The 144,179-nt window shown below is 43.4% G+C and overlaps 3 protein-coding genes across 7 annotated transcripts in view; 1 reads left to right on the top strand and 2 right to left on the bottom strand.

Moving 5' to 3' along the window:
- Nucleotides 1-6,089, bottom strand: part of rfx6 (regulatory factor X, 6) — a gene marked incomplete at its 5' end in the record, with an annotated part of 10,765 nt that extends 4,676 nt beyond the window's left edge. Inside the window, 14 exons of the mRNA XM_084483759.1 lie at nt 1-49; nt 269-378; nt 985-1,132; nt 1,505-1,664; nt 1,780-1,829; nt 2,528-2,641; nt 3,007-3,084; nt 3,341-3,448; nt 3,526-3,553; nt 3,717-3,794; nt 3,946-4,007; nt 4,957-5,080; nt 5,537-5,660; nt 5,963-6,089. The exon at nt 1-49 is cut by the window's left edge and continues 69 nt beyond it. Coding sequence (XP_084339885.1) covers nt 1-49; nt 269-378; nt 985-1,132; nt 1,505-1,664; nt 1,780-1,829; nt 2,528-2,641; nt 3,007-3,084; nt 3,341-3,448; nt 3,526-3,553; nt 3,717-3,794; nt 3,946-4,007; nt 4,957-5,080; nt 5,537-5,660; nt 5,963-6,089 — 1,360 coding nt within the window. The remainder of the gene's footprint in view (nt 50-268; nt 379-984; nt 1,133-1,504; nt 1,665-1,779; nt 1,830-2,527; nt 2,642-3,006; nt 3,085-3,340; nt 3,449-3,525; nt 3,554-3,716; nt 3,795-3,945; nt 4,008-4,956; nt 5,081-5,536; nt 5,661-5,962) is intronic.
- A 33,274-nt stretch (nt 6,090-39,363) lies between these two features.
- tdrd15 (tudor domain containing 15) lies at nt 39,364-43,794 on the top strand (the record flags this gene model as incomplete). Its single annotated transcript, XM_084484318.1, has 3 exons — nt 39,364-41,788; nt 42,161-42,554; nt 43,134-43,794. The coding sequence occupies 3 exons, from the start codon at nt 39,364-39,366 to the stop codon at nt 43,792-43,794; spliced, it is 3,480 nt and encodes a 1,159-aa protein (XP_084340444.1).
- A 13,691-nt stretch (nt 43,795-57,485) lies between these two features.
- Nucleotides 57,486-143,238, bottom strand: afdna (afadin, adherens junction formation factor a). 5 transcript variants are annotated; one of them, XM_084483864.1, is made up of 37 exons: nt 142,890-143,238; nt 120,394-120,589; nt 119,956-120,068; nt 118,269-118,426; nt 118,018-118,175; nt 116,497-116,654; nt 112,643-112,727; nt 110,766-110,918; nt 107,098-107,192; nt 106,441-106,691; nt 102,027-102,096; nt 101,127-101,212; nt 100,773-100,834; nt 98,363-98,568; nt 96,147-96,167; nt 94,493-94,638; nt 91,428-91,522; nt 90,782-91,047; nt 90,035-90,178; nt 88,821-89,019; nt 88,228-88,334; nt 87,339-87,419; nt 82,801-82,866; nt 82,062-82,135; nt 81,570-81,688; nt 78,138-78,338; nt 75,063-75,157; nt 74,691-74,909; nt 73,822-74,041; nt 71,258-71,663; nt 69,560-69,771; nt 68,918-69,132; nt 68,559-68,738; nt 65,134-65,313; nt 62,172-62,688; nt 59,363-59,438; nt 57,486-59,191 (listed from the first exon to the last, which is right to left on the bottom strand). In XM_084483864.1, the coding sequence occupies exons 1-37, from the start codon at nt 142,989-142,991 to the stop codon at nt 59,041-59,043; spliced, it is 5,883 nt and encodes a 1,960-aa protein (XP_084339990.1). In that variant the 5' UTR covers nt 142,992-143,238; the 3' UTR covers nt 57,486-59,040. The 5 variants fall into 5 exon arrangements, with proteins under 5 accessions (XP_084339990.1, XP_084339994.1, XP_084339992.1 ...); XM_084483868.1 differs by having other exon boundaries at nt 62,379-62,688; XM_084483866.1 differs by having other exon boundaries at nt 118,269-118,423.
- Between the last annotated feature and the right edge of the window lie 941 nt (nt 143,239-144,179).

Genomic DNA, 144,179 nt, shown 5'->3' with positions numbered 1-144,179 from the left:
GGAAGTCTTGTGCTCGTCTTTTGACCGACCGACAGCTCTGCTGACCCGGCTGTCACAAAGACAGAGAGCAAGAAACACAGAAGACATTTGGAGATTCATTATTTGCCTCTCAAATATTACAGATTCTAATTATGATTTAGTTTGAAAGGAAAACATTTCCTTAGTAAAACTATGTTCCTTAGTATGGCTGTCTTTTTTAAAATGAAACACTATCTTTATGCTCATACGTTCAGGCCTCTACACAGAGACAGCTTCTGCCAATCAATACCTTGATTACTTTCTGTTCCACAACAGTGTCGAGCCATTCGATGAAAGACTCCACAGTGGCATTGTTCTTCAGCAAGTCTTTAAGCTCCTGGAAGACTGCTATGGAGTCATCTATTTCAAGACAACGGGGAGGTGATAGAAAAGACAGCATTAGACACTGTATTTTTTTGTGTGTTTATGTATATGTGTGCGTGTGTGGTGGAAAATACCCCCTACACTCAAAAACATACTTTATTTGCTGAACTGGTCTTTGAACTGGCCAGGCTTTCACTGAGCACATGCTGAACAGTCACTAGAACTCCCTTTTAATATATCCCCCACAACGTGGCAGCACTTCCGTGAAATCATTATTTATCTAGCAACGTACCGCCTTGTGACACAGCCTGATCAACTGATGGACAGTCTGCATATCAAATGCAGAAGAGCCAAAGAAACAAATAGAAATTGCAATTCAAATTTGTGTGCTCCATTAGAGAATATGACATATGAGCCGGCAGTAACAGCTAGTTGACTTGGAACTCTAACCTCTATAGTGACTGTACAGCTGGTTGGCTGGGATCTCTAACCTCTATAGTGACTGTACAGCTGGTTGGCTGGGATCTCTAACCTCTATAGTGACTGTACAGCTGGTTGGCTGGGATCTCTAACCTCTATAGTGACTGTACAGCTGGTTGGCTCAGTGGGATCTGAAACCTATAGACCTAGAGTGACTCTTACACTCTGAGTAGACGTCAGTGTCAGCATGCTCTCCTGCAGCAGTGATGCTCAGGAGTGGCTGAACACTGATGGTGCTCAGCTCTACCTTCTCCATGTCCGTCACCATACTGTTCACCACTGCCTGGTCGAACAGGGCTGGCCGGGCGATCTGGGAACAAGAGGAACCAGTGGGTTCAGAAGACAAAAGAAGGGATAGAGGGGTTCATTGGCAAGGAACAAGACGGCACACATTTATTCCACTCATCTGCAGGTTGAATGGACCAGAGAATACCATCATATCACAAGATCAGAGACCATGTGCCATATCACAACAGGGTGGAACCAATAGATTAGAGCTGACTCTCTATCAACTCTCTTTCATGTCTTACTAGAAGTTAAGCTACAGTGCAAACGTAGTGTCGTGGAAGTCAATTAAACCCAGTCGTACGTGTGTTAAATAATGGTCAGAGAAGGGCTGTTCTGCCAATAAGGCCTACAAGAACCACGGTCCCTATCACCTAATGTCTCCTTTGGGCTGTACCTGCGCCAGATGCAGAAAGGAACTCTGTCTCTTCAGAGACGAGATGAAGCGGTGTGCAATGGGCAGTTTCTTTGCTGCAAGGCATTCTGGGAGATTCTCCAGAGACGAAGTGAGCCAGTGCTCCCAGTGTTTGGCAAAGTTACGGATGTCTGCCAACAAACTGACGAGCAAATATGATTTCACATGATGCAATTTCAGCTAACATATCGTATCGACTGTTTACAGCTGCTTCTGCTGAATGCAGTGCAATGATGCATTAGATTCAAGTGACAAACCTTTCCGGCATCTCTTGCATGGTCGCAGGAATGAGAACGTCAGTGAGCACCTGACAAAATATCATAAAACAATGTCATTTCATGGTATGTAATAACGTGTTATGTCATGGTATGAATAAAATGTCATTGCATGGTATGTAATAAAATGTTGTTTCATGGTATGAAACAAAATCGTTTTTTGGTATGGATTGTAATAGAATGCTGTTTCATGGAATATTGGAGGACAATGGAATGAGAGATTTGCACGAAGATTCTCATTTAGTCATAAGGCACTACGTATACGTTGTACTGCTTCTATCACCGCAAAAGGCTTTGCTGAGGTTCTATCAGATCACTACCAAAGGTTATTTTATCTGAGCATTACAAAGGGCTGTGCTAAAATTCTTCTATCTGATCAATATAAAAGTCTATGCTGTGGTTATTCTATATGATATCTACAAAAGGCTGAGGTTCTTCTCAATCACTACAAAGGCTGAGGTTCTTCTATCAATCACTACAAAGGCTGAGGTTCTTCTTTCTGTTCACTACAAAGGCTGAGGTTCTTCTTTCTGTTCACTACAAAGGCTGAGGTTCTTCTTTCTGTTCACTACAAAAGGTTGAGGTTCTTCTATCAATCACTACAAAAGGTTTTGCTGAGGTTCGCCATAAGAAAATGTGCATCTTGATTATAGGTGAAAAATATTGTGGATTTATAATATTTTTATGTTCTAACAAGTTTAACTGTTAAAAATGAGAAAAAAAAGATAACCTTATAAAGAATGGAGTCACACACACAGAAGATATCCATGATCACAGAGTTCTCCAGCAGGGGCAAAAGGTGGTCCGGCATACCCTGCCAGAAATGGAGCAGGAAGTTCTGTATCTGTAACACATCAGACGCAGACACAACTCTGACCATGTTGTGGTGGGTGTAACATGGACAGGAGCAACACCTCTTAACTGACCATGTTGTGGTGGGTGTAACATGGTCAGGATACCTCTTAACTGACCATGTTGTGGTGGGTGTAACATGGTCAGGATACCTCTTAACTGACCATGTTGTGGTGGGTGTAACATAGACAAGAGCCATACATCCTTACTGCCTCAAAAGTAATTAATCTTCTCAAGTACTCAATGATGTTGAAATGCTGTCACTATGTGGGCTAACTTTAGAGAGAGAACTAATTGAGTGAGCAACATTGACAGATAATAGTAGTTGTAAAGTGTTTACTTTAATAAAAGGGTTACCTCTTCAAAGTTGACATTAATAGCATTGTCCAGGATGCACTGACAATGGGTTTTGTACATCATGATTAGAGTGTCCACCTACAAAAGGAGGGGAAATTGGATATTTACAAATAGTTGAAAACATGCTACTTTACTGGACAAAGAAATTCCAAGGAGTAATATTTCATTGGTAATCACCGAAGCTGCAGGATAGGAATAATATGAATTATTTATACTTTTAATAATCTCTTGCAATCATTATTGTTCAAAGACCTACTTTACAGATTGGGAAGCCGTAGCAAATCCCAAGCAGACTCTACCAGTTTGTTACACTGTTATCGGGCAAGGAGCCAACCTTTTCCCTAGGGATGTTTCCCTGTAGCAGGAGGTGTTGGGCACTGGGGAAGTCTGGGAGCAACGTTCCTGTTTTAGAACTCAGGGAGTATTTCCTGGTGAAGCCACCCTGTTAAACACAACTTGTTTTACGGCCTTCTGCAATCAATGTTTGCCATTTATTAAATAATTATTATGGATTCTTACCTCATTCTTAAGCTTGCTTCCAGAAAATCTATGATTATAAAACAAAAGAAAACCACTACAGATTAAGAAGAAACAATACTCTAGAACAAAGCCACAAAACCAGCAGCGCCTGGTGAAGATATATAAGGTATTTTACAGCTGAATGCATTCATTGCTTTTGCCATTAGATGAAGCTTAAAACTTGGTCTTACCTGGTCAAGCCCTTCCCTGAGTAGACTGAGTGGTAGTATGCACTACTCTCTTTGATGCCAATGCCATAGTAATGATACCTGCAGAATGGTTCAGTTTGGTAATAACTGTGCTAAATATGACATTTCTGACTTCTGTTTATAGAAAATGCAGATGCACTTTACTTCATCAGAAAATTCCCATTAAAAGAAAGGTAAAAATGTTAAATTGTGTGTGTGTGTGTGTGCTTACTTTGAGTGTCCTCTAGTGCCAAGACGTCTGGTTGTTAGGAGAGGAAACTTCTGACGGATGGTCTGCAAGGTATAGAAGCAGAGGTTATTGTCCGTCAGATATTATAGCTACAGCAGTCTAAACTCAAACTCAGAATACTGATTGGTTCCAATGTTTATTCCTCTACTTTTTGCCATGAACAATTTTGGAGGCAGGGTGCGTATATTGGCGATAGAACACCTTATGTGTAAGGGATAATGTATAGAACGCCGGTCATTATTGGGAAAATAAGCCCCGACAGGGCGAACTGTCAGCTGTCAGTTAAACGCATTATTAACGGTGTTAACGGAAACCCATTTTAACAGCATCAATTTTTTTTATTGGGAGATTAATGTCCTTTTCTTTTTTTTCACTCTTTTATTGATGGACAGTGTTACATTGTGTGAGAGATTATTTTAGATTATTTATAAGTGTGAATGACTGCTCCAAGTGAGAATGTTGTATGAAATTGAACACAGTATATGGCAATGTTGTTTTCAATAAGAAAACATTTGCACAAAGCAAGCCGATCCACTTTTCCATGTTGATAAGAGCAATAAAATTTGAGAAAATAATGGGACAAAAAGAAATCAAGGGACATTTAGAATATATAAAAATGTGTGATTAATTGCAATTAATTGCCAGTTAACTATGACATTAATGCGATTAATCACGATTAAATATTTTAATTGTTTGACAGCACTAATATATATATATATATATATATATATATATATATATATATATAAGGTGTTTAACTTCCAGCCAACAGCTCCTGGGTTCCATCCAGTCTCCCATTATAGACCATTCCATTATATAATGGGAGATGCTAAGGCATTGCCTCTTCTGAGGAGCAGTCAAGACAATCCATTACATTTAAGATTCTGTAAGACAGAAACGCTTCAAATGTTTGTACTCTTTTAGTTTGCACACACACACACACACACACACACACACACACACACACACACACACACACACACACACACACACCTTTCCAAAAGTAGCAGCACATGCCGGGTCGAGCCTCTCCTTGCGGCAGAAGTCCAGGTAATGTGCGTAGAGGATGCAGCGGGGGAGGCACACGCCCTCACACACCATGTAGTTGTCCTCCAGCCTTTAAGGCCCAGATTAAAATCAACAGCAGGTCATATATGTCTGCATGCAAATACACAGCGAACCCATACAACTATGATCAGCTACACCAGGTGGGTTCACTCCTCATATTAGCCTATGTCTTGAATCTCTAAATGGTAAGCCCATCAACACAAAGTATTACACATTGTTAGTTGTTTAGTTTGTTTAAGTTTGCAAAACTATTATGATGACCTGATTTAAACAAGGAGAAATGTTATGAGTATGTTGTTCTTACCCATGATTTTCTTTTCTATTGTAATTTTGTGTGATGCATCATTGCTTTACTTGTTCACCACCTTATTGAATTAATTATGATTTCTAAAGTCATATCACGTTTATAAGGCATATCAATGCAATATGACTTAATCAATTATTATTTATAGGGCCTATATAACAGTATATGCTGCAGTATTCAGTGATAAATATATAGGCCTACCACTGCAGAGTGAGTTGGGTCTGTTTCTTCTTGTCTTTAATGATCTGAGTTATGTTCTTCCTGGGAATGGGGTTGTGGACGGACAGCTCAGTGGGATGCTGTCTGTCGCTGCTCTCCTCCGCCTCTGGCAGGGAGAGGAAGGGAGAACGATCACACCCAACAAGAGCCACAACACATACACACCAAACATAAACAAGTTGGCGGATCATGGTTAAATGAGGTAGCAGATGTTTCAGAAATGAAATAAGAATGGAACATCTGTTCAGTTAGGATATATAAGACAGTGGCTACCAGAGGGTCAACTAGAATCAAACTAAACGTAAAAACAAGTCCGCAGAGCCTGTATGATGCCGACCTTCGTATTGCATTGCAGCCCAGCATAGGGAACAGTGTAATGTATATTTCCTCTGGTTGGCGGCTCCTCACCTGACTTGACAGCAGAGTCCTCCTCCTCCTTGTCACAGGGCGGCCGGGCCGGTGGCTCCGGGACGGGGAGAGGAGGATGAACACCGAACGGTCCATCCTCCAGTGAACTTCCTCCACTTGGTTTCATAGTAACATTAATGATGTATCAGTAACAACGATCTGAAGTAACAAATAGCATCAATAACGGATAAAATAGTGTGAAGATAAAGGTCCACTGTTGTTCTTTTAATCACAGAACGGTTGCCGAAAGTTGAAATAACATCATAAGGGAACCAAATCCGGTCGCTGACGAAAGAGGATAACTGATGAAATCGGAATCAAGTCATGTAAGCGCGATATCTTGAATAGTCCCGTCTCCCCTGGGACTCAGTCTTAAACCTCCGTGGACTCAGAACTCCAGAGTCCTGCTCAGCCGCGTCCTGTTGACAGAAGATGGGGGTTGATCGAAGTGGTTAATGATTAACAAATCCTCTATCTACATTGCAGTCACCTGACTAGACTTGGGCTACCGTCAGGTCCATAGTAGGCTATTGGTAAGCTCTAGTCCCGGTCTCAGAGGGGGTCACAGGACCCCGCGGCAACGGCCACGGAGAAAGTCCCGTCCCACCAGGGGTGCAGATCCGATGTCAGGATTGGGGGGGACACAAAAGTTTTTTTTGCCCGTATGCAACTCATACCATGCCACCATAAATCACAACTTTGTAGAGGCTCGCCATATCATTCAAAAAGTACTGCACAGGGAATTATTTATTGTGCTTACCTTTCTTGTTTATTTGTCCTAAACAGCCAACAGCGCGTATCACTGCTTACTTAACTGTTATATTAGTAAATCATAATTTTAAGGGTCTCGGGCATGTAATGTCTACTCATGTTCTTATCTTTCACCTCCCTCCAACCCTCCCAGATCCCCAATTCTTCTCACCATTTTCCTTTTCTCCCAGTCTATGGGACTACTTTATGCATGATTAATTGATATGGATGAATATCAAAATATGAAGCCCTAACCAAGTTGTGTAAACTAACTGATCATGTTTTTACAATGCCAGTTATGCTGGTAAACAAACAATCAATCATTTCTTTTTAGATGTGAATCTAAAATGTGAAGAATGTGAAGTCTGAAAATACATTTGGTCAATTTTGAATAATTTAGGGTATTTTTATTGGGGGGGACAATTCATGTTTTTCATAAATTGGGGGGGGACATGTCCCCCCCGTTCCCCCCCAGGATCTGCACCCATGCGTCTGTTGGGAAAAGCAGTCTGCCTAGTTACTTGACCAGATAAAATGAGACGGAGAGGTAATAAAGTCTATCAGCACGAGGGCCTCGGATTTATTGAGTAAAGTAGCAAAGGTAATACAGATTCATAAAGCGTGAGAGATCGAATATTCTACGTCCCCTAACAGCGCTGAGGTCGTCCGGAGCTTCGCCTCCGAAGAGGTTCTGCCTCGGAAGAGCTCCCGTGATTTGGTGCACGAGAAACTTATAGTATCTTTCATGGCCAGGTGTGTGTGCTAGCCTTTGTGTGGGTTATCGAGGGTTCTCTTGTCCCTGAGCCTCCGGGTTGTGTTGTCTTTCTGTGTGATATGTGTGTCCTCGCCGTCCGGCTGTGGCAGAGTTCTCCGCAGACTGATAGGGGGGCTCGAGGGTCATCTTGACCCTCTTGAATGTGTGGTGTGTTGTGTTTATTAGATTTGGGCCCAGGGTTGACTATATTCATAATGTAATGTCCATTTAGGTTATTTTTCCCATCATATCCCCCTCAAGTCGTCGTCAGACGACTTTCACTTAAAAATAACGACAAACTCGACCATACAAAATAAAAAATAAAAAATAAAAACAGCTGTCCCCCTCAACCCGTCGCTAGCCGGCATCACCTACTAGGGACACGAGGGGTTGGACCTCAGCGCTTGACGTATCATTGTAGCATCATCAATAACATCAGAAAGACGACAAACTTGACCATAAAAATAAGCAACCATGAGCATGGGATCCTAATATCTCGCTTGGCCGGGTGTATGGGGAACCACGTGGGAGAAACGCTACTCATGCTTCGGACATGAGTATGCCATACACACCCCTCCTAGGGGGTGGCATCCACCCCGGCCTTACATTGCAGTATCCCTTTGCACAATGACACGGAAGGCAAGGTAAAAACAGAACATGTGATTAAGCAAGAAATTGAGATTATGGAATTAAACCAAAACAATTAAGGAAATCAAAATACAAATCTTTTTTTTTTTTTTTTTTTTTTAAGTCTAAAGTTAAAGTTATTAAACATATAAATCGAGTCAAATCGAAAGATAAATCAAATCAATCCCTCCTAGCGGCCCGGTGGGGCACACAAACAAACCAACAGCAGAATACGAGGCTATATATCATCACGTATCCTCCTTTCAGCACCTTCAGCTATAGAAAAATAAGATAAAAAGCAAGCGGGAACATCCTTCATTAGCCCCTGCCAGGGATGCACATGGGAGTATGGGCGGTAGCACCCCCATACTAATTAAAAAGACCCGTTTATTCAATGGCCCTGGCAGGGCGTTATCCTGGTGAGCATGAGCAATACAGCGGGAAATATTATTGCAAAATGGCATTCTACCTTAACCGGGTTATAGGCTATACAGCAATTGTAGCAAATACCGCCAGGGGTGCCCTCAAGCCCTAAAGGAACGGGCCGCAGCCCCTGGTACCGGAACGCAGATCCCTGGTCCGAGCGACGTGGCTGCATCAGGTGGGAGGAGGGGGCGGTGCTGTAGCCGGGGACGGGAAGTGGGGCCGCCCACCTGGAGAGGTTACCAGCACTTCACAGGTAGGGGGAGGGGGTGGGGCGGGGGCTGGGAATGGGGGAATGCCCACCTGGAGAGGTTACTAGCACTTCACAGGTAGGGGGAGGGGGTGGGGGCGTGAAGCTGTGGGTAGGGGAGGTCGTACCCATAGCCAAGGGCCGTGGTTTCCAGGTGTCCTCGTTGACCGACCTGGTCAAGCTGGTCAGGGAAATCCATCAGGGGCATGAGGGGAACCGCTTCGGAGTAGGGAGGGGGTCGGTGTCTCTCCTTCTCGAGGGCCGCGCTGATGAGCCGCGTGCAGAGGGTGCGGGCACATGGGATGCAGCAGCACCCGCAGCAGATCACCACCCCGAGGAAACAGGCCAAGGATGACAGGAGGGCCATGAGCATGCCCTTCCACTTCCCGAACGTGTCGGTCATCCATTGCTCAATGGGGTTGTCGGCGCCCGCATCCTCTGCCATCTGGATGGAAAGAGCCCGAAGGCCCGCTAGGGCCCTTGTTACTGATCCGTCCGGGGCCGTATTATTGGGTATGAAGGTGCAGCACTGAGTTCCAAACATTGAGCAAACTCCCCCCCTCTCGGCTAGCAGCATGTCTAGAGCCAGACGGTTTTGATACGCCATCAGAGAGGTGGCGGCTAGTTGTGAGGCCAGTCCTTCTACTGCATCGCGAGTCAGGTTGGATAGGCGTTGGACGTTGTAGTGAATATAATTGATGCGGTCCACGTTTTTGTTGGGGGTGATTGGAAATAGGGTGCTAAAAATGGGCATGTTCTCGAAACCCGCGGCTATCTGGTCTGCTAGCTTGAACTGGTTTGGTACGCCCCGGGGGATGCCTATGTTATCTATGTACGTGGGCGTGTTCTTGGTCAGGTCAAATTGGTTGGTCAGAGTGGCGGAGCGCCGGTTACGGGAGTCTGTCTGGTTGCTGGGCCCAGTTAAGCCCCGGGTAAAGAGCGTGACAGGCATCAGTAAGCGCACTATAATGCAGGTCCCGGACCATTGCACCGGGAGTCTCAGTCTAAGGGTGTATTTGTCGCAGGACCAGAATAGATCTTGGCGTCCTACGCTAGGGCTGGTCATATTGGGCCAAAATGTGACGTTCGTGCTGGAGTGGCACCATGATGGTGGTACCGCTCCAACGTTAACTGTCCCGACCCTGGTGATACACGAGTGGGTCGACCCCCCAGGCGAATATATCGGGGGAAGTGAGTCGTTGAGGCCGGGGGGAAACAGAGAGCTAAGGAGGCCGCAGCCGGCGGGCTCGGTGGTCATATACAGGGCCAACATGCAGTGCGAACCGACAGGGTTGCTCGTAAAATTGAACAGTACCGGGGTTGAGACTAGAAGGGGGCGCGCCGATGCACAGGCTATGCAGTCGGACAGCCCTTGAAATCTGACCGTGGCTGCCATCCAGCTGAGCCATGCATTGTCATCAGTGTAGCCGGTCGCGAGCGCGATGGAATCGTGGGTGGCGAGCTGTCCTGTGGAATCTAACTCGAAAACCTTGACCGGGCCTTGGTCAAGGCGTATAGCTGTGTTGTTGACCGGGGTTTCCGGAGTCGTTGTGTGGTCCCTGGAATCTCGTGTGGTGTGTACTCTGGGGGGTGGAATGAAATCTATCCTCAACAAGGCTTTCGTGTCTGTTCCCGCGTGGAATACCCCGAACACCAGATAGGCCCCCCCTAGGTGGGTGCCGCATGCACGAGCCGCCCCAGTGATGGTTTTTTCCCAGTCTTCGTACGGGTTTTTGGTAATGTTCTTGAGGGTAAGTAGGATATAGGGTCCGTCCCTCTCGAGGGAGCCCTTAGCTTGTAGTGCGGCCGTCCCGTCAGGCCTGTGGAGAGTCCGAGAGCGGTTAGTCACGTAATAATCCCGGTCTACCCCTGTCATCCATAGTACATTCTCCCAGTTTCTACACCAACCCTGGATGTTATGCTGGGATCCCATTACCCCTTCCCCTTGGAGTCCCATGTAGGTATCTTTCGCTCCATCGCAGAGGTACACCTCGTATCCCTCCCATTCCAGGGGTCCCCCTCGGCACGGGATGATATCGCACAGGAGGAAGAGATAGACGACGCTGGTACCGTACTTATAGTTCAGAGCTAGCCCTCCGTATTTGCGGAGGCAGGGGTCGTCGGGAGAGGTGTAGGGGTACCCGAGGGGTGCGCCTCTCCTGTGGCGGTGTGGAGCCCGGGTTTGTGGTGCCGGGGACGCTCCCGTCTCCGCCGGCAGGGGTCCGGTGTTTAAGGCCCTGGCAGGCGTAGATAGGTGGTGGTCAAGCCCCCACAGGATTAGGAAGCCCATCATATGTTATTCACATCATCACCAACATTTCAGAATCTGTATGGGAGGGGGGGGGGGGGGGGTACAACAACATGACATAAACCACCAAAACAACATTTGCCAAGGGACGTTATTCTCTCTCTTGTCGTTAATAACCATAACCATAATAATCAATCCGTAATAATGCAAACTGGATAACAACAGGAAGGCACAGTCTAAAATATTTCATAAACGTTGTAGGAAAGCATGGTTCAGTTCTAGGTTCTAGATGCGGACATGAAGCATGAGTTCCGCCTTCTTTAGTTCCGAGCCCTAACGGCGAGGGTTCTCTGCTTCGTAAAGGGATGCCTCTTTTTTTTTTTTTTTTTTTTAGTGTGGGGAAAGCTCATAAAATAAATAAAAGTAAATACAATAAATCTTTAAAATAAATGAGAAATGAGGTGAAAGGGATGCCTCTTTTTTTTTTTAGTGTGGGCAAAGCTCATAAAAAATTTTTATTTTTTATTTTTTTTAAATAAATGAAAATGAGGTGATATATCTATACCTATCTCTTTATAGGCCTACGTATAACTTTCTGTTAGAGTGAGAAGTCCATTTCTCCCGTACTCCCTCCTGAATTAAAATTTATTCTCCTGTTGGGGACCACAATGGAAATAAGACTGGGACTTTTGTGTTTCAATCCTCAATTGTATTCTTTAGTCTTTTCATGGGTGTCTGTAAGTGTGTGTCAATACAACAAAACAAATCAAATCAAAATCAAATCCTGGCTCGGCTGGTCGGCTCCGGGCGTCTCTGCATGTGGCTCGTCCTCACGCTCTGGAACTTGTGTTTCTATTGTTGGAATATAAACTCATGTACAGCAGTTAGTGGTCAAACATATTTTCTCAATTATATTTCTTATTGCTCTAATGGAGATCCCTTATGGGGCCTTGAATAATAGGTGAAGGCATGGGTCGACCCGTAAGCATTTCATGCGGGGTTAGATGCATCATTCTATTAGCATGCATGTGATACCTCATTAGTGCTAGTGCATCTACACAAGTCAATTAAGTCAAAAGTTTGATTACAGTATCCACACTTTTCTCTAATTTCTCACAAATTCCCTCCTTGCTTATTCAATGATAAGCAAACCCAAAAATGTCATCGACTTTGAAGTCCCTAACCTTAACAACCTTTAAATGAAACCAATCTAGTGGGAAGGGAAATCAAAGCCAGTATATCCAAAGCCAAAGGCCAATATTAGTGGGGTTTACCATCAGCCGCCCGAAACCAAACTGTTCCCGAAATTAACAAAGTTATGCACTAAACCGAAAACGTAACTTGAGTTAGTATATACCATTTTATAAACGAAAACGCAACATGTCTCATTCTAAGTCCACCACTTCCGCTGCCTGAGCCAACATATCTGACTCCTGTTCCTCCTCCACCTTTCACCCCACCCGGCTCTTCCTATGATGGTTGCAGCTCGTCACTTCCCGATCGAATGAGTCAATGCTCACAGTGACTCTGCCAAGTAATCGTGACTGTGCCTGCCTTAGGTTGTCCCTGGTTTCAAGGTGGGATCTTACCCGTCGTTGGCTAACCAGCCTTCCATACTGGCTTACTGCAGGATGCCGTGCCTGGGATACAATAAATTTCCACCCATTAGGTGGAATAGATTGCGAAGTGGAGGGAGGGAGACAGAGTCCTCAGCCCCAGCTACTCATGCAGCCAAGTGTGTGTATAATGGAGACACATCAGGGCGGTTACCCTGTGTGTGTAAGTGGGCTGATGATGGGGTCAATCAGAAAGTAACTTTCTGTTGGAGTGAGAAGGAAAATATTATCAAATGTTAACATGTTATGAAGGTGTAACAGCAGTATTAGTGGCATTTGAAAGGTAAACCCATTACTTCCGAATGTAAATTGAGAACCTAGCTTGTATATTAGATCCCTTCCCAGCAGATGTAGTGCTAATCCATCCAATCCATAATCAATCTAATTGTCCTACTTGTACAGGTTTTTAAGATTAAGTTTCATTTTATGTATTTTTATTCATTCTTATCCTTATAATATCCATATTTTTCAATTATCCTTTCCAGTGTAAATAATAACATTAACTTTCAAGTTGCATGATACCTATTGTTGATCCGTATTCTTTTAGGTTAAATCACTTGGTTAATAACAACACTCTTAACTTCAATTGCAGTAACATTATTATTTTGTATGACTGATATGTATTCCCTTTTAGCCATAATGTGAATATCAGGACATCTTTTACAATTTAGTTGACACAAATGTAATTGTAATTAGGTATAGTAAAGACCATTTCCTTCTTAACTCTATTGTTTCATCTGAAATATGCTTTCAGAACCACCTTGTGTGTTCCAACACTCTGTGCAGGAGAGTAACCTCCCTTATCTCAGTGGCCCTGATGAGGCCCACTACCAGGCCTTTCTCTGTCTACATTATATGATCAATTTTAATATAATGTCTATTATTACCGTAATCCCTCAGGAATTTTTAATTTTCCTCTTTGTGCTGTCTTTTTTGTACTTAAACCTTGTCAGGTCTGTTGAACTGTGCATTGACTCCGCCGTCCCCGAGTCCTTTTAGGGCGGGTCCTTCTGCTCAGATTGGTGAGAGAGGATTTTCCCTGAACTCTTAAAAAGAGTCCCCAGCGCTGGTTGACCCCTGGACTTCTGTGGACACGCGGTGTGCATGCTATGGACAACTTTAAATGCTAATTGTTCATGTTATGGAGTATAGATGATAACCTCTGAATCTCTCTGTCTGTCTCCCTGTGACTCCCACACAGGCTGCATTCCCCTCTTATCTCTACTGTCCTCGCGACCTTCTACAAATGGGGGACTACAAATATGGCGGACGGGGGAACTACAAATATGGCGGACAGGGAAACTACAAATATGGCGGACGGGGAAACTACAAATATGGCGGACGGGGAAACTACAAATATGGCGGACGGGGCGGACGGGGAAACGACAAATATGGCGGACGGGGAAACTACAAATATGGCGGACGGGGAAACTACAAATATGGCGGACGGGGAAACTACAAATATGGCGGACAGGGAAACTACAAAAATGGCGGACGGGGAAAAGACGGGAGGGGGGGGGGGGGGGGGGGGGGGAGGTGGCGCGTAAGCGAGCAAGCGTTGCGCGCAGAGCAGGGGGTTATTCGCACAAGAAATTTTCCTTTGCAAACCAGGCCGCACAATATGATTAACAGTTTTGACACGTAGGACTCAAAGCAACGTCTTATCCCGACCAATAGTATCTTTTCTGGTAGTGCCCTCTGTTATGCACCACCCAGACGCTATCACCTACGTTCTTGATTATACCCACAGTTCCCAACTGTGTCTCGGGTCCATGACCCCCAGTCCAACACACTCACACAGGCCCTCACAGACCCTCACACACAGTCACACACACACACACGCACCACACACACCCCCGCACGCATGCACACACACACACGCTCGCTCTCAGTCTCTCCTGTGCACGCTCCCATATTCTCACGCCTCTCGCCTCTCGCTCTCTCGCCTCCTTCTCTAGCGCACACGTGGACACTGTCGGCGGCCATTCCTATTTACCATGCGGCGAGCCTTATCTAATAGATCTCATCTTGGCCATCGAGAGTATTGTATCACCATGCTCGATTATTACAGGCCCTACTCCGACCATCGAGAGTATTGTATCACCATGCTCGATTATTACAGGCCCTACTGAGTCATCTCCTCCGGGTCCCTTATAATGCCCGGGTATTTCCTCTAGGTCTCCCCGAGCCTAGGCATCTTTTCCTCTGGGTCTCTCTCATAGCCCAGGTATTTCCTCCGGGTCCCTTATAATGCCCGGGTATTTCCTCTAGGTCTCCCCGAGCCTAGGCATCTTTTCCTCTGGGTCTCTCTCATAGCCCAGGTATTTCCTCCGGGTCCCTTATAATGCCCGGGTATTTCCTCTAGGTCTCCCCGAGCCTAGGCATCTTTTCCTCTGGGTCTCTCCCAGAGCCCAGGCATCCTTATCTTCTCATCTTGGCCATCGAGAGTATTGTATCACCATGCTCGATTACTATAGACCCTAATCCGACCATCGAGAGTATTGTATCACTATGCTCGATCATTATAGGTCCTAGGCCTCGAGGGTATTATTTCACCATGCAGCGAGCCAGTATTCGTGCGTCACGCGTCTAGGGTCAATCGGGTTTTTACAGGTTAACTCTACGTTGCACTCAGCCTTATCCCCGCGGGATGCCCCCCGTAGAAAACCGTCCCGTCAGTCTCATCTCCTAATGTGGTTCCTATATAACTATGCAGAATTCAGATTTTATCAACGGGTTCTGCCTACCTTTTGCTTGGGCGCCCGAGGTGAGACTGCCGGAATCGGTGGTGCTCCGGGGTCCCGGGGCGTGCCCCTCTCCGTCCTCGGTCGTTTTCCCAGTAGTAGTAAAATCACGTCGGGGTCACCAATTTGTTGGGAAAAGCAGTCTGCCTAGTTACTTGACCAGATAAAATGAGACGGAGAGGTAATAAAGTCTATCAGCACGAGGGCCTCGGATTTATTGAGTAAAGTAGCAAAGGTAATACAGATTCATAAAGCGTGAGAGATCGAATATTCTACGTCCCCTAACAGCGCTGAGGTCGTCCGGAGCTTCGCCTCCGAAGAGGTTCTGCCTCGGAAGAGCTCCCGTGATTTGGTGCACGAGAAACTTATAGTATCTTTCATGGCCAGGTGTGTGTGCTAGCCTTTGTGTGGGTTATCGAGGGTTCTCTTGTCCCTGAGCCTCCGGGTTGTGTTGTCTTTCTGTGTGATATGTGTGTCCTCGCCGTCCGGCTGTGGCAGAGTTCTCCGCAGACTGATAGGGGGGCTCGAGGGTCATCTTGACCCTCTTGAATGTGTGGTGTGTTGTGTTTATTAGATTTGGGCCCAGGGTTGACTATATTCATAATGTAATGTCCATTTAGGTTATTTTTGCCCATCACGTCCCACTGAGAAGGAGCCCAAGACAGGGTCCCTCAGCCGCAGACCCTCTTTTCTCGGGACAGAATCCCACGTAGAACATGGTCTGACCAAGACGTAGAACATGGGCTGACCAAGACGTAGAACATGGGCTGACCAAGACGTAGAACATGGGCTGACCAAGACGTAGAACATGGGCTGACCAAGACGTAGAACATGGGCTGACCAAGACGGGTACTTTTGCTACACGTCTATGGAGGTAGATTTGTATGGAGGTAGATTTGTCTCTTTATTATGCAATCAAACAGAATAGGTTTGAGAGCAAAACTTTCCACACTGCAATCAAAAAATGTTTTATTGCAAGTAAAATAAATGTGATTAAAAATGTATTAATGGGAATCCAAAAGTTTTGCTTGCGAATCCAAAAGTTTTGCTTGCTGTTGAGCTGAATCTCGTGGGCGGGACCTACGCGAAAGATGTAAGACACGTCTCTATTGGCCAGTCTCGATCGGAGTGACAGCTTGGCAACTATGGAGGTAGATTTGTGTCAGCTTGGAATTCGATTTGTGTCAGATTTGTGTCAGCTTGTGACAGCTTGGCAACATCCACAGTTAGTAACGAGAGAGGGAGTTCTGAAGTCCATGATGAGACCGAGCGGGACTCGGGAGCGGAGTTGCCAAGCTGTCACTCCGATCGAGACTGGCCAATAGAGACGTGTCTTACATCTTTCGGCGTAGGTCCCGCCCACAAGATTCAGCTCAACAGCAAGCAAAACTTTTGGATTCGCAAGCAAAACTTTTGGATTCGCAAACAAAACTTTTGGATTCGCAAAAAAAAATAGACATCCTCATCATCCTCATCATCATCCGCTTATCCGGGGTCGGGTCACGGGGGCAGCAGTTCAAGCAGGGGGCCCCAGACTTCCCTTTCCCGGGCCACATTGACCAGCTCTGACGGGGGGATCCCGAGGCGTTCCCAGGCCAGTGTTGAGATATAATCTCTCCACCTAGTCCTGGGTCTTCCCCGGGGTCTCCTCCCCACTGGTCGTGCCTGGAACACCTCCCAAGGGAGGCGTCCAGTGGGCATCCTTACCAGATGCCCGAACCACCTCAACTGACTCCTTTCTAAGCAAAGGAGCAGTGGCTCTAATCCGAGTTGAAAAATAGACATACAAAGTATAATTCAAATATTAAAATAGCTATACAATGACATATTGTAAAAAAATTAAAAAATACATGGTTGTGAAAGAATGTAACACACTAACAGTTATCAAAGTCTTATGTCACGTAGTTGCCATGGCTTACAGATTTATCAGCAAAATGCATGTACATGGTCTGTTTAGCCTTACACGTTGAAGAACTCCTGGCACCATGCGTTGCATCCCAGATGAATGTTGGCCTTAAACTGTGGTTCTCACATTGTTTAATGGGTTAGATTTGGTCAAATAGCTCAATGAGACCATGTTACCGGCCCCTAGTGGTCTGAACGTGTTACCGGCCCCTAGTGGTCTGAACGTGTTACCGGCCCCTAGTGGACTGAACCTGTTACCGGCCCCTAGTGGTCTGAACCTGTTACCGGCCCCTAGTGGTCTGAACCTGTTACCGGCCCCTAGTGGACTGAACGTGTTACCGGCCCCTAGTGGTCTGAACCTGTTACCGGCCCCTAGTGGACTGAACGTGTTACCGGCCCCTAGTGGACTGAACCTGTTACCGGCCCCTAGTGGTCTGAACCTGTTACCGGCCCCTAGTGGTCTGAACCTGTTACCGGCCCCTAGTGGACTGAACCTGTTACCGGCCCCTAGTGGACTGAACGTGTTACCGGCCCCTAGTGGAGTGAACGTGTTACCAGCTACTGGACCTGAGCTGCGCTTCTTCATTCGTCAGTGGACTCATTTGCCTAATCTTCGCGGGTCTTTAGACAGCAGTGAAAACGCAGACAACAACATGCTGACTGAACCTTTAGTTCCATGAAATGTGGTTCCTGGGACAAGTTCTGGGTACTTTGGTCATAAACATTGAGGTCATGGTCAACTATGACCTCAACATGTACAGCTCCACTATCCAGTTTGATTAAAGGCCTATTGATTATGGATCATGATCACACCTGCTATTACCTAATCTTTAATTTGTAATCTTAGAAAATGCATGTTAGTAGCAGGTATACATAATCATATGAAGTATTTGTTAAACAATAGGGAATGGATAGACAATCGGTACTAGCCAGGTGGTAGCCTGACAATGATAAGAAATCATTATTACATGACATGGTTAATACACCTCTCCGGGAGCCATCACCTTAACATGGTGGAGAGGTTTGAGTGTCCCTGTGAACCTCAGGGCTGTGTTTTCTGGGGCCTGGTGCTCCTGGTAGGGTCTCCCATTGCAGAGTGGTCTCAGGTGAGGGGCCAGAATAAGAATGGTTCACATAGACCCCATGGAAAATCGAGAAAGAGGAGGAGAGTCCCTGCCCGGGGCCCGGGGCCCCGTCTGGAGCCAGGCCCAGACGGAGGGCTCGTCAGCCCTGGTGGCCGGGTTTGCCACGGGGCCCGGCCGGGCACAGCCCGAAAGCGTCGTGGAACCCCCCCCAGGGTGGGTAGCATTGAAGGTCAGGGGCCTCGACGGACCAGACCCAGGCGGCAGAAGCTTGCCCTGGGGACGTGGAACGTCACCTCGCTGTGGGGGAAGGTCTACAAAGGGCTACATGATAACAATGTCAAAAAGAGACCCTTATGCTAGTTTGATACAAGCAACAACAAATCACCCTGAAATGTTAATAATATATAATTTTTCAATTTATAATTTCAACCGCAGAACTTCCTGCAAACATACATGGTGTGTATAACCTGTTGTCAAAATACATCAACGGTGTGTAGAACCAGTTCTTATAAAACCTCCATGGCATGGCGTGGCCTTTTTATTTATTTTTATTTCTTGAGCGATGACGGCTCGTGGCGCTCATGATAGTTCCCGGAAGTAAGCAGCTCCTTATTTCAACACATTGGAGTGGCAGCACGATAGACTGTTTGTCTAAATCATTAAAATACTTGTGTATATTATCAGCACATCTGAATAAAATGAACATGTGCAATAAAGCATGTAGATGGATTAAAGTACATATTAGACTTAATCTCAACCGTAAACAAAAACTTGACTTATGTGTTGAGTGTTTTTAGCCTTTGTGGTTGTTGACTATTACATGCCTTTATTATAGTTCAGTTCAGTTGATTTTGATTTCAAAGGAAAAGAGGGTTAGAGGACCTAAGTAAGATTGACAGCAAAAGCTTGTTTGAAATAAATAAAGTTGTGAAATAATAAAACATATAAATCGATATGCAAAACTGAGAATTATACTAAATACTATGTAAGTATTATATAAGTTATCACAGTAAACATAATTATTCCATAACTTTTTAATATAAGTTATTCACATTGGTAATGGTTTATTTTAAAAAAGGAACACGAAAAAGGCTTGCAAAACCCAGAGAGTTGAGACTCCTTAGGTGCATGGTGAAGGTCTCATTGCAGTGAATCTTCAGGCTCCATTGACTGCCCCTGTGGTTCTTGTACTGATAGAGATAGAAGAGAAAGGGACACACCTGGTCCCTCGTAGGCTTGGAAGGAAAATTGCCTTGGAAGATGAGGTCTTTGTTCCCCAACTTAAGTTATGGAACTTCATTAATAGTGATCTTCAACAACTCTTCTTGCAGATGTTTTACAACGTCTAACAAGTGGCATCAGTTACTGATGTGATATGACTTTGCATTAAGATGTTGGTTGTTACTAATATACACCAACAATAAATGAATATTTAGATTTACCATTTAGCATAGTATGATTGATTTATATCTTATTATTTCTAAATGTTTTCTATTTTACGGTCAAGGTCTGCACCCCCTCGATCCACCACTCTACAATAACACAATGTTATACTTAACTAATATAGAAGCCTTTTCTTTAATTCCACAATGTTTGATGAAATGGCATTAAGCAAACGGAATTTACAATTTATGGGCAGTTTGAGTTAACGTGTTTCTAACTTTATTGTGTTATGAGTGTCCTAACGTTAACGTTAGCCTTATCTGTTACCTTTCAGTCAGATGTGCTGATAATATATAATCTGAGTATTTAAACGGCTTACCTTTTAAAAGTGCAGCACAAAAGGTCATCCCAAATTGCTGCCACTCCAATCGGTTGCTATTGGGAACTGCTAACTTTTGGGAACTATTCAGAGGCTCCACGGTCCGCCATTGCTGTAAAAAAGAAAGAATGGTCCATTGGAGCCAGATTGGAGCAAATGGAGATGACGCCACTCTCTCTGGGCTCATTTTGTTTATTTACAAGATCCCCAATAGCTGATGCCATGGCAATCAGCTAATCTTCTTGGGGTCCAAATCGAACACGCTACATGCGAAAACTTCCAATGCATTCATTTAAATTAATTTACATAAATATATAGTAATATAAAAAAATGCAACGCTTAAATTGATAATAATAAATAAATATATTAATATTCAAAGCCAGAGCTCTTTTCAGAGCTTCTCTCTTCACCTCTCTTGACATCTTGCTTAAGAGTGAGTCAGAGGCAGTGGCAGTGTTCTGCCCCTGGCATTGAAATTGTATGTTGTTCCTAATGTGTGTAGCATAGGTCCCTGTACCTTTAAATAAGAGGGAATGCTCTACGGGAGGGGGTTAGTTAGGTGTAGTGATGGATTTCATGATTTGTTTCCTTGATTCAGTTTGCGTTGATCAGTTTGCCAAGAAGAATCATTCAGAATCTTTTGTTCGTTTGTTCAGTCGTGTTTCCGGTAGCAATGAATCATGGAATGCACGGTTCGGAGTCGGTCAGACTCAGCTCCTCCCTCCTTCTCAAATTATCTTGCAAACAGTCATCAATCAACACACAACATTACAACTAAGTTCCTTTCAGCTGAGGAGCGCTTCAGAATCGGGATGTTGTTGCCCGGGCCAGTCCCTCTTCACCACTGCTAACATAACACAGTGAACAGCGAGTGGGGGTGGAGTGTGGGAGAACGAACGATAGAGATGAACTAGAGAGAACTGAAACGGGGAATCAGGTCAGTTAGTTCTTGTTAAAGAGTCGTTCTTTCAGAAACATAATGTGGAGCCAGTCCTTTCAGAGATTTAAAAACAAATAACAATTTTTAAATCAATCCTGAAACAAACAGGGAGCCAGTGGAGGGCCGCAACGGGAGTAATGTGTTCCCGCTTGCGTGTTCTTGTTAAAAGATATAACAGTGGAAACAGATAGTGTTTTCTTAGTATGAAACCTAAGGGAAGCAGGTAAAGGGAGAAGAGGATAGGTCCAAGAATAGACCCCTGGGGACCCCATAGGGGAGGGGTGCTGGGGAGGAGGTATGTTCTCCAACATTGACAGAAAAACTTCTGTCCTCAAGGTAGGATATGAACCACTCCAGAGCAGTTCCCTTAATACCAACCCAGTGTTCCAGGTGGGAAATTAAAATATTGTGGTCTACTGTGTCAAATGCAGCTGTAAGATCAAGTAGGATCAGGATGGCACAGTCCCCTGTATCAGTGGTTAACAGCAGATCATTAAATTGATTAAAAGGGCTCTAGGAGGCTATGTGTGTTTGAGATGGGCCTGTTGTTACTGTGGACTGAAGTGTCCAAGTTTTGTTTCTTAATCAAAGGCTGGACAATGGCATGTTTGAATTGCTTTGAAGTACCTTATCTTACAAGAACAGAACATCAACCGGAGATCAGTCCAGTCAACGCAGCTCGACTAATACATCATGAATCAATTCTCCCTACAACTGGCGCAGAGGTTTGAGTGACAGGTCTGATGGCCGGGAGTACACCTGGATAAGTAGCAAGTACCTAGCCTCTAGCCATATAAACGGGTGTCCTCCTCACAGACAAACGCCCGATATATAACAATCATATTTCCAATCGATTAATCATTTTATCTCAAGTGTAACAAGAGATACAGAACAGTTTAAGCTTGACATTGTGTTTCTAGGTTCAATATTGACCGTAGTTTAGGCTCTGCAATGTCCGCAATGGTTAGCTTTCATAGCTACCTTGGGCTAGAAGGTCATATGGAATGTGCTCACGCTCGAGCCTCAACGTCAATGAGACCAAGTGGAAATATACAAAGCGGGTAGGGGAATTCAACTCAAACTGTGGTTCTGAAAAAAGTATAAATGATATTTAAATTCTGTTCGAAAATATTAAAAAAATCGAAACATTCTAAAATTGGAATGGAGTATCTAGGTGAAAAATTGAGGAAGGAGATAGGTATATGATAAAAATAAAAGGACAAATATATTACATGGCACTAGCAGTGTCATTTAGTAATTTGGATAGTATAAAAGCAAAGGAATACATAATGTTGAATTAAAGGAGAACTCTGGCGATTTTTTAACCCAATTATTGTTTTTCTGAGGGTCACCCCATGTTGAGGGAAGCTAAAAACCAGACGAAAATTTGACCAAGCCAGAGATCTGCACTGGCTGCCGGCGCTACGGAATAGCTATAACGCTAACCTATGGGGGCAAGCGCTTTATCCGCTTTTGGGGCTTCTAAACACATTCAGAAAACCATGTCAAGACATGTAACATGAGTTGGTTCCTTACGACACACCACCGTGCTCGTTTAACTCAAATAGTGTGGTGAAACAGTATCAACTTTGCGTTTTTGCATGTAAACACTCACCGCAGAGACACCCGTGGACATATCCAGGAAGCCCTTACTAGCCGATAGCAGAACCAGTGCAGATCTAGCTTGATCTAATCCATTTTCGTCTGGTTTTTGGCTTCCCTCAACATGGGGTGACCCTCAGGAAAATAATGGGGTTAAAAATAGAGTTCTCCTTTAATACGTAACTGAAATACGAGACTGAATTCACATGCATTAAAAACGAGTCAGCAACGAAGGAACGTTCCATGTCGATGAATACACTATATGAAACTGTAGTGAATGTAACAATCATAATTCTCACATCATTCACCTATGTTGTTAAGTGTTTACACACTGTTGTATGCATATCATTTACTGTACAATATTCCTTTCATGTTAGTATGGTTGTTCAGGGATCACTGCCCCTTTAAATGATCGGAATGTCAACGTGAGAAATTGTCTCTCACGATTGAATTCAATTTCCACAAAACGCTATAAATACACACACATACACACAGAATATATGACACAACTTGTATTAACAATATAAACAATATTATCATGACAAAGGTTGGAACACGTTGAAACCATTTTTATAGGATGAAGAGTTCCTCACTTGTTCACAAAAATAATGTACGAATCAAAATCATCAAACCGAATCAAACATTTTCTGGTCATGACTACCTTGACGAACGATTGGCTTGGTTCCAGGCTTAAAACTCTTTCGGAACCAGTGGCGGTTCTAGACCAGTTTTAATGGGGGGGCCGGGATGGGGCGGCTTTTGTGTTAGAGGGGCACATACAGACGTGCACAGGAATTTTGAGGGGCAGGTGCTGAATTGTTGACGGGGGGGGGGGTGGGGGTGGGGGTGTAGTTGGATCGCGGACGAGCGCTATTACGGGCGTGATTGTTGACCGGGGGGGGGGGGGTGGCTATGTGTGCACGTGCCTGGGCACATACACACATTTTATCATTGACGCTGACTCCTCGTTCGGGGGGCCACAGGGGGGTCCGGACTCAGAGTTAGGGGGGCACTGGCCCCCCCCTAGAACCGCCACTGTTCGGAACCACTCGGAACCAGAGGTGTTAAAAAAGGGGGCGGTCCCTGTTACGATCTATAGAGCTCGTAAGTCCCGCCCCTTCCGGTGGTCCCCATGGGACCTATAGACCGAGTCGGCAAGCAAGGAAACGTCACTTCCGGTCAGGGCCGTGGGGGAAAACAAACCGTTTTCCCCATACACACTCATGCAAAAAGGCGGTATTTTAAACCTTTGTCAAACGCTTGTCCGCTGTCATTTCTTGGTTTGAATCACTTGTATATGCTGTCAAAGGGCTATATATTAAAAAAATTATCATGATCGGGTCGATTGTTGTCCGTATATTTTTTAAAAAGTGGATCTTTCACAGTTGGTCTTCCCCCACAGCGTTGAGTCTAGGTGGGTGTTCCCTTGGTCGCCGGCCGGATCTATATCGTAAAAACGCGGCAAGCTCAGGTTGTGATTTTTAAATTTATTTGCGGTGCAAAATGGTAAACAACAACTCTTCGGCATTGTCTCTCCGAGTGTCTACAGCCGGCGACCAAGGGAACACCCACCTAGACTCAACGCTGTGGGGGAAGACCAACTGTGAAAGATCCACTTTTAAAAAAATATACGGACAACAATCGACCCGATCATGATAATTTTTTTAATATATAGCCCTTTGACAGCATATACAAGTGATTCAAACCAAGAAATGACAGCGGACAAGCGTTTGACAAAGGTTTAAAATACCGCCTTTTTGCATGAGTGTGTATGGGGAAAACGGTTTGTTTTCCCCCACGGCCCTGACCGGAAGTGACGTTTCCTTGCTTGCCGACTCGGTCTATGAGATCGTAAAATATCAGTGGGTTTCAATGGAGAGAAAGTCATTATTTTCTGGTCCCAGTCTTTATATGCCCCGGATTACACATATGTTCTTTGTGGATTTAAATGATAATTTTTCATGTCAAGAGTTTGACCGTTTATTGTGCAATTGTTCAGTTAAAGGCTGTAGAGAATACACAATGAGAAAGACTACACGTATGTGACGTCACGCTCCGTGCGACTGGCGTGGACAAGACCGACAATCTCCCCATCGGCATAACTGAAACTCTCCACAAGCCCCAAATATAATGGTTTTCACCTCTTTTGACGCTGCTATCCTCCCCTTGGAAAAAAAAAGTGAAGTGAAGTGGAGCAGAGAGATCGCCATGTCTGTGCGGTGGTGACGTATATCATTCACGTCGAGAGCAGCGAAGAGCTCTAGTTCACAAAGCGGTCTCACACAAAACCTAACATTATCAAACTTCGTCACGATAAATTGTAGTTTTCTTTGCATGAAAAATTATCATTTAAATCCACAAACAACATGTGTGTAATCCGGGGAATATAAAGACTGGGACCAGAAAATAATTACTTTCTCTCCATTGAAACCCACTCATATTTTACGATCTCATAGGTCCCATGGGGACCACCGGAAAGGGCGGGACTTCGACACTATTGTTTGAACAAAAAGTCACCAACGTTTGACATACAGCATTAACAAACCAATCACTCACAACCTGGGCACTGCCCATTTAATTACCCCTCCCCCTCCTCGTGCCATCACTTTCTTCCAGAGACGTCGCACCTCGTATCGTCGGCATCTCGAAGCGCCTCTGATACCTGAAGCCCGGTGTGATACCTGAAGCCCGGTGTGATACCTGCCGGTCGGTTGACTCCCGCAGCTCCCGATGGCTGCTACGTGACGGACGGAGTCCTCACCAACACAAGTAGGTATTGTCGTGCAGCACTACAACACTGAAGTACTGGGAGTCCGCCAATCGCCATTACTACAATGGCGTCTCCCCACAATACGCGCGCTTTGCGGTCCTAGGTAGAGTACGTTCTTGAAGGTCCCATGGCATGCTACGCTATGGATGCTTTTATATAGGTGTTAGTGGGCCCCTAATACAGTATTTGAAAACGTTCAAGAAATTCAGCCTTGGTGCAGAGTTACAGCCACTACGAGCCAGTCCCACAATGAGCTCTCCACAAACGCGCCGCTTTTAGAGGGGGGTCAAAGTGGAGGTGGGGGTGTGGCCCTGAGCAGCTTGCGGCCACGGTACCATGCGCTAGTGTTTACAGTGGAACACTGAACACTCCGGGTGCTCCGGCGGGAGTCCTGGAGCTCTATATCTAAATAATATCATATTATATTTAGATATCTATATAATATAATATATATTATCATGGTCAAAAGCTGTTTGCGCCTCCGGATGATATTATGAATCTCAAATGACTGCGTCGGGTTCTCAGACGCCTCTGGTTCTTCCACTTCCACGTCAATATTAAGTACAGACTGAACCGCGAAATGGAGGAGAAAGGAATTGTTGCCCGTGGTTGTCTCCCGCCGGAGCGCCGCTACGGGCAGCGGGCAGCGGGGCTCCAGCGGACAATCCTGGGCAACAATCTTTTTCTCCTCCATGTCGCGGTTCCCAATTCCTTCTCAACCATGGCCGAGATAACCCCCACTATGAATCTCGTTGTGGAAATACCAGAGACCTCAGAGAACCCGACGCAGTCTAGTCTTTTCACCAAATGGGAGCTTTATGCAAGCGTTATTGTGTTGCGTGTTATGCGCCATAACACCAACAGCATAACGGTTGTCCAAAATACAAAGAACACTTGTGTACAGTGTGTGTATTCACACACACACATGTGGCGCTCGCACGGTCCTAGCTCAGTGTCTCATTGGCGGGCCAAATTCTCTGGGCGGGCCAAGCAGAGAAAGGGGAGGTAACCTGGCCCCATATGACGACATATGGGGTAGGACTGGGCGATATGGACCAAAAGTCATATCTCAATATTTTCAAGCAGAATGTCGATATAAGATATATATTGATGTTTGTTGACGCAATAACATAGTTGCCGTTGCCGTGCTGCTCCAACTCATCGTTCTACATCGGGGGCGGCGCTGTGCTTTCATTTCCCGCCTGCCTGCGTCGCTGTGCTCACTAACCTGCCTTGCTTATTGCAAACTAAATCCTAAATTTGGGTGTAGGCCAGGGTAGCTAAACATTTTGAAATGAGTCAGTCAAAAACAGTCGGAGCAAGATGTGGCAAATGCGTTTGATGGACATTTTTTGCTCTGAAGGGGATTTTAAAAAGTGACGTGAGTGGAAGAGAAGGGCCGGGGCAGAGTGTGTGTGAGCCAGAGGCAGAGCGGGACGGAGAGAGATAAGCAGAGCAGAGTCCTGTACGGGTCTTATTTTGCAAACCCGCAACCGCCCATACGCACAATACTTAGAACCGCATCCGACCCGTGTTCCGACAGCAGCGTGAATTACATTCCGCACCCGACCAGACCCGCTATAAATTCATACAGACGCCAGACCCGCACCCGAAGGAAAATTAGACACATTAGATGGAACGTCTGGGAAATACACTATCTGGTGTTTGGCGTGGTGCTTTAGATTACTGTGCAAAAAAGCACATCATCCACTGTTGACGGTTTTAGTTGACTCCTCCGCTCCTGAATATCAGATCAAGCACCGGAGAAGTCTCACTCGCTTGCTGCACTGGATGCACTGAGCAGGGATGGCGAGGATAAATCTGGCAATCTGAGCAATATTGGAAAATGAGCGACCGTGCTCTCCCCACCACGATAACACACCAAAAGAGTCATCTTTACGTGTTTTGTAATCAATGTAAGCAGCAACTTCCTCCCGATACTGCGGAGCCTCATCACTGGAATCCTCTACGTCCGACCCGACCCACACCCGTGTCCTACACAGTTCATTACTTTTCACCCATTTCATCCAAATTGTGTGGGACCCTGAACCTGTACAGGACTCTGAAGCAGAGTGAGGAAATAGCAGGCGGCAGGCGCAGCTCGGAGCGGCTTTTTTTGGTGCAAATGCGCTGTGATTAACGCTGTTTTATTAGTGTACTTCATACAATTTAAGTTGTGTGTAAACTAACTTAAGGTGAATCCCAATTCACCCCTCAACCGAAAATCTCAACCCTCCGCCTCGCTGTTGCGTGTTCACACGCAGCGTAGGGTTGTCCCAATACAGCCCTTTAATGATGGGAGGGGTAAGGGGTAGGGCAACAGCCCCTCAAAGTTGAGATTCTCGATGGGCACACGGAAAATGGAAAATCAAGAAAAATCCCAGGCAAGATGGCGGGCGAAAAGATGCGACAGGATCGAAAACCACAAATGTAAGTGTTTTCTATGTTAATAATCATTAAATAAATGATGATGACCATCGCATTATCATTATGCCGTTTCAATGTTGTATATAACAAGAACAACCACCGAACGCTGGCAGCGGAGCTCCTGCCCCGGCCGGTCGCGGGGCTGCTCGGCGGGGGCCGGGGCTCCGCGGCCAGCGTTGGTTCATGACAGCACTGGACATGTCTCCAGCGTTGGTTCATGACAGTACTGGACATGTCTCCAGCGTTGGTTCATGACAGCACTGGACATGTCTCCAGCGTTGGTTCATGACAGCACTGGACATGTCTCCAGCGTTGGTTCATGACAGCACTGGACATGTCTCCAGCGTTGGTTCATGACAGCACTGGACATGTCTCCAGCGTTGGTTCATGACAGTACTGGACATGTCTCCAGCATTGGTTCATGACAGTACTGGACATGTCTCCAGTGTTGGTTCATGACAGAACTGGACATGTCTCCATGTCCCATTTCCCCCTTTGATATCATTATCATTATTCTGTTTAATGTAGTGTAACATTTTCGTTATAACATGGATAGCAAGCATAACAACAACATCGCTAATATGCGCTAATCGCTAGTTAGCGAACATGCTAACTAGCGATCTTTACAACATGGTTCATGACAGTACTGGCCATATCTCCATGTCCCAACAATGATATCGACGTTCCATGTTCTGTTTTATTTCATTTATTTTGGTAGAGATATCTGTCTATCTAAACATGTGAAAGATATGTCTGTCCAGTCCTGCCATATAATTCCTTTTCATTTGTTATGTTTTCAGGAGATCATTGAGGCCGCTGCCAGCACAGAGCCCAGCCCTCCACCTCAGGCAGCTCTTCTGCATTGGTCCCTAATCCCCAAAGAAAGATGAACCACCCACTGATTAAAACCAACCGTTTTTTGGGCCCCTATGAAAAAGTTATTGATAAAATGTGATTGTTAATGCCTTTTTGTAATGTGCAATATTACTTCCATTATATCACAGGTTCTTGTTTGAATGATTTCTTTTTTTACATTAATGGCATACTACCTAACCTCAAGTTCTATGTTTATTCAGGTTTTATATATTATGTTGAGCTTGTATAATGTTTGATCCAAAATAAAGTGCAATATTGCAGTTTCTAACAGATTGTGAGCATAAATAATATTCTTATCTAATCATACCGTGTTTTTCCATGTGGGTAAGGTTGCATTCCTAAGACATTCAAACTATACTGTACAATTCCAGAGACAGATATTGAAAAAAAATAGGAAAAAATAAATACATAAAGATCCAAACCCTGTCAACAGCTACTAATGACTAGGGATGTAACGGTTACCGGTGTAACGGTAAACCGCGATAAAAATGTTGTCAATAACAATTACCGTTTTCATTTCAAATAAAATTATCGCGGTGGATAACCGCGCCCGCGGTGTGGAAACCGTGTGCTTAAATCCTTCCCAGCGCTTCATCCGAGCAGTGTTTCAAATAACGCCGTTTAAGTAACGGGTAATCTAACTAATTAATTTTTCCGTCGTTACAACGCTGTTACTGACAGTTAAATGCGGTGCGTTACCATGAATTGATTGAATAAACTGCGTAATCCGAACCCACCCCTGGCTGCACACACAAATTGCTAGTGAGGACGGAGACCGGGTGGGTTAGCGATTATGATTGGCTAAGGCAGAGTCGTGTTTCATGGTAGCCAATCGGAGCCAGTGTTTTTACACACAAGCCAGGATACGCGTGCCACACGCACACGCACACACAAACACCAAACAGATTCGATGAAGCAGTATAAATGGCGAGTCCGGAGCAATCCGATGAAAAGTTGGTATTTTTAAGGAGGAGATATAAGCACTACTTCAAATTCATTGAGGTCAAAGGCAAGAATGTGCATGTAAAGTGAACATTATGAGGTCGCGGTCACGGCGATCTGCGGAGGAAGTGTCGGCGGGAGACGGAGAGCGTGTAATTGTTTACATATTGTTCTTTATGTCTTGAATGTTTGGATTAAACCTGCACTACTGTAAATGTTCCTGATAAATAAGCTGTTTACATGCTGAACCCTTGTTCCTTTGATGTTAAAAGTTGCACTTTTGATAATATAAATAAATATAATAAACACTTAACTATTTCAGTTTCCGTAGGCCTATCAGTGCTTTCTGAAGATATTGAACACACTTAAAAATACCGCGATAATACCGAAAACTGGGATAATTTTGGTCACAATAACCGTGAGGTTAAATTTTCATACCCTTACATCCCTACTAATGACGTAGGGGTCTTGAAGGGTTGTCATCCCATTTCGTAGGGTTGAGGGGTAGGGGTTGGGTTGAGATTTTGGGGTAGGGCAGTAATGGGATTGGGCCTTAATCATTCTTTCTGTTTTTAATCTCACACACACACCAGCAAATGGAGGAGATCCGCAAGTGGGAGGTTGAGGAGCGGGCCAAGGAGGAGGAGAGGAGCTGGAGGGAGGAGGAGCGGGAGGCAGATGAGAAGGTATGTTGGGCCGTGGCTAGAGGACTGTCAACGTTGTCTGTGTGAATACTGGGTTGATGAAGCTCCATTTAAAACTTGATGTAAGTCTGAATGTTTCACGATGCCAGTGTTCACCACTGTAGTCTCGGGGCGTGTTCACACCTTTATCCCGGGTGACGTGTTCACAACCAGCCACTGTTGGTGGGATTTGGGACACCTATAACTACAGCTGTCACTCTTCTCAGGTGTTGGTATGTGATATTTGCTAAGTTTACCTGGGCTATTTCAAGCATTGGAATGTTGTAGCATGGTCAAGGAGAATTGTTGGTGTATGTGTGCTTTCCCTTAACAAAACAAACGTGACTGGGGAGGAGAAACCCCAGGGTTCTGAACAACAGCTCCAAGTAGGGGTGAACGCGCCCATAGACTCTTCAGAGTTGTGACAACCTTTGACCTTGGTGTAACGTTGGTAGGAAATGCTTTATTTATTGATTCACACTATGACGCCCATACTGAAAAAAACATACTCTTGCTATCATACCAATAGGAAGATGTTACCTGTTACCAAAACACAGGAGCCTCGGTCCACTCGGTAAGCTGGGCTGCCGTCATCATGTTAAATGCATTGTCCATCGTTAGGCAGACATGGTCTTATTCATCAAGGTCCTAGCTTGCTAGCCCGGCTCTCAGGCCACAATGTTCTCCCCAGTGTGGTCATCTGGGAAGTAAGTAGTCTGAAGACAGCGTGCTTTGAGGGTCAGACACTGATAGGGTTCCTCTGTATGGCTTGACCACATTTCCGTGGTGAAATGACAAATTCTACTTCCGTTCTGAAATGTACTCCCAGGCAGTCACATCTATTTTTGTATGGAATCTCCCTGCTTCTGAAATGCATGAACATCTCCGCTCAGCGCTCGTCCGCTGGTCCACAAAATCTTATCTATGCTCTGATTGGAGGGGGATGGGGAAGTGGGTGGTAATATGCAAATGTGCCCCGGGCCGCCGAAACTGACTCGCTCGTTTGGTAACTGTACGTACAGACTGAGTATGTACAGACTTATTTCAAAGTTTTTATGCGTGTGGCAGCACCAGAGACCCAAAACAACCCAACAACCCCAAATCCCAGGAAAAGTGTTTTCATAATATGTCCCCTTTAACGCCACGCACAGAGAAAAGTCATGTATTTTGTGACATATTTATAGAGTGCAGATCAAACACTTTTGAATGAATTTCTGCTGATTATGATCATAAACACTTGTTAGCTGACTATTTTAACAGATTCACTTGTTTATAACTTTGAATTTTAACTAGAGCCCGACCGGGCCGATATTAGGCATTTTCCAAACTATCGGTATTGGCATTTATGATGGGCGATAAATTAATATTTAAAAAAACAGACGAAACACTGCTGCATAGTTTGTCCACCAGAGGGCACTTGAACGCCGCAACCCGCCACAAGCCAGAGTCCACAACATCATTCATCGGTGTGTTCATAAGACATACATTGCTTGAATAACAATTGAAATAACATCCTCATCAGTTCTCTAAACTGTTTATAAACATGATAAAATTCATGACGTTATCCATTGCTTAATTATAGCTCTTTTACACGTGTGTAAAATCGCGAATGAACGACGCGAGTGTGTGGACACGAACGCACACTCGAAAAACTGTTTTACAATAATTTGCAGCAGCATATGACGTTATCCATTGCTAAATTATAGCTCTTTTACACGTGTGTGAAATCGCGAGTGTGCGGACATACATACGAGTCGCATCCATTATGTGACTCGTTAATGCTGGGAATGAACGACGCGAGTGTGCGGACATACAGGGGCAGAGTGGGGCACTAAAAGCCACCGGGAGAATTCTGACCGGCCCAGCCCAGCCCACCACCGGCCTACCACCAGCCCAGTGGCGTAGCGGTCGCGATTGCTGACGGGGGGGGGGAGGTCGTCGACGAGCGCTGAAGTAGAATAATGATGTATAACGCATAGGCCCGGCTTACACACGTCTGGCGGCAGCTCACATTAAATGTGGCCGACCGGCCGACCGGGAAAACTCCCGATCGTCCCGACGGCCGCTCCGCCCCTGCGGACATACATACGTGTTGCATGTGACACGGCTGAACGACACGACCGCACACACTCGACGCGAGTGTGCGTTCGCGTCGTTCAGCCGCAGCATTAACGAGTGACAATGGATTTAATGCATCGCTAAGTAGTAGATTTTAGAAGGCAGGCAGCAAATGATGATTGAAAATTGTTTGTTGTAAGCTTGATGGATATAATTAAGAGTGCAGGTAAAGGGATAAGCAAGTTGACATTGTAATTAGGTAGCTCAATAGGGACTAACTATTACACACACAAAAAAACATTAGGAGTGACCTTTGTCTTGTTTAATAATAATACAGATGCGAGGACTCTTAAATAACTACATATAACTAATGTTAGGGAAATCTAAATGTTTTGTTACACGTTTCTGGAATTTCTTATTTAAATAAATATATATCGGCCGATATATCGGAATATCGGATTTTTAAATCAGCAAATATTTGTATCGGTATCGGCCTTAAAAATCCCATATTGGTCGGGCTCTATATTGTACACACGCCTTGTTCAGTGGCTTGACAGAAACACCAAGGCAGATGGTTTCAGAAGTAACCCGTCCAACTGTCCGGTCTCATAGGTGATGCGCTGCGGCCTCGGGTATGAGACGGGACAGTTACATCTCTCTCCTCCCCACGTATAAATGGATGCTTTTTGAACCTTACGTCTAAGGCAGATGCTCTATGCAGGCCTTGCTGCATGTCTACATATCGCTGTTCAAGTCCCCTGGCCATAGGCTGCTTCATGCTCCATTTAGCTTCATCAATCACAGACACAGTGGGCTGCTATTCCACACACATGATCCTGTGGCACTTTTTACTGGTGTGAGTAGCTTAACCAAGTATTCAGCTGCATTGATGGCACTTTCGTTGAGTGTCTGCACTTCACTAGCCGGCTTTTCCTTAGTTTTCTCTCCAAGAGTGGAGCACACACTGCAGCTTGTTGCTCCAAAAAACGCTCCAACGTGTCAAATGTTCCAGGGTGTGCTCACATCTTTCGTTTTAGTTTGTGTTCTGCTTCTTTCTAAACTGTGCTGCGGTGGAACTTTGTGACTTTGTGTGGCAAACTTTATGGTATGTCCGAAGCATTTGTGTGTTTATAGAATCGCCTCTACCCTGGCTACGGACATGTTGCTTGCGTTGTCTGTAAGAAGTGCAGTGTTTTTCTCTCGTATAGTCCACTCCTCAAATGCTTCTTTTAAAACTGTCCCATGATATTTTCCTGTGTGTGAAATTAAGTGTCTGAAGAACATAATTATTAATTTGCTAGTCAGTCTCAATATGAAGAGCGCCCGTAGTTGCATAGGCTTCCATTGTACGTGACGTCCATCCAACTGTAGTGATTGTGGTGTTTAATGTTCTGCATTCATCAAGTCATGTTTAATCCCATCTTCAACTTAATTTTACAGACTCTGTATGCAAGTTTCACTGAAGTGTGAGCTCATATTTTGGCTACAGGGAATCCAGTAGCTGACAAAACACCAATGCCTCATTTCTTTGCAAATGAAATGGAAGCTATGATACTCATCCCTCTTTTTGAGTTGTTAATTTCTTGCGGTAGAAAACTGGTCAAAGCTGGGTTTGAAGGTGGCATCATCTGACACGGTACCGCTAGCACAAGGTTCAGTGCTGTGTTTCTATTTGAGGTGCCTGGCCAGGTTCATCGTGTTCCCTGAGTGTTTTAACTCCTGACTGCATTGTTTGCTTATGACATGTCCTTTGCTGTTGTCCTTTGTCTTGGCTGCTTGCTATTTACCCGGGGTTAGCCGGCCGCAAAAACTAACCGCTTTCTAAACCCTTTTGTTGAGGAAGATGGTGGACTTGGACGCAAACGGTCACAGACGAGCTATTGGGATTTTAAAAATAAAGGGTCCAGGTCGACGTGGATTGATGTTTTCACCAATATCGATGATATTGGATTGCTGATCATTGAATCGATACATCGATCCAGGTTGATTGAAACTATTAGTACCTCTAGAAACTATTAGTTCATCCAGTCTGCATTGTAGACTGTGCTTTCTTCAATATAACCAAAGTAGCCTGATCGACACACAAATGACCGACGTCAGTGTTGCAAGAGACTCAATACCCTGAATCCTTGTTTGTTTGCATTTGCCAAAATTAATTCTTCTTCTGCTTGGTTGGTTGTAGGGCTGGAAGAAATGGGCAGAATCTGTCAGGATATACTCTAACATACAAGTCCATACAATAATTATTATGATATCAGTTAATTAGTGTGTTAAAAGGTTATGTTTTGGTTCTGACAAGCCTGAATACAATTACATGCAAGCTAATTATTTGGTAAAAAGAGTACCGGAGTTCTATTGTCGTTTTTGCATGCCTCACTTCATTACTTTGCAGGTTACCCCTGCAAAGTTGAGTCCCCCCTCAGAGACTTTAAAAATTAACATGACCTCCACCAAGCAAACAAACAAATATCATAGCTCTGTCAACATCAATAACTTCAAAAACGGATCTGGTCTTATGTAATTAGAGTTTGATGGTGCTTCAGGATACAGAAAATGAATGAGGGCAATGTTGTGTATGAAATCCGTGCGTGTGTGTCTGGATTTTGCTTTGCAGGGCCTTGAAATCATATTGATGGCCGCCAAATAATTTTCAATGTAGGAAAACCCCTGGCAACCTTATTTGTTATTGTGCCACCAAATAAATCACTCCAGCAGTGTTATTGGTTAGTGGCATTCACCACTAACACTTGTGCCATCAGTAGATAAAGATAGTCTAAAGCCCTGGAGCTGCTTCAGAGTAAAAAATGTAAATTAAGTTGATCGTTTATTTTTTATTGGTATCGTTAAGATGTTAATGATACTACTACTCCTATCGATACTGCTTAACAATCTGTTACTTATGTCATAAGGGGCAGATTTCCTAAACGGCTTGTTAATCACACCGTACTACTAACAGTACTCATCGTTTATTTTAGAAGAAACAAATGACAAATTAAAAACAAGAGGAAGGGTGGTCAGAGGCCAAGGTTTAAGAGTCACAGTTCAGTCTTCGCCGTTGGATTGTTGTTGAGACTGACTGTTAGTTTGAAAAGGATTAGTAGATTAGTGACACGTTTATCAACAATGACCACTCGCCCGGAATGTCACAACATCAAAACTGAAAGTGAAATTTATAGCAGCAAACTGCTGGTGTGCGTATGTATTTAAAACATCAATGCAATGCGTCCCCCAACAAGCATCATTTTGGGGGTAACATGTTTGCATTTCATGATGTGATTGTCAGAAAGGGACTAGTTTGGGTCTATTACATTCCAGCTTCATAAGGCATTTTTACACTGCCAAGCCGGTTCGGTCGCGGCTTGGCACGCTCGGCAATTTCAATGCCTTGCCTGCGTAAAACCGAGAGGATAAAATCCCTCGTCGTCACTCGTCGGGCTTTCTTGGTTCACTGGAGAAGGCGGGGCTACACACAGAGTAGACCTCTTTAGAATAATTTGCATACTACGAATGTTTACATTTTTTCGATTCAAGAGACTCATGCAAGAATGAGTATACATCTGAGTGTAGGCTACAAACACAAACTAAGTGCAAAAATGCCAACATAATTATTTTGCTGACCACTCGTAAGGACAGTTCCTCTTTCTCGTAGATCGCAACATCTTACCCTGTCTACGTTTAATGAGACTGCATCACCTTCTCTCACATGATCGGTAGCTCACGGATTTCACCGTCTCCAGTTAGAACTACTCATGTTGATATCGCTGCGTTGTCTCTGTTGTCTAGACAACGCAGCAACACCTCTACCCAAGCCCCCCCCCGCCCCCCCCCCCCCGGAACCGCGGAGCCGTTGCATTTACATCAGAATGAAACTGCCAATGTGTGTAGGATCTGGGAGGGTAAATTGGGGTGCTGGCTCAAGCAGGCAATTTACCTTGGGCAGTGTAAACGCGCGGACCATGCCGGGAAAAAGCCGTGCATAAGACGGGCATATTTGGCAGTGTAAAAACATCTATAGAGGAAAGATCCATTGGAGTGAAACAATTGTGCTGAAGGAGACCGCTAGAGGTGTGACTGTCACCCTCTCCCATGCCAGTCCAACCAGGCTCAATGGGTTATGGTAATTTAACCGTACACTTAACCCTGTATTAACTTAATTGAAGTGACGATCCATTAATCCGACCATATAAGGATTGTAATGTCCTCGTTGCTCCGATGTTTTGTTCCATGTATATAATAAATTCCATTAACCTTTAAATTTGGTGTTTACATTCCAAGCATATTGTGTTACTGTTTAGTAAACAGATAATAGTATGCAATAATTGTATTTTTGTGAAAAGTAAATTTCCCTTCTGAACATTCATGATGTTAAACACTGAATTATAATACTAACAATATTTCTAATCTCTATTTAGGCGTCAACAGGTTCAGCTGCCGCAATGTTGCTGCTGGATAGTCACAGGTACACTTGAAACAAAGCTGCTAATAAGTGTGTGTGTGTGTGTGTTCTGATTGTTAAAGGTGACATATTATACCACCAGGTGTGAGTGTGATTACCCATTACAAGTGGGCGTGTCCACCTAGATTCTAGATGTAACGGCTAATCACACTGACACCTAGTGGTATAATATGTCACCTTTAAGATTCCATGCAAAGTTATTTGTTTTATTTGTCTGTATGTAAACGTACGTTGACGGATTGTATGTCAAGTTTAACCACTCGTACCTCCATTGTACCAGGCTGCATCAGCTGTGCACGGTTCTCGATCATGCGGTGGATTTTGGGATTGGGGTTCAGTAGAAGTCCTAGCTATCTAGAAGCCTGAGAATGAAGGATGCTTACACATCTTTTGCAACATCTTCAGCATTTGATGGCTAAATGTTGGGACATTTTAGAATATGTTTGGGATGAATTATTCCTTTGATTTGAATTTTCTTTTAAATCATTCTAGAATCAAGAATCAATCCAGCAATGTTGTTAAAGGACAATTTTGAACATTGAAGCCCCTTTCTGGGTTGTCTACGATGAAATAGAGGATGACATTTGGACTATTGGTCCTGTCTCGGGTATTTGGCTCATTTAGAATCGCCCCTGCCTGCTTCAGAATGGCTGGCGGAAAGGGGGGCTGGTTGTAGTCTTTTTGCTCGGTTCTAGCCCTACTGTTGAGACGGAGAACCGAGCAAAAAGGCTACAAGCAAACGTAGCCCCCCCAAAACAGCCCCCCTTTCCGTTTCCGGTCAACAAGCAATGAGTCTTCCAACAGAAATCAATGGATTTTCAAAATGCCAAATAAAACACGACAAACTGTTTCGCTACGATACTTGATTTGGAACATCAACAAACACCAAACACCACTCGGTGAGTTGCACATTTCTGAAAACAAACGTTTAGGGTTGTTTTAAGGACAGGTTTGTGAATGCCCATAGACAGCCATTCTGAAGCATGCAGGGGCGATTCTAAATGAGCCAAATAGCCAAGACGGGACCAATAGTCAAAATGTTGGTGTCAACCACGCTATTTCATCCTAGACAAACCAGAAAGGGGCCTCAATGTTCAAAATACCGGAAATGTCCTTTAATGCAGAGATACTTTTGAAATATGGGTAACAGTAATAATTGACTAATGGTGTTCATGTTCTCTAAGGTATTAATGTATACATTATTTTATAGGGCTAGGCTTAACCCATAATCATTTGCTAATGCTTATAACTGCATTGCCTAATGATAATGTATGGTTTATTAATGTACCATTATTGTAAAGTGTTACCAAAATATGTTCATGTAATTGAATGGCTGCAATGAAAAGTGTTCTTATTTTGTGGAGGACTGGCATCAGGAGTTTCCTAACCCAACAAATGAAAATGTGTCCCATAGGTCTCAAGATTCTGCCACATCTGCACTATGTTCCCAGTGGCCCATCAATCTGAAGCTAACCCACCTGGACTTAAACAGGGAAACATCCCTTATACACTTTCAGGGCCATTACCTGACCACGTCACACCTGGACTATAGCATCCTGCAAGTGGAGATACAGAGCACACCAAAGACCAAGGCTTCGGTGGGACTGGGGGAGGTTTGCCTGGTTGAGGATGTGATATCAGGGCGGTGGTATCGAGGGCAGGTACGAAATGCAAATGCAGATACGTTTGATGTATTCCTCATTGACCACGGCAACGTCTTGAGTGTGGACATTTCTCAAATGTCTTCCTGTTCAAATGATCTACTTGATCTTCCCCCAAAGATAGTCTGTGGCTTTTTTTCCAACGTGTTGCCACTACATGACTGCTGGGATTCTGTCATGGAAAGGTACCTCTTGTCTCTAATTGGAACCAATGTCACTGGCTACATTCATGCCCTCCTTCCCCATAAAGTCCTTATTTTTGAGGCCCCTGACATTAACAAAGAGTTGGTTGGACTGGGTTTTGGTAAGCATGTGGATACAGACACGTTCCTCCTCTTAGTTCAGATGCTTACAGATGTGCCCCTTGAACAAAATATGGAACGCGGCCCTGACTTCTTCCAAAATCCATGGGGACAAAATGACTTAAAATCCAGATGTATAAAAGGACTTAAGGAAATTCTGTCATTCGGTGGGGCAGATATGAGTGCTGGAACATGCATTCAATTAAAAGTAACCGCCGCAGTAAACCCTGGCCTTTTCCACTGTCAGATGAGCAGTGCTGCATCGGATTTACAGGCAATGTCAGAGAGATTGACTTCAGCGTGCAATTCAACGCTAAGTTATCACAATCGGACACCAAAGGACAACCTTGGTCTGCTTTGCTCAGTGAAGGGGAAAGATGGCAAATGGTACAGAGGCTTTGTGCTGTGCCTGCCTGTAAACTCCAAAGTGAAAGTTCTTTTTGTCGACTATGGATTCTGTGAATCAGTCAAAGTTGAGAATATTCTCAGACTGCCACCTAATTGCTTGTCTGTGCCCATTATGGCTTTTCCGTGCGCGCTCTCTTCTGTAACTGAACACGAAAAGGACTGGAAACGGAGGCAGCTATGCCTTCTCAAGAAAGGAATACTCAGTGGAGTACTCGATGCTAAAATCCTCAGTTTGGATGTGAAACTGAATATCTACTCAATCGAAATACTCAGTAATAAAGACTGCTTTGTGAAAGAACCAGAGCTGCCCCAGGAGCTTTCCAGGTGGAACCATGAGACTGTGTTCAAGTCTGCACAGGAGTTGCCTCAGGATGCCAATTTTTGCTGTGAAACTGTCGTGCCTCATGTCTTGCGCTCTTCAGTTCAAGCTGAAGGTCTTAAACCAGGGTCTAAATGTGTGGGCTATGTAGTTCATGTCATCAATCCAAACGACTTCTCGCTGAGAACCGAAAAACGCAACAGTGACTTTGAAGACTTGATGAAGCAAATGTCAGAGCATTTCAGTCAAGTAAAGTTAAACGAACAAGTGCTGGAGAATCCTCAAGTAGGAAAAATGTGCTGCGCAATGTATGAGCTTGACATGCAGTTTTACAGAGCGGTAGTCAAACACAAGCTTGACCATGGAGCTGTTGTACTTTTCATCGATTTTGGAAACACAGAGAAAGTTCCATACATGCTTATTAAGACAATACCGGAGAAGTTTGTGAGTCATGCAGCATTTGCCCTGAGTTGCACTTTGGGTAATATCATGCCCCTAACTGATGTTTGGACATCAGCTAACAGTCAGTTTTTCAGACAAACTGTATTGAACAGATCCCTGATGGTCCATGTTATCCATCAGAGAAAAGATCAAATTGTCGTTGACCTCTTCACTATGGAACACAAAACTAATCAAGACATTACAGAGCTCCTGATCTCTTCTAAGAATGCTGAATCCTGGAAGTGCACACAGTCAGAGTCTGTTAAGCAGGATACAACAAAAATGACAAAATGGAGGCCCTGCAAACCTAAAGAATTATGTACTTCGACACAGCATCAGGATGTCATTCCACGGGATGAGAAGGCGTCGGTCTCCCAAATTAAAAAAATGCCGGTGAGTACACCAACTCAAAAAGTAACTCCAAAACCTCAAGAACCTATTGTGATCAAAACACTGCAGTTGAGGATAGGTTCGGAGTTGCCTGTCCGATGCACTGGCATTAAATGTCCTTCAGACTTCTGGTGCCAAATGTCAGATAACCTTTCAGCTTTAGAGGAACTGATGGCAAAAATCCAGCTGTATTACTCAACACATACTGTACCTGTTCCTGTGGGGGCCATATTTTGCATCGCAAAGTCACCTGAAGATGGCAAATGGTACAGGGCTTTCATAGTGGACCGGAAGAGTTCAAGCCAAATCAGTGTACGTTTAGTTGATAACGGCACAACTCTACAAGTTGAGCAGCACAAACTTCAGAAAATTCTACCAGAGTACTCTGAACTCGAGGCCCAAGCTTTCAGATGCAGCCTCTACAACCTGATAGAACCTATTGATCAAAAGAGCTGTGGAGAATGGAGAACTGAAGAGTGCACCTTTGTCAGAGATTTTGTGCAGGAGCACTCTGTCAGTTTAACATGTAGCTTGACTTCCCTGCTGTGGGTGACAGGAAAAGGGATATGCACTGTTGTGGACCTTCATTGTTCTCAGTTACAGCACAGTATCACAGAATTACTCATTGGGCAGGGCTTGGCGAGGCCTGTGAAAATCCAATCAAAGTGTTCCTCTTCTGCGTTCCCTGTCTCTTTTTCCTACTCATCATTCAACTTGGGCTGTGGGAATAATGAGCAGGTCTATATCACACATGTAAGCGATGCATGGGAAATCTACTGCCAACTTGACAAGAACAGTAAAATCATTGAAGAACTTGAAACCAAAATCTCAGAGGGGGAGAAAATACATGGGCTAGATGCCACAGCCCCAGTAGATGGTATGTGCCTGGCAAAATACTTTGATGGAAGATGGTACAGAGGTCTGGCAAAACCTGTCCAGTCCTCTTTGTATCTTAATGTGTTCTTTGTGGATTATGGAAACACAAGCATTGTAGAGAAGATCAATGTCTTGTTGATTCCTAACCATTCAGCAGAACTGCTGTACACTCCCATGCAGGCAGTGAGATGTACCCTTGCTCGTGTACAGAAATTAGAGCCCTTGGCCTGGGTAACACAGTGGCTAAAGAAAACTCTTCTTAATGAGCTAGTGAGAGCTGTTGTAGTTGGAAAGCTTGAGGATGGTACATTGACTGTTGAGCTGTTCAATGGAGATGTCCACATTAATAACAAAGTCAATGAGCATATTGACAATCTCTTCCAAAAAAAAGGTACTCACACACCAGTTTCAAGCAAACCAAAGGCAGTTATTAAAAGTAAGAGCTTTAACAGCCAACACCAAGACAAAAGGGTTTCACCAACATTAAATACAACCCACAGCCAACAGCAAGATAAAGGGGTTTCACCAACATTAAACACAACCCACAGCCAACTGCAAGATAAAGGGGTTTCACCAACATTAAACACAACCCACAGCCAACTGCAAGATAAAGGGGTTTCACCAACATTAAACACAACCCACAGCCAACACCAAGACAAAAGGGTGTTGCCAACAATAAACACAACCCACAGCCAACACCAAGACAAAAGGGTGTCGCCAACAATAAAAACAACCCACAGCCAACACCAAGACAAAAGGGTGTTGCCAACAATAAACACAACCCAACACCAAGACAAAAGGGTGTTGCCAACAATAAACACAACCCACAGCCAACACCAAGACAAAAGGGTGTTGCCAACAATAAACACAACCCAACACCAAGACAAAAGGGTGTCGCCAACAATAAACACAACCCACAGCCAACACCAAGACAAAAGGGTGTCGCCAACAATAAACGCAACCGAAGAAGTCCAGATTCCTAAAATGCCTACACTCTCCAGTTTTCCCAACCCAAGAATTAAACCAGGTCTAAAGGCTTTATGTTACGTCTCACACATTAACACTACCGGTGACTTTTTCCTTCAACTACAAGAAGAAGAAACTAATATTCTGAATATGAGGGAGGTTCTCAACTTAAGTGTGAGCAGAGCGTCTCTGATAAAGAGTACACAAAGGGAGTTGGAAATAGATAACTGTGTTCTGGCAGAATATGACGATGATGGGGCTTTGTACCGAGCAGTCATAAAGGGTTCTGAGCAAAACGGCTTCAAAGTTGAGTTTCTGGACTACGGAAACCTTTCAGTCGTAAGAAAAGACAAGATTTACTCAATAACAGGGAAACTGATCGATCAGCCTAGATTAAGCATACCATGCTCCTTACTTAACACAAGTGCTTATGAGGAAGACGGCACTTTTAGGGACGCTATAACTGATAAGCCTCTCAGAGTTGAGTTTGTATATTGGATCGACAAACAATGGAAGGTCAAGATTGAAATTCTTGAAGAAATAGCATGTTTTTCAGATCCAGTACCTGATAGTGCTGCTAAATCAAGTGAACCTGCAAAACAAGTAAATGGCCTAAATCTGAGTTCATATGCAACGAAAGCCAGGCTTATAAAGCCAAGCAGTCTCACAAAGGAAGTACACAAACCTCAAGAAGTGACAGTCTCTACTAAAGACCAAATACCAGTTCCTGAGTCCTCTGATAAGCCAACCAAATCGAACATGTGTTTGCAAGAGCCAGAAACAAATGCCTCTGTGAAGTCTTGCAGAACCTCAGACTCCTCAGATGCGCGGAGGGATATTGTAGATGCATTCATGGACTTCAACCCTATTTCCAGAGAGACTGAAATTAGTGAAATAACAACAAACTTTAAAGATGAGCAAGCCAGACTAGGAAGCCGGCTCCGACAGCAACTCTACTTTGCCCCCATCAATAGGGGCCAGGTGTATTATGGCTCTGCTGCAGCAGTGATCTCCCCCTTTGACTTCTTCATAGTCCGCGAGGACTCCTTTCTCATTATGAATGAAGTCTCTGCCATGCTCAACGAGCTACCCAATGAGATGCCGCCGCTTCCTAAAGCTCAGTGTGTCCCTGGCTCGTGCTGCCTGGTGTTTTCAAACACAAAGGGCAGATGGTGCAGGGGAGAGGTTGTACATGCTGAAACAACAGTAGTAATCAACCTTGTAGATTATGGCAACTACATATACCTGGCCTACAGCAGCTACCAAGTGAAGATTCTTCCGGAAGCTCTTAAGAGACTGCCAAAGGTGACCTACCCGTGCTCATTGAGGGGAGTAAACCCAGTCTCAGAAACAAGGCAGTGGACAGATGAAGCGGCAGTGTTCTTCCAGGAGGGTGTGTGCCACAAGGACCTCCAGATAGTCTTCTGGGAGTTTGTTTCAGATGACCGACATTGGGAGGTGGACATCCTTGTCGACAGCATATATCTGTCCAAGGAACTGGTGAAGGCTGGCCATTCCGGCTACAGGGACCTTCTGCTTGGACTGAGGTAATGTCACTACACCGAAAATACAGCGTCTTAATACATTTTTACAATATAAATGATCTCCTGCCATTTTAGGTCAACATTGAATTGTCACATTTTTACAATCAATTTCCAGTTGTTAGCTTTTTACATTTAAATGTCAGTGAACACAAAATCTTAATTTTTTTTTGCCTTAAACATGGTAATATGTCTTATATAGTCCACTTGGAACACAGGTAGCGGTCTTTTCTTGATGCCAAAGTGCCAGTTAGCACTTTGTGATGCTGACCGGTGATGTCACAACCAAAGGACACCGGCGACGAGCTGTGTTTGACTGTGCTGAGCATACTTGGTATAAGTATGTGTCGATGTGGGGATTTGTGGTGCTCGTTCTGGACAGCCGTTGAATTTGATGATCGTATCTGAGAGAGGGTTAGGCAGTAGTATAATGCTACTGTGTGTGTGGAGCTCCATCTGAGCGGTTTATTTTGATATCGGTGTGAGGGTTAAGCTTCGTAGTTTAACTCTACCTATGTGCCTGTGGCACATAGACAATGTACCACAAATTTGCTGTCGGTTGTAACCAGCTCCTTCCTAGAACACATGATTTTTGTTAATCAGTTTGAATTCCAGCTGAAACAGTGAGTTCACTTGAAGATATTTTGTAGTGTAGTGAGGAGCACATACTTTCTTATTTACCATATATAAGGGTAAGCGCACCATCAAATTAAATGTAATCAATTAATGTAAAGATGCATCAAATATAATTAATTATCTTTGGATAATTGGTTAGGGTTAGTTAATTATAATTTTATAATTATGAAATTTATATGGATGTCGGAAATCTAATAAATAAAAAAATATATATCAGCTAAATCAGTAACCCTAACGCTATTCTTTGGGAGTTGTGTCCTAATTTGAGTGAAGTTACTGCCTGTGAACTTTGTGAGAGGTGTAGTTTTATAAATTCTAATTCATTCCATGACTTCTCTAAAATCAGGCCAGCATTAAACAGTCAGCTCTCAGAGGCGGTTTGTGTAGTGGTGATTAGTGTTATTCATTTTCCAAGTTTTGTATACTCAAATTGGGCCTAGCTGCCACACCTCCAATTCAATTTTTAATTTGAAGTGACGCCCAACCCTGGTTTGTCATGTCCCAGGTTCGAGGATCAACACCTGGGAAACGTTTCTCCTCTGATGGCATCCCGTATGGAGAACAGTTGGCAAGAGGTGTGTACTGGCTGTCTCATGGAGTCTTAATTTAATTGGATGACAAATCCAGTGACATAGGCATGCAATGGATCCCAGTCAATATGACGGCTATGCTTTTGCAATCATGAGAATAAAAAACTAAATTCAAAAGATTTCTAACCCAATTTCTATTACAACTTAACTTTAGGAGCACTTTCATATGTTCCATTTTTTTGTCCATAAGCACAATGTATCCCTTTCTGTCCTGGGAATGTATTCTTTTTTTCTGTTTGAATGTATGCTCTACCAAAGGCTGGTCCAAAATGTTAACCAGGTTTCAGGAGTCAGGATTTTTTACCCTGAACCTACTTTTACAATTGACACTGTATTATACAAGCACTGTGCACTATAGTGCACGCTTGATTATGTTAATTGAACAAGGAAACATGTATGTTTCTACAGTCTGACGACAGTTCGATGTTGCTGTAAAATTAAGGGATTGTTTTATGTATGTCCAAGTTATCTATCTGCACCTCAAAAATAGTAACAAAAAAAAAAATTGGTCAATTATCACTGAGAATTCTTTGTAGACTGTTGAAATGTATGTATTTTTATGTTGCTTTGTTCGACATTTTGTTTAGATGTTCATGAAGTGGGCTGAGAATTAGGTTTAAGTCTGACTTCTTCCTTAAGAGGAACATTAAACCCATCTGAACTACTGTTCCAAGTGTTTTTGTTTACACTCTCAAAGTTGCTTCTACGTTCTCATAGGGCTGAGACATAAATTAGATTTAGAATCCAGAGACGTGAATGTAGTTGACCCCAAAAACATATCTGAAATTATTTGTGAGTGAGTGCTAAAGGCAGAACCTCTGCCATCCTGACTAGTTCAAGGTTGCGTTTCCACAAAGGCCAAATGCTGTCGCATCTAGGGACATGCCATGGTGCAGGAGTCACACTTGGAAACTTAAATGCCTAGGCACACACATCCCAAATTGTAAAACTGAAGACGCACGGCTAGCTAGTTTGTACCCTATAGTTTCTGACAGGGTTTCCAGCAGAAAATGTGTTAGTTAAGGTGGTGGGATGGGCCGTCAGACGTGGGGGCGGGGGGTGCACTGCACTCTATCACAGGTGGACCATTCATGCTTATTTTCATGCAGGCTGTCAATTGACTTTCTACACCGAAGCATGTGTCGTTGCTAGTTTGCACCCGGCACAAAGCTGATTTACCCCCGCAGCAACCAGGCGCCACTACACTAGAGCCTGGAGAGGCGTGTCGGCGAAAAGCAGGGCCGTGTTCCGGCGCAAATGATGGCCTACTTGGTGCTATTTTAGTGATCTAAAAAATGCGCCAATGCAATTGCGCCACTGACCGAAAAATACCTGGTCTATAGTGGATAGCGCAGTTGTTGTTGCTATTTTGACGTGCCATGGCAGGTCGGAACTACAACATAGCCTACGCTTACACACACGTAGGCTATACACAGCACAAACATGCAAACTATTAACCTGATTTAAATATTATGATGTCGAAGATTATTCATATGTGTGAAACTGCATAGAAATAGCGTGTGGATTGTGGAAACATTTTTTTTCAGTAGGGCTGCATGAATGAACATGAATGAAGTATAGTAGGCTATGGCATGCATTAAAATAATATCAATAATACATTCGAGCAAAGCAAACACATATGTTCTTGACACAGACATCGTGTAGGCCTACAAGCCCATTACTTTTGGGATTGATGAGTATTTGATAGTGAGAAAACAAAGTTTTACTGCGAGTGAGTGTTTAAAAGAATGAATGAATGCGGGTAATGCTTGGTGCGCGTGTGTGTGCGCACCCATCTGTTTAAACACACGCAAACTAAACACGTAACACAATACAGTCCATGTCAATGTATATTAACGGGGAGACACATGCATATTATGAACACAAGTCGATAACGATAATGTATACAATACTGGTAACAAACGATGTTTGTTAATGTATTGCTGCATATCATTAAATAGACCCACAGTTGCAGCCATTGAGGACCACATCCGCATATCATATATGTTTTAAGTTGTCTTTGCTGCAATTTACATGACGAATCAGTGTTTCTGAAGTTGGAGAAGAAAACACTTCCATGTGTGAATTATGCCTATTATTTGGCCATAAACTGAGCCATTTGAAGTTTTAAATTCATGGTCATGCATCTGTCTCAGTGGAGAATGCAAAGGCGCTGTCAAAATATCAACTCGCCAAGTCAAATGCGCTGGCTCTTAAAGGGGATGGCAGGTGGAACTCTCATTGGTTTATTGCACGTTACGCCCAAAACACACCTACAGGTTTCAGCCCAACCCTTAGATTTGCGCCAGGCGCAAAGCTCATTTATCTCGCCGTCATAATCATAGATATATATAGAACACTAGATGTCTCGTCTGCGCTGCTGGCCAATGGAGACAAACGTCCGCACCGGCGGCCATCTTGCCCCAGTAGGCTCGCTCACCCATAACTGCTCAATTTTCAACCGATTTTCAAATGGTTTGGTTTGTTATAAACATCAGAGATGTAGTTATGACACTGTATACTTATGAATAATTATAGTTAAAAAAAGTTGTTCAGAATCAAATTCTGAACAAGTTGAACCCAACATCGTGTTTGTAACGCCCCCTACAGGATCTTTAAAAAGCAGCCCCTGCGCCACGTTTCACCAATATGTATGAAACTCGGTAGGCACGTATAACGTGCCAATACCTACAGAAAAGCCTCTTGGACCCATGCCCCAAATGACACAGCTATTGCTGACCTGATTAGGAGAGCTTGTTCTAGATCCTGCCCATGTTGTTGGGCAGGGTTATGATGGTGCGGGCAATGTAAGCGGGAAAGCGTGTGGTGTTCAGGCACGCATCGCAGCCAGTGTCCCGCAGCAGTCTACGTTCACTGCAGAAACCACGCTCTCAACTTGCCAATACACTCCACTAAGGTCAGAGATGTTCGTAAAGGTCTAGACACCGTCCAATAAATAGTGAACTCCATCACAGCCTCACCGAAGTGCCTACAGTGCTTTATTGCAAACAATCGCAACAAAAGACACCTGCAGAAATTCTCAGACACCTACTGGTCTTGACATGATTCATGATTCATGTTCAATGTCTTCTGTCATTGATCACTATGAGGACATTTTAATGACGATGGTTGAATTAAAATCAGGGAGACAGCAAGTGCAGCTCGCAAGCGACCTCCCACACGAGCAATGGAATCATCATTTCATTATATGCCTTGTGACGTGGCGTTTGATCGTACATTTTGGCTGCGCATGTATTTTTGGAATTTTAAATTGCTGCAAAAAATGTTGTGGTTGTTGACTTCTAACGTGTCTGTCTTTTCTGGTTAAATCTAACAGTCTACGAGTAATATATCGGCGGTAACGAAATTGCGCCAGCTGGACATACAGTGGTGTGGGATGTGTTTTAATAAAACACATCCAATACATCTTAGGCCAAGGGCAGTCATTGCAACAACAAAAAACAGTTCAAGGGTGTTGAGGGTGAAAGTTAGCTGAGAGAAGAGGGGAAAAGAAAAAAAAAATTACCAGACCACTTGTTGCCACAAGGGGTCTCTCCTTTCACACTGTTGTGTTCAGAATCAGCCTTTGACTTATCAGCTCTGAGTGAGACGGCAAATTCCCTTTTGCATGGACTTCCCAAAGAAGACAATGTGTAGAATGAGTTTTTAAATATTTTTTATTTTCTAGTATTTTCCAAGTTCATCATTAGTTTAACTGACAAAAAGGCTAAAGCTATGGTGCGTTTGAGTAAGAGTTGACTCAATATTTTCTACTCTACTGCCTAAGGGCAAATTAGTGGGCAGAGTGGTACTTTCACTTTCAGAATAGAAGACAAGTTATAGATCTTATCTTTCCAAAAACTCTTTACTGAGGGGCAATGCTACATTAGATGTATCAATGTTCCTGCCTCTCCGCAACCATGCCAACACAAATGGGAGAGGGACTTGTCCATTTTCTTTAATCTGCTTGGTGTTATAAGTCCTGTGCAAAATCTTTATTTGAAGAATTTTATATCTTACACATTTGGATAAGGCTGTTGTGTTTTTGGTAACAGTATCCCACTTTGTATTACTCAAGTCCTTCTCCCATTTGTGTTGGATAGAGCAGCGGTTCTCAAACTGTGGTACGTGATGCGCTATTAAGTGGTATGCAAAAGAGTTTCCAAAAAATAATTCATTACTACATACATACAACAAAAAAACATATCAAAATATAGGACGAATGGAAATACGTTAACCAAGAGATCATTAAAAATGGAGTTTAAAATAAGTTTTGCCTTTCCTGTAATATTTTTGTTTCAATATCAGCTGACCACATCACATCAGTGCGAGAAAGTCTTGTCTTCACTTTCCATCATAAAAACAAAATACAGAAGCAGGATTGATGCTGAGCCACACCTGAGACTGAAGCTGACCTCAATGTATCCAGACATAGAGGAGATTACATTTTCAAACAAGTTGTTGGTACACAGTTGTTATAGAAGAATAGGGCCGTAAGGCCTACGCTACTGTAGTTTATATTTTATAACATTGTTCCTAATGATGGTACTTAGGGAGACAAATATTTTCTGAGGTGGTACGCGGTATAAAAAGTTTGAGAACCACTGGGATAGAGGATAGGCTGTCAAAGGATGCAGTGGTCAACAACTCGTATAACCTTGACACTGTTCTCCCTGATGCAATCTCCCTCAGTTTTTTGTCCAAATCTATATCCTGTACTATGGGATATTTTGAAATAAGTAACCCCAAAATTGATTTTAATTGTAAATATGGAAAAAAAAGTTTACATCTTTTAAATCATGTGTTTTTAAGACATTAAAGGGGACCATATAACCATCTGTCAGTATCTGACCCACTTGGTTTAAACTTCAAAAATCATGTTGCCATGATTTGTTTGTTAATGTTTTACCACTGGGGTAACTCCCTATAAGGTGTGATGGTAAGTATGCTCCATTGAAAGGGAGACGCTTCTGTATCATTTTTACTACCTCACAGGAAAATATTAGAGGATTTACAATTTTCAAATGGGTTTTAGGGTAATACCATAAAGCGGTTAGGGAGAAAGATTTGTCTTGGTTGGCTAAAATTTTCTCAACCCATTTCCAACTCCCTAACTCACCCTGGCCTGTATAGGCCCACGACAAAGGAAACCTAGCATTATAAGATAATAAGAATAAACATCTGGGACGCACAGTCCACCTCTTCTTCTCGGTCTGGATAATCTTTTCTCTTGTATGATGTTTGATCTTATATATTTTTTTATTAGTTTTAATAAATTTTATTTATTAGTTAGATTTGTTCTGTTTAAAACAAAAATGGTAGCTACTAACGGGAGGGGGAAATGCACCACAAAGCCAATCAAAATCCACCCTACATAGCTGTATTACCAACGGAAAAACATAAATAATTGACCTAATATTTATGGAACTAATAAAAGTACTACAACACAAAGTGACTAATTGACTGAAGTGTTCAGCAGACTATGTTGATGCACTGCTGAGCCTGGACTTTGATGGTGTTTGAGGATACGTCGCCATTTGTTGAAGACTTACTATTGAAGACTCCCCATCCCACCAAACTCTCATCCCAGTATGAGGGGACCCTCCAAGGAAGGAACCCTAAATACTGTCCAGCTGTATCAGGAAACTCCTGGCGTAGCCGGAGCACAACACATGACGGGATGACCGCCCTGACATTCTGTCCCAAGTAGCACCAGCTGACAGATGTAACACCGGTATGGAGAGGATCTATCAACAATCCTGTTGAACAGTGTTTACTAGGTTTATACAGGGATGCTTCAAGTGTTTGTAGATTTGCAAAACCTTTATTTATATTGAGGAAAACATTTGTCAAGTCTTATTGTTGTTGTTACAACAATTGTATGTTATTTGGGTCATATGGTATTATGAAACATTACTGTTAAAACAGATACAACAGTTTTTTTTAAATATAGTAATAAAAGCATACTCTTCTTCTATCTTATGCCTCAAAGGGCAATAGTCCTCCCTAGGATATTGTTTATGTTCTGCAGGGTATATGGATTCAAGCAGTTAGGCTCTAGGCCTGTGGGGTGTTCCAAGAACGGAGGTTTAACAAACACAGAGTTAACGCTGAACTCTAGGTTGATAGATCCTGTGCCGACTAACCCAGAGCTGTCGGTTCCACAGCACCGGTTATGAATTAGTTCAATCAACACGGGGTTGGTTAACACAGGGTTGTGCGCGTTCACGGCAAACCTATAAAGACGTGATGTATGGATCATGGAAATCCTGATCAAAATGGCGAAACGGGCCGCATATTTTACCGATCTCGAGCAGAAATTCAAAGTGGACGATGATTATATTGCTATTCAAGGTAGCCTACTAATTATTCTTTTTCCTCCCTCAGCAACTAAAAAATAAGAAAACAGTGTTTGGTCTGTTTTTTTTTTTAATTGAAATGATTTCTGCAAATGTGGTCTCGCATCCTTTGTCAACCCTTACAAACATTTGCGGAATGTGGTCCTCCTCGAGGAACGGGTCAAAGGGGGGAGGCATCTCTTTGCGCAGAGTGGCTATATTGTGGAGGACGGCGCATACAACAATTCGCATGCCCGTTCCGGACAAACTCTTAGTCCACGTAGGCATTGGAATCTGGACTTCAATATCCCGAATGTATTTTCAATCTTAACGCGGGTTCTGCTGTGTGCCAGGTTAAATGTTGTCTGTGGTCCAGGAGCGGGGTTAGGGTACGGGGTGATGAGCGTCGGGAGGCATGGATACCCTCGATCTCCTAGGAGATCCCCATCGAATTGCCCTGCGATCAAATACAAACTTTGAGACAATTATGAGGTCTATAAGGTTCATAATGCAACGCACCCTGTTGAAATGTATTGCTCACATTGGATGTGTGCCATCAATGCACCCAATTACATTAGGAAATCCTGAAATATAACACCCAGATGAAAAATCAACAAGGATAATTTCGGAGCCATTTGGGAACACGACCTGCAAGTTCGTGAAACTCCATTTGAATGCGTCTCGTGGGTTTATGGCCTGGAAAAACAATGAAGTTACGCTTTAGCTTTGCCAATGTACTCAGCATCTCCTACACTGTACAAAAAGCTACCCGTCGCAAAAAAACAGAAAGCTATGCAAATTGTTTGTAGTCAACTGAGGGCAGATCCACGATTGGTAACATTTGCAATGTAGGGTTGGAGAAGGCTATTTAAATATATCAAAGAATCACGTGAAAAACTATAGCCTATCTCTCCAGCAAAAAGTCATCCGGAAAGGACAATATGTCGAGCCGTGGTCTAATTAATCTCAACAGGCGAACACGTCAAAGCTGCGATAAATGCGGGTTTAAATAGCCTACTCTGAGCAAAACCGGGTTATCTTCCAAACTTAACCTGCTCCGACCAGGTTTGATTGAGAGCATATGTTTCTATCGCAACTTACATGCCGTGGTCATTTTGGAACGGAAAACCTAGGGTTGCCGCTAACCCTGGGTTAACTTAGCTGGGTAAGTGATAAAACCGGCTTTGTGGAACACCCCTCAGATCAGTTTCCACACTTAACGTTGTTATGGCAACGACTGAGTTGTGGTTTGGAGCAGAGCTATTGGAGTGAGAGCCGACTAAATTATTTATCTTAAAATTAGTAAATTACTGAAGTGCACTATTAAGGTGATGAATCCTCATCCCGAATCCCGTTTGTGTAAATGGCACGACACAGAAATCAGTCGTTTGCAACGTCAACGGTGCTTACACTGTGTATATTAATGTTCCTCATCACAGCGTCCCGCTCCTATCACAGGAACCTAGAATCAATTATGTAGCGACCATGGGCGAATCTTTTTTTCGTAGGATGGTAGGGGCAAGTATCGCCTTTCTCGCCTCTGATTGGTTAGAAGGGCTCTCCTCCGATTGGTTATGGCACAGGGCAGGCTGTCGGCTAGTCTACCACCAACAGAAGTAAACTGGTGTATTTTCTACCATTGACTGACTGCAGCTTCATTCATATGTGGTAGCCAACTAAAAAATACCATCATGCCTTTACTTTGTTAATAATTTGAACATAATAGTTTCATTAAATAGTTTCTAAAGCGGGATGCAAGTTAGGACCAACACATCTCTCGTCCCCTCAGGGAGCCTTAATGGACTCTGTGTTGACTGGTCTGTTAATTGTACTGCTGTCATAAGCCTATTTGCTGGTTGGAAAAACTTGGAGTCTAATTGTTAGAGGTTGTTGTCAATGTTACTCCACTGCAGTGTACAATAGTCGCGTTACATTTCTCGCTGCTTTCCATAACTTGTTCCCTCGGTGTAATTGTGTGACCTGCGCTGCACACAGCTGGGCAAAATAGTGCAGTTTTATTCATAAGTCGGCTTATGTCCTCTTTAATAGGATGCACTTATCACTGTTGGATTGAGTTTGTTTACTTCTGTTGGTGGTAGACTAGCCGACAGCCTGCCCTGTGCCATAACCAATCAGAGGCGAAAAAGGCGGTACGTGCCCCTACCATCCTACGAAAAAAAGATTCGCCAACCGTGGGGGCGGTCGCGGTCATGTGTTCCAGGTGCCGCAAGGGAGTTTGATCATGTTTCATCCTCTACGGATACCGAGGCTGTGTTCCGATATCCATACTATCCGCACTCACTATGCTTAGTTTGAGTACGTAGGGCGTTCCAATTCAGATCGGGGCGAAAAGAAGTGTACTGAAAGGACCCAACTCAAAACGGTCAAACCGCGAAGTGTGGATCGATGCACACTTTTCGTACTCAACGGCAGCCATCTTAGCTACGTAGCGGAAGAGGCGGCACCGGGCTGAGACAACATCGGCACATTTTCCACATAGCCTGCATTAATGGAGTCATTTTGTAGCTTTTATAGCTTTTTACAGCTACTATGCATAAAGAGTTCACTGTTCAAAGCAGGATGTTTATTGTGGGGGAGGAGCCGCGGTGGCAGTCGCAATCGTAATTCCCGGTTAGTGCACCACGGAGTATTCGATTTGGAACGACACTGACATCTGAAAATCAGCGCACTTACTGTGCGTTCACACCAAAAGACACAATTTTCGCCTGTTCCCGCAATGCTGCGTATGTTGTCACGCGACTCAGCGAAATCTGTCGCTGTGCTTAATGTGTGCACTGAAACGTGTCGCGGGGCGAATTCTGTCGCGGAGCGTTTTGCCCGCCAACGGTCATTCATGCCAATTCATTCTCATCAACCATGGCCGAGATGTGTGTCTGTACCTGTTGTGGAAGAGGGAGAGACGTCGGAATGGCCATCGTTTATGGGTTAATAATATAATCCGGAGGCGCACACCGCTTTGTGCCGTGATATTATATATATTGTATATATTATATTATATAGATATTTATATATAATATATATAATATTATATATAGAGCTCCGGGAGTCACAAACGGCAACAATCACTTTCTCCTCCTCAAGCTGCGGTTCACTGCGGAGTGCAGGGAACGGTTGGTCCATGGCAATGTATATTAACAGGGGGACACATGCATATTATGAACACAAGTCAACAACGATAATGTATACAATACTGGTAACAAACAATGTTTGTTAATGTATTGCCGCATATCATTATATAGACCCACAGTTGCGGCCGGTTCCGAACGGTTGGCCCAGCCGGCTGAATGGTGATTGGCTGTTTTACGTTACTTCACCCACGTTACCCACAGGGAGTGAACGCTGATTGGCTGTCTCACCGCGAGTGCCGCGAAAGAAGTTGAAATATTTCAACTTCTGCTAAATCTGTCGCTCATTCGCGCGACAAATCCACGTGAACGTGCCCGCCCGTTTTGGGGAAAACTGTCACCCCGTCAATCAAATCTTGTCGCGGGTCCCAGCGACAAAAAATTTCGCCCGATACGCGTCTCTACGTTCACTTTGCATTGAAACATGTCGCGGGGCGAAGTGCGGTGTGAACACACAGTTAGTCAGTGCGGATAGTGTACTACGTGCAAGTGTACTCATGGAAGTATGGATATCGGAACACAGCCCGATTTTTGCTTAGGAAATTTCCTTTCCTAACGAGATGACCCGGAAATACTTGGAGGAAATGTTTGAATTCAAAAAATGCTTATGAAAGGTTCCGCGATGCAAACTTTAACCCACCTTTAGCATAGGTTACTCCAACCTTAACAAAGGGAAAGGAGATGTTTGTATCCCAAAATCCTCAACAACTCTAGCAACTTGAAAGCTAAATACGACTCAAACATTGTGCAACAAAAACAGAAGACAGGCTGCTAGTTGGTCGTCGTTGTCCATTCTGGTCTTTACACTGCCAAATATGCCCGACTTATGCACGCCTTTTTCCCGGCATGGTCCGCGCAAGGTAATATACCGGCCTGAGTTCGCACCCCAATTTACCCTCCTGGACCCTACACACATTGGCGTTTCATTTTGATGTGAATGCGATTCGACGGCTCCGCGGTTCCTGGGGGGACTTGGGTAGAGGTGTTGCTGCGTTGTCTCGACAACAGACAAGCAGCGATATCAACATGAGTAGTTCTAACTGGAGAGACGGTGAACTCCACGAGCTGCTGATCATGTGAGAGAACATGATGCAGTCGCATTAAATGAAGACAGGGAAAGATGGTTTGATCTACTAGAAAGATGCAGAGGAACTGTCCTTACGAGGCTTTTGTCGGGATAAAAAACAAGTGGTCAGCAAAATAAAGAATATGTTGGCAGTTTTGCAGTTGTAAATAGTTTGCGTTTGTAGCCTACACTCAGATGTATACTCATTCTTGTATGAGCGTCTCTTGAATCATAAAAAAATATATATATATGTAGTATTATAAATTATTCTAAAGAGGTCTACTCTTTGTCCGTAGCCCCGCCTTCTCCAGTGAACCAGGAAAGCCCGCTCAGTGCGACCCCGTCGGTTTTACACAAGCCACGACCGCAATTTAAAAATGCCTTATGATGACCGAATACAAAACGCCTCCACTTTTTACAGATTACTAGTGAGTAAAAAAAAGGTTACGGCTATACAGGCAAAAGTTACATGGTTTGCCTTCGATTTTTTACATACAAAGCGTAGTGCCGGAAATTATGTAGTTAGCGGACCAATCACAGCCCTCGACGCAAGGTTAGAATTTTTGGGAGGCGCACATCAGGACCTTGCGGTGGATGCAAGGAGGGTCCGTCAGGACGTAACGGGTCTGTGACCCCCTTGCGTCTATGTGGAACCATAAAGAGCCCTTTACGCGGAGCGTGGGTCTACGTTTCGTTCTGTATAGCACGAAAAAAGTCTGACAATTGTGATTAATTGAGCAGCATGAGCACAACATGGTGTGATAGCGGGTTGTTTATTTTACAGTTAAAACACTAATTTAACTACTGTTTCATTTATATAAATCTATAACTCGTTAAAATGGCTGAGTTGGTTTGGTTTCATGAGATCAGAAGGGGTAGTAGTGGGAGGTCATTTCTAAATAAATTCAAGCATTTACTGCTATTTTTGTTTATTTCTCCACCGTTAACAATATAACAAATGTTAAGGACTCAAAGAACCATGTATTCCTTGGAAGAACCATTTTGAGCTAAAGAACCATTTGAAAAGGGTTCTTTATTGGAGCATTTGGTCCCACATTTTTTGAAAACGTTTTTTAGAGAAACCTTTTTACTTTGACTTCTTCAAAGAACCAGAGAAGGTGTCTCAACAAACCATTTTTTGATGGTTCTTTAAAGAACCGTTTAAGGTAATAGTTCTTTAAAGAATTTTGGTCTGAAAGGTTCTTTGTGGAACAAGAAATGGTTATTCTATGGCATCACTCTGACGAAACATCTTCGGTTCCAGTTAGCACCTTTTTTTTTTTCTGAGTGAAGAGGCAGTTTGTAATTTCACATTTTGTACTACTGCATTACATTCTATAAATAAACTAAATATTCAGTACATATTGTACTGAATATATGGAACATACGTTGTCATGTTCCATCATACCTAATCACATAATTCATAGTTGACTGTCATTTATAACTACACCCTGACCACGTTCACACAGCCGTTAAATATTAAGACATTTTATTATGCTATGTTCCTTTGAGACTGCAGTTAATGCGAAATCAACCGGGTTATTATGAAACATGGAAGATATTTAAGAGCTATAATAGATGGAAAAGAAAGGTACTGTTGGGCACCGGTAATGTGCACCGCTATGACATGAAGTTATAAAACATTCTGCATTTCCAAAGTGAGAGCCGGGCCATTTTTTATGTAAATTATGGGAATAATTAATTTAAAACAGATCAAGATAAGAGGACATAGGAAGGACATTATTCAATACAAAAATACATTAATATATAACTAGGCTGTTCCATATTGATCAAACTGAGAAACTATCAGCAAACACGGTAACCGTCCATTTGTCGTGTTTAAGACGGACGTTGGAAAATGCTTCACAACAATGTTATTTTTTTTTACTAGAATCAAGACAAAGAATTCACTTAGCTGTTGAAAATGTATTTATTGATTTACAAAAGGCAAAACATAACACCGCTTAAATAATTTGGTTTCGTCTGACACCTAGAAAGGTACTGTCAGTCTCCAGAGACAGGCCCATCTGGCCCTGGAGGCTTTTGTACACACTTATAGCAACATCTCAAAGCAGGAGAAATGCGTCTGCTCAGAGCGTTGGATACAGGTACTCTCCCAACATTTGAGTTGGGAAATTGGTTAAAATGAATGACAATTTTTGTGACCATGTCTTTTATGTATTGCTTTTTATACATTGGCAGTATATATTTTTTGGGATCTAAATATCACGACTGATTAAAATTCTGATTAATATTTTAAGGGGCCCAAAATGTAACGTAAATTAATAATGTAATGTAAATTAATTTATTTTAATATATATATAAAATATTTAAAATAAATATCTGTGGTTCAAAGGAGTAATAGTGTTTTGTTTCTTTACTGGTTGTAAATGTTTTGCTTGGTGACAATGCATGTAAGTACACAATTAGTCCAAATAATTGCACACAACTGTTAAAAAAAAGACTATTTAATTCAAACAAGGAATATAATGTAAACTAAAAGTAAATCAGGGAGTTAAGAATGACATCCTGACCATGTCACATGTACTTTAATTCCTTCCATTGTCTATTAGTGTTGTCTGTTAGTGTGTTCACGTGTGTTGGAGAAGAAATGTGTGCTGGATTATTCCAGACTCCCTTATCCACCAAGTGTCAAAACACAGTTATGCTTCTTAACAGTAATACGGAGTGAGACAGGTGACACAGATATTTACAGTAATCTTGTTTACAAAAAGCTCTGCCATGACCCAGTGATTCTAATTAAGGTATTTACGAGTTGAATCAAAAATAAACCCTGAATACAATTTCCACATGCTGGCTATGGAATGAAACAGTTTCTGATGGACCTCTGCTCATTAAGTATTCAAACAATTACAATTTAGGAGTTGAATCCAGGGAATTTTAATACAATTAACTTTTTAAAATATAAAGTAATGCAGAAAAGAGCATAAAACATAAAATGATTACAGTAACCTATTAAAAATTTTAAAATGAGCAAAAATCATTTTCTTCCCCAACCCAGAAACAATCCTGTAACCAAAGTATATTCCCCCGTTGTGATGTAATTCGCTGAATTGTATATCTCACCGGATTAAACAAAACGTTTTTACAGTGCTTTACCATTATACATTTACATTTGATCTTAAAGAGGGAAAACAATTTAGGCCATAAAAGTATCTATTGCTACCACACAGCTATGTGGCAGGAGGAGCATGATCCAGTTACTCAATTATTAAAAAAGTGCCCCAGCCCACCAGAACTAACTATAATTCTCAACATCAGAACGCCAAAGCAATATTGTCTTCCAACGTAATAATAGGTTCTTTCTTTTTGTCGGAAAATGAAAGTATGAGGAAAAATTAAGTAATTGTATAGGTGAATGGCTTACATCTGTATGCGAGTGATTTGGGGGGAGGGGGGGTGGAGATGAGCGGTTCATACAAGCCACTGGGAATATGAGCGGGTTGTGGTGGCTGTAGTCTATTTAGTGTTGAGCTCGTTCTCCAGCTCCATGAGCTTGCGTGACGCCTTGACCTTGTTAGACACCTCCTTGCCCTGGGAGAAGAGCCGCTGCCGCTCCTTGAACGTCAGGCTCTCTGGAGCTCCTGGGGCCGCGTTCTCCTGCTCCTGACTGAGAGGGGGAGTACATACTTCATGAAACCAAAACGCTCGCCATATCTGATGAAAACATAATCAAAACATAGTATGAGCAGTAATGAATACTTTGCTTTCAAAAAAAGATTTTGACTTGAACTGATTGAGGTCTGCAATGAACATGGCTGGCAGCAAAGCCCCGTCTCACCTTTTGGTCCACTTGTCCTTGAAGACCTCTCCCATTCCTACAAGTCCTGCAGGGTTTCCAGTGTACGAATCAAATCCTGTACAATAGAGGGTCAGTAAGTATCACTCTTAGTCAACCTCTCCTCCCAGACATTCTGCGGCATTGGCAAGCTGCTGTGTACCATTTAAAAATAAGTCCACATGAAAATATTCTAGATCTGTTGGTTCTGTACATTTCGAATTGAGTCCCTTTCTTAAACTTTTAATAAATGGTACTCGGCAGCTTGTCTTGTAGGATGTACAATAGTTACGTCACCAAAGAGATCCCAAAGACCAGAAGAAGCAGGAAGAACACTAGACGAGCATTAAGTTAACTGCTTCATCAAACAAGAAACACAAGGCCAGAAGAAGAGAAAAAGAAAGCTGTGTTAGAGGAAAGCAAACAGTAAAATTGTCGGTTACAAAGCTAATCCGTAGGAGTGAGGCATATGTTGAACATTACAACAGGGGTCATGGGTCAAGGTAACTCCGTTTTGGCCACACCTTTTAGTTGTTTGGAATTTTTCAGATTGAATACAAGCAAAGTAGAGATCCAAGTATAGCACAGTGGTACAATTCTGTCCCAATGTAATACCATGGAGTTGAATAGGTCAATGTGTGGCATTAAAGGTGACCTTGACCGTTGCCCAATACACAATGTTAGTTTGGCTCACATGCCCCTGCGTCATTCTCCAAGCGTGGACTGAATTGTATCCCAGATAATGGAGCAACGTCGACAGTATTAGGACTTGTATCGAAGACATTACGGGACAAAGCAAAAGGCTAATTTCATATTTATTAATTCAGCCTCATGTCTACTACCCACATTCCATAAAACACATGTCCAAGTGTATGTGGGAGTTGACATTTGTTGACTTTATTAATGGAGGGAATGGAAAAGGGGGACTAGATGGACTGGGGTTCAATGAGACAATTCATACGCAGACGCAGCGGCTCATGTTTTCACCTGACATAATCAGCTGGTCCGTTACGCTGGCAGCCCTGAGGAGCTAGCACTGTAGTTTACATTTGAAACATTTGTGGTTTCTGAGACTCAAATTAAATGTATCGTTTATTTAGTCATCTCAGTTAAATGTTCTTATAAGGAGGAAAGAGAAGTGACTCCAAAATGTATCAATCAATCTGATAGCCTCTAATTACTATAGTCTCTATAGTACTAATACTAGTCTCTAATTTGCCAGCATAACGTAATCGGCTAAGAATGTCTTATGGAAGTAGTGAGTGAGGCGGGAGATTCAGGTTCTGATGGTCACTTGAACAGCTGTCAAAGTGACCCATGGGAGCTGGGGTTAGCCAAGCAAGCAGCCTTTAGCCACATCAAGGCTAAAAAGCTAGAGATGTATAAAAGCTACACACATGCAGACCACCAGATAAATAGTTTGGTCTGAAACAGACAGAAGTGTCAGAAGTCCATGTCAGAAGAAGTGACATTGACGGCAGAGCAACCAGTAGATAGACTGACAAGCATACAGACAAGAGCCAGACCCACAACAAGGAAGGATGAACAAAGAAAACATTTAAAAGGAAGACGTCAAGAATAAGTAGGAAATCGGGGCACCGCCCGGATCAAGTTGAAGCTCAGCGCAAGCAGTAAAAGGCGATGGCTACCAAAGCTGAGTATTTGAGGGCAGTAATTATTTTGTTGAGGTGCAGTGTCGTGACTGTAAGAGGCATCCTTGTGGAGACGAGCGCGACTGGTTGAGTCGATGGGATTTGCAACAGGTGCTTAGTAGGAATGACGTTAAGGGAGATGAAGGGGGGGAGTTAGTGGGCGGTTTCCCCTTACATTAGGGCTAGTGATGAGTCTAGGTCCGAAAATGTGCCTTCATCTTTCTTTGCCTAATGGTAGATATACTCTGAGTGTATGTGTGAAACACCATTTGTGTTTGGCTGTTCAAAGTGTGCAGCCTTCAAATTTGTAAGCAGAACTCTGCCATAGGGCATTGGACTGGCCACACACACACACACACACACACACACACACACACACACACACACACACACACACACACACACACACACACACACACACACACACACACACACACACACACACACACACACACACACACACCTTGTTTCTAAACAACCAAAGACAATGTAGGTGCTTTGTACTCATAATTAGTGTGGTCAATTCAAAGAAATTAAAATGAGTGAATGGAAATAGTGGAGTGATCAATGAGGGTGAGAAAGCCAAGAGTGTATCTCATTTCCCTGAACCGTCCCCAAGCATGGCCGCGGGCAGGCAGATAAGCAGCTCGCTGACCCCTCCCTGAGCATGGCCGCGGGCAGGCAGATAAGCAGCTCGCTGCAACACCGCAGCAACCAAACAGACAAGAGGCGGCGAGCGACAACACCAACAGTACTATGATTGGTCTGGAGTGGTGCTACTCGAGTTGGGGATGTGGGCGGTCGGGTGGTGTCGGAGCTACGGTAGCTTATTTTTTTTACTGGCCACTAATAATGACCATCTGATTGGAAGAAGGCATTTGGGTGAGAAGGACAGAAAGAGGGTAAACCTAGAAAAGAACAACACAAACAATACAGAACAAATATGAAGGGCATTGGATCTGAAGAGACCGTCCACACTTAAAAAAACACACAAATAGATGGGGATGATTGACTAATATCTACAGAAAAGGTCAATTTTGACGAAATTTAGAAAAAGAAAACAGGTTGGGTCAAAATGATTGCCCCCCCTGCTGGAAGTCGGCTACACCACAGACTAGTGGACTAACGGGGGGGGGGACGAGCTCCTCCTCTCGCTCTACCTTTCATGAAGCTGGGTTTGGTGGGAGGGGGAGGGGCGTGGCCTGTACTGTTGGAGTTGTTGACTGGCAGCTGAAACGAGCTGGACAGGAAGATGCCGTCAGACAATGGGCGGGGCTTGCGGGCAGTGGGCGGCGGCCGAGGCTTCCCGGGCCCCGAGGCCGGGAGGTCACCGTATGACTTCCGGGTCGCCGACAGCTTGGGCTGACCTGATAGGGCGCTGGCCCTGGTGGCCTCCTCTCCTTCCTCATCGTCTTCCTCGTCACCTGCGTAGGACACGAATGTGGCGGTGTAGAGCGCGTCGGGGGAGACCACCTGGGTTTTGAGGTAGGAGGTGTTTCTCTGTGGGGGGGGCGGGGGCGTGTTAGTGGGGGGCTCGGGGGGCTGGTAGTCCCGGGGGAGGGGCGGCCGGTACAGACCACCAGGCTCCTCGGGCGTCAGCAGCTTCCTCTCTGCCTCGTCGTGCTGCCGGCGTCGCTCCGCCTCCAGGCGGTTGTAGTACTCCTCCTCCTGTCTCCTCTATGCACAGGAGTGGGACAACCTGTTAGTCAGCCGTCGCCTCAGGACAGGGCGTTCCTACCACCTGCTACCACACCACTGGGTACCACTGACAACGGCCACTAAGACTTGGCCCACCAATTTTTGAGAAATCAAACCTGGAGCCCCACTGCCTCGATGCCTTCGGAGCAGAGCCTAGTCTCTGTGCATGAGAACCCCCAGAGGTAGAGCTGAACAGAAGAAGAGCTAATTGTACTCAGGAGAAGGAGATTCTATGTCCCGTTGTTACCGCCGATATGTGGTCCGCCGGGTGTTTGGTGGATGAGGTCCATCCACGTCTGGGTGGAAGTCTCTTGGTTGTCAAGGCTCTCTCTCTCAAGGGCGACTCCGACCCAAAGGGACCCGTTGATAGGAGGACACGAGGGGTGTCGCAGCGCTGGTGTGTGTGCGTGACGGTGGAGAGGGGAAGTGCTTATGCCAAATACCGATGCCCTGTCCCTTTACCTTCCCTGCACCCTGACAGATGGGGGGCCTCCTTGATGCAGTGGTTGCTCCAAACTGAACAGGTTTTTAAGGTGGCAAATAAGTTAGAGTGGAGTCTCGGTGGATGATGGCTGGTTTAAGCAGCCTCACCAGACAGCTAACACTTCAGGGCTGCACACAAGAGGTTAAACCAGCCATCAACAGCTTGGATCACCATATGTATCATTGTCCTCAAACTCTGCAATAATCTGCTTATTTTTGGGGTATTTACCGAAGACGTCTGAACTGAATTGAAATGTTGCGATAAGTTCCATTTCAACTAGCTCATAGCTTAAAATCACCTGGACATATCTGTAGTCATGGCTGATCCATGGTGATTTCAATGTTTTCAATAAAATCACATCCTATAACTGATTAAAAAATGCTGGCCGGTCCCACTCTTTGTTTACAAGAATCTTACCATCGACACTCCTAAACCCACTCACAACATTCACAGTTAGCCGAGTTACGCTATTTCAAGGCACAAAGTTAGAGTGGACGCAACACGGTTATTGAGGTTTTTAAATTTAGTCTCCCGTCTACCTTCTGGGAGGGGCTAAATCTTACAGAGTGCTACTTTAAGTGACTGCAACATATTCATAACATTTGTGCACTTCACATTGGAATTCAAATCTAAAGGCTTTCTGGGTTACAGCTTGTGCACACATCGTAAGTCGCAAACATAAAAATGTTGAAGACATTTCAAACTATTATACGTTTAACTTATTGCTAAGACCAGGCTAATGCAATGTTTCTCATAGTAGAATGTATGTTTTTAACCCCAACTCATGCAGCCAGCGTCTGCATACGCTCTGTTTCAAGGACTGCCGTCTGAAGGGGAAACGCCACCACGGCGACCCGGGAGAGGCGTGGACCAGACGGTCACTACAGGGACAGGGCTTGGTGTGTATGTGGATGGATGAGACTGGCTGGCTGGAGGGTTGTGGATGGACGTATTTAAAAGTGGGTTTGGGTGAGGTGGGAGAGAAGCAGCATTTTCGGGTAATGGTTTTTGAATCGATGCTGGATGAAAATGGTTCCAACACATAACGTAAACGAATAACTTGAACAGATATTTGCTTTTTGCAAACCCCAAAAACTCAAACAATGAACTAATGACTGAAATAAAGAAACCCTGGCTAAAACATCAAACATCCACAGCACCACGTGATGGGGGCTCCATGCTCTACACACACTACAGGGGGAAGGGACACGGGGCAACATGCAACATCTTAAAGACTGTACACTCATACATTTCATTATTTAGTGATATATACATATATATTTACACACACGCACATATATAGGTGTATATATATATATAGGTGTGTGTGTGTGTGTGTGTGTCCCTAGTCGAGTGAAATCAATAAATAAAGAAATTCATACCAAGGTTAAAGAGCCATTGAACCCAAAACAACATTTTGGGGGTTTTAAACATGGTAATTGTCTCTTAATGATAAAATAGCATAGATTACCATGTTTCCTTTAATGTTTCCTTTTCCTTTAATATGAGAATATGTTACTGAAATTAGTCCCCAATTTAGTTTTAGTCAATTAATTTTTTTTGAGTTAAACAGGTGTAGAATCCACCACGGTGTGTGGACGATGAAGCTCTGTCTGAGCAGAGATTTATTCACTGTCCACGTCCGAGTGACGCTTAGGCTTCCCAGGTAAACTTAGCAAACATCACATACCAACACCTGAGAAGAGTGACAGCTGTAGTTACAGGTGTAGTTGTAGTTTTGTCTTTGTAACAAATCCCGCCAACAGTGGCTGGTTGTGAACACGTCACCCGGGATAAAGGTGTGAACACGCCCCGAGACTAGAGTGGTGAACACTGGCATCGTGAAACATTCAGACTTACATCAAGTGTTAAATGGAGCTTCATCAACCCAGTATTCACACAGACAACGTTGACAGTCCTCTAGCCACGGCCCAACATACCTTCTCATCTGCCTCCCGTCGGGCCCGCTCCTCCTCCCTCCAGCTCCTCTCCTCCTCCTGCTGCTTGGCCCGCTCCTCCTCCCTCCAGCTCCTCTCCTGCTCCTGCTTGGCCCGCTCCTCAACCTCCCGCTTGCGGATCTCCTCCAGCTGCTGTTTGCGCCGTCGCTCCTCGTCCTGCAACTGCTCAACACACACACGCATGCACACGCACACGGAGTGGCGAAAGCAGAGGAAGGTGAAAAAATAAGTTAGGGAGGAATCAGTGGTCACAGAGCGAATCAGAGACAGAACAGTATTATCTGAGTGGTAAGTAAATGCCTGCTTGTACAGAACCAAGGTTCAGTTGTAACAGAAACACACATGCGGCCACACACAGCGTGCAGCTTGCACACGCACACACACACACACACACACACACACACACACACACACACACACACACACCACAGAAAACATGCAAATGATCCAACACAACATGCACAAGGAGAATAAAACCCGGCAAGCTGATCAAACACACATCCCAACAAGGACGGACACACTCCACGCGCACCACGTGTGGAATGTTGAATTCTTCCTCAATGTTCTGCGCTGCCCAGCAAACATGCAACTTCATGACATGCTTCAGTTTGAAACAAACAACATTCCCAATGGCAGGAGAAACACGATGTCCCTGGAGGCAACACTATCCACGTAACCCCATCCCACACCACACTGTGGTGAGGTGTTGAGGGATATTGAGAAGTTGACCACTCACAGGGAAATGGAGGGATGAAGGTATGGAGACATGGCTAGGAGAGGCTCATGCAAACCACCCTGGAATCTGTTTGCCCCTTGCAAAGCATTTGGCCGTGCACCCCATCATTTATCTGCACTAAAACCAATACTGTTGCCATCCTCACGCTGTATCTCAAAGACCATTCTTTAAAGGTCATTTTACCTCAGGCACATAAGGAATAAACGTCAGAACAAGCGAGAACAAATTATGACAAACAATCACGGTCGTTAAAAAATTTAAAAAATTTGATACAACTGCACATCGTCATGTTGTTAAAAGGAACCTATATTAAATGCAAGTAACACTGGCTTTGTAGCGCCAATTGCTGGCTAAATGAATGATCAATACATTTAACAGACAGACACTCCTATAACCAGTGCTCAGGGCTCCCAGTATGCTTGCCCTGAATGGGCAAGCATACTGGGAGCCCTGAGATGACATGTTTCTATTAACCGTAGATCTTCCCGCCGATTAGATTCTGATTAGCCATCTGTGTATATCTGTCCATATATCCGTCTATCTGTCCGTCTGTATATCTAGAATTATCCGCACAGTGCTGACATGTGACATGTCCGCAACCCAACTGAATTAGCCCACTGTGTCTTCCCCCCACTCTAGGTCCTCGTTGTTTTGTCATTGTTTTGTTATTGTCATCGTTTGTTGTTCAGTAATTTTACCATTGTTGTTGTTTCGTGTGCTGTGTCTTTGTGAAATAAAAATGATAAATGCTAAACAAAAAAATACATTTAACGGATAGAGATAATTATATATCTATGAATATAATTTACCAATATAGATGCAATAAGAGGACTTGTTTGTTGAGAAATGTAAACTACTATTAAGTAAGCCTGAGTGTCTTACAGCATGTAGGCTACAGTGAGTATGACAAAGAGTAACTTTTCCCAAAGCAGAAATCAGGGCATTTGTGTACAGTGCGCTCCATGATTATTTATTTAATTTAGATTGGGAATAAAAATACAAAACAAAAGGACCTGTCAACGTAAAAGGACCTGTAGTCTCTGAGCTTGTTGTGGATAATGACTGATTTAAGTTTGGAGGAGGAGCAGAGGTTTGGGGGTCCTATTGACATTAAAGGGGAGATGATCCCAGTACTCTCTCACTCTAAGTCAGCCTGCCCGGCAACACCCCTTAAAACCAAAAAACAACCGCTGCCGTCCAGGTGAGCGGACAGGAAAAGTTGGCTATCTAGACAGGAAACAGGAAGTAAAACAAGTTACGCAAGTGAAAGGGAAGTGATGAACAACAGGACGAACGTACCAAGTCTAGAACAGAGATAGCAGGGACAGCTGTCTGCTGCTAAAGTGAAGAAGAGAGGGATTGAGCGAGAGAGGGGGAGTACAGGACAAACAAAAAGGAGAAGGTGAAGAATTAGCAAGGCTCAGGGTACCACCAAATGGTCCAAAGAAAGAGTGAAAGTCATCCCAATTCCCAAAGAAAGAAAAGCTAACAGAAAGAAATAAGAACAGATGAATAGTAAAAGAGGTAGGAAATAAATAAAAGAGGTGAAAACATTGTTTAATAAAATGTAGTGCAGCAAACATTCACTTGTACTTCATTATAAGGTCAGTGAATGTACCCTGCAAAGATATCTTGAATTGGGCCCAACCAGCGAAGACTACATACTGAAGCCAGATGGCCCTCACACACCATCCCCTCTACTGGACACTCACAAGGCTCTTGGATCAACCCTCGTGAACTTTGTGCCCATACACACATATACACTTTGAAACACAAAAAGGCACAAAAGAGTCCTCTAATGATAATACGTCGAGTACAGGTGCTGAAGGTCACATCTCCATGTGGTTATGCAGTGTGGTGCTTAGCGATCAGCCAAGCCCCATGCCACGCCTCCTGTAGCCCCTTCCCATCCCGCCAGATAGAAGCCGCTTCAGCATGGCAAAGCAATGGTGTAAGCATGTTGCAGAGGCACATCGCAGGACATTCATGGTGTGAGCTATAGGCACTTCCTACCTCCTTCAAGTCAACACTTTGATGAAGACCCTGCTCTTCCACTAGCTTCGTGCCCACCTCTGCCTTATCAACAACCATATTTACAATCTAAATGATTTATTATCTATAATATACCTGACGTAAATAATCATAATCCCTTTTCTATATCGACCTTACTATCTATCAATTGCAATGCAAATATTAAATACAAACTTCAACTACAATACTGCAGGGTCAGTACCAGAGTTACAAAATACTAATTTTTGGTGCTCACCATGTGGAAGGATTTTAAAAGTGTTTAAACAAACTTTAAAACTAAACTAACCCCTTATTTAGGGTTAGGGTTAGAAAATTAAAATTAATGGATCTCAAATTTGCCCCCTAGTCTCCAGCTTCACCCTGGATCTCGGTTCAGCCTCCAGCCTAAACCACTAGTCTCACCGGGCCCAGCCTCTGTCTAACTCCTGTCGGCTGCACCACTAGTCTCACCTCTGTCTAACTCCTGTTGGCTACACCACTAGTCTCACCTGGCCCAGCCTCTGTCTAACTCCTGTCGGCTGCACCACTAGTCTCACCGGGCCCAGCCTCTGTCTAACTCCTGTTGGCTGCACCACTAGTCTCACCGGGCCCTCAGCCTCCAGCCTCTGTCTAATCCTGTCGGCTACACCACTAGTCTTACCCGGGCCCTCTTCTCAGCCTCCAGCCTCTGCATGATCATGGCCGTGTCCACGTCCTCGTCGTCCTCTTCCTCCTCATCTTCGTCGCTTTGCTTGGACTCCTGCAGCCTCTTCTGGAACTGCCACTCTAGCATGAGCTTCCGGAGGCGGTCGCTCTCCTCTGCGGTGCGCTCCGGCTTGGCCTGGCAGTGGAAAGGAGTATTTTCTTGTTTATTAATCTATATTTTCATCCTATACTGCCCTGTATTTGCCGATACCCTCATTTCCCCTCTGGTATTGATAACATTCCATGTGATCTTATCTTCAAAGAGCAGATAGGTGACTCCGTACACCAGGTGGGTTGTGGAACATCAACACTCACCTGGAGCTCCTGGATCTCCTTGTCCAGCAGGTCCACGATGTGTAGTTGCTGCTGCTTCTCAGCCTTTTCGCGGGCATCCCTCTTCCAGGGATCCGGGGACAAGCTGTCACTGGAGGACAGCTCCTCCTTGCTGATGGTGATGTACTGCAGGTCACGTCGCTCAATAGTGCGTGGCTGCTGCTGTGGCAACAGCTCCCTGATCACCGTGTCCATGGCTGAAAGAGGTCAAACCCATGGGTTCACTAAAAGAGAACACTTCACAACCCCTACACAATAAGGTTTTAAACGTAATAAATGCAAGATTTGCAATTCAAGCTAGCCCCAGTCTTACACTCGTCACCTCTCCCTTCTCTCTTCAAACTGCTCCCAGACTCAAAAAGTATTACGAGATTTCTCTGGACTGCTGCAGAATCAAATGATCTCGATACCTGTACCCTCAAGTTAGCATCTACAGTACATTACATGTTTTTAAGAGCACATTTCAAACTAAAACATGGTGCTACTCTACTCTGGCCAAAATGAACCAGACCTTTAAAGTTAAGGACTGGTTCCTTTTGGCAGAGACATTTCTAAGCATAGTTTGAAATCTCAAACTATACAGATTTAGAAACCTTGACTGCAATTTAAACAAAAGCACATTACCAGGGTTAGGTCCAGCTGCCTGCCCTGGGGGAGGCCCCACATTGCGAGGGAGACTGCCCAGCTTCTCGGGCCGGGATGGGACCGGTGGCTGATGCTGGGGAGGGAGGTAGGGCTGGGCTGGGGGCGGCTGGTGGTGTGGAGGGGGGGCGGCCATGACAGGGTTTGAACGAATCTGCCCCAGCTTCTTCTCCTGCTCTCTCCGCTTCCTCTCCCTGTGAAAGAGCAACATGATCAACGTCCTCCGCAGTGGGATGCAAGAGGAATCAATAGGAAAGGCCCTTTCACATTTCAAAATAAAAAAAAACAATATCTTTTGTGCTATAACAGAAAAAAAAGTAAAAAGTCAAAGTAAAAAACAGAAGTGGTGAATACCATAACAGAAAGTGACTGCAAACACTCGTATACATGGAGAGTCATAATCGGGTAACTAAACAAATAAGACCTCAACAGGACTTGTAAAATGCATGTAAACACCTTTATCCGATCTACTTCGCACAAAAATCGGCACATGAACGGACAAGCTAGATTGGATAAGAACACCTAGATTAGTCATTCATAGTCTGGTCTCTACCTGCATGTACACAGCATAGTTTCGGAGTTTGCGTTCTGTGCATGCTCGAGATATTTTCCGGGGGCCGTGAGCTGGAAGTAGAAGGAGACGGTATACGTGTTGTCGCCGTCGGAAAACGAGACGTTGATTTATTTAAAAAGGTGGCGCAGAAGATGGAGGAAGCCAGTGTTGTGCCAATGTAGTTACCCCCTATAAGAAGCGTATCCCTGGCCGTGGGAGCGCGCATGGCATGCATTCAGTGCAGGTGGAAGCACACAGACACTACGCTTCGATTTCACCCAAGGCTGAATTAGAAGTACATGATTTCCTAAATGTTGGTCATAAACGAGGTTGTAAAGTAGTAACTTCGGTCACATCTGTCAAAATAAATGTTTTTTTTCGCCCGACGTGTTTACGATCTTTATTCATTCATTGCAGTGCGGCCGAACTGACGGGGATATTCTCTGATATTATGAATCTTAAAGACTGCGTCGGGTTCTCCGACTCTGGTACTTCCACAACAAGTAAAGACTTATAGTGGGGTTTATCTCGGCCATGGGGGAGAAGGAATTGCGGGAATGCCGTATAAGGACGGGTGGTGGAGGGGCTGCTCCGGCGGGAGAAAGATGTTTTCAGCAGACAGCTGTCAACTCACTTCAGGTCGGCGATTTATTTAAAAAGATGGCACAGAAGATGAAGGAAGCCGGTGTCGTGCCAATGTAGTTACCCTCAGAATTATGAAATGTTCAAAATGTTTTTCTAAATGTTGCTCATCAACGAGGTTGTTAAGTAGTAACTACGATCTTTATTCATTCATTGCGCCGCGGCCGAACATTCATTGCGCCGCGGCCGAACTACCGCACCACTGGCATGTATTGTGCGCTTGCGTCTGTCTGTCTGTCTGTTAGTTACTTATATTTCCAAATCACGTAAGAAAAAAAAAGGAATCAATTTGTGACGCTCTGTGTTGATTCTGTGGCGCTGCGCCACACATTGGTCTTTGTATGGGAAACACTGGGATAACAGTGCACCATAACAGGAAGTGACATTAACATAGCAGCAGTTAACGGTAACAGGGGTCAACATGTAACAGGAAGTGACATTAACAAAAGCAGGTAACAGGAAGTGACATTAACAGAAGTACATACCTCTCCTCCTCCAGACGAGCCTTCTCCTTCTCATACCAGCGCTGCTGCTCCTCCCGTTTCTTGCGGTCGGCCGCCTGCTGTGCCGTGGCGGCGTTGAGCACGGGGGGCGGGGGCAGGGGGAGGTCCAGCGGGGGGTCATAGGGGTCGTGGGGGAAGTGGGTGGGGGGAGGCGGTGGGGGTGGAGGGGGGAGGTCAGAGCGCGACGGTGTGTGTTGCGGGGGCCCGGAGTGCGGTGCGTTGGGCGTCTTCCAGCGACCGGGCCCGCTCTTGTGGTTAGGGTGGGTCTTGCTGTTGGAGGAGGAGGAGGCGTTGGAGAAGTTGAGGTGCTCCTGGCTGGAGGTGGAGGACTCCACCGAGGAGGAGACCTGCTGGTGGTTACCCCAGTGGTCCACGGCCCCCGGGAGACCTACAACAATAAACAACCACAACGCTTGCTAAGTTACATAATAATAATTCAAGTTAAGAGTTCAATCAAGTAGCAATAGTTATAACAGTTATCTAGTGGAATACATGTTTATAGTGTAGAAGTTATACATTTGTTCTGACATATGTATGCAGCTTTTGGTGCACTCCTTTGTATGGATGTGGATAATGCCTAACATTACTTCCGAATATGGAAAGCAATCAGTGAATTTAGGTCTTAAATATGGGAGTGGTTTAAAACTAGAAAATGAAAAATGAGGTCAGTGCTGTAGTGCAAAGTGAGGTGGAAAATATGTTTTAGTAAAGCCACATAGTTTAAGACTTAACGTAGTTTTGAATGGCTTAAATGGTGTAAACATGCACACCATTTAAAAATGTTAAATGGGTGGAAACAAATAAAGTGAAGTGTTGAGAAATATATATATAAAAAAAATACATTTCAGATAACATAGAATAGCTGAGCTGTTCTGATAGTGTGTGCGTTCGTGCATGTGTGCGTGTGGTAGTAACTTGGAAAAGTTATGTTATTTACCTTATTCCTTCACATCTAGTTCATCGAAATAAGCTCACAAAATGATGAGGCTTATACCATTGGACTCTTTTAAATCTCAGCTATCCTATTGCATATTGTCTGTGTAGATTGCATGACGTAAAAAAGTTGTTAGCATGTAGCTTCTACCGGGAGTACTCCAGGATAGGTAGCAAGCACGTAGCCTCTAGCCAATAAACGGGGGTCCCCACGGACAAACGCCCAATATATAATAATCATATTCCAATCTATTCATCTTTTAGCGCCAGTGTAACAAGTAATAACGTAACTTAAGCTTGACGCAATGGTTAACTTTTGTGATAGCCACGTTGGGCTAGAGCGTCACCTAAATCCATATCCCTAGAACAGCCTCAAGAGAAGTCAATGACACCAACTGAAAATATACGAAGCGGGTATGAAATTAAACTGTTAAACTAAGTCTGAAAAAAGTATAAATTATATTGAAAATCAGTTCCAATACAGTTGAAGATACAAGTGTGACAATTTGTTAAATGTTTTAACAAAGGTTAAAAATTGACCAAGATACAAAGTCTGAAGTAGTTAGGCTTTGCTGTCCTCCCATTGTAAAAAAATATAAAAAGTTGAAAATATAAAAAAATCGGAATAGAAGGGTACGATTCCAAGCTAATTTAAACATTTTGAAATTTGAATGGAGTCTCTAGGTGAATAATTGTGGAATGAGTAGGGTCCCAAAGTTTGTAGAGAATAAGTAAGAAAGAAAGAAAGAAAACTACAGAAAAATAACCCTAAATGGGTTTCTACCTCACCATCACAGTAATTTTTTTTACGGAATACTTCATTTCATAAAGATTTACTTAAAGGTCCCATTCCATGAAATTTTCACTTTATGAGGTTTTCTAACATTAACATGAGTTCCCCTAGCCTGCCTATGGTCCCCCAGTAGCTAAGAAATGCGTTAGGTGTAAAACGAGCAGTAGGTATCTTGCTCCGCCTTTGAAAAAATGAAGGCTCAAACGCGCCGATTTGGGATCTGGCCCCATATGTCGTCATATGGGACCAGGTTACCTCCCCTTTCTCTGCTTGGCCCGCCCAGAGAATTTGGCCCACCAATGAGACAATGAGCTAGGACCGTTCGAGCGCCACATGTGTGTGTGTGAATACACACACTGTTATTTAGATAACCGTTCTGCTGTTGGTGTTATGGCGCATAACACGCAACACAATAACGCAAGCTAGCATAAAGCTGTCATTTGGTGAAAAGACTAGACTGCGTCGGGTTCTCTGAGGTCTCTGGTATTTCCACAACGAGATTCGTAGTGGGGGTTATCTCAGCCATGGTTGAGAAGGAATTGGGAACCGCGACATGGAGGAGAAAGACACTAGCGCATGGTACCGTGGCCGCAAGCTGCTCAGGGCCACACCCCCACCCTCCACCTGGACCCGCCTCTAAAAACGGCACGTTTGTGGAGAGCTCATTGTGGGACTGGATCGTAGTGGCTGTAACTCTGCACCAAGGCTGAATTTCTTGAACGTCTTCAAGTACTGTATTAGGGGCCCACTAACACCTATATAAAAGCATCCATAAAGTAGCATGCCATAGGATCTTTAAAACCAATGTATGTCAGCTGACCTCTCTGGTAGTCCATGTCACGGTGGGCGTAGTCAGCCTCACGCTGGTACTCATTCTCCCGGTAGTGCTGCTCCTCCCGCTGGTGAAGCTGCTGCTGCTGCTGGAGGTGCAGCAGGTCCTCCTGCCTCAAGCCCCCTGGAGCAGGGTATTGCTCCTCCTGCCTCAAGCCCCCTGGGGCAGGGTACAGCTCCTCCTGGGACTGGCCCATCTTATCCACACGCTGAGGAGGGACACCAGGTTAACTAACAAGGTCTTTCTTCATTTTTATCACACACACACACACACACACACACACACACACACACACACACACACACACACACACACACACACACACACACACACACACACACACACACACACACACACACACACACACACACACACACAAAGTGCGCTAGATCTACTAGAGCCTCCACTAGGGGGAACTGTTCTATAGCAGGATGCCATAAGGGCGCTAGATCTACACAAAGTTAATTATATGCATTGTGATATGTAATATGTATGTACATGTTAAGGGCGGTGCCCTCTATGCACGTTTCAAGTTTCTACCTCATTCTGAAGATGACTCGTGGTTGATAGAATAATGCTAATTCGCATATCTAGAAATTGCCATAACTCTGCAATGTTTTTTTATTACATAAACAATGTCAAAGTGTAAGATCCAACAAGTCCATAGATCATGTGTACGAGATTTTGTGTCATTTTGACTTATGGTTGATTCTGAGAAACTTTTTGAAGTTTTTCAGATTTTTAGCATCAAACTTTTTGGAGACTCGCAATTCTGAGAAACAATTAGGCTGGAGAAATGTACAATCTTTTTAACATTCCCACCTTAAAATATATATTTTATTGATTAGTCTGCCTACCTGCATGCTGTTGTGAAGTCCTTCGGAAAGGACTCCTGGCAAGCGCTCCCTGTCATCCATGGGCTGCCAATGCTGGGCAGGAGGAGCCTGGTTCTGGCCCTGCCCAGGGACCACCACCACCCGGTCCTGGCTCTTGGAGGCTGGGATGGTGAAGTACTCCCTGGGGTACGTCTGCGTTGGGATGGGGTACTCTTCCGGATGAGGGGGAGAGTCCTCCTCCTAAAGGATTTCAGTACAACCACATGGTTCAAAATTAGGCTCAATATTTACAGTGTGCCAGGCAACCTATCGTAATTAGTGTGACTAGAGTGATTTTCCACAACAAGACGTTGGGCCACACACACGTGGCATGTGTCAGCATTGGTTTCTCACGTCAGCGGCGCATAGGTTGCCGGTGGAGACAGACGTGATCTTGGTTCCTGGCCCACCAGGGTAGTCGGACTTGCTTCTCGGACTCTGACCTTGATCTAGATGAATAAAAGTATGGATTAAAGCACTAGCAATTTAAATACAAATCAAATGATCAACTGTTAAATCAAGGTATCAGTATAGTCTTGGCTCACCATTTCATGAACAATGAAATGAACTAACAAATAATTAATTGATCAGTACATTCAGGACATTCCTGACAGGCGGTAATTATTGTAAATTGAAGTGTAACCGAGGCCTCCTGGTTTTTACTGCACTTCCATGTGACACTTGTAATGCTGCCATATTGTGGCTTGTACTAATCACTATTCACAAATGATCATTCCTCCTAATAGACAAATAAAATTCCACATTTATAATATGTAGGCCTACCCTTTATTTAACTACATAGGCTATATGAATATCCATCAATGAACTAAAGATGCAAGAAATGCTCGTTATTGATTTCGTAATTGATTTACTTAAATAACGACATTCAACCACATGAACCTCAGTACTTCATTCATTTAAAAGTGTAATATAAAATGTTTTGACACTCTTATTGTCAAGAGTGATTATTGCTGAGATTGCTTCTGTTTTTACTTAATATACTTGACCGCACTCTCCACTCCAGCTTACCTAGTGAGTACTAGTGAGAACTTACTGCTCCAGTTTCAAGTTCTTAGTGCAAGTTTGAAATGAGGTGATGAGAAACTTAACATTACACTCCGCACATTGCTGTGATTTAAGTATTTTTTGAATGGAAATAAAACATTTCATTTCCATTTGTTCCGTATTCTCTATCAGTAGTTTATAATGACACCAAATTTCCCCTTTGGGTGTCGAGATGAAGAAGTTTGGGAACCCCCCGCTAAAGACTCAATAAATGCTACTTGTTTGGGTTTCTTCTCATAATTAGGGGGTCCTACCAAACCGTAGGAACCCTATCGTTATTATTTAATTTTTTTATCTCAAAAATGACATGGTCAAAGGTTATGAAAGGTGGTAGGCTTGTAGAACTCGTAGAACTTGTAGTGAAATGATTCAGGAATAAAAATGGACGGGCCAGAGTTAACTATAGGTGGCTCAATAATAAGCCTTTGAAGTGCAACATACTCAACAGGCTGCCCTTTCCTAGCCTGGCTATTGCCAGACCAAGCTCAATCGTAGCTTGCACGTTGGTCTGGGGAAGCTGCTGTAATTTTCTTCAGCACAAGAGGCATGATCAATGGGCGGAATTAAATTGACTGTGTACGCAATTGGCTGCTTGCCGTCACTTCCCTGTCGTCATTGTGTTATACAAGCCACACCAGGCGGAAAAGCCAGCTTGGTGATTGGCTCCCGCAAAAACGTATCGAAACTAAAAAGAAATGTGGGTCTTCTCCAGACCCTTCTGCAGAGCGAACTCAAATCGCCGGCAGAATTGGCGGGGCTACCCAGTCTAGTCATTTCCACTAGGAAAGTGCAATATGCATGAAACTTGTTACACATGCACCATTCGTCATGATGAACAACTTTCAGAGTCTGACCCATATGGTCAGATCATTATAACTTGATGCAATGGCTCCAACTCGACCAAACACCCACACTCCAAAAGATTTGTTGCCGGAAGTTGTAAAGGCTCCAAAATCAGCACACATGTACTAGGTGACTGTGGGACTATATGGTGTGAAATTCATAGCAATAAGGCCCAAGCTGGCAGAGATATACTGTACTTTTTAAAGTGAAATAATATAATATCTCTGATGTTTAAACAGCTCTAACATTGCGTCAAAAACACGCAGGCTCGGCTGTCTACAATATATGGCTACAAAGAGTAGATTCCATAGTATACCCATGACAAATTTCAAGTCTATCGCTGAAAAGAAAAAATTGATTTGCATTTTTTTGAAGTTGCCTTTCTGATTCGAGGCCTCTCTCCAAAGCAGGCTTAATTTTGCAAATGTCAGTTTTGACAGTGGGCTTTGACAAAGTATGCTTTAGAAACATGGTTGGTGATTGTTTTGATATGTCAACTTCCGGTAAACCAGTTTTTAAGGCATACCAATGCCATATTACCTTACCTACCAAGCTCACCATAACTCCAAGAATGGAATACTCTATTCTGCCCTTGGCACTCAACACGTCCACGCAGTGTAGTGGTATTGCATCGGACTCATGAACTATTTGGTGAGACATGGCATGACATCAAATAATGTTAACCATCATGTATTCATTAGGATACCATCATACTGTAGGACTCCGTCATGGTTGCTTGCAACTATATTGTTTTTAGCTGTTGTATTTCATTAAGCTTAGAATTTGCCCTTTTAGTGGTTAAAAACTGTCCTTTACGTAGTTTTTCCTAAACTCTTAAAACTCATAAAGACAGCGTATTTTATCATTGAAATTTGCAAATAAAAAGTCCACTTTCACTCCGGTAGTAATACTCCTGTGGTAAAATGCATTATTCAAACACGCAGGTTGAAGCCACATAATTAGGATCCAAACTAAATGAAGGAGATCTCGCGCACTGAAGACTCAAAGGTTGCTCATTCGGCTCTCATGAAGACCCAGTTGTAGAGGTTGCTCATTATTGCTGCTTGCGGTTTTTTTAAGAGGCACTCATCTAAACACCTTCCAACTTGACTTCCTTTGGTTCCCAGAAATACACACGCCTAGTGTGAAGTCCATCTGAATAATGTTAGTCAACAGTTGTATATCCAGCATCCATCTAAAGTCGCCAAGTTAACTGTGTGTAGGCATTTTGCAAACGTAGTTAAAGACATAATGGCGTCCCTCAGCAGAGCCATAAGCCCCGCCCCCACTGCAGCACAGAGCAACGCTGGCTCTTCCTTTTGTTCCAAGGTTATTCATACTAACATGTGGGTCCAAATAAGTCCATACTGAAATTCCTCGGGTCCCCAGAAATACACCGGGCAAGTATGAAGTAGTTAGTAGGTAGTTTCGACGTTGCCACTTTAAATAAAATGACATGAATGGACCTGAATCACCGATGTTAAGGTGTGTGAGTGTGAGAGACATCAGGGGTTCACTCACTGGCTACATTGGGGCTGGACCGGTGGTCGGCGCGGTTCTTGAGCAGCCGCTCCTCCCCGCTCATCTTCTTGGGTTCTGGGTACGACTCCCAGCCGGCCTGCGGGCTCTCTGGCGAGCCGTTCTGAGCGGCCGTGTTGTACAGCTCAAAGCCCTCGCTCTTGGGACGCATCTTGCCATTCTTGTCCCGTCCGCGGTCAGACGCTGGTGACAGAAAGGGTGTTCAGAGGTTTGAGTTAGAAGATTGACTCAGAGACTGTGGCTCCCCCTAGTGGGCAATTGAGGCACTGCACCTGGGCTGCCAATTACGCCCAATATTAGATTCAGATTCCTTTATTAGTCCCCGAGGGGCAAATCAGTTTTACAGCCAACCCAAACATTAAGGGTGAAAAGTGCATTAGTATACAATGCTAAAAGTAAAAAAATACCCTTTCGGCATTGCCTAACATCTTCCCCCTGAGCTAATGCCGCCCATGAGATGAGACGGATATATTAGTTTTTTATATGGAAGGTATAATGTGGTTAGGACATGTCAGATCTTCTGAAAGCAACTCCTAGGCTCAACACAGCAGTCATCAAGAATAACATTGGGAATGTGGGTAAAACTTGCAGCTCTCATCGATGAAAGCATAGTGCAATAAATACAGCTTAGGCAATACATTGTTACATACATTCATATTTGATGATGATATGGAGAGTCAGCCTGTTCAATTACTGGTTTTCCCTTATAACAATAAAACACATGCAGCCCAAGAGGTGAATTCCTCTGGTAATAGAGTCAAAGCGGGCAGGGCCGAGGGCGGAGCCATCCGGCCTCTGTTGACATTGGAACACCAGCGGGCTTCTTAATGGAAACTCCCTTTAAACGACACTTCAGTCCACAGAACGGACAGGAGTACTCCCTTAACTAACACACTCAGATTCCATCACGCACAACTGGACCAGTTAAATTTTGTGTTGGCGAGTTCAGGAACATTGAACTCACACTAGAACTCACGGGATGGCGAGCAGCAACACACCCCCTGCTCGACCAAAAACTTGTATAAACGGGTTGCTTGCAGTGAGTGTGTCCTCCACGCTGCCTGGAAGAGTAGCTAGAAGGCACGGGCGAACAAGCGCCACGAGATGGCCCATCAGCATTTGTACCATTGTTCTCCCCTTCCATCTAAAGGACCACAATGGAAACAAGCCTTTAGGCTTTATTGTGTTTTTTTAATCACACTTTTTGTTAATTGTTGTTCAATAAAGTTTTCATTCATTCATTCATTCATTCATTCAGCAGCAGTGGGGTCTAGTCGTCAGATCAGACGGATGGCGAAGTCATGACCTGCCGTGCTCTGCCTCTCATTGGCTAGTACTCTTAGGACCCCCCCTGCCGAATAATTTGTGGGGGAATTACTTACTCAGATTGTCTGAAAGCAGCTCTTAGGCTCAACACAGCAGGGCTCAAGACGCTCATTTACTACTGCTGGCACTGGTGCCACTACTCTTCATTTGGTGTCCCCCACATGTGCGGGTCACCTTCAATATTGCATTTTGTTAGAAACTGCAGGTGCATTTCACTCCACCTCACCACTACAAGAGACACCAAGTGGTGATTCAGTGTACAGCCTTGCTCCTCCCCCTTGCTCCTCCCACTATAAATAGAGGCCTAGTGAGGCCTTCCCCCCTTTGTCTAACCACTTCCTCACCATGATTGAGTGTGTGAAGGTGTTTGCCGTGTGTCTTTTGAATTACCTTCAATGTAAGTAATAAGTAATTTCTTTATACTTATTGGAATAGTGTTTGTTTTAGAAATGATGTGATGGTTAAATGGCTGATCTTTACTTTGTTACATTATGTTATGAAGTACTGCAATGTCAAAGTATTTCATTTGATTTAAAGGCCAAATTTATGTTTGTTAAGAGAGATATTATAACTTATCTCTTTCTTTGTCTAGAACCATGACAATCATCACGACCAAACCTGCTTTGCTTGCTAAGTGAAGTCAAGTAAACACATCCTTGCTTCCTGGTGGTTTGTGGCTCCAGTACAAACCTACTCTTCACTACACATTTCTTTGCACTTGAATAGTGCTATTGCTACGGTGCAATTTCATTGAACCGTTGTACAATGTTGTTTTTTTTCAATGCTTGTTTTATCCTTTTTGGTGAAGAGTGAGTAAGACAGGAAGGTATGGGAGAGAGAGGGGAAGACATGCAGCAAAGGACAGCGGGCAGGAATCAAACCCGGGTCGCTGTGGTAAGGACTGGGCCTTAACAGTTCTCTACCCGGTGGCTCCCGGTGCCCCAAAGCAGTGGCTCTTCAGTGAAACGTTACGTTGGTTGTGTTTCCAATGAGAGCTCAAACACCGGCGCCACCATACTTGCTCTATAACTTACAGCACTGCTCAAAACCTTGGCGTGCATCACAGCGCCATAACCACTCATTAAAGAAAGGACGAGACCTAAAGTCATCAAAGAGCCATTACCACTCAATATATTAAACACAGAACAAGACCTATAGTCATCACATGACCACTCAATATATTAAACACAGAACAAGACCTATAGTCATCACATGACCACTCAATATATTAAACACAGAACAAGACCTATAGTCATCACATGACCACTCATTATATTAAACACAGAACAAGACCTATAGTCATCACATGACCACTCAATATATTAAACACAGAACAAGACCTATAGTCATCACATGACCACTCAATATATTAAACACAGAACAAGACCTATAGTCATCACATGACCACTCAATATATTAAACACAGAACAAGACCTATAGTCATCACATGACCACTCAATATATTAAACACAGAACAAGACCTATAGTCATCACATGACCACTCAATACATTAAACACAGAACAAGACCTATAGACATCACATGACCACTCATTATATTAAACACAGAACAAGACCTATAGTCATCACATGACCACTCAATATATTAAACACAGAACAAGACCTATAAGCATCACATGACCACTCATTATATTAAACACAGAACAATACCTATAGTCATCACATGACCACTCATTATATTAAACACAGAACAATACCTATAGTCATCACATGACCACTCAATATATTAAACACAGAACAAGACCTATAGTCATCACATGACCACTCAATATATTAAACACAGAACAAGGCCTGAAGTTGACGCTGCACAACGTGGTTCTCTGTGGCTCGTGACCCGCTTCACATTACATCTGTAACAGAGTCAGGCTCGGACCAAGAGTGGATCAGAAAGCCACTGTCTACCTCCACACAGTTCTAACGTGATATTGCAGTTACCCTTTTGAACGTTACTCCAACAAAACATGTGTTTATACAGTTTCAGAAATGAAAACTATCTAGCAACCATTCAGGTCACAGGAATGCAACAGGTACAACAGACCAGGAGCTAGCAGCAGGAAGGTGGTACGAACCTCGGGGCATCATGGGGCTTGGCTGGTTGAGCAGAGTAGCGAGGCCATGGTAGATGGCACCCTGCTTGGCCACCTCCAGGGTTACCACAGAGCCCGTTCGTGTCATCAGTTCTGCAGCTCTGACCACACAAACAATGACAGATTGAAGAGAGGATGAAGCATGACCAAAAGAGCAGGCTTCTAGGACAAAATTCCAGGTTTTCGAGCTCTGACTCAATATTTGTGACTTGTCACTCAATCATCTCTGACTTGACAACGTTTTTGTTTTACTTGGAATTGGTCTTTAATCTTAACGGTTGTCTCTGAATTAATATTCATCAATGATTCAGTCTATTTTTTAGGTATACAAATACAAGCTATATTTTGGTTATTATAAATAAAGAGATGCTCATAAGCAGCCGGTCAGCTTGTGGCCCGAGCATGTATAGGCCAAAATGTCTGTCCCTGCAACCAGGAAGTAAGGGTGTTGCACTGTTGGTCAGGTGATCCCACCTCTCCTGGGATAGGCCCACCAGACTCCGCCCATCTACACTCAGCAGCTGGTCCCCTGCTGCCAGACGGCCATCCTAGAAGAAACAAACAGAGTTTGAGTGAGTGAGTGAGCGAGCGAGCGAGTGAGTGACTGTGAGCAAGTGACTGAGTGAGAGTGACTGAGTGAGATAGTGACTGAGTGAGAGAGTGACTGAGTGACTGAGTGAGCAACTGACTGAGTGACTGAGTGAGCGACTGACTGAGTGACTGAGTGAGCGACTGACTGAGTGACTGAGTGAGCGACTGACTGAGTGACTGACTGAGTGACTGACTGAGTGACTGACTGAGTGACTGAGTGAGGGAGATAGTGAGTGAGATAGTGAGTGAGATAGTGAGTTAGTGACTGAGTGAGTGAGGGAGATAGTGAGTGAGATAGTGAGTGAGATAGTGAGTTAGTGACTGAGTGAGTGAGGGAGATAGTGAGTGAGATAGTGAGTTAGTGACTGAGTGAGTGAGGGAGATAGTGAGTGAGATAGTGAGTTAGTGACTGAGTGAGTGAGGGAGATAGTGAGTGAGTGACTGAGTGAGTGAGGGAGATAGTGAGTGAGATAGTGAGTGAGATAGTGAGTTAGTGACTGAGTGAGTGAGGGAGATAGTGAGTGAGATAGTGAGTTAGTGACTGAGTGAGTGAGGGAGATAGTGAGTGAGTGACTGAGTGAGTGAGGGAGATAGTGAGTGACTGACTGAGTGAGATCATTACCATGTCAGCAGCGCCTCCCTTGACAACAGACTTGATGTAGATCCCCAGTTTCTCTTGCCCTGCACCCTAGTGATACAGAGAGAAGGATATCATTGTATAAACATCAATACATATTGATGTTATGAAGATACAAAGCAGGGAAATAAAGCTCCAGCACGTGGGAGTCAGCGGGTAGTTCCATCACGGTAGTGGTTAATCGTTGTTTCATATTTTTGACAAATTATTTTGGATAACAGTCACAGAATTTGCCGGTTTGGTATGTGCTTTGCTTGACATTTTAACCGTTGTTGAAAGAGCTGTTGTGCTAGAGAAAGGGACAATACATTCACAGACCAGTGTGAAATCCATCAGGTCCACATTGTAGTAGCCACCATAGAGACACACAACGTTGTGAACAGTGTAAGTGAACACTACCATTGAGCTTTGTTACCAAATTCTTTTCCATTGTGACCAGCTGGTAGACCCACACGCACATGTTCACACACAGTCTAATCCAACTGCTTGCCTTCCACCTCCAATGCCAATTGTGGACTGTTGAATCTCTAACGAGTTACAAATTAGGGATGTTAAAAATGTGTCGACTCAACGATCGATTCTTGGCTCAAGTGAACTCTAAAATTTTATATATATATATATATATTTTTTTTTTTTTTACATGTATAAACTTCTTAAATGTCCTGTTCAAAACGTTGCAACAACTTTCTGTTTTCAAAATAACCAATTAAAAGTTATAGCCGGAGATATAAGCGTAGTCAAGGCGAAGGGGTTCCGCGATCTGATCGCTTTTCTCGAGCCAGATTACACCATGCCATGTCGCCAAACTATGACTGCAGCTGGAGAAAATGTACAGCGAAGGAGCAGGCTCTCTCCGTGAGATCCTGTCCTTAGCGGCATTAGGCTATGTAGCTTAAATAATGACATAATTAGGCCGTATAAAATGCAACATGTTTAATAGTCTAACTTTCAAATCGATGGGAAAAAAACATGAACATCTGATTCGCAATATCAAGGCATAGTGTTACGAGTAGCGTATGTGTGTGTGCGAGAATGGCAGTGTGAGTGAGCGAGTGAGCGGACGAGCGAGGAGCGCGAGTGGTAGCGTATGTCAGTGTAGTCACACAACCGGAACGAGTCCGGTTGTGTGAATAAAGTACCATCCTGTCAAGAATCGGTGGCCGCTTCATTCCGACCTATAAGCAGACCCACTGCCGGTCAAAAGCACACAAAACACTAGAGCAAGGGTGTCAAACTCAAATATACAGTGGGCCAAAATTTAAATCTTGGACAAACAAGACATCTAACATGTCTAGTTAACATGCAGGATAACAGTTCAATAGGATCTTTGCTGTCTGAAAGTTTAGAACTGACAGAGTATGAAGTGCAATGTAGTATTCACCACAGAGGAATGCAAGTAGAGGAATGTAACTTCTGTACTACAGTAAAGGCTAAAGCGCAGGGGGTATCCAACAATAACTAGATATCAGTAAATCCACTTTTACTTACAAATTTCCACTAAAAGTTCAGCCTGGTGGACTTCCCCAAAGTACTCAGTGAACACAGATGTATGTTTTCACACATTGCACAGGACCATAACAGCTACAGCAGATTGAGTGCAAAAAAGTTATTTAGAAAAAAAAAATATTTAGATTCATAAAATATGTGTGGGTCGCAGTAATGCCAAGGGTGAGAAATGGGTAGAAAGGGTAGTCCAATGCAGGACTGAAATAGCCGGTGTGGGCATCAAATCCCCAATGTTTAACTGATAAGAGATGATTCCTATATGTAGGGATGTGTTGCTGGCTAGTGAGGCTCCTCTGACGACGCCCTGGCCGCCGCCTCTTCAAACATCGCTCGGCAGCTGGGCGTGCATGGAAGTCAGAGCCTGAAGGGGTAGCAATTCAGTCAATAGTGCCTGCAAAGCTGAAGTGCATTGGGCTAAATATATATATGTGGTTTATAATATATATAATATGTTGAATTTTTGTAGGCACTTGGGTCAGCCACCCCATCTTGAAGTTAAAAGTGATAAATGACAGTGATGGTGTTAGGCTTTTCCTTTTGCTCCATCTCCTCATTTGATAATCAACATTCCGTCAATCCCCAACCAAACTAGTCAATCCCCGAGCAAGCTCTATTAGTTTGAGGAGGATTAAATGCAGATTAAGTCAGTTTAGGCCAGAGTCCCAAAATGGGAGCTTCACGAAAGGGGAAAATCCAAGTCACTTGTAGCTTTGTGAACACACAACTTGCTAAAAGCCCTCTTGGGAGAGAGAGAGAGAGAGAGAGAGAGAGAGAGAGAGAGAGAGAGAGAGAGAGAGAGAGAGAGAGAGAGAGAGAGAGAGAGAGAGAGAGAGAGAGAGAGAGAGAGAGAGAGAGAGAGAGAGAGAGAGAGAGAGAGAGAGAGAGAGAGAGAGAGAGAGTGTGTGTGTGTGTGTGTGTGTGTGTGTGTCCTCATTGTTCTTTCCCTCAGGGAGGTAGCTCTCTCGTGCTATTGTTTCACCAATACTTATTTTCTTCAAATTCCTGAAAAACATGGAAACTGTAAAAGTACGGCAATTCATCCAACAGGTCCGCACTGGGTGAAACACTGGATTATTAAGGTCTTATTAGTAAATGTTCCTTCTGAGAGAAATGCAGATTTGAAGGAACAGATCCACCGAGCGTTGAAGAATTTCCAAACACAGATCTGTCCAATAACAGATTTAGGCTCACTAGCAATGGAAGACATTCTGAAATGGTACGTCCTAAAAAACATGATGTACCATAAAAGCATACCAAGTCCATTGGTGGTAAGACAGACCCATAGTATGGGTCATTGAGTTATAGTTGCAAACTGGGAAGTGTGTCTGCCGCTGCAGTTGAAAGGAATGCAGCACGCTGTCTCCAACTATTGTACGATGAGTAAACGGTTACCAAGAGGAAGACCAGCAGGGCTCAGTTTCCTTCAGCTCCAGCTGTGAGATGTCGGGGAAGGAAGGCCTTCCACACAATCCAACGCCAAGGAAAAACAATACACAGCTGCAACAGGAAAGATATTCATAGTTCTCTATGCCTCAATAGTTCAACATTGAATCAATGACCATGGAATGTGAATCAACACTGGACCAAAACAAGCAGCATTTAGCTGGTATAGCTAGAATGTACACCACGCATTAAACACAGCCTGCTTCTTACTGCAGGTCATGCACACACGTACACACATGTGGACACTTGTTTTAGGGTAATGTCCGACTGCTTCTTGCAGTTGTTTTATGTACACCCAAGTATAGATCCTTTGAATAACTGATAAAGCCAGCCTCAGCCCAAAGATAAAAGGATGTACACAGAAGTGCGGCATAACACAGAAACAAACTGCACTGTACCTCAGCATGTAGCCTGCCCACCACAGAGATCCACATGTTCTACAGCTGACTTGCACACGCCAGGATTCCACACTGCGACCAGATCCGGTAAAACACCCAGATCCCAGAAAATAAGTAACTTTTTTCCCCAGGTAGGAATGCAGTAAACAGTGTTCCGTTTTTCTTCCTTAAAGCCACCTAATTAAATGCCTACATACGAGTCCAAAGCAGAAGTAGCTGATAACACCATTACTGTGCGTCTACAGCGGCCCGTCCTGACACACTCCCCTCTGCTTATCCTTTTGAAGAGGGGGTGGGGGAACCCAGCACAGAGCGGCCAATCCCATGTCACTAGCCAAGTTCTGCTTTGTTAGCTTGAGCTAACTGTTTATGTGATGAAGAGGAAAGAACCGCCCTCCCAAAGCTCCTGTAAGGATACCTCTTAACAGCTGCATATTTAGAATCAACCACAGGGCAGTACAGTGAAAGGCCGCTAGGCAAATCATGTGCAGGCGGCACGGAGTCCACTCTGATTCGATCTGCCCAACAATCTTATGTGCATTATAACCAAATATTATACATGGAGAAGAGAAAACAGACATACTTCCTATTGGATCAAATTTAATATATAAATAGCTGCTATATAAATAGAGTTGCCTTGCTATACACATTTAACAGGTTGGAACCCGTTCTAAAGCCCCATTGCTTTGGGACATAGCCAGACCAGAACACCCACCGACACATTAACTCTCTTAAATGGAATTTAGTTCCATCCCAATACTTCATCATCTTCTTCTTAGGCCAACAAACTGCTCTACTGTCCAGCTGTAGAGGACTAAATATAAAGATTGAGAGAGGACTTGTTGCTGTATCATCGTAGTGCGTTTGGCCTCACAGTTCAACCCTGCAGCACTGGGACTTTGGACCCACACCAGCAACAGGACATACCAAAGCTCTGGTTTATTTTTAGAAACTCAAATTGAAAACTTTAAATGCTCTTTCTTGTTTTAGAAAGAATACAGCATGTTAATGAGCCATACATAGCCCACTACCCGTCACTATTTTACTGAACACACACACACACACACACACACACACACACACACACACACACACACACACACACACACACACACACACACACACACACACACACACACACACACACACACACACACACACACACACACACACTACCTTGGCTGCAACGATGCTCAGGCCCATGCCGTTGTGCTTCTTCAGGGTCACCGTGACGACCTCCGGCTCCTTCTTCATCGACTGAAAGGGAAGAGGCAGCAGACGTGTTAAGCGGAGGAACAGATCTTTGTTCTGTCACAACTTCTGTCACAACTTCTGTCACAACTTAGGTCCACAAACAAGATCTGCTTGATCCTTGGTCCAGTGACACGTCTGTTCAACAACCAAGTCCAAAGACAAGTGGGGTAGGGCCGGTGGGGCCAGTGGGGCGGGGCCAGTGGGGCGGGGCCGGCGGGGCGGGGCCAGTGGGGCGGGGCCGGCGGGGCGGGGCCGGCGGGGGCGGGGCCGGCAGGGGCGGGGCGGTCAGGAGCACAGGCATCAATATGAGCCACATGCTTCCTGCAGGGGGCATGCTGGTCTTGCTAGGGAATATGTGCATAGAGATAAAAACATGGGCCCAGTCCCATTCCTCTCCCCTTAACAAGAACACTTGCTTTGAGTGCCCTTAGATGCTAGTCAGCTCACGAGCTGGCTAGCGTTCAAGGGTTGATTTTAAGGGAAAAACAGCACTCCCCCTTGCTCCCTTAAGTATTGGGTCACCCTACCCCTTCACGGGAACACGCAAAATCTAGGGTTAGGGCTCAAATCTAGGGAAAGGGGGAGAATTGGGGGCCTTCTACTATACAATAACATAACAACTTACTCACTTTTACCATGAATGTTAATTTGGTCATTCAAGTTCTGTATTTCCTAAGGTATATTTGAAGGTCTCCGTGGCCCCAGAGGCTTAGTGTCAACCTGTCTAGGCACCGGCTAAAAAACGCCCATATTAGTCCTTCAACTACGACACATCAAGCCAACATTCTCTGTATGATTTCTAATCACCTACCATGTCGGAGGTGTCTGGCGCCACAAAGTGACTCTCAGAGTCGGCTCCTTCGAAGTGAATGGTCCAGGTGCCCGGAGAGCGGGGGTGGGCGGTCAGGCGACAGAACCCTAGAACAAGCACATACCAGTAGTGTTACTTCATGAGCATCTGACCACACACTACTGTACAGTCACTCCATTCATGTTGTACCTACGCCCAGTGGAGAGCCACTGGCTGTACGAGTATTCTTTGAAAAACAACCTCTCTATCTGTCCTTGTTCCTCTATCTCCTGTCTTAAGTCAACAGAGAGGGCTGGCGGTCCACCTGAGAACCTTACATACCAACCACATTCCTGCCAGATAAGGAGGCAGGCATAGAGGGTGGCAAAGATGTGAAAATGTAATGTTTTTCACAGATGTAAAGAAGTGCAACAAAAAACGTCATGAAATGTATAAAAAGCACATCTTGTGTTTTCTTGTGTTAAGTGTTTTCTACACATGTTACGAAATGTTGCAAACCAAGTGGACAGCCAGAATATAGAAGACGTTTCAGGTTAACTTTAGAGAGCACATTCTGAACGGCCAAAGGTCTGGGTCGCCAGGGCAACATTCACCTCTCTGCACCAGGGGCTCCAGGAACTCCTGGAAGCCGTTGGGCACGTTGCGCACCACGTCACAGGAGTAGCCGTCCTCTGGCAGCAGGAAGGGCAGCTGCAGGTCGGGGTCCTCCTCCAGCTGGACCTCACGCCCGTCGCTACGTGCTAACTCGTCGGCCGTGTTCTCCGCCACTGCCACCACATGGTCAATAAGCTCCTGGTGCCAAGCACAAATCATAGTTCAGATTACCATCATGTTCAAATCCAATAAAGAGCAGGGGTCGATACATGTCCCGGGTAAACCCTGGTGGTCCTGAATAGAGGGCATATTGGTCTGTTGATGCGTGATATTGATAAATATTCATAGTTGATGCGTGATGTTGACATGTAACCTCAATGTTTACTCCTGATATTCAAAGTAGGCATCCAAATCATTTGAATTTCATATTGACTCCAACAATGTCTAAACAGCACAGGTTGAGTGACTGAGTTAGTCTTACAGGTGGGATGTAAGGTTTATCAGTATGTATGCAAGTAAGTATATATAACAGAGAGTGTGTGGGCTACAGGCAGTATATACTGTAAGGCTTATGTATGTACGTATGTATGTAGTAGGCATTTCCAACATGAAGTCAGAATGAACTCCAGAGAATGAAGATGACCAGGACTTTAAAAAAATGCAACAACACAACCGGAAATAAGACGCATCAGACTTGATCACACATATTGGAGATACTTGGTATATTTAAGGTGCGGGCTGGCGCCTGGGTTTAGCGTGTAGGGGGCAGGATGTAATGCAAAAATATGCAGCGGGAGTCACAGTGTTTTGTTTACAACTTATCAAAGGTGGCCGGTGAGGCTACCAACTCCGTAATGCTGACCCTTCGCGTGGATTAAATACTGCATTAATTTATTTGGACATATCCGGAATATCAAGAGAATTGTGGAAAGCAGAGAGAAATCCAGGAAGAAGAGAAAAGTACGAAGCAGCTCCAATCCGGGCTCCCGGTTTAGTGACATTGTATAAAAATAAATGTAATAGTGTTAAGAGTGTTAAGAGTGTCTGTATGTCTGTGCGCGTGTGTGTCACAGGTGGTGTATGTGTCGCACAGGCGGTGTGTGTGTGTGTTTGTGTGTGTGTGTCGCACAGGCGGTGTGTGTGTTTGTGTGTGTCTTACAGGCGCTGTGTGTGCGTGCGTCTCACAGGCGCTGTGTGTGCGTGTGTGTCTTACAGGCGGTATATAAGGCTCATCAGGGGCACAGTGGTAGTTGGTCATGAGGGCGTTGAGCTGCAGGGAGTTCAGTTTGAAGCAGGTGTTGTGGATGTTCTGAACGTCCTGCATGGAATACTTGTCCATGGTCAGCAGGGTGGTCGCCTGGCAAGACACATGAACAATGAACAATAACAAAACACAACCTACCAAGCTACACTTCAGAGATACTGAATCTCCATTCTCACAGTTCCCGCTAAGCACAACCTTTTCAATTTTTCATTATCTTTCGATAACTTTTTGTTTACTTAGGCTAGGTAGTTCATGTGTGTATTGATCTACTATTTACAATTGCCTCTATATATGGAGATTGAATATTATGCACAATGCTTTGTGCAACAATGACTACTGTGACTACTAATGTCACTACTTTGCATAGTTCAAAAATCTCTTACGACCTTTCTGAGGTCCAATATATTATCATGTTACAGTTGTTCTCAGACTGGAGAACCACAACGTTTTTTAGGATGCATAGGAAACTTTGTTTACCCCCCTACCACAGCACACTCGCCCCTCTGGTACCCGGCCCCTCTGTTACCCGACCCCTTACCCAGAACCTCCTATCTGCATCTATGTGCCCACTCCCCCCCTGCAGTACCTGCACTATGTGCCCACTCCCCCCCCTGCAGTACCTGCACTATGTGCCCACTCCCCCCCTGCAGTACCTGCACTATGTGCCCACTCCCCCCCACTCCCCCTCTGCAGTACCTGCACTATGCGGCTGAGGTGGCAGTCGGCAGCCAGCTCCAAGCCCTGCTTCTCGGCCCAGGCCTCAATGTGGCTGAGCTGCTGGCGCAAGATGGCTCCCCAGTAGTGGGAGCACAGTCCCGAATCGGCCTCTGTCACAAGCTTGTTGAACAGCCACATGTTGATGAAGTGGAAGAGCTGTGAGAACAGCTGGATGGTAAGGGCTGCGTTGACACGGCAACGCCGCAGCAGTGACATGGCACCCGTCAGTGTGTGCAACACGTCCTCTGTGGGGGAAGACATGCTTAGACATTAGTGCATAGTTAAACTGACGAGGGGATGAGGCAGAACGAGATTGTGTTGAAGAGGAAGAGGTGAGCCAGTAGGAGCGAGAGGAAGAGGTGAGCCAGTAGGAGCGAGAGGAAGAGGTGAGCCAGTAGGAGTGAGAGGAAGAGGTGAGCCAGTAGGAGTGAGAGGAAGAGGTGAGCCAGTAGGAGTGAGAGGAAGAGGTGAGCCAGTAGGAGCGAGAGGAAGAGGTGAGCCAGTAGGAGCGAGAGGAAGAGGTGAGCCAGTAGGAGTGAGAGGAAGAGGTGAGCCAGTAGGAGCGAGAGGAAGAGGTGAGCCAGTAGGAGTGAGAGGAAGCGGGCAGAATGATTGTTGTGCACACCTATCTTGGGTCTCTGTGGGTTGTGTTCTTCCGGGTCGTCCAGAAAGGCTGGCATGTAGTTGTTCAGGTCAGCCTGGAGGCAATGCACCAAATACCTGGACAGAAACGGCACACAACAACCTTTGACATGTGCAATACCATTATTGCGTTACAAAAATGTGTTTTCACTTTTGAACCAAGATACTCTCATAAAATACATGCGTTCTAGGCTCCAATGTTCCTCTCTCCCATCATGCACTTCAACAATGGAGGAACCGTGCTTTCATTTAAGACACCAAAAAACATTTGCGCACGTTAGCAGTTGTGCTGAGGCTAATTTTCCTTGTCGGTTTCCACTTGGCCGGTTAGCTTGACAGGTCTGACTTCCTACATGGTCACATGTGGTTTCTATTAACCATCGCTGTTACTCTGGGATTTAGTATGTAGGCTAGCCACTGTACAGTACCGACACGTACTACAGGACAGCACCCCCCCTCCCCACCTTCAACTAGCTGAAGCTCCCCACGCTGGTTAACAGACATTCCATGACTCCTGATGTGAGCCCTGTTCTGTTTCATGAGCCCTCTTCTTCCACATCTCTATACAATACCTATGATGGGTAGTTTTACCTCAGTTCGCCTATTTTGTAATTAATTTTTTTATTGGTTTTTAGTGTCAAACATTTCAACAGAATTGATCATAACTTCTGTGTGTCCTCATCATTGTTACCTGAATAGTACAAATTTGAAAAAGCTTCTCAAAAGTTGCCACTCTGGCCATCCCTACGACCAGGCCAAAAAAAACAAAAAAAAAAACAGACCGCTACTTTCACATAGCGGTCGTTCCCTTACGGGCGCATTTTACTGCAACACAAAACAGGAGCTTCCAATGTGTGTGCTGGATACCGGATGGATGGATGCAACTCTAGAGGCTCTATAACACGTGTGGAGGAGGTTTCGGCCTCCACAGAGTGTGAGGTAAGTAAGTTATTTATGTGTAAGCTCATTCTTTTGAAAACGACAGTGTTGAAAGATTTTGCTTCATTTAGCAACGTAATTGAGCTCACTAGCGCTAGCATGCTAAGCGAAAACTATTGGTTTCCAAAACGCCTTGTTGTGTGTCTAGATAAGGCTCTGAGAATAATACCCATGTAGTGATTCATTATCTCTCACTCACACACACACACACACACACACACACACACACACACACACACACACACACACACACACACACACACACACACACACACACACACACACACACACACACACACACACACACACACACTTCGTCCTTTCATGTCATTCAGTTTCATGTTTAAGCATATTGTCTCCTTCAGGACTTGGTTGAATTTTCCCAGAGAAAAACCTGAATTAGTAGTAGTATCCAACATCCACGGAAGCTTCTCTTTTATGCAATTGTTTAGGGTTATTTATTTATTTATTCACGGATAGACCGAGTCATATAAACCAAGCACAACATATTGACATCTGACCTTTGACCTGTCTTTTTGACCTGAAATTGGTTGTTTTTGTTTCCATTTATAACTTATAAGACGTTGTGTGAGCTACTGGTTCTGGCAAATGGCTGGCTTTGTATTGTCTGTGGTGATTACTCACATTTGATGCAAATTGAATGATGTACAATTTATTTTGTTAAGAGATGGTAAATAAATACATCAATTCATTTATTTCTGACTCTTTGGCTTACAGTGATTTTGTCCTAGGAGAAATGAGACACTAAAAGAATGGACTTATTTTCTCTAGATGTACCCTCTAGATGGTATCTAGTATGTTTAAGTTAATCGATCTAGTAAAATGGGATTGGGGACTGGGACTACTAGAATAGTTAGAATAAACTAGTACCGTTTTTTCCGCTGCCATGTCATTGGTATTAAAAGGCCTAATACTATCAGGTAAAGCCGACTTTAGATGCTAAACCTAAAAGAAGCCAGATTATTATTGACCTTGTCCTCTATCTCCGGACGATCTAGGGGCCAACGCCCCGTGCGCACTTTCAATACCAAGCTCCGTGGTGGGGGGAGCCTCCAAAGTTTCCCGTAGTAACTTCTGCACAAACTCCACCATAGAAGGTCCCTCCGCTCCCTCGGGAACATTATATATCCTTAGATTCTCCCGTCGGGATCTTCCCTCTTGGTCAAGCAGTTTATTCTCCTGCTGATTCATCACCTGTATCATCTTGCCTAGCACCTTTTGAACACGGTCCTCCACATTTTCAATTCGCATCTCTGCCTCCGCTAGCTTTGCATTGACATTGGTGAGTTCAGCTTTGATATCATTTAACTGTTCTGTATCTCCTCTAAAACCTTTGCTAAGCTAGCCACATGTGGCTCGGCGTTAGCTTCCTCATCGTGTACCTGTGCAGGAGAGCTATTCAGGTTTTCTTCGTTATTTGACTCTGTAGCAGTATTTTTCTTTTGTCCATTCTTCTTTCCCATCTTCGCCCCATTATTCAGATGTGTTGTCGAGAAATTTGTTATTTGGCAATTTAATGAGGCGAAATGAACGTTTTGCCGGGGGAGAAGTTAGTTTAAGCCGCCATTCGGTGTGGTGACGTCACTGGAACCCTCAGTTCATCTCTTACCACCCCCTATACATTCACATCCCCTGGGCTCTGGATGTCCCTGATAGGCTGCTTTTCAATATACATTTTATATGTTTGGTATTTCCCTGATGCCGCCACCATACTGGTAGCCTGATTGGATACTGTCCCGTAGGTAATAGATCAGAACAGTTCCTGTAGCCATGGAGGCGCTCAGTGGCGAAAAGAAGAAGTGGAGCAACATTTCAACATCAGGTCAACATTTACTATGGGCCATCACGCCATCATGTCCCATCAGCTGTATATGTGGTTCCTACTCAGGAAATCCTGGTTATGTTAATAACCTGAACATTCATGACGTCCAACTACTGGCCTCTCTAGGTAGAGCTTTTTCCTTAACATGATTTTGTTAATTCCACCAATTAATCTAAATGTTATCTCCATACTGTTTTATAGTTATGTTCAGCCGTAGTTCGAGTTTGATTGTTCTGTAAAGTTGAACAATGTGTGTATTTACTTACTTGAAAGCCATTTGCACCAAGTGGGCAAGGATGTCCTGGCCGTCCAGTGTGATCCGGCTCAGATCCTTGTCCTGCTTGGCGAAATTCAAGAGCTCCGAGGCATTGGCCATCCAGAACGCCAGGGCCCCCGCAATGTTCTTCTGCTTCTGGATCCACCAATCACAGCCAGAGAAACAGAAATATGGGGAAGGGTTGGGAAGAATAGTTAAGAGAAGAGGTGGTCCAAAAAGATGCCAGCATTAGGCAAGTTAGAGAGATTTGGGGTTTAGTTTGTTTTTGGCAGAAGCGTCAGTAGTTAATTTCACAGATAGACCTGTGTCCCACCAAAATCTTCAGAAGCCGTTATCATCAAAAACAGGAGAAGACCAGTGACTAGATAAAGAGGTGAAACTCCTCTTGTTCATCTTCTTTGGTATTTTTCAGCATAAGCCCATACAAGGGGTCTAGTGTTATCATGTGTTTTGACCCCTTTCCCTGCTGTTAATGTGTTACTGGGCCGCACGGCAAGGCACTGTTTCGGCCAGCACAGCCCCCAACTCAAAGCATCCCCCCCCCCCCCCCCCCAGGAATATGCTAGAGCAGACAAAGACACCGACCTATTAAACAAAACAGGCAAATTAAAATAGTCAACAGTCAAAAATAACAAAGCAAAACCAGGAGAAGGGAATCCTCATCCGCATTCTTGCTATTCAGAGGAAGTAGTAGATGATGTTATGGAAGCCAGGATTGAAAGACTGATACAGCGTTCATTTATGGACAGAGGTCTGAAGTCCGAAAATGGAGAGTGTCATATTCGACTACTGTATTGGTGTGCTGAATGTTTTGAAAGCATACCAATTAGCAAATCTAAAATGTTGCAGAAATGTGTTTTAAACTCAAGCAATCTTATAAAATGTATACATTTTCTCACCCTATTTGATTTGGATGGCCATGTACAATGACGTCAAATTACACTGAGGCTTGAGAAAAAAAATTATGCTCTTTTTTTTGTTTTATTAGATTTATCCTAGAAGAAGTCTGAACATCTGACCTCTGAGTTATAATCAAACGCAGTATGAGTCACAAACAATGTTTAAACAGTAAACCAAACATTTAAATTAACCTCAGGGACAACTGCATCACAGCACAACAGTTATTTAAATCTCTCCGTCTCATTGGCTGAAAACAGTGCTAGGTCATGCAATCACCTGGCTTTAATTTGAGGCAACAAGAAACATTGGAAGTAATGCATTACCCAACGTCCCTGTGGTTTGACTTATAATAATTTTCACGTAATAAATGGGCAGGTATAGGTTGTTTTAGTACCGGGCAGGTCCAGGCAGCTGAATAAAATAGTTTGATAGTTGGTGATAATGATGTAGCTTCAGCTGTAGGAGGAGGAATTATTTGGCTTGGATTTTTGTTTCTGTTAGAATGGAGGGAAATAAGCAGCAGCAACAGAACACGTCAAAAAGGGGAGAGAGAGAGAGTGAGATAGCAAGAGTGGACAGAGAAATGGGCCAAGAAGTCAAACAAAGCAAAGAATGGTCAATGTAGCCACAAGAGTTAGACAGAGAAAGAGGGAGAGTGCCAGACAGAGTGCCATAGCGAGGGGCAGAGGCAGGGCCAGAGAGACAAGGGTTGTAGCAGCAGTAGCATGTTGTTGCTATCCTACCTGGTCCCCTTCAGGAATCTCCTGGATGAAGGGAGAAGAGGAAGAGGTGGAAGGGAGGAGGGCACAGTAGAACACATGTCCACACAGACAGAGAGAAAAAACATCAACACCACTAATTATGGACACTCGCTATGACACACATACATACATACACACACATATACACACACACACACACACACACACACACACACACACACACACACACACACTAGGGATGTTAAAGACTCAGTATTTTGTGAGTCGACGTGTCATGAGTCGCCAAATTTATCAACTTTTTTTGTTGGTTTGTTTTTTTTGGCCCTGCGGCTCCAGCAGTTGCGGAGCTCAAATGGTCTGCGCTGTCCTTTAAGACAGCAGCCCGCCTGTCATATTGCAAAGGTTGTGCTCAGAAGCACACCAATAATGCATTTGATGATGATAAACTAAATATCACAGAGCATAGAGCATGGACGTTAACCATGTATTCCGCTGTGCCTCTCTGGCATTGAGCGGGTCTACAGGATTGCGCAACTCTGCACAACCCAGTTAGTGAAAAAGTGAACGGCCACGGTCACGTACAACTCCGTAGTCAACGCTGTCCAAGTATCGGTGGTGAAGGCAACTTTCTCCGCTAAGCAGGGTTTTTTTTTTTTCAAAATTGTATCTCTCTAAATTGTCAGATTGAAATTTGCTAATAATCTGTCTAAATAATAGTCTGCTGACACTGGTCCTCTTATCGATGCCGTAAGCCTGCGACAAGATGCCCTCGCTGTGATGACAGCGCTCCGTGGCTATGGAGGACTGCATTTCTCCACAGCCTGCGAAGTCCTCATATGCGATCTGAACGACATTAATGCAGAGTGGGCCAAGCTCGTGTTCCCTGTACTTTTTTTTTGAGCTCATTAATATGTTAAATTGGAACATGAACCATGTCTGCTGATCGGACAGAAGAAGCATTAATAGGTGGGTTTAACCTCTTCATCACAAGGCCTATTTCTGAGTTTCTTCTCAAAATAACATACCCAGTTTGTTATTATCTCCACAACTGTATGGGCTTTAATATGTTTAAAAAGAAAGATAACACCTGTAAGATTGTGTTGCAAGTGAAAAAAATCAATGTGTATTCTACTTGGTTAGAGTGAATAGAGCTAGGGCTGATCCCAAATATTCAGATATTATTAAAAGTTTTAAGTTAAAAAAAAATCACAATTTTTTAACATCTATGCATAGTTGGGGACTGCGGGTAGCAGGCTAGGTTACATTCCGTCTGAATATCCCAGTGATGAAATATATATGCCAGGGCGCTAGAAGTGGACAACTCTTCACGTCAACACTTCTATTTAGGAACCGGTAGCAGTATCATCAGAAAGTGTAGGATGACTGAATTATCATTAGTTAGTTTTGGATATTCAAACATGATTTATATTCTGGTAGCACTTTGACAGCTGTCATCCAGTGTGAAGATACAAATTACCCATTAACCCCCTGGCATTCTACCACTACGGACTGGTCGATTAGTTGAATTGGTCCATTCTACTACTACGGACTGGTTGATTAGTTGAATTGGTCCTTTCTACTACTACGGACTGGTCGATTAGTTGAATTGGTCCTTTCTACTACTACGGACTGGTCGATTAGTTGAATTGGTCCATTCTACTACTACGGACTGGTTGATTAGTTGAATTGGTCCTTTCTACTACTACGGACTGGTTGATTAGTTTGAGCCTTGATTCTTTTCCCTTTTCTCCCTTTTTTTTTCCATGATGTTCTTGCTCCCTTTTATTTGTTGTCCATCGTCAAAAGCAGGCTCATATCTGCCGCATGGACGCATCAAGCCTAGTTTGGGTTTCCTGATTCCACTGCATGTCATTAATAGATGCCAGGGGAAATAGACTACATGCTAGCTACCAGCTGAACTAATAAAACCTTGGCTTTCGTAGTCAAGTGCCTTGGGATCAGCACATAGAGGCATGCACACACGTGTTAATGCATCCTAACACTTGGTGTGACAACAATGACAACAGAAGCTTCACCGAACAAGCACTTTTCAATCATCTCTTCAACACATTTCCCCGGAACACCATCCCTGTAGTCCACATCCCCTTCCAGCCTGGCACTACAACCGTCACCAACCAAAAGGCTTTTAAGAGATTTCTTTAAATGAGACGTATCCTCTGTGTATACAAACAAAGTGAGAGTTTGAAGTTAGAATAGATGAAAAAGGTTGCACCCACCTGAATGACTCCTTCCATCATGCTCACCATCTTGTTAACGATGGCTATGACCTTATGGGTCCTCTCTGAAGGGGACAGGTCGGGCCGGTAGTGAGGGGCCAGGACGTAGCGGCAGGCCATGTACAGGACGTATGTGGGGGAGAGCTTGAAGTGCACCGTGGAGCTGTTGGTGTAGTTGATGATGGCAGACAGGAAGGCATCCTCAGCTGGACGGACAGGGAAAAGAAAATATATAAATAGGATATACAGCCCAAAGTGTTAGTCTATGTCCATACGTGAACATGGTGGCTCACCAGAGGAGGCTCACCCGTTGCACAGTAGGAATGGAGCACATCAGCGTGTAGCTCAAATAGACACTTCAAATCAGCTGGCAATAAAACTACCCACGCCACACTAGAACAAATAAACAGCCAAATATACTGGGGTAAACAGCATAATGATCTGTAAAACACAATAATCCCTTTGTACCACTTGCCCGCAATGCCCCCTTCGTGAGTGTCCGTGTGTGCTGTGGTCCTGCACGCTTGTGAAGGGCTTCAGGCAGATTGTCGCTCAATACTTTCCTGGCATCAATTTACTTAAAAACAGTCCACCATGTAACGTCATAAAGCAGCCGGGCCCATGGCCCAGGTGCCGGTATGTGTACTCATTGAAAATACCACCCACTTTAGTTCCAACTAAGACATACAGCTTTGAACATAAATGATAATACAACAAAAAAATTGTGCATTATGCAATAGTAGCACTAGTGCTATTCAACGGCACTCATAAAAGACACACACGCACTATTCTACTAGACTGTGGTAGTGCCTGTGTGAACATGTAAAAACATCCTGGGGAGGATGTTATGTACATGCATATATTAAGATTAGGGCTGTTGACCTTAACATGTTCAAGTTGGTGATTAATCTGGAAACCTCAATGCATCCATTTAGTTTTAAAGGCAAAGCAATGCACTTACTCATTCTGTGCCTAATGTGTGATTGTGTCTTGAGTGTACGTTGGATCTACCAGTTTGGAATTTTAATGAATCTCTGGCCGTTTCTCAATTCACTTTCTTTTCTGTCCTCAGAAGTTTGTACTTGGAAGTGCGTACTTGCCAAGTTCGCACTTCCAAGTCAGCAAGTCCGAAGTTTGCGTACTTGCTATTGAGAAACGGCCTCTGTTTCTCTCTTGTGTGTAAATGGCCAACGGGTTTGGAAGTGATTCCCTTTATGCTGTGCTCCAATATCCATACCATACAGAGTACACTTAAACGTAGTACACTACCCGCACTCACTAAGTGCACAGATTTTCAGATGTCAGTGTTGTTCCAAATCGAATACTCCTTGGTGCACTAACTGGAAATTACGATTGCGACTGCTGCTGCGGCTCGTCACCCGCCCAAAACATTCTGCTTTGAACGATGAGCCATTTACGCATAGCAGCTATAAAAGGTACAAAATGACTCCATTAATGCAGGCTATGAGGAAAATGCGCCGACGTTGGCTCAGCCTGGCTCCGCCTCTTCCACTACGTGGCTAAGATGGCTGCCGTTACGAAAAGTGTACATCGATCCACACTCGGCGGATTGTCCGTTTTGAGTACACTATCCGGATCCTTTCAGTACACCTATTTTTGCCCAATCTTAATTGGAATGCCCTACGTACTCAAACTAAGTATAGGAAGTACGGGAAGAACGGATATTGGAACACAGCACTGGTGGACATCAACATTGCCATTCGGCTTCCCATGTGAGAGTGACTGCGTGCCTCAAACCTCATCTATTGGTGTCTGCGAACTGTGCGAGCCAGAGAGAACCAAAAATGACAGAGCCACAGGTTGCGCGCTGTTCATACGACGACTCGTCGCGTGTGTGTCCCACCTATTATTAAGCTACGCACGGGGTGCGCAAACCGCCCGTCTACACCATATAGGGCAAAGCAGCGAAAATAAATGTCTGTGCATGGAATGTCTCGAACTTCATAAATGACACACCATGGCAACTATAATGTCTAATACAGTGTCTGGATGAGAAGCTGGAATAACACTTATAAATGGCCCTAAATTTGGATATGTTTACCACTTAAATATGTATAACACCGCATTGGAGAGATGTTAACCTTGTCTAATTCGCAGAGAGGTAACTAGAGCATCCCTCTGCCATAATAATTTAATTGTGTCAGTCTACTGAATTGAAATATCTTCATTTTGAGGCTTTTGCCAGCAAATTTTGATATTGTGATTAATCACAATTAATTACAAGACTATCATGTGATAAATCTTTTTTATTTTTGAAATCTGTCAGTTCCAACTAAGGGTGAACAGCAGGGGCTCAGTTGAATAAACGTAAAGATGCATGTTAGATGATGCCCATTTCTTTAAACGGTTAGAACAAAAAGGACGAGGAGGCTGTGTTGTCACTACTCACAGTTGTCCCTGAACTCGATACTGGCTGGCAGCATTACCTCCGGGATTAGGCTGTCCTGGGACCTGCAGGGAGACAGAGAGACCACCGGCGGTAAGGGGGGGGGGGGGGGCAATGAGGAGCAGCAAAAGGCCAATATATAGGAATACAAGTAGTCACTCTTGCGATAGAGAGAAATAAAGAGAAACCGTACATGTACGTATGTGTGTGTATGTGTCATACATTTGTGACCATGTAACTGATGTGAGGTTATACAGCAAGTCTTTCGTCTTTTTTCCTGCATGAGAGTCTGATAAATTGCTATTGTTTTGCACTGTAAGGACTGGATCACCCTGAATGCTAAAGTGTTGGTCGTACCTGCTGTCCTGCTGTTCTCTTATCATGGGCTTGACCATGCCCCGCTCGCTGCAGTTTGTCCTCTCCATCTCCAGCCTACCTGAGCTCTGCACACGCATCACACAATACATTCAGTATACAGATTGATGACTATACTCTGCACTTTTTTCACCAAACCATTTAAAGTGTCATCACAAAGACATAAAACCCACTATAAATGGTGGCATAATTATATTGTGGCGCTTCGCCACCATGCTCAAAATAGGGCTGTTGGGCATTAAGCTGACGTTATTGGTTTCTACCCATTTCATTTCTGAAACGATCAATCGATTAAAACACGTTTTTATTATCTTTTTATTAGTGCCGTCAGTTAAACACGTTATTAACGGCGCTCACGCAAACCCATTTTAACGGCGTAAATTTTTTTATCACTAGATTAACGTTGTTTTTTTTTTGAATGATACAAACGTCAGAAGATAAAAAAATGTTGGTCTTGTTCCACTGCAAGGTTTTGAGCAGTGTTATACAAGGCTTTACTGTGGCGCCGGTGTGAGCACTCAATTTGGAAACTCAACCAGCTTAAGTTCAAATTAAGACAGCAGATTTGAGCATATGGGGGGGGCTACAAATGATAAAAAATCAGAAAGGTGGCTTTGACATTGTGAAAAGTTTCAGCAAAAATGCACTACAGCACTAGTGCTATTCAAGGGCATACAAAGAACAAAGGCACTATTCTGGATGACTTAACCCCAGAAAAGCACAATTTTTTACCAATTGACCAGCCCAAGGGTGTTTTCCACCACCAAATATTATATGGCTGTAACTGTAGCTACAACTCAACCACTAGAGGCTGCTCATGGGAAAATGCACATAGTGCAGCTTTAATGGAATGACAAATGTTTTTATGATAATGTGTTCTACCTTGCTAGTAGGCAAAGCAGCACCACTGTGGACCTCGCCGTGGAGATCGAACGTAGTCTCTGGTACACTCCTGTGAAACAGTTGGGAAAAGCTTGAGCCAGAGGAAATGAAAAATGGCTCAGACTATCTTCCCAGCAGGCTTACATTAATCTATTTATTTTCACACACACACACCTTGCAGCAATGCCCTCAACGCAGGTTAGTTTACGCTGATCATTGATTATCATTATTACTGACACATGTAACCAGTCCCATAACACCAGCCAGGCTCTGGCATTACAGCTGAGGACAGTTGAATTTTTTTTTAATAATTTTATTTAATTTTAATTGTATCCCAGGACAGGTATTGGTGCCCAGAGGGACTTAAACCCAATTTGCTGAGTTATGGATATTTATATTGAACAGACAATACAGTGAGGAAAAGTATTGAACATGTCAACATTTTTCTCAGTAAAGATATTTCTGATCGGGCTAAATTTTCACCAGATGTCAGTAACAACCCAAGTAATCCACACATACAAAAAATATCATGTATGTCCACGACAAAAGTTATGTGTAATAAAGGGAAATGACAATGGGAATAAATATTGAACACATTAAGAAAAAGAGGTGCAAAAAGGCGTGGGAAGCCAATAAACCAGCTGAAATCTGTCAGTATTTAGGAAGCAATCCTTCCCCCTATCTGTGCAAATTAATATCAGATGGATTAGTCCTAATTGATGGCCTAGAAAAAGATTTCTCATTACCAAGGTGTCACTCAAGAAGCATTTCATGATGGGTAAAAGCAAAGAGCTGTCCCAAGACCTTCACAAGCTTATTGTAGAAAAACATACGGATGACATTGGTTACAGATGAATATCTAAACTTCAGAATGTTCCAGTGAGCACTGTTGGGGCCATTATCTGGAAGTGAAAAGAACATCATTACACCATTAACTGGCCACAACCAGGTGCTCCTTGCAAGATTTCTGACAGAGGAGTCCATAGAAAAATTACAAGAGTTGTCCAAGAACCAAGGACCGCTCCTTGAGATCTTCAGAAAGACGTGGACGAAGCAGGTACAGTTGTTTCAAAGAAAACAATTAGTAATGCACTCAACCGTCATGGCCTCTATGCACGTCACCACACAAGACACCACTGCTTAAGAAAAGTCACAGTTCAGCAAGACAATCCCGACAGATCCCAAACACACAGCCAAGGAAAATGTCAATTGGTTTCAGAGAAAGAAAATCAAGCTAGAATGGCCGAGTCAATCACCCGACTTGAATCCAATTGAAAACCTCTGGAAAGAATTGAAGATCAGAGTTCGTAGAAGATGCAAGGCCTAGGCGATATGGCTGAAAGACATCACAATATAACTTGGTCATATTGATCGATATCGATAACTATTGATAATTTGAATGACCTAAAAAGACTAGGAATTACCATGCTGGATTTAAACACTTCTGTTTAACACTTAATATGACCTTCCACTGTTCTTCATTGATAAATACTCCAATGTCGATACAACAATGAAAAACACTCAAATATTGCAAATAAGTATGGAACCGTGTTTGTGTAACAAACCCAGCTGCTAGATTCGGTGGTCCAGTCTCTTATTGATATATATTGAACATGTTTTATATTGATATTGATCAAAAGTCTATCACAATACGATAATTTATTGCCCAGGCCTAGAAGATGCCCCCAGAACCTTCAAGATTTGAAGACAGTTTGTGTGGAAGAATGGGCAAAATCACAGCTGAGCAATGTCTGCGACTAGTTTCTTTGTACAGGAGGCATCTTGAATTGTCATTACCAACAAAGGTTTTTCTACTAAGTACTTTTCAGCAAGTGTGTTCAATACTTTTTCCCTGTGTCATTTCACTTTATTACACACAACTTAATTTATGGACTTATTTGTTTTAATATCTTTGTATGTGTGGATTACTTGGGTTGTTACGGACATCTGGTGAAAATGTCATGCTGATAGACCCATCAGAAATATCTTTACTGAGAAAAATGTTGACTCGGTCAATACTTATTTTCCCCACTGTATATACATATTATAATTATGTAGGAACCCTATTACAATTGTTAGTGTTATTAATCTGCCACTGTTTATGAAAGTTTCAACAGCTGCAAAGGGTGACTAAAGATTACACTGATTACACACAAAGGTGGCGGTTTAGCAATTGTCTAAAAACGTCAAACTTGAACAAGCATATATCCTGCCCCCTTTGACTTAGTCATGAAACGTTGCCCACATATGCATCTCCTCATGGTGAACAAATCTGCCTCAGGAACCTATGACTATCCTCTGGGTAGATTTTCTGCCAAAAACAAAAAACTATGAAAAAGGGTGTGGTTCTCGAGTCGAATACAAAAGTTGTTCAGGATAAAACCCCAACAAAGCCACCAGACCTGACGGAGTACCATGGCGGGTTCTGAAGCACTGCACAGGGGAGCTGACTGTGGTGCTCACAGAGCTGTTTAACACCTCCCTGCTGCAGGCCTCCGTCCCCACATGCCTCAAGACCGCCACAATCATCCCTGTCCCAAAACAATCAGCCATCAGGACCCTCAATGACTATCGGCCAGTGGCACTGACACCGGTTATGATGAAGTGCTTTGAACATCTGGTACTGGGACACAGTATCCCCCCCTCTTTAGACCACCATCAATTTGCCTACAGGGCAAACAGGTCGACCGAGGACGCAGTGTCACTAGCCCTCCAGTCCATCCTGACACACCTTAACCAGACAGTTATGTGCAGATGCTATTTATAGACTATAGCTCCGCCTTCAACACCATTCCCCCCCATAAACTAGCCACCAAGCTGGACCACCTGGGCCTCAACACACACCTGAGCAGCTGGGTCCTGGACTTTCTCACCAGCCGACCACAGACGTGTGCGCATGGGGAGACAGGTCTCCTCCAGCATCACCCTGAACATTGGTGCACCACAGGGTTGTGTGTTGAGCCCATTCCTCTTCTCCCTCTACACTCTCGACTGCAAATCCACCCACGAGGCCAACACCATATTAAAGAGGTCGAGAACCTGGTGAGCTGGAGCCGAGAGAACAACCTGATCCTCAACACAGCAAAAACCAAGGAGATGATCCTGGACTTCAGGAGGAGACGGAAGCCCTTCATCCATCACCCCATCACCATCGACGGTGAGACAGTGGAGGATGTGCAGAACATCAGGTACCTCGGGGTCAACATCAGCCACGACCTGACCTGGACCGTCAACATCACGGCCACGGCCAAGAAAGGACTTCAAAGGCTTCACTTCCTGAGGTGCTTGAAGAGGGCACGTCTCCCACAACAGCTGCTGGTGAGCTTCTACAGGTCAGCCATTGAGTCAGTCCTCACATACTGCATCACAGTATGGTACTCTGGCTGCACCGCGGAGAACAGAAACCTCTCCAGCGCACCATTAAGACTGCTGAGAGGATCACCGGCACCCAGCTCCCCGGACCGGAGGACATCTACCGGACCCGCTGCATCCGGAGGGCCATCAGCTTCTACCATAGAGCTGTGACACTACTGAATTCTACCCCCCTCCCACACTGATACTCCCCATCTCATACACACATTGCACTACCGACACTTATGGACTTAACTTGGACTTTTGAACACATTCTATTTTTATGTTGTTGATGTTTTTATATTATATATTTATATTTTATATTTATAAAACCGTGCAGCTGGAGGATTGCTGCAAAAAAAATGTTGTCTGTAAAATGACAATAAAGGTTACTTACTAGCCAGCACTCACTCTTTTGCTCTCCTTTTCCCATACACTATTTTTACTTCCCAGAGATTTCAGGAATCTTGAAAATACTGAAATCCTGGAGCTTCTGATGGCAGGCTGAGATTGTGGCTGCTAACTGGTAGCACTTCACATGCTAGGCTAGGTCTGCTCAGTTTCTCATCTCAGCTGATCCAGCTGCTGCACACAGCTCCACTGGCCTACTCACCAGCCCCTCTCCCTTTCGATATGATCTGTCACCGTCTCTCACACAAACACACTAACACTGACAAAACCATGTCTCTGCAATGTACCAATGTGGGTGTGTTTGTGTGTGAGAGAGCCCAAACAACGTTCATCAGATTAGAGGGCTTTTATATAACCTCAAATCACCTCTTCTCCCTGCCCCTTTACTTCTCCTTTCATCTCATACTCTCCCTAAAGTTTTGCTTGCACTGATTCCTCAAACCACTCTTCATCCTGCATTATTCACACAAATTAGACCCCAAGATTAACACTAAGGCAGCAGTTGTATTCATCTGAAAGCAATCCTATCTCCACCTTGGTTTATTCCAGTACCATATTTTCTGGTTTCAGACTCACAAACAAGATATACTTTTAAAGATTCCCAGGTCCCAAGCATAACAGCATACAGTGTTCACATCCCTCACTCACTCACCCAGACTTGTGTCGGCCTCTGATCATGCCGGCTGGGTCTCGTTTGCTGCCCTGATCATACGCGGGGTCTACAAACTTGAAGACGTGGGCGGCACCAAACTGGAGGGTGGATCCGGAGTGCAGCACCGTGGTCTCGTTAACACGCTGCCCGTCCACCAAGGTGTCTGCGTCGGGCCCGTGGGGAGTGACCGTCACCAGCCCCTCGCTGTGCATCAGGTTGCAGTGATGAGGAAGGAGGCCCGGACCAAACAACTGTGACAAGAGGCGAAGTATGAAGTGGAAGAAAGGAATAGTTTCAAGAAAGAATTCACTCTGAAAGTACCCTTCTATCCATTAATGGTGAAACATAAATGGTAGATTCATGTGGGAAAAAAAAAACTTTTGTAGGGTGGGCAGCCTGTGAGTTCTCCTCTAGCGGAAACTACAAAGTGTAGCGCTAAGTTACAGTTCGACCCCACACACAAACTAACCCAAACTCTACAATCGGTACTAGTAGTAAGGCAACATTAACATTTGATAGATAAGGTCTGATTTCAGTATTTCGATACCTGCTAATCTGGTATGAAGCTATTTCCACTAGTAGGGGACCAGGAGGCCACTCTATCAGAGCAGAAGAACACACACGAGCAGCTCAAAACAAGCGCTGGGGTTAGCCCACCTGGATGGCTCCGTCGTCGGTGCAGTCCGAGCCCACCTCTGTGATGCTTTGCTGCAGGCGGTAGAGCTTTGGTTTGTCCCGGGAGTCTGAGCCATCTACATCACAACAATACATTAAGGCCCGCAGATTACTGAAGGTGTCATGTGGTCTTTCATTTAAAGATGAGCACTTACAGGGAAGTATTCTAGGAAATTTTTTTTTATTATTTCTGCCAGACAAGCATATCCAATAACTTCAAATAAATTTTTGTATTACGTGTGAGGGGGGAAATTTAAATATTGTTTGTATATCTGGGCTGCTAGTGGCTATCCTACATGACTGCTATTGGAGATTCCATGTTTAATAAGAAGCAAAGCAGCATTAGTGAGCTATTAGAGGACAGTGGGAAACAGAGCATGCTGTGCGTGTGCGTGCATGTGTGTGGTCGAGAACTTAAAAACTAATAATTGTCCGGCTTTTGTCTTGGCCTACAATTGGAGCTGGGGATATAGATTCATATCACTATCCAAGACTGCCTAATGCAAGTCTTTATATCCCTATTTAAAATGGTCTAAGGTAAGACTTTACATCACTATTTAAAACTATAACTAGACTATAACGGTCGACGGTAAGACGTGTTAAATCACTGTCCAAAACTTTCTACAGCCAGACTTTACATCAATATGTAAAATTGTCTACAGTGTCTACAATCTTATTATCCCTATCAAAAACGATCAACGGTCAGACTTTAAATCACTATTTAAAATTGTTTCATATCACTAGTGCGAATATGTCAAGACTTAGTCAAGACTTCTCTATAAAAAAAAATGGCTAGGGTAAGACCTGTTATATCACTATCCATAACTGCCCACGTTAAGACTTAACATCACTATCTAAAACCATATAAAAGTAAGATTATATCTAAACTTAATATCACCATTTAAAACGTGTCAAGACTTTTTTTAACTTTACAAATGAATCAAGTTCTCACCATGCATCTATGTCAAAGACGCCCATCATACAACAATGTCTCAATCAGCTGATTGAGTGACATGTGGGATAATTATGTATATAAATATACCACACACCAGCTGATTTATTGAGATGTATATAAAGATGCGTGGTTAGAAGAGATATAGAGAGAGGATTTTCATGTTTACCTTCGTGGTGCCGATATGCGTAGTAGGCATAGTGATTCCCTCTCCCTAGTAGGCAGACAGGCAGGTGAAACACATGCACAAGCAGACACGCAAAAGTAAGCAAACACACCAACACAACATGCCATTAGGAAGCATGGGGGAGGGAAAGGGAAGACATACAAAGCAGAGTCAGAATGCAGCAAGGAGGAAAGAAATTGAGCATAACATGATTTCCCTGGTTAATCCCATGTACGCGTTCTCTCAAACCGAGCATGCAAACCAAGCACCAGAACACAAGGATCCCACAACAGATGTTCCAGTGGATTAGGTCGCAGGAGGGGGGTAGTGCGCAAGGTGTAAGAAGGCTGCTAGTCGTGGCATCCTGCTGTTCTCTCCTACCTCCGGTAACATTTTTAGAGTGAGGGTTTCTGCGATACTCGTGTACAGCTGCTCTTCTGGGGATATGATATGCTTTATACATATCAGTCAGTCAGTACGTTTACATGCAAAAAGCCATAGTTTGACTATGCTCCGCATTGGTGTGATTATACATGGTGTTGAGAAAATCGATTCATTGGCCGGTACGATAGGTGGTTGAAAAGGCTGTACCCTTTTCAACTAGTGGTAATAGAGCCACCAGCTTACCTCTTTATGTCACCAGCAACAACAAACTCAGGCTCGATTGTTCTGACCTCTGGGTCATATGCGGACTCCTCCGGCGGCGGAGCCCGCATACGGGAACAATCCCTTAATCCTCTATGTCGCGGTTCAATCTGGACTTCAGAGAGTCAAAGCCCAAGTTCCTTTCCCCCAATTCCTTCTCCACCATAGCCGAGATAACCCCCACCATGAGTCTTTTTAAATTTTTCATTCATAATATCCCCGTCAGTTCAGCCGCGGCGCAATGAATGAATAAAGATCGTAAACACGTCGGAAGAAAAAAACATTTATTTTGGTAGATGTGCCAGAAGTTACTACTTTACAACCTCGTTGATGACCAACATTAAGAAAAACTTTAAATTTAAAACTTTTAATTCAGCCTTGGGTGAAATTGAAGCGTAGTGTGTACTGAATGCATGTTGATGATACACTTCTTATAGGGGGTAACTACATTGGCACGACACCGGCTTCCTCCATCTTCTGCGCCACCTTTTTAAATAAATCGTCGTTTCTCGTTTTCCGACGGCGACAACACGACGACTACCGTTTCCTTCTACTTCCGGCCCCCATGAAAAGATCTCGAGCATGCGCAGAATGCAAAATCCAATCCCAACTCGATTGAACGTAAACATGCACGCTTAATGCGACTATCAATCAAATAATCTAGGGGTCTTTATCAGACTATGAGAAACCCAATTCGGTTCTAGTCCAACTAAGGTGTATACATGCATCTTAATAATCCAATCAGTCGGAATAACCCAATAATTCAATATTCTTGAGTGTCATGTAAACGCACTGCGTATGTCTGTTAAGATTTCAAGTCACAATGCAGAGTCAGTGGACGTCTCTGCAAAGATAAGTGTAAAGTGATTTGTCGATTATTGGTCTGACAATGGACAGTTTTGTTTAGGACCTGGATAAAGTGAACACTTTATGGCAAAAGATTTATTCAATGGAGCAGTTGGTTCGTATACATTTGGGGCTATAGCACCCCTTTTGAGACTGTTTCTATTGTTGTGTAGGTCATACATAACAATAATTTGTATACGTATTTAAATTGTAGTAATTTTTTATTTTAATGTATTATGTATATTATGTATTAAACCTTATTTAGAATTTTTCTGATTTTTTTTCTTTTCTATATGTATTCTCTTATGATGTTAAAGTGGCCTATATATATCTTACCAATTATTAGGGGGCCAAGCACAAAGTGCGAGGCAACATATTGCAATTGTTAGTGTTTTTATTAGTATATTGCAATATTGCAATTGTTAGTGTTGTTATTTATTAAAACTAAAAACGTACATTTTCTCTTTTAAAAACTGCTCTTCACTTTTAAGAAGACTTAAAGTGCGAGTGAAGACTATTTATTTTCATAAGTTAGGAAAACGCAATAGGTAGCTGAACAGAGAGAATAACTATTTACTGATATTCAAATTTCTTCTACTAGGCCGGAGTGAGGACCAGCATTTGTTCAAGCCCCTTGAAATATTGCCAAAATAACTAAACATGCAGTGCACATGCAAAACCATTTTGGCATATCATGACTGTACAGAATGCAAGAGGACAGCTAGCGTTCCACTAAATAGGCTTGTGTGTTTTAGTTCCACTTGTTTAGGACATAATTTGTACACGTCAAGAAATGAACAACGGTACCACAGCTCTCCAAGTTCAGCAGCTCATATTGCTGGTAGTCTAAACTTTGAGGAACAGCGGATTTGGCTCTTGATTCTTGTTTTTATGGCAGTCAGGGAAGAATGTCATACCCAATGGGAATTGTTGTTTGTAAGAGGTGGCTGGCCCATATACTTGCCAGTTGGGACAATAACCCAGGAAGATTCTCTATCTAACAGGAAGAATGTAGGATCTGCGGTTGACGCCAGCAGTTACCTGGGCTCAGCTCCACCAGGTAAGGGAGTTTCTCTGGGGGAAGGGAGCCATGCAGAGAGCCGTCTCTGCCCCGCTGAATCTTGTCCTCCACCTTCCTCCCCTTCCTGCCCTGGTAGTCAGGCGGCCTCTTCTTCAGCTGAAACACCAACGCTCCTAGAGACACACATACACCATCAATCAAATGACCAAAATGTAACTACACAAAATATAACTAAATGAATCAGTTAACATGATAGTGGTCATAACGAAAGACCAGTTAGAGAGAATTTCTTAAAGAAAAGGCCCGGAAGATCATAATGTCTAACTGTTTAGTGTGATATATATTGTCAAATCAAATGCATCCAGTACGATTTAAAAAACTTTTTTGACAATATTCATTGTCACGTAACATAGAACTGAAAATAAATAAAATGTGAAATTTTACATGTTAAAATAAAGTACTGCACTCATGCATTCATGACAACACCTATTTGACAACTCCTCCATCAGTAAATGGCTTTTTATGTTAACCCAAACTCCGAGCCACTCTGAGCGTCCACTCAAGAGCACGTTGTTGTGAATGTATGGCTCAGGATCCTGGTCATATTGGGCTCGGAGACTCATTTCACATTTGAGTGGGTATGTTTGTTCAAAACCTTTGTTTTGTCTCAAAATGGCATTTCACCATGATGACACCTTATTACCCTTGTCTGTATTTCTCTGTCTCTCTTCTGTATCGCTCCCTTTCTCTGTCACTCGTCTGTAGCTCTCCCTTTCGCCGTCTCCCTCGTCTGTAGCTCTCCCTTTCTCTGTCACTCGTCTGTATCTCCCCCTTCTCTGTCACTGGTCTGTATCTCTCCCTTTCTCCATCTCACTCATCTGTATCACCGTCAGGTGTTATATCATAATCAGCTGTAGGGCCAAATTAAAGAGAAATGACAGAACCCTTGAAGATTAAACAACTAAATTGCAGTGCTGTAGTCAACCAAATAAAATCTTGGTAGACTTAAATTAGACCAACTCTGTGCCCAATCGATTGGTCGAAGTGTTTAAATCTGCACGTCGTCTATAGATTAACCTAATTGGTTTGCTCTGTTTGAGTGAAGTTTGCTAGTACCGTTTGGTAGAAGTACGTGGTTTTCAGATACAATCATGGTCCAAATCCGACTGGGTTACAGCAGAGGTTCAATGTAAAGGGGGTCACACCGGACCAGCCACGGAGTGCCTCGACCAGCAGTCATTTATAGTTGAACGGGTTCAAAGCTGTTAAAGCTGGGGTGTTTTGACATCCGGTCTTAGAAGTCTTTTAGTCTATAAAACCATATGATTATTATAACAGAAACTACGTAACGAAAACATTGATGCACATGTCCCTCATACCCCTGAAAATAATGGATTAAAAATAATTTTCTTCCTAATCCAAGCCATTTTCCATGCCATATACATATACATATATTCCATCATTAATAGAAAGTTATATCCATACTGGACACATGGCCCAACACAAAAGGGGCCTATTTTAGTGCACTTCTAACGGATGGCGCCAGCAGTCTTTCAATGGATATGAACGCTCACTTGATGGGGCAGGGTATTTGCGTTTGACGGAGTATGATACTGTCAGACAGTGACCAAAAATGTTGATTTATTTCACATAGCCTATTTAACTACTAGTACCATTTTTGAGGAGCATTAGATTCAAAATTGTATGATATTCAATCAGTGTTGAACTCTTGAAATCCCAGTCAAATCAAACTGATGCAGGCAGAACTCAAATTCCAGCACTGGCTATTTTGAGTGTTGAGTTTAGCTTGATTTATTAACCAGTCCATTAAAATGTCTTAGCTCAACTTTGTGGACTAAACTGTGTGGGTCTGTTTCCATGTTGTTTTGTTTCTTACCTCTATCTGCAGGCCAGTCTCTGAATATCTGAAGTGGATATTCCGTCTCATCCAGTATCGTGTCCTTGCCCAACTTATCATCTTGCTGCATGAGAAAAAGACGCAAGTTACTAGACATCCTCATCCTCATCGTCGTCCGCTTATCCGGGGTCGGGTCGCGGGGGCAGCAGCTCAAGCAGGGGGCCCCAGACTTCCCTTTCCCGGGCCACATTGACCAGCTCTGACGGGGGGATCCCGAGGCGTTCCCAGGCCAGTGTTGAGATATAATCTCTCCACCTAGTCCTGGGTCTTCCCCGGGGTCTCCTCCCCACTGGTCGTGCCTGGAACACCTCCCAAGGGAGGCGTCCAGTGGGCATCCTTACCAGATGCCCGAACCACCTCAACTGACTCCTTTCTAAGCAAAGGAGCAGCGGCTCTAATCCGAGTTCCTCCCGGATGACTGAACTTCTCACCCTATCCCTAAGGGAGAAGCCAGCCACCCTCCTGAGAAAACTCATCTCGGCCGCTTGTATCCGCGATCTCGTCCTTTCGGTCATCACCCACCCCTCATGACCATAGGTGAGGGTAGGAACGAAGATCGACCGGTAGATCGAGAGCTTTGCCTTGCGGCTCAGCTCTCTTTTCGTCACAACAGTGCGGTACAGCGAACGCAATACCGCCCCCGCTGCTCCGATTCTCCGGCCAATCTCACGCTCCATCGTACCCTCACTCGCGAACAAGACCCCGAGGTACTTAAACTCCTTCACTTGGGCTAAGGACTCATTTCTTACTTGTTACTAGTTACTAGACAACCACAAGAAAAAAAATAATTCAACCAGCTCCATACTTTCATCAAAATATCATTAAGAGGATTCAGAGGATTCAATCATTGTGGCGTTTGAATTTTAATCTGTAAAATTGTGTAACGAAGGGCAGTTCCGCGATAAGGGGAATTATGATAATGCGTATGTGCATTCATTAATACATCCATGGTTTTGACACGTTCATTTTTTTAGGTAGTTTCCCTTTAGGGCTGTCAAGGAATATTCAAAATTTGAATATATATTTGAATAGTTTTTAAAAACAGACATTCGAAGGTGAAAATTAATATTCGAATGTGGAAAAACACACACCCGCAGCACCTGCAGCGCGGCTGCCACTGAATCACAAGTCAATGAAGCCTGCCATATTTGGGACAAGAGTCGGGACGTTAAATTGCTTGCACAAAACTCTTGATCAGCAATCAACACATTTGTTTATTGTTGTTGTATATTTAAACCAGTATGCGCAGAGAGAGTGAGGGGAGCGAGAGAGTGAGAGAAAAAGAGAGCGAGGTCTGCGGTCTTGGCCATTAGTTCATTTACTTATTTTTGTGTAGGTAATATGTTGTCAAATATGTTTAAACTTAAATAAACTACCTATACAAGTAGTTATGTCTCGTGTATTAGTTTGTCATGTTATTGACATAATGCGCGTCATTGAAATAATGCGCAAATATAGATATTCGAATAGTTAGAATATATGTGGTTTTTTTATTTTTATTTGAATATTCAAACGTCATTTTTGAGCAATTTTGACAGCCCTAGTTCCCTGTTTGATAACTAAAGAAGGATATTCCTCTTTCTGAGGAAGTTTGTATCAAATACAACCTAAATTCACGTGCCGCATCAGTAAACAGTCTTGTAGCAACGACTGCTATCAAGATGAAGGATTAATACATTTAACAGATTGCGATAATTATCGGTCTATGAATGTTGTTTACCACTATGGATGCAATAAGAGCACTGTGTTTGATTTACTGCCTTTCGAAATGAACAAACCACAGTCGATTTGCAGCTGCAGATGCAAGCCCCACCATAAAGTTCCTGTACTTTTGGAAAGTACTACCCCCAGAGTAGGGACCTTTTCAATATCTTCCAGCTGCAGACCTCCAGTGTTAAGTTGGAAAACACTTTATTGTGCTTTCTTATCAATAGATAAAGCTGCTGTATTACATTGTGTATTGTTTTTTCACGCTTATAGTCAAGTACTAGTTAATAAATAGGTGTATTATATGTACCATTGTCAAGCCATCATAAAAAAATAATTCTACTTCTACTACTACTACTACTGAAATCCCCCATAGAAATTCAATAGTAGGGGTTTCTGTGCATAATATGAATGACAAAACTTTAAAGAAATAACAAATGTGTGATCAAATGTCATGTACATAATATCAATACTATTAAATCATTACATTTACAAACATTACTTACATTTCATAAACAACATTTCATTGCATATACAACTCACTTCAACAGGAAGTAATTTAAAACCTGTGTCAAGTCATCTTAATTAAGCTCATATGTTTAGATTTCTTTTTTGGTTTGTTTAATAATGTCCATGGGAACTTAAATTAGATGGTTAACATTAAGTTCCTTCTCATCACCATCATCATATCTTAACAATTACCAATACCAGGGCACAAAATACTGAGGTCTGAGGTCCACCCACCATAGTCTCACAAAATCCTGTGGCAAAAAAGGTTTTCATCCATGAGCGTTTGTAGTGTTTAGTTTATATTAGGGATGAGCGATTTAATTTATTAATTAGCAGCTTTACTCACCTACGTTTGTGAAACGGCTGAGCCGCAATAATCGCATTATACAAGAGCAAGTGGCGTTATACTACAACTGCTGGAGAAGGTTAACCCTCTCCCAGGTGAAGCATTCAGCCTCTGCCTGGACGGAGCTACACGTATACCAACAGGCATTCGACACAACAAAAAGACACATGCATCGGTGGATTGGTAGGCGTGTGTGACACCAAGAGATGCATACGTCAGCTCAAGCCACAAAATGCCAACTAAAAAGGTAACTTTTAGCCTGGTTCCGCCCGCCTCCGTACTTCCACTCAATTTTCATTTCACTTCAGTACTAGGTCTGGGAGTGCTGTATGTTCGAACGATTTCTTTTCCCTCAAGTTTGTCCCTCCAATCAGAGAACAGTGACGTACAGGTCGTGCGCGAGTTTCAGTTGTAGTCAAACGAATACCAGGAAGCAGCAGGAAGACCATGGAGAAAGCTATTCGGTCTGTTGTGGAAACTCTGCCGAATATAGATAAATTAAAGCCAGATTTTCTTTTTTTGTTGGTGTCAAGATGTTGTGGCGCTTCTTCCCATGGGATTCGGGAAAAGTTTAATTTTCCAGCTGGCTCCGTTAGTGGTGAAGGAGTTTGCTAAGCATGAAATACGTCACGACCAAACGTTAGCGATTGGTTAAGGCAGATCCGGAGTGGCACTGGGCAGAGCCAATAGGTTTTAAACTTCAACAGCACCCGCCTTCAAGTGAGAAATCGTTTGTCTCTATAGCAGTTCTAGACCATCGGTATGAATGAAATGAGTACGAAGGTCTAGTTAGGACTAGGCTAAGTAACTTTGGCATCGGCGGTCATTGCTTAAGACAAGGGCCCCGGTGGCAGGAGATCACAGATGCAGTGCGTAAAAATGCAAAAGATATGTTCCTCATTCATACAGTAGAAAAAACGGGGTTCATAAAGATGCTGCAAACAATGGACTATATATATATATTTTTAAATATATTTTTTTAAGAGAAAAACCTAACTTATACTTTATATCCAAAATGGATGGTGGTAGTGTTGTATTTGTATGTTTATGGTGGTGTTTTGCTTATATATATATATATATATATATATAGTGTGTTGTATTACTTCTAACACCATAAACACAAACAAAACAACCAACATCACAATACCACCCTCCCCATTAACATGCAAATCAGGCTGATGAGTCTGATGATGGTGGTGGTAGTGTTGTGTTTGCATGTTGGTGGTTATAGTAGTGTGATGTTTGAGTGTTGGGTTTTGTGTTTGGTTACCCTGGCAAGGCAGTACTCCCGCGGGTTCTCCTTCTCTAAGCCATACTTTTCCAGGGCCTCGACAACAGCAAAGTCGGCCATGTCGGTGGTGGACAGTAGGATGGTCTTGTAGGGTATGTTGGGCTTCAGACTGTCAGCGTAGATTCTCAAGGTACCCCCTGCCAGGGAGACAAAGAGTTTGAGCCGGAAGGGGGTGGGGGGTCTTATGGATGAGAAACATGACAAGCACAACAGGCAGGCGAGCAGCAACCCTCTCCCACACACACAGTTAAGTAGAGAGCAGGGCAGGAACGGCTCAGCCAGGCTAAAACCAGGCTGATTATCTTGCATAAGGGAGTCGCATGTACCTACAGGATTTAACATTTATGGTCAACATGTTACTTATGAAGTTGGTGAGCTGCTCAACAAGACCAGCGAGGGACATGTTAGCACCATCAGTATCAACATTCTACAAAATAAAAGGCTGTAACCAAATCCCAAAAGTAATGGTCATGTGGGGACGGAGACATTATTTTTTATTTTATTTTTTTGCGTCCCGAACAAACCAAAAAAAGTACTACATTAGCGGGGAGTGCTCAGCTCAGTTAAATAAGTAATTTTTTTTTTTTTTTTTGTAATTTCTTGGGTCGTGCTACAAATATTAACCAAAATTCTGAAATGTATGCTATTTTGCATGATCAAAATCCGTTATATGCAAATTCTAACACTTGATTCAAGCTTAAAACATTTAAACTGTTAAAGGCTTGCACTTCAGTTCAGCTATCCAATACGTTTTTAACTTCATACCTATATTCACAGTTGATGCACTTCATTTAAACCTTTTACAAACTATTCTACAACATAAACAAACTTAAAAGATGCAGTGGAATATTCCCAAGTATGTGTTAACAAGTGTTAAATAAAAAATGTGTGTAAAATAAGAACTGTTGGGTTTTAATTAGAAAGAGACTTTTATATCTACATAGGGGTCCTCTTCAACGGAGCCCGCCATATTGCCCAGGCATGTTTCTACAGTAGCCCAGAATAGACAGCTGTAGAAAGGATGCTTTTTAAACGTTTAATCGTAATCGCTATCGACTAAATAAAGTAAAGTAAATACAATTTATAAATCTATAAAGTGACTTGACACTTGGCTACTGGATGCTGACACAGACTATTACATCTTTTTTGGAAAGTACCTACTGGCACCTTTTGGACCAGTATAGGACACCGTAGCTTCTCCTACGTCGTTGGTATGTGAGAGGTTGGGGTTGGGCAACCTTTCTGTTGCTAGACGCAACTAGATCTTACACACCGCACCTGTAATCTATTTCAGACTACTGTTCTAATATTTTAAATTCAGTTAATCTATTTCTATATGTCTTAAACTATAACCTAGTTATTTCATTGACATCTTATTTTACACTACATCACTAGTTCCATCATTGAATGCCTCTTATCTGTAGCAGCAGCAGAGTCGTACTACACACATAGCCCAATCAGTGGGGCAGATGATTGGCAGGTGTTCAGAGTTGTGCCTACCAGAGTCTGGCCTTCCGTCGCTGCCCCTGAACTCCTGCATCCGTTTCTCCAGCTTCTGCTGCCGCCGCCTCTTCATCACCACCTCCGGGTTGGAGATGGTCCGTGTGAAGCTGGTCTCCGGCATGTCCTTATACACCTCGGCCGCGAGCCGGCTGTCCCTGGGTAGGGATACGTAAAGATGAGCTCTCTTGGCACAGAACAAGTACAAGAAAAAGTACTATGATGTGGCAGAAAAATGGTTTGATGCACACCCGTCCTCTCTTGAGAATGCCTCCTCGTCTCCATCAGGGATACGCGGAAACTCCTTGTCTCTCTTCTTCTCCTTCTTCTTCTCTTTCTTGGACAGGGTGCGCTTGAAGTTCTGAATAACTCCGTCCTTCTCTTTCTCAGGACCATTGCTCTGAGTCTTCTGTTACAAAAACAGTCAATTTGTATCAATGCTTGGTTCACCATTAATAAAGACGATTCAATTTCAAGAAACATCTGAAGACCAACTTCTTCAGGGAACAACATGAGCAGAATTTTCTGTTTCGTAATTATCTAGCACTATCAATCTGCAAACCACTTTTTTGAGCCATGCCATTGTGAAACTTAAAGGTCCCATGACATGCTACTTTATGGATGCTTTTATATAGGTGTTAGTGGGCTCCTAATACAGTACTTTAAGCCGTTCAAGAAATTCAACCTTGGTGCAGAATTACAGCCACTACGAGCCAGTCCCACAATGAGCTCTCCACAAATGTGCCGTTTTTAGAGGCGGTCAAGGTGGAGGGTGGGGGTGTGGCCCCGAGAAGCTTGTGGCCAAGGTACCATGCGCTCGTGTTTACAGTGGATGTATCGCAATGGCGAGGCGCACACAGTTTTTGGCCGTGTTCTGTAAATATTCTAACACTCAAGGTGCTCAAGCGGGAGTCCTGGAGCTCTATATCTATCATATTATACATAGATATCTATATCATATAATATATATTATCACGGCCAAAAGCTGTGTGCGCCTCCAGACGATATTATGAATCTCAAACGACGGTTCTTCCACTTCCACATCAATTTGAAGTAGACCACGACATGGAGGAGAAAGGGATTGTTGCCCATGTTTGTTGACCGCGATTGTCTCCCGCCGGAGCCCCGCTGCCTGCTGCCGAGGCACCACCGCCTCGGCAGCAGGCAGCAGGCAGCACCGAGGCACCACCGCCGGCAATGGTGCCTCTGCAGCAGGCAGCGGGGCTCCGGCGGAAGACAATCACGGACAACAATCCCTTTCTCCTCCATGTCGCGGTTCATGTACCAAGGGAGTCAAAGCCAAAGTTCCTTTACCCCAATTCCTTCTAAACCATGGCCCCCACTACGAGTCTCGTTGTGGAACGGTTATCCAAATAACAAAGAAGTGTACAACACTTGCGTTACAGTGTGTGTATTCACACAGACACACACTCACATGTGGCGCTCGCACGGTCGTAGCTCAGTGTCTCATTGGCGGGCCAAATTCTCTGGGCGGGCAAAGCAGAGAAAGGGGAGGTAACCTAGCCCCTTATGACGACATACAGGGAAAATTTAAATTCGGCCAACTGAGCTTTAATTTTTTCAAAGGTGGAGCAGGATACCTAGTGCTCGTTTTATTCAAAACGCCATTTCTAGCCACTGGGGGACCATAGGCAGGCTACGGGTACTCTCGGGAAATTTACATGCCATGGGACCTTTAATTTATCACCATATTATCTATATTTTACAGTAAATATAGATAATACTGTCCAAAAAAAAAATCTGTTATTTTTAAAATGACCCAATTAAAATGAATTGAAGTACACTTTTGTTGCGTTTACCTTCTAATCTAAAGTATCCTTTTAAATGAATGTGTAAACGATGGCCTGGCTAACTGACGAATATATTAACCTCAACATGTTAAAGTCTGGAGTATGTGTACAGTAAGTAGTTGACTACCTTGGGCAGAATGTCGTTTTCGTTCTTGAGCACGAAGCGTCCTTCCCGGTCATCTTTGTTCCAGTTGAGCTGCACCACCAGAGGCTTCTCATCCAGGTCCAGCTTGCGTTCTTCTAACGCAGAGGATGGCTGGCCGTTAGGTTCAGACACAGTTTACCTTGCGGATACCTCAAGATGCAAAGTCAAAACTTGCAAAGAACTACCACACCGGCAATGCTGATTATTTATTGCAATTCTACAGCAACTACAACCGGCATCCATCTTTTATTGAGAATGGGAAGAATATAATGATGCCCAGAAACAGTTGACTCAGTATAATTAATAAATTCATTAATCTTCGATTAATAACATAATTCACCATTCATTTAAAAGAAGTTGTACACACAAATGCAAGCACATCCACAGGGACTGAGACAGTAAAGCGCTGTGACGACTCACCCCCACTGACGTGGACCTCATACAGGGAGTATCTGGGCGAGGAGAGCATCCTCATGTCAGGTCGGAACTTCTCAGCCAGCGTCTCGATGACGTCCTGTGTGGTGGCCGTGCTCGACACACGGATGCACTTGGTAGCAAAATTCCCTGCCATGCGGTCCTGGAAGTAGAAGCGCATCACACCGTGGAACTCCAAGTCCTGAAAGAGAATGATACGGGATGAGCCTTATTCATTGTGGACATCATGTAGTGGTAGTGCGACGCTACTGTAACATGACTTGGGGAGAACCCTGTTACTATGTTGTGGATGATAGAACACATACTAATGTTTAAAAAATAAATAATAATCATTGACCCAAAATAATGGTGTGTTCAAGATGCCTCGTACACCTCCCACACAAGTTGCTCTTGTGACGTAATATCCTGGCTTGTAGCACTAACAGCGTTCCCGTTTGTCTTTGTGAGTCATTGGCTAGTTGTTATTGTTTGCTACATTATGGTGCTATCCAGTTGTATGGCACGCTGGTATGTGCAAGTCGTAAGGTGTAAATCTCCCAGCTTTCTTGCGGCATTTCACGGAGAACTCCTCCCTTTTGGTTGGTCCCACTCGCTAGGGCTGTGCAATTAATCCAAATTTGATCACGATTTCGATTCTAGGGTCAAACGATCTCCAAATTAATAAAATCGAGTTGGAACGATTCTTTTGAAAAATAAAAAATTATTATATATATATAATTTTTTTTTTTTAATGATTCTGAAGTTCAAGACAAGTTAATTTCAGTGAGTTCTGAGTATGATGGGCCAGGCCAGTCCTTCCAGCCTTAATCCATTACTGGATCAATTTACAGAATGCAATTTGTTGAGTGTCGTTTACAAAAAACGTTAGATTAAAAATGTGTCAGTGCACTAAACACGAAAGTTAATTTAAGTTTATTTATTTATTTGATTTTCTAGTATATTTATTTTATTCATTGAAAGTTTTATAGAAATTATAGAACAGCTGGATACATCTTTATTTGTACATTATTTCCAATTTGAACATTTTCTATTTTTTTATTTGAACATGTTGTGTAGTTTAAGAATTTGGAAAACTCTGTTACAGTGAGTTTTTTTTGCCAAAATGCCGAATAAATGCATTTTATTTTCAAACTCAAAAAGAATCGTTTGAAGAATCGTGATTTCAATCTTGACCAAAAAAATCGTAATTCTCATTTTTTCCAAAATCGAGCAGGCCTACCACTCGCTATTCTGAAAGTAGAGCGAGTTCAGAGGCTGACTGTACAACTCGACAACAAAAATGTCTGCACCCGTAAAGAGATATTTTCTTTGTATTTGTATCACGTTGGTCATTTTAATGTAGATTTTAAATGCTCTTACAGACTTGATTACATTGATGCTTTAATCCGGTCACCTATTTATGCATTGCACGGTCTTGCTGTGCGTGCAATACAATGTAAAGTTGTTTTGTTTGTTTTCGAGCTGGTTTGCAAAAGAGGCTAATGTAGCTAACAATAACAATGACGGGCCAATGAGAAATGGGAAAGCTATAAGTGCTGCAAACCAGGAAATTACGTCACATTCTTGCTAGAGCAGGTCGGACGTACCGGCGTGGATAGCACCATTAGCCTCTTTAGCAAACCAGCTAGAAAACAAACACAACTTTACATTGTATTGCACGCACAGCAAGACCGTGCAATGCATAAATTGGTGACTGGATTAAAGCAGCAATGTAATCAAGTTTGTAAGAGCATTTAAAATAGACATTGAAACAACCAATGTGGCACAAATACAAAGAAAATACATCTCTTTACGGGCGAAGCCATCATTGTTTGTCGAGTTGCACGGTCAACCTCACTATACTCAGTTGACTCTCAGAACACACCATAACATCACAAAATCATCACAAACGAATGATCGAAGAGATGATTCTGACCAACCATATTGTCAATGGAATGCATTAAATATTTCCAAATTTGGTCATCAGCTCTAAAGACTATTGTTGAATGAACCAAGGGGCTCTTGTCAGAGAGACTTCTAACCATCTCTATTTCTTTAGGAAACATTGTTGGCAGTCTGGCGTTCTTAAGAGGATAAACAAGCTAATCAACACCAAACTAATCAGATTATAAACTTGGTTCTTTGGCTCACCGCTAACGGATTACTTTTGTAGACAAATAGATAAACCAAATGAATTAAAGGCTGCTTCCGGTGTATTTCTGATTTTTTGGATGACTCATTTGAGCACCACCATACCACACTGAACACTTTAAAATTCACATCTCTTGCGTATCCATGTCAATGGAAGTGAACCAACACGATCTGCATCCATCTAATGTCATAAGTAAGTCATCGATAACCCACTGTTTAAACAAATGACCAAGAAAATAATCACAAATGGTGAGAACGGGAGGTTTCCTTCAACGGCTGTCTGAGGTGACAGAAGGTATGTAAAAGCAAGGGGCATGATTGTGCATGCATGCGTGCGAGTGCATGTATGTTTGTGTAGGGTGATGGGACAGATGGTTAATAAGATTAATTACACATGATGAATAACGCTTGGTCCTTAGACCTTGTGTCTCTCCCATTCCAATCCCAATCCTTTGAATTCACTATGAATTCACAAGTTCTAACTGTCCGTCAATGCCTGTCTATGCAACACATGCAAATAATTGGGAAATAGTCGCAACAAGCCCAAAAATAAGAGGCTTTTTCAACAGTAGTTTCATTATTTAAGGGTATGACATACACAATTCAGGGTATGTAAAATCACTACAGGGTTCTGAGCCAGGGAATTCATGCATCTGTCTATGTCTCTCTCCAGCTCTCTCCATCTCATAGGGACCACAAACATTAAACCTAAAATACTAAATATTGTTTTAAGCACTATTTTGTTGAAGGGGCTGAGAATGGGATTTGTACATTTCCTAAAGCTTCATTTAAACAGGGTTTTATGGGAACTGTTGCCTATTTTGCATTTACCAAGAGTAACAGCTTGTCAGAGCTACCACCCTTAAGACATGCAATAACAGCGAGATGTCTAATGAAGAGGACTTGCATCTAAATTTTTGATCTATCTCAGGGTGACGTGATAACCACAAATTCTCTGTTTTTCCCAGCCCGGGCATAAAAAGCATGATGACTTCACAGTGGTTCCTGACTGCTACTTATGGCCACAGTGACTCAACTCCGATGTTGAGTTAATCTATACCAGCACAGCAGTACATACATACAGAAAGGTTGTTGGCCCCTTCTCTGAAAGACCAGGGTCAAAGGGCACCAATTGTGTGTGAGAATGATTAGCACAAATAAATCCATGATGTGAAATATAAAATAATAAAAAATATTCTTAAACATACAGAAACATTGTACTACATGTAAATGTGTAACCATGTAAAGTCCAACACCAAAGTCACCTGCAGAACCATAAAAAGCAAGGCTAAATAAGGCCCATCTGTCTTTCTGTGTGTTTGTGTTCAGGTATACTGAGGCAAGTCGCCAAGGACACATGCTGTGGGTTAATAAAGGATATTGGAGGGAACTGTTGCGAATAAACTCTTGAAACTCTTAAAAGTGTCCATTAACTAAGCAATATTAAGCAAGACCTACATATGCAAACCTCAAATTTACTTTTTAGTTTTAAAGTGGATCAAAGGTAATCAAGTGAATTGTTATACATTAGGAGAGAGTAAAGGCAAGGATCTGTGGACCGTGGGGATCAAAACAAAGTATCTTTCAGTGGAGTCAGTTGCCAAGACACTGTGCATCTCTTAACAGCAGTTAACTTTGGGGTTTGGTATTAATGTGTAAATAACTGGAAATCAGTCACGTGTGGCTTAATTTTGTTTACACAGCACATTCCATGTTAGACAGTGAAGAATGTAATGTACTGCATTTTTCTTTGTTGTTCACACCACCCTCTTCCTCTACTGCACACTCTACACACAAATGTTGATCCTTTTCCATTTCAGATGCTAGTTTCCTTAATCTATGCTAACCCTGATGGTTACAATTCTTAGTGACAGACCAAAAGACTTGGGCTCATAAAGCTACTCTAATCGCATGATAAATTAAAATGAGCTCGCTAATTTTGCTGGCAGCAATAATTTCCATTTGCATGTGTGTTTGTTTTCCTAGTGTCTCTCTATCAGAGACTGGATGACAAGAGGTTTCACTCCGGTGCATCAGTCTCGACTGACCCCTCTCGCTTCCTTAGCGTAATGAGGAGTTAACCCGTGTCCTGTCAGTCACTTGTCAGCCGCATGTTCTCTGTGTGGGGAGGCGGACCCTGGCGTTACAGAGTGCAGCATGAGAGCCCTGTGAGGAATAGCAAGCCAGAGAAAACGCTTGTTGAGATTTGGAGGAATAAAAACAAAGATGGAATTGGATTCAAAGCCGAACGCAACAGCTGCCATGTGGGAGCACTTCGGGTTCAAACAGAATGACCGTGGTGAACCACTTAACCTGTGCGAGCCGGTATGTCGCATTTGTTGTAAAACAGTAGCAACTAAACGTGGCAATACAACAAACACGCATCTGCACCTAAAGCATAATCATCCGATGCAGTTTTTTGGCCGTGTTTGGTTTTTATTCAAGGGCATTTTTTGTCCATTTTATTTATGGTTTTTGGTTATTTTGTTTATTTATTTTTGATATTTTAAATGTCTTCCAGGTCCAGTTTTAAATATTTTTTAGAAATAAGTTTATTGATCTTTGAAAGGGTGTGCTTGCATTATTATGCCATTATCATTATATTAGTCGAAAATGGTCTCAAAACGGCAATATTATTGCTTATAATTTAGCGATAATTTATCGTCAATAATTTATCATCCAGCAAAATGTTATCGTGACAGGCCTACCCAATTATCTCCCTTCTTTTGACATTTTTCAATGCACATGGGCTACAAAGTGAATTCCACTGAATAGAAAATACACAGCTGGAATGCATCTGTGCTCTTCCGTTTGTTGCGTTCACTTCTTTTCACAAAGCTGGGTCTGAAACTCGTCTCAGAAATATTGGCCGGAGGGTGTGGAGAGCAAGACAGTGTGAAAAGGAAGGGTTTGACAGGGAGTGTTCCGTTTAGCTTGTGGAAATGGATTCCAGCTGCAGCTCGTCACCACACATGCATAACCCACCTCTACCACTCCAGGTATGGGGACACACACACACACACACACACACACACACACACACACACACACACACACACACACACACACACACACACACACACACACACACACACACACACACACACACACACACACACACACTTCCTGAATCAATATTTTTTCAGCCCCCACATTGCTAGCAAATTCTTCAGTAAGTGCCTTCTCAGGTCAGCTGAAAGAGGCCCTGCTGCACCTAGCACAGAAAGAGCAGAGAGGAAGCACTAAAGGCGGACGGGCCAGTAGAGATGGACAGGAGGGCTGAAGAAGGAAACAGGAATTGAAACCGACAGGAGAGTCGAGACAGAGAGGAGAGTCGAGACAGAGAGGAGAGTAAAGAGTGACAGATGAGTAAAGAGTGACAGGAGTAGGGCTGGGAGATATGGCTGAAAACTGTATCACGATATAAGTTTCATATCGGTCAATATCGATAATTATTGATTAAAAAATTTTTTTAAAGGGCCAGGAGAAAAATATAAACGTAAACAGTTTTATTTTAAATTTAACCTTCCCCTGATTGTAGGCAGACAGGGAAAAGGAATTTCAACACAGACATGGAAAACTCAATTAAATATAAACATAAGTCTGAATGAAAATGAACATCACAATGAAAACAATTATCAATTATAAAGTGCTCAAAACATATGCTACAAAAAACTGTTCTAAAAACATTTGCAGTGTTAAATGTAAACATAAGAGATGAGATCACTATTGCATTACTTGGTAGGTGGATTAAAGCTTATCTTCAACCTGGAGTCCCTAGAACATGGAACGTATGGATGTCATTGTTGTTGGGACATGGAAATATGTCCAGTACTGTCATGAACCATCATCCATGTTGTAAAGATCGCTAGTTAGCATGTTCGCTAACTAGTGATTAGCGCCTATTAGCGATTTTGTTGTTATGCTTGCTATCCATGTTATAACGAAAATGCCTACATTAAACAGAATAATGCTAATTCCATCAAAGGGGGAATGGAGATATGTCCAGTACTGTCATGAACCAATGCTGAGATCTGAGAAGAACTATCTTATCATATATATCATATATATTATTTACAATTTCCTCACTCGTTGCGGTACTCATCTTTCGTTTCTCACATCGCGCTGTTTCTGTTATGAAACACACACGCGAGACGAGATGGCGCAGCCAAACTTGATACTGTTACATGATTGGCCATTGGCCTGTTGCTCTCCACAGGTATCAGAGGACGCGTGCCTTTGTTCACGCAACCAACCTTGCTTCGCAACCTCTGGTTCAAAGCGGAGCTAGACTCTTTGCTCTGTTAACTTCCAACGAGGAAAGAAATTATCAAAACCTTCTATCGAACGCATTTTCTATTGATATTGATTACGTGTCTATCGCAGTACATATCATTATCGTTTTAACGCCCAGCCCTAGACAGGAGCGTCGAGACAGACAAGAGCATCGAAACGGACTGGAGCGTCAAGACTCGAGGGGAGAGCGAGGGAGTTAAGTAAATGTAAAATGGAGATGATGAGTTGATTGATCACACACCCATATGGTTTGGGAGGTTTTTCCACCCAGACTAGAACCTCTTCTATAGTATACAGCATGTGCAAGCCGGCCCGTCAGACAGCCACTTTGCGTTGCAACAGACACATGGACGTGTGTGGATTGTGCTGTGTACAAACGGCACATCACGGCACCTAAAAATGATGCTCTAAGAACCTAACCTTGCTTCCATGTCATTGGGAACTGCGGTGTTGGTGCGTGTGCTGCTACATTGAAAAGGTCCAAATTTAACAACTGTGACGAGTGTCAGTTTCCCCACCTCCATGTTGGCATGGTAAAACATGACTTTAAGCAGGTAGGTACATAAAATTCATGGCGAATACTACAGTGAATGTGCTGGTGAAAAGGTGCACTGAAGGTGTGAAAGTGGAGTCAAGATGAAGCAGGTTGGTAACCACAGCTCCGGGCCACTAGGCGTCTGGTCAGTCCAGCAATGGCTCATTGCTGGTGAACTTTACACTTCTCGTATTCTCTTTCACACAAGGTAGTCTGGATTATAGCTGTAGGCCTGACCTGCCAGTTTCAAGTTGGATATTTTCCATTTATTTGTGCGTGATATACATGTGTCCCACCATTGAGAAACATTAGCAAACAGCCAGCCAGCTGGCCAGCCATCTGGTGAGCCTCAACACCTGCGCAGAGAACGCATGAGAAACAGGTAACTTTCCACACCTAAGCTGAAAAGGGATGTGAAGAGGTAACGATCTACTCCTGAGCTGAAAAACATCTTTCTTTCGGCAAAAGGTGGTACACGATACAACTGCACAGTCATGTTATCAAAAGCAACCTATATTCAAGTCCCAAATTAATGCAGTTTACCTCTATGTTTGCAATAAGAACACTGAATAACTGCATTTCGGAGTGAACAAATTGCTTGTGTTGTCGCATGTGTTAATGTGAAAACATTTTATCACGCTTCCTTAGAAATAATAAACTTTTATATGTGACTATTACATTGTGTAGGGGAGATGGCAGGGGATGGCAACCTTTTGGATGTCACGTGCCAGTTTACAATGTTTAAAAAAAAACTTGCAACCACCGCTAGATGTGGAATGTAATTTACGGTATCTCACAAAAGTGAGTACACCCCTCACATTTTTGTAAATATTTTCATATCTATTCATGGGACAACACTGAAGAAATGACACTTTGATACGATGTAAAGAGCACTTCGATTTCAAACCGAATGACTGTGGTGAACCACTAAACACACCAATACAGCAAACATGCATCTGCACCTAAAGCATTATCATCTGATGCAGTTTTCCCAGCTGCGAAAAAAAAATCATGGGAATAAACAGATCATGGGACATTAGTAGGGACTATTAGTTGAAAAAACAAAGTACAAACAGGACAGTGCAAATGGTGCACACTCACTGACAGTATAGTTCGCTTCATGTAGTTTATTTCAATTTTATTTATTGTTTTTGGTTGTGTTGGGTTTTTATTCAAGTGCATTTTTGTTAAAATAGAGTCGAGTCACGTGACGCGGTTGGTGAAGATGGCTGCCTGAACCGAGGCTGACTAGCATCATTCTATTTATCCTGTAACTACTGTTTTTAATATTGATAGAGACGTGTTTAACACTTCTTTGGTCATATAAGATGGCAAAGCAGCTGTCACTGAAATCGCCACAGTTCATAGACGCAATCTTTCATTTGAGCGGGACCGACTTGTGGCCGCAGGGGACCAAAGTTCCAACTGCTCAACAAAATGGCCGCCACAGGCTAAAAATCGTCAAATTTGAACAAACTTCCACTCTGCGGAGACCGTAATAGTTATGAATATGACATTCACAGGACACGTGTAGACTGGTGCCTGTAGCTCACATACCAAAAATCGTGTTTGTCATGTTTGTAGCGCCCCCTACAGGATCTTTAAAAAGCAGCCCCTGCGCCACGTTTCACCAATATGTATGAAACTCGGTAGGCACGTATGCCGTGCCATGACCTACAGAAAAGCCTCTTGGACCCATGCCCCAAAACCCACAGGAAGTCGGCCATTTTCATTTTCATTTTGTGGTCATTTTCACTTTTCGCCCGCCGCACCCGCTACAACCTGCCGATCTTCAATCAAAACAACATCAAGTAAGTGATGCCAAACGCAGTCGTACCATGCGTGTTTAGAAGCGCAACATTGAAACGGGTCCCGTCTGAAACAGTCGCGCGGCGCAGCGTTACAAAAGCAAAGTACTTCCAGACACGACTCTTGCTATTCTTTTTATCGACGAGTCGAGGCGGAGCCGTCGCACTCGCTGCAGTTGCAGTCTTCCATGTTCCCGTGTAGGTGTATATGCTGCCCACGTGACGTCCGGAGGAATTGCATCCCCTGTACCTACAGTACTAAGAAAAACGAGTACCGTCACGTTTTTAGAATTTTGGTATCGACTTGGTACCGAAGTATCGGTTCTCGTGACATCCCTAATAGGTATTCCGTAGCGCCGGCAGCCAGTGCAAATCTCTGGCTTGGTCTAATCAATTTTCGTCTGGTTTTTAGCTTACCTCAACATGGGGTGACCCTCAGGAAAACAATAATGGGGTTAAAAATCGTGTTGAGTTCTCCTTTAACCGAACACTACTGTAAACCGCAAGCATAGCAGCTACTTGACACTTGAATGCGAAAGCTGATTTCAGATTTCACGCTCAACAAATAGTCACACTCGAAATTAGTATATTTTTTTGATAAATGTGTTCTCTCTAGAGCCGTTTGTCTGTTATTGGGCTAGTGTAGAACCATGGTGGCACAACATGGTTCCTCCATGGATGAGGACCTGCTCCCCATGTAGATATAAAAAGCTCAAACTAAAGGAATGAAAACAACGATACTTATTTCATGAGATTATACACTTTACAACACTTGTGAATGTTACATTTCATTTCTGCCAAGTCGGTTCCACTAGGTAGATACCACTGATGATACACACTGTACCATTAACTTAAATAAACAGTTATTACTTTTCACCACAGAATCAAATGTTTCCTTTGTAGGGGTGTTTCTTGTGCCCTGGGGCAATCTACTCTTTTGCTGGGAGTGTTTATTGGTAAACATTTTAAATATGCAGAATTACATTATTTAGAGCTCTGAAATGCTTTGTAATAGAAAAAAACATTTCCATAAGTTTAATTAGAATCTTCTTTTGGTCAGGTATTGACCAAAAGTATCAAGTACTATTTTTCGGAGTTATTTTAATTAATTGAAACCAAAATTCACATCAAACATTAATTCTAAATGGTCAGTAACACTGCAAGTATTTCCAACACTTAAACTTGTTTATATTTATATTAAAAAAATAATATATATATATTTTATAAAGTAACACAGGCTTCGCAAAGTCATTCAGCACATGACAAAATTGCCAGGAATGCACTGTGTTAATGTGGTGAGAACATGACACCATAACAACGGGTGAGTCATATACGGCGTGATGTCTTGGCAGCCCAGACACAGCCACTTCTCTGGTGACAGTTTGACTAGAGCTCATAAAGTAGACCAAGAGACCTATTCTGGGTAGAAAGAGAGATAGAGAATGAAGAATGAAGGGTCTGTGTTAAGTACTCCGAAACGTATGACTGGGCAATAGTAGTAGTAAAACACAGTAACAGAATTTATATTGTTTCTTCTTGCCGTCTTGCGCTTGGGTTATAAGCAACACACAAATTAATGTTTCTAATATTTCTGGAGATCGGAGTGAGGTGTACAAATCCTTTTTCAGGCCCAACATGTTTCCTCACTTAGTCAAACAGCTGACACCTCCGGGAAATCTGAGTAGCCTGGTCCGAAACACTCCCTTCATCTTCACATCTAGGAATCATGTAATCCATGAATCAAAATGAAAACCATAGAAAGATCACATTACCATCAGTAACCAAAAAAATAAGATGAAAACTTGACCTTTAATATCCCCATGGTAAATCATTGAGATAAAATGTCATAATTATCCGATTAAATGTCAAAATGTAGGGGTGCACGATAATTATCGGGCCGATATGAAAATGTTTTTTTTATTATTATGTTACACTTTTCCTGCTGTCGGCTCCCAGACGTAGTCGAGGAGCACAGGGGACCCTCCAGTGTCGATGTTCTCTCTGGGGTAACACCCTTCCCTTTGACCGGCAGTGAGTCTGCTTATAGGTCGGAATGAAGCGGCCGCCGATTATTGACAGGCTGGGTACTTTATTCTTAGTTTCATCAAGTTTACAGCACACACACACCACACACACACACACACACACACACACACACACACACACACACACACACACACACACACACACACACACACACACACACACACACCCCCCTTCCACTCCCTGTTTTCTCAGTTAAACACAGATATCAACTACATTTGTCACAGTGTAAAAATAAAAACCCAAATGTTTTTGGGTTTGTTCATAGTATTAGTGTCATGATCTTAGGTCATGATCATATATGTATATGTGTTATACTTGTGTGTTATCGGTATCAGCCTATAGGAGCTGAAAGTTATCGGATATCGGTATTGGTTAAAAAAGAACAAAGTTCTTGTGCATCCCTATCAAAATGGATTAATAAAAAGTACATGCGCTCCAGTGGCAAGTAAATGTTAGAGATTAGAAGTATTTTATTCAGTCAGTTGTTGGAACAAAACCAATTACAACACTTAGATTGAATAAATAACTGATAGTAAATGTGTTTTTAGTTTTTTTGATCTATGGTCAAGCTGTACCACAGAACCATACCTAAGCCTTACAATCTATTACATTGACTGAGTGAAACTGCAAAGCAAATTCCCCCAGAACTCGTATTTCCCAGAAGGCCACACCAGGGAAATAATCGCAGCCTGGCTGATGGACGCACTTTTGTGCTGTGGCTTAAAAGAGTCGCATCAAGTATGCATGACGACGAACAGCGGATCACACATGAAGTGTCCATAATGAAACTCGGGTTTCCCGGGCCACAGGAGTGTGCAAGAAGGTAGTGAGCACATTCTCATACAGTTGGAAAAAGCAGAGGGCCCTGATGAGTGCACAGACTGAACAAAGCCTGCCCCTGCACAAGCTCATCACAGAATAACAAGGTGGGGATCTCGTCATCACACAGGTCCTGGCGGCAGACAAAAAGACATAGCAACTTGTATCTACCGGACAAGACAGCCAGGTAGGAGATCTTTTCTGCCTGTAGCAATAAGATTGTACAAATCCTCCTCCGGTTGGCTTGATCGGGGTGATCAGAGTCAGGCTGGGGGATGTTAAAACATACTGTAATGTTCTTACGTTTTTTCAGATGTGTATTTCATTTAATTTTCATTTGTTCATTCATTCAATTTACACTTTATTTTGATGCCGTCTGATGTGAGCTGCTATAACGGCTTAATAAATAAAGTGTTTATCTATCCAGATCTTGGAATCGGTCACAGCAGCACAGAAGCCACTCCAGGAAAACATAAAGTGACGAGTTAAAGTGATAAAGTTTGCATACATTTTAGATAAAATATAGAATAACTGAGCTGTTAAAGCTAATAGTTTGAAATGGTTGAATCAATTGTGTGTGTGTGTGTGTGTGTCATCACTTGTAGTAACCAGGAATAGTGTTATTGACGTTATTCTTTCACATCTAGTTAATCAAGATAAGCTCACAAAAGGATAAGGCTTATACCGTTGGACTCCTTTGGGTCTCTTTCATATGACATAGTTTGTGTAGATAGCATGACGTGAAAACGATTGTTAGCATTCTACCGTAAGTACATAGGATATGTAAAAAGCACTTAGCCTTTAGCCATATAAATGGGAGTACCCACACACAAATGCCCGATATATAACATTTCCAATCGATTAATCACTTTAATCGATTGGACGTCTGCAACGTCCAAAATGGTTAGCTTTTGCGATAGCATAGCGATCACAAAACTTTAAGCTGTGATCAGCTTTAGCCCAAACTGGAGCGTGATAGTATGAATATGAATATGAATAGTATGTATGCTGAAATGACCGTTCAACAGCTAGCTCTCATGCGCATGCGACTAATCGCCTACTACTGCTGTCACGTGACACGTTACATGCATCGGATCATATTTTTTTCTCCCCTCCGAAAACCGATCCAGTGTACTGGGCCATTAACGGCCCGATACCGGTGCCGGTGCCAAAAACCCGACCACCAGGGATTCAAATTACTCAGGCGATAGCGGAGTTCATAGGGAAAGACATAACACCCCTCAACACGTGGCCGGGTCAACGGCTTTGGTAAAGCCGCAGATAATTGATACAGCACGCCCCCCAGTATTTCTTTTACAATTCAATAGTTAAATAAAGATCTTATATCAATTCATCTCAGCATATAGGCCTGCCCTAAAGGAAAGAGCAGTTTATATGTTGACTGCTTCCAATGTTGTGTTTGTCATACTATAGAATGATTAATTGCTTGTGTTTAGTGAGTAATACAGAACATAAGGAACTTTAAAAATAAAAATCGCACACTAAATCACAATCGCTATATTGTTCTCAATAATCACAATTCGATTATTTCCCCAAATCGTTCAGCCCCATTATGAAGATGGCTGAAGAAAAAATTAAAAACATAAATGTTGATCATCTCTATCCATCTATCAAATGGGGAGGGGCTTTCTCTGGAGGAGGATATTTTCGGCACGCTGACCGGTTCTAGAAACAGACACTGTTGCAATCTACCCAGCCATCATACGGCTCATCCATGGTTCAAAACAGACGTCTGCAGACCATGCTGTAGATACAATGTGCCAGTCCATACTCGTTGAGCAGGCTCAGCGTAGACTTCACCTAGAGTACGGACTCCTCACACACTCATTCATTACCATGGCTACACTGCCGGCATAACATGATGATAGAGAGTGCGGGAAAGGCCTGATACACAGACAAGGCTTACAAAGACAAATGTACACATACCAGCTCTCTATCCCTTACACCACACACACACACTCTTTGTCTGCCTTTCACACATACAGATATACAGACAGCGGACATCATTGCATTGTGGGAGTGAGGCTGAGGCCAGCAGATCGGTTGGAACCTGGACCTCCATTGTCCTTGCGAGAAAGAACAAGTGAACCTAAATACACAGGGTTGGCCCACCCAATATCTCCGTTACATTTTTTCCCCACACAGCCCACAGCCCAAACACTGACTGGCTCCAAAAAACACACACCCAGAGCCTGAACCTCATTTTTCAAAATGTGGGGGATACTTCTTTAGTTTTCTTTTTTTCAGAAACTTGGTGTTTTTATATTTGTTTTTGATATTGAGATTGTACTTATTCAGGTACCTGACTGCAGAACTGGAGATTTATGAAACCGAGTGATGTTAACTTTTTATTTTCATGTACTTTGCTGCACTGTTTGAGATTTGAGACTTGAAACAGTGTTTTTTACTTTAATATTTATTTAGTTTTGTTCAATATGTTCAATATCCCTTTTTTTTCCCCTCATTTGTGACAGTTCTGCTCAACGTTACTTCCAAATAAGAGAAAAGAAAAAGTGCCTTTCATTTGTATTTTGTTGATAGGATTATTAAAATTAGACATGAGTCATGTGGTTATTCAAATTCAAGTTATTTTTTAGTTTTGGCAAGTAGCTGTGTAATAAGCGGGATAATGTATAGAAAGTCTCCAGTCATTATAGAAAATAAGCTTATTTCCCCGATAATGACCGGCGTTCTATACATTATCCCTTACATATATCATTAGAGATATAAAATTACACATATTGTGATAGAAAATTTTGTCCATATCACACAGCCATGATTCAGGGTTGGTTATATTCTCGCAGTCAACAATCGTGGGTTAGGAAAATAAATCATCATGTGCATTACAACAGCCAAGAATTCCTCTAACCAATCAGAGAAGAGATGCCCTGGTTGTTGCTAAATTGTCTGATACAGCTCAGTCAACTAGGAACAGATCTTACATTTCACGCACTGATTCCTGACAGATGAGTTTGCCATTTTTAACAAATTACACTAGAATTATAGCTCTTAAATCACATCAATAGGCTATAGATCTAGCCTACAGCACTTAATTAGTACACTTCACTTGTTTAGCACTCACTAACTGGCTTACATCAATGGCATTAGGCTTTTATAGGCTATTAACCTATTAACATGGGCAAGATAAAATTATTATTTGTGGACGTTTTTATTGGACTTTATTATGCGTAACCCAATTCACGTTTCAATTTCACCTACCGTGATCCACAAATATTTGGTAATCCACACATATTACACGATCCACTAATGCAGATTTTTCACTTTTGTTATGTAAAATGTAATCCACACTCACTTTTACAGATTTGTCGATCGCATGCCTCTTGCGAGTTGCTTAGTGTGGTTGCAAAGCAATCCACACTATTGTAAACATGTTTCTCTTTAGTGTGGTAGGTGTGTTCCAGGGCGGTGGTTGGTCAGTCTGATGCAGTGCTCTGCCCAGTCCCGCATTACGCACTGGTGCAAGTGTTCCATGCAATTACAAGTGCTAGATCTGCGGGAATCTATTACATTATGCGCAATACCTGCATATGTAAGTTATTTTTACTCTGCTAAAGACCCTATCTATTTGTTATGCCACATTGACAGGCTAATGCCATGCTGTGTGTGGAGCTCTCTTTTCTAAGCATTTAATATTGATGGCTGTGTCCAAGTTAAGCTTCTCAGACACTTTTAGCATATGATGCATTTCAAATACATAACATCCCTCATTATAATGCTCCAACACAACAATACTACTAGCTTAAAAAAAGGCTCACAAAGTTGCCATGAGCAGTAACTATGGAGACCACTTAAGTTGGGTTCACTTAAAGACAAACAATAGTTTGGGAACGTTTCTTAACATCTTTAGATCTACTCAAAATGCTAATTGTTTTTTTTAATTTTAAGTTATCGACAGTGATTTTGAAAGCAGCTTCCAACTGGTTATACAAACCAAAGAAAAGCCATTCTTTTCCGTCATTCTTTTCTGCTGTCCCTCTCCAAAAAGACCCCAGGAAGTCTTCCTATCTCCACACAGCAGACACTTCCTGCTGGCTTCCCGTTCCTTCCTGTTCGGTGTGAATGAAAAATGGCAGGGGCTTTTCGAGTCAGCTAGATTATTTTTCTCTAGCAGAGGGTCAACCATCAATGTAAAATTTGGCTATGTTAAATTAATTTAAATCTAATTAGGTGCCAAGCACAAAGTGTGCGAAGGCAACTTGTTGTAATTCTTAGTGTTACGATTATTATTATTTATATTCCACCGCGTTTGCATTACACAGCCTAAACCGCTCGCACGCTTTTTATGAAATTTACCAGACCTGTAGAGGTTGACCCAAGATTAACAGACAGCAAATATTACACTGATTGGCCCAAAGGTGGCTCTATACCAACCGTCCAAAAATGCAGATTTTGCACAAGCATATCTCGTAACCGGTTTAACCTACACTCATGAAACTTTGCTCACACATGCATATCCACATGCTGAACAAATATGCCTCAAAAACCTATGACTTCCGGTTCCCAGATTTGCCGCCATTTTGAATTTAGTTAACAGTAAATTGCTTAACGATCCCAGGTTTTTCGACTTTGACAAAAATCCTTTAGCCCATATCATCTATGGACCATTATCTTCAATCTGACTTAAAGATTAGTCTGTACAATAAAGTTTAAAGCACCCATGAGCCAATGAGTTCTAAAACAGGCGTGGTTTAAACCGCGAAAATAGTTAATTGCTCATATCAACATCAAGCTGGACTCCTATGATGTTGACCCCAATACAAAAGTTGTTCATAATCAAATTCTGAACAAGATACACCTACACTAACATATTTTCAAATAGGGCGTGGCATCGAAATGGGCGTGGCCTGTCACTAAAATCGCCACAGTTCATAGACGCAATGTTTGATTTGAGCGGGGCCGACAGTCAATACGTTTACATGCACAGCCTAATTCGATTAAAGCCATAGCTCGATTATGCTCCTCAATTGGACAACTGCAATTGTCCATGTATACATGGCGGTGAGTACATCGATTCATTGGCCAAAGCGTGTCATGCCCCGGTACGATAGGTGGCGCTGTGCCCATTTCAACTAGTGGTAATAGAGCCACCGGTTGACCTCTTTACGTCACCAGCAACAACAAACTCATTCGAGAAAGTGATGTTTCAGCAGACAGCTGTCAGTTCATTTCGGGTATATATAATTTCTCAGAAGCTCCATTGTTCCGACCTCTCGGTCGTATGCCGACTCCTCCGGCTGCTCTGCCGGCGGAGCAGTCCGCATATGACCGAGAGGACGGAACAATGGAGCGTCGGAGAAATGATATGGACCCGAAGTGAACTGACAGCTGTCTGCTGAAACATCGCTTTCTCCTCCATGTCGCGTTTCAATCTGGACTTCAGAGAGTCAAAGCCAAAGTTAATTTCCCCCAATTCCTTTTCCCCATGGGCGAGATAAACCTGACTAGGAGTCTTTACTTGTTGTGGAAGTACCAGAGAGTCTGAGAACCTGACGCAGTCTGTAAGATTCATAATATCAGAGAATACCCCCGTCAGTTCGGCCTCTGCGCAATGAATGAATAAAGATTGTAGTTATTTTACAACCTCGTTGATGAAAAACATGGACTTTTGATTCAGCCTTGGGTTGAATCGAAGCGTAGTGTGTACTGAATGCACTTTGATGATGATACACTCCTTATAGGGGGTAACTACATTGGCACGACACCGGCTTCCTCCATCTTCTGCACCAGCTTTTTAAATAAATCGCCGACCCAAAGTTAGTTGACAGCTGTCTGCTGAAAACATCTTTCTCCCACCGGAGCAGCCCCTCCGCCGCCCGTCCGTATACATTACCCGCCGCGGTGCAATGAATGAATAAAGATCGTAAACACGTCGGGAGAAAAAAAACATTTATTTAGATGTGCCCGAAATTACTACTTTACAACCTCGTTGATGACCCACATTTAGAAAAACATGTACTTTTAATGCAGCCTTGGGTGAAATGGAAGCGTAGTGTCCATGTGCTTCCACCTTTAATGAATGCATGCCATGCGCGCTCCCACGGCTGGGACACAATTCTTATAGGGGTAACTACATTCACTGGCTTCCTCCATCTTCTGCGCCACCTTTTTAAATAAATCGCTGTTCCTCGTTATCCCTTATCCGACGGCAGGGACAACAACAACAAGACTATCGTCTCCTTCTACTTCCGGCTCACGGCCCCGGGAAAAGATCTTGAGCATGGGCAGAACGCGAATCAACGCATAAGCCAATTCGATTGGCTACATGCACGCTTAGCTCGACTATGAATCGCATTATCTAGGGGTCTTAACTCGACTATGAGTAAGCCAATTCGATTCGAGTATAGCTCGACTAAGGTGAATACATGCATCTTAGTAATCCAATCATAGTTGGACTAAGCCAATAAGTCGACTTTCTTGAGTGTCATGTAAACGCACTGAGCGGCTGTTGAGGCCCAAAGTTCCAACTCCTCAAGTAAAAGGAAGTTGATTGACAAAGCAACATGGCCGCCAGAGGCTAAAAATAGTCAAAAAAACGCGAAAAGCCATATCAACATCAAGTTGGACTCTTATGATGATGACTCCATTGCAAAAGTTGTTCGGAATCAAATTCTGAACAAGTTGAACCCAACTTTGTGTTTGTCGTGTTTGTAGCGCCCCCTACAGGAACTTGCACCACGTTTCACCAATATGCATGAAACTCGGTAGGCACGTATAACACCTTTTCGCCTTGTATTTGAATGAACTCCTCCTAGGGAATTTATCGGATATGCTTCAAAATTGGACAGTACACTTGAATAATGTTGCTGAATGAACACCGTGCTATTTGTGACTGTTTTTGTTGAAGGGCGTGTCCGTGGCGTGCCGTCAAATTTGGCCATTTTGAATGGAATTTCATGGCGTGGCCTGTCACTAAAATCTCCACAGTTCATAGACACAATGTTTGATTTGAGCGGGACCGACACAGTGGCTGTTAGGGCCCAAAGTTTCAACTGATCAGTTAATATGAACTTGATTGCCAAAACAACATGGCCGCCAGAGGCTAAAAATAAATTAGCACCAAAAGGCAGGGTTAATTTAACCCAATCATCATCAAACTTGGGATCGTCTAAGGCACATAGGTGAAACTGTATCTAAATCTGCCTAAAGGTGGCGCTATAGCAACAGTCCAAAAATAAAAAAAATCGTCAAAATTTCACTGAACGCCAAAAGGCTGGGTTAACTTGACCCAATCATCAAACTTAATGGTTAGGTTAGGGTTAGGTTTATGGACTGCATCATGGTCTGGTTAGGGTTAGGTTTGATGGTTTATTGGTCGGTAGGGTTAGGGTTAGGTTTGATGGTTTATTGGTCGGTAGAGTTAGGGTTAGGTTTGATGCTTTTGTGACTGTACGTTGAAGGGCGTGTCCGTGGCGTGGCGGTCGGCTCAGGCTTGGCAGCTTTAATTATTTTTGTTTTCCTTTCTTAAACTGTTACATTTGTGAAAACAAATGTTTAATTTTAATAATGCTTCAATAAGCAAAACTACAATATTTTGACAGATGTATGGACGATGTCAGTTGCTTTCAGACACTTTGGTGTGTGTGACAGAGTTTGGCAAATGGTAAATGTTTCTATACTGCTTCAAAACATATGGGAGTACTTCAAATAATCCCAATACAAAACCACACCAGAACCACCTCATGATACACCCACTGGCGCTATTCTAAATGACAGACGCCAGAAAAGGCACAGGGATGAAAAAAGACAATGGAATCGACAAATACAAGTTCAAAGTTTTCAATGAATGTGGAAAATTTTCTATGCCTGCCCTTTTACTCGTTAAGATTTGGGCCTGACTCAATTGATTTGACCAAACCGAGCTATGTATGAGGATTAGACATTGGATTAGGCAGCGATGTACAGTGCGACCATTTTGATCGCATAGGCTATTAAAAAAAGTTTGTGCACAAAGACAAATATTGATAACTTGCACATGTGCAAGTATAATACGCTGCAATCATATCTCCAAAATTCTGCGAAAAAACACACTTGTCTTGTCCTGGAAAAGTGGCGCTACATATTGGAGCAATGCTTCATCAGAAAATTATTTTCCAAGGGTATAGGCTGCAGTCCAAATCGCTGCAGTCCTTTCTCTTTTTACTTGTAGTACGTACTGCAGCAACTTTTACAAAGTACGTACTGTTGCACACAGTATGCATATAATTGGGACATGCTGTACAGGTGATTTCACTGATAAGCAAACCTGTAGTGCCATCGACTTTCGTGGGCTCAGTCAATGTGACGCATCTTCTGCTTTTCAGAGGATTGTGGGTTAAAATAGCCGAAAAGCATGCTGGTTTGCATAATGCTAAATGCGACCGGATGTAGTACAACATCCTGTTATCTTTAGCATACTGCATTTTCCATACTATGTATATGGGTATCAGAAACCAGGGCTACTGACCGTTCCAATTAAACTACATTTTCTGGTGATGGATTAGGGATTTCCTAAGATTGTCGGCCTCTATAGAGCTTTCGTTGGGTTAAAATGTCTATAGGCGAGGTGCAGCGCCTCTGCTGAATTTTTCACAATATGACAACAATGTGGCTGGTAAAGCGAATGTTAAATGCATGTGAATGATGCATTCAGCATTAGGCATGGTCGAAACGATTCTTTTCTGGGAATCAGTTCTTTCAGTTCCCTTCACTATCACAAATCGTTTTTTTGATTCGTTCGGTCGTTCAGTTTGTTCAGTTCGTTAAGTCATATGGTCTGTTACGTCATTTGGCAGGGAATCTCAGGTGTCTGGCGTCACCACTTTGCTTGTAAATATGAGGTACGCCTTTTAAAACACCAGAAGATCTCAGACGGTGACAGTGCTCGGGAAAACAGCTAATTTCTGTAGCATTAGCCTACAACGCCACTCGAGCATTACACGTGTGTGGTTTTAAGAAGAATAGCCCAAGCGGCCTCAACCACCATGAGAACGTTTTAGACTCAATCAATATGAAGTCGAGGCGAGACAAAGCTCTGTTCATTTGTATCTTTTATTTATGTAACCATATTTTCGAAAATAAATTTTAAAAAAATAATCAGTTCTCTTGTTTTGGGAATCAGTTCTCATCGTTCACCTTCGGGATTCGTTCGTTCTGACCGAATCGTTCGCGAATCGCCCATGCCTGTTCAGCATAGACTAAATTTTCACCAGCATGAATTGGTGTGTGCGAGTGTTATCCCTGCCTGTTGTGATTCTTGTTTTTTTTGTGTATGCTAAAACAATCAAGAGCAGGGAGCAAAAGGCAGACTCAGCGGCCTGGGACTGCCTCTCTTTTTTCCCCCGCTTCAACTGCATCGTTTTGCTTTTTAGATCACAACGCGGAATGTCTCATTCATTCGCTCCCTGCTTAAGATCACTGTTTTACCGAGAGTAAATACAGAGTAAACATGCGCAGCTCGTTTAAGAAACTTGTTTTTTTAGGGTTAGGTGTGGTGCAGCATCTGGGATGAGTGTGCTAGTATATAATTGATCAAAATAATATTACCAAGTATATTTTCACATACAAAAAAGGTGGCATGGTGAGGTTGGTGCATTAAAGACGATAAGCAAAATATTAAATCAGATTAATTAAAACATTAATTAACAAGTTATTGTATTTACAACCTAATCTTGCTCCAACAATGGATAATCAAAAGTGTAATAACCCTAACAATTGTCTGAGTCAATACTTTATACCAAGGGGGGGGGGGTCGCTTGCGTATCCTCACACTGGACGGCAGCTGTCAAAGTGCTACCGGAATATTCGAATAATGTACGAAAAACAATAATACGCTCATCCCATATTTGGCCATCCTGATGATGCCTACCGTTACCTCAGATGAAGCGTTGTCGTCTAGCGCCCTGATGTATATATTTTATCAATGGGATATTCGTAGCCATCATTTCCACTACAGTCAATGTTAACTAAAGCCCATGTTCAAATGTCCACTACAGCCCATGTTCGTCATGTCCACTACAGCCGATACCCCATGTTAACATGACCACTACAGCCCATGTTCGTCATGTCCACTACAGCCGATACCCCATGTTAACATGACCACTACAGCCCATGTTCGTCATGTCCACTACAGCCCATGCCCCATGTTAACATGACCACTACAGCCCATGTTCAAATGGCCATTCCAGGACCATGACACAAGAAACATGATTGCAATGCCAGGGTGTTTTTTTATTTATCCATCTACCGATCCGTGTCCTACCGGCATATGTATCTCTGTTCTATCTTTCTGTGTTTAGGTTGTCTTACGTATCAAAACAGCCCACTAGGCTGGGAACCATTTCATGCACTTGCTGCCCCTGGCTAGCTGGTCAATAAATCCAACTTCAGTAAGTACTTCGTGTTACATACATCGAACATTTAGACATGTACTAGTCAAACTAAAGCTTCTTCAGTACATGTTACCGTGTTGAAACAACATATGACGACATATTGACACCATACAGGTATGCGGCTACCGTTCAATGATCTAGCTAGCTATGAGGCTAGGTAGCCAAGAAGCTAGGTAGCCAGGGAGCTAGGTAGCTAGGTAGCCAGCGAGCCTCCCGTCCTTCCTCCGTCAGCTGGTCATCCAGGAGATATTATACACATTTTGGCCTGAAAAACACCGAAAATTCTTCCCCACTCAATCCCCGACACCACCGTGGGGTGGACCCGTGGGGTGGACCCGTGGGACCGGCCCGTCCGGCGCTCATCCCTGGGCCTCCCTACCACCAGGGGGAGGACCGGACGGACCGGCCCTCCCTTCGCTAATCCCCGACCTCACGTACCTCGGTCGGCTGGCTGATCTCGAACAGGTCGAGCCGGTTGGCGTTCCAGTGGTTAATGATGTCGGCCAGTTTCCGCCTCTCCTCCTCCCGGCTGCCCGACATGGTGAGCTGTGTTGGTGTGACGCTGATCCGGAGCAGTGTTGTAATACGAGCTGGTCCTGTTTGTTGATCTGTTGCTGAACCAAACGAGAATAAAACTTCACACCGAACAACCAATAACAACCAGCGCGCTCGACGACGACGTCCGTGTAGCCGTCAGCGTCCAGTGTGTCGCTCCCCTCGCCTCTGGTTCCACCCCGCCGACCCAAACACCGACAGCTACTGTGTGTGTGTGTGTGTGTGTGTGTGTTTCCGCGTTCCCCTTGCGCACAGCGTTTGTCGCACTCCCGCTCCGTCCTCGGCGCGCTCCCGCTCCGTCCTCGCTCGTTCCCAACGCCCACAACTCAACGTGCATGCAGCGCGTGCACAGTCAACCGTTTCAAGTTCTATTTCATGTAGGCAGGGCCGGCTCTAGCCCTTTGGTAGCCCTAGGCGAGATTGAGTTTTGCGCCCCCCCCCCCCCCCCCCCGTTCCCAGTTGCCCTGTTAATTAGGTGAGAGTTGCATGCAGCGCTTAACTATTGTTCTTGCTAACTGTGCGTTCACACCAAAAGACACAATTTTCGCCTGTTCGCACGAACAGGCGGGATTCTGGCCAACTCTGCTTTTGGTGCAGCGCTTCAGTCTGGCACCCTCCAACTGCCTGCTGACCTGCCACTACCAGGAGCTGACCACCGAGGACCACAGCCACACGTCTTTGTGGCTGCTGAGGCCTTTCCACTCCGGAAAAACCTCATGAGAACATTCCCTGGTCGCAACCTGCCAAGAGAGCGCCGGGTGTTCAACTACCGTCTGTCCCGGGCTCGGCTGGTTGTGGAGAATGCCTTTGGGATCCTTTCTTCCCAGTGGAGGGTCTACAGGCATGCCTTCGAGGTCAACGTAGACGTTGCGGAGAAGTGTGTGAAGGCTACCTGTGTTCTCCACAACTTCCTGCGGAGGACAACCCCCCCAAGTGCATTGAGGGGGAACATCCCAGTTGGTGAGGAGGACCCACTGCCAGGTCTGGGAAGAGTTGCTGCCAACAACTGTGTGAGGGAAGCCATCAGGATTCGGGAGGCCTTCACATCCTTCTTCTCCGCAGAGGGAACCGTCCCATGGCAGGACAATGTATAGCGCACCAGCACACCCAAAACAGCTCTTTTAAGAGCCACCCAAAGATTACTATTGAGCCTACTTCCTGCAATTACTATAT

This window comes from Micromesistius poutassou (assembly GCF_964030765.1).
Source record: "Micromesistius poutassou genome assembly, chromosome: 19".
NCBI lineage: Eukaryota > Metazoa > Chordata > Actinopteri > Gadiformes > Gadidae > Micromesistius > Micromesistius poutassou.
This window is presented reverse-complemented; position numbering and strand designations above follow the sequence as displayed.

Excerpts from the sequence above, each read along its gene's own strand:
- afdna (XM_084483864.1), bottom strand. The coding sequence starts at position 142,991 with ATGTCGGGCAGCCGGGAGGAGGAGAGGCGGAAACTGGCCGACATCATT. Across the intron at positions 81,689-82,061 it reads GTGGGCCTATCCCAGGAGAG|AGCTGCAGAACTGATGACAC; the intron begins GTGGGATCACCT and ends TTGTGTGGTCAG. Across the intron at positions 74,042-74,690 it reads GACTTCACAACAGCATGCAG|CGTGTGGATAAGATGGGCCA; the intron begins GTAGGCAGACTA and ends GTCCCTCCTCAG.